The sequence below is a fragment of the Silurus aristotelis genome, assembly GCF_946808225.1.
Source record: "Silurus aristotelis genome assembly, chromosome: 1".
Classification (NCBI taxonomy): Eukaryota; Metazoa; Chordata; class Actinopteri; order Siluriformes; family Siluridae; genus Silurus; species Silurus aristotelis.
The window spans coordinates 32,136,638-32,280,816 of NC_139574.1; the positions used below are offsets into that span (position 1 = coordinate 32,136,638).

The following is a 144,179-nucleotide window of genomic DNA, read 5'->3' on the forward strand; positions in this document are numbered from 1 at the left end:
TGGCAATGCGTTAAATAATCAGAATATCAGAAATGTTTGGTAACTATGGCACTTGTCATATTTAGAGGAAAGTCATGACAGCTTATCTCATTTCTCTTCAGAAGCATTGGAAAACCTTCAAATAGCATAAGGGTTCCTGTTCTCGGTTCCTCATTATAAAAAGAATATGTTTACATGACAACCACAAAACACCTGGTAGAGTTAACCTGCTGAACTCAGTATGTACAGAAGCAATGCGTTAAATGAGTCTGCTGCTGTAAAGCAATATCTCTGACCTATTCTTGGCTGTGGGTTCTTTAAAAAAAAGGTCTTGGCTCTGAATTGCTCATGCACTGCAGCACATGCTCAGCTTCCACCTTGTGTACCCTAATCATTTTCTCAAGAAAAATTAGTCACTATTTAATGTGCTATAACTTGTATTCTTAAGACTACAGATGGCATATGTGGGTTTGGTAATAAAAAGTTATGTTGCCCAACATTTGAAAAAAAGCATCGCAAGTGCATAGATGCAAGGCTTCACTTTTGTTCTTTTTTTGGACATTTTCAAGATAACTTGATTGACACTTTTGATTCATCTACTTTTCCAGAAACCTAAATGAAATCCTGTGATTTCTTTTAACCTGGTAAAGGCATATGTCATTATTTGATTTGCATAAAGAAATAAAACATACACAAATACAAATAAACATGAGTACTGTTATTTCCATACAAGTTTAGACATATGAACTAATACACATAATTTATTTATGTGTCTCTGAACAAGGAACAGGACGTGGTGTAAAGGTGTGAAAAAAAACATCCCGCCATGTGATCATTGAGTGAAACCTAGCAAGTGTACCTACCAAGTTTACCAATGTCAATATACTATAATGTTGTTCATACTAATTAAAATTCTATAAGGTCATATGTACATACACTTTAAGTTAAAGAATGAAACAACCTTAAATTCATTTGATTGTAGTAACAGGATTATGGAGTATTTTTTATTTATTTATTTATTTATTTATTTATTTATTTATTTATTTATTTATTTATTTATTGTTTTAGGTGAATTGGGAGGATTTTAAGCGAGATTTCTTTTTTAGTCCACATCAGATAAAAAAGCAAAACCACAAAACTCCTTCTGTTGAAATTCCCCTATAGGTGAAGAATACATGTATTACATTACCAAACTGCTTATGCAATGTCCCCGAGCAGCTAACTATCTAAGAGGAAACGAACTGCTCTCTTTCACAAACAATAATGAGAAAAGACTCATGAGAGTAATAAGAAAGTATATGCATATTATTCTATGATGTGTTTATTGGAGCCTAAATAACAATTACATGGTCCAAATAACTTTAGGTGATGACAGAATGAGACAACATAATATTTAATGGAGTTTACAACAGTTTGACTATCACTGTAATGGCAAGTCTAGATTGCAACTAGCACCTGGACTTCTCTCTCTGTCTCACTTCCCTTGCTGCACAAATATTATTTACAATTATTCACTATTATTTGCATTACTTGCACTAGTGGAAAAAACTTTAACTCTGGACCTAGCCACTCTAACTCTGGACTGGACTAGCACAGCGTCACTTTATACTATTTCGCCAGCACATGGACACTTTAATGGCAATCACAATCATACTAGGTCACTATAATCTGTTCTTCTGACTATATCTGGCATACATATCCATATGCATCCATCCCATTGTATATACATAAACATATACTTTTTTCCCAATTTGTGTATGTCTTTTTCTTCTTTCAGCTTTTCCCATCAGGGGTCGCTGTATTTATGATACGCATGTTCGATTTGGCACGTTTTTACGCTGGATGCCCTTCCCAACGCAACCCTCCCCATTTATCCGGGCTTGGGACCGGCACTAAGGGTGCACTGGCTTGTGCAACACTAATAGCTGGGGTTGGTTCCCGGGCTGCAGTGGTGAGAGCGCCGCATCCTAACCACTAGACCACCAGGGAACCTCTCAATGTTTGTGTGTGTGTGTGTATGTGTATATATATATATATATATATATATATATATATATATATATATATATATATATATATATATATATATATATATATATATATATAATATATAATATTTATTCTATTATTTTCATGCTTTATAGTCAGATTATATTTGTATATATTTCTATACTTTATTAGTTTTTTTTTTTAACGTTACTTTACTTTTTTTTTTTACATTTTTATCTTTATATTGTATTTCTTTTCATATTTACAAGTCGGATAGACAAAAAGCATTTCAATATGCCATACTCTGTATAATTGTGTATGTGACAAATAAAATTAGAATTTGATTTGAATTTGAAAACCTTTGGTAGTTTGGTGTTCTGAAGCACTTGGTGCCTATCTACATCCAAACTATAAGAAAGGGCATTAGCCATGACCTCAAAAATAATTGTTCCTGATCATCAGTCTGGCAAGGGTCGGGTAGCCATCTCCGAACTATCTGAAATTTACCATTTTACAGCCAGAAGGATTGTTTGCAAATAAAGAGCCTTCAAGAGAGTTGCCAATTTTCTAAAGAGGGCTTCTTGCACAAAGATATAAAAAAACTCTATTCATGTGACCTATTGGTCTACAAAAACATTTGGCAGCAAAACTGCACCTTAACAAATGACAAATATTCTGGAACAATATCCTTTGGACTGAATGGACCAAATTCCATTTTTTGATCATCAAACACAGCACCATGCTTGGCAAAACAACAAACAACAAACAATTAACACAGCGTATCACCACAAACACCCCATCTCAGCTGTGAAGCATGGTGGTGAAAAGGTGCCAATCTGATTTTATTTTACATGCCACAGGACCTGGGAATCATGCAGTAATTAAGACAGCATGGTAGGGTGGATGGCCAGGTAGCAGAATGCTCAGAATGACTGACAAACCTCCCCCACATTCTAAAATTTCATAGACAATTTTATTTTATGTAAAGATTTTTGACTTTTTTCAATTTGTTATTTTGCAGCCTAAAACTACAATCGTTCTTTTTACACTCAGTACCCCATAATGACAAAGTAAAAACAGAATTGTAAACTGTCTGCACATTTTTTTTAAATAAAAAATAAATTAATTCTTTGCTAGCTGGCCCAGAATAGCATCAGCATTTTTCCGTCCTCTGATTGGTTACGAGTGGTACCACTGGCTTACAGCCTCTGAGGAGCGTGACAAATTATTAATCTGCATCTCTGGTGAGTAGGGTGTATTTTATTTAAATTTTTTAGGTTTTTGTCATGTTATTAGACAAATATTGATTCTAAACTGCTCCAGATGATGTAGGTGCACAGGTGCGGTTGTAGTGTAGAGGTTTGGAGCTTGCTTTAGTAAAATGGTAAGCACCCTCCATATGTAATTCACCCTCCATATGTGAAATGCCTCTCTCCCTGTAATGGCATGCATTGTTATATTGCATTTTTGTACAGTATTGATGGTTTCAATAATTGCAACGTAATAGTGGTGGTATCAAGAGGTGGATTAAGTCGGGCAAGTCACCACCAAAGGCCCAGATACCAAATGCACGGCCCGCCACTGCAATAATTGTGGTATTGTTCCATATTGTCTTTAAACAGTGTATCTCGCTTATGCTCCTACTAGCTAATTTCTAATGCGTTCACCTTTCTTGTCAAATAAAATTGCAGGGTTTCTGTATATACAGTGAGGAAAATAAGTATTTGAACACCCTGCTATTTTGCAAGTTCTCCCACTTAGAAATCATGGAGGGGTCTGAAATTGTCTTTGTAGGTACATGTCCACTGTGAGAGACATAATCTAAAAAAAAAAAATCCAGAAATCACAATGTATGATTTTTTAACTATTTATTTGTATGATACAGCTGCAAATAAGTATTTGAACACCTGAGAAAGTCAATGTTAATATTTGGTACAGGAGCCTTTGTTTGCAATTACAGAGGTCAAATGTTTCCTGTAGTTTTTCACCAGGTTTGCACACACTGCAGGAGGGATTTTGGCCCACTCCTCCACACAGATCTTCTCTAGATCAGTCAGGTTTCTGGCCTGTCACTGAGAAACACGGAGTTTGAGCTCCATCCAAAGATTCTCTATTGGGTTTAGGTCTGGAGACTGGCTAGGCCACGCCAGAACCTTGATATGCTTCTTACAGAGCCACTCCTTGGTTATCCTGGCTGTGTGCTTCGGGTCAATGTCATGTTGGAAGACCCAGCCTCGACCCATCTTCAATGCTCTAACTGAGGGAAGGAGGTTGTTCCCCAAAATCTCGCAATACATGGCCCCGGTCATCCTCTCCTTAATACAGTGCAGTCGCCCTGTCCCATGTGCAGAAAAACACCCCCAAAGCATGATGCTACCACCCCCATGCTTCACAGTAGGGATGGTGTTCTTGGGATGGTACTCATCATTCTTCTTCCTCCAAACACGTTTAGTGGAATTATGACCCAAAAGTTATATTTTGGTCTCATCTGACCACATGACTTTCTCCCATGACTCCTCTGGATCATCCAAATGGTCATTGGCAAACTTAAGACGTGCCTGGACATGTGCTGGTTTAAGCAGGAGAACCTTCTGTGCCATGCATGATTTTAAACCATGACGTCTTAGTGTATTACCAACACTAACCTTGGAAATGGTGGTCCCAGCTCTTTTCAGGTCATTGACCAGCTCCTCCTGTGTAGTTCTGGGCTGATTTCTCACCTTCCTTAGGTGATCATTGAAACCCCACGGAGTGAGATCTTGCATGGAGCCCCAGTCTGAGGGAGATTGACAGTCATGTTTAGCTTCTTCCATTTTCTAATGATTGCTCCAACAGTGGACCTTTTTTCACCAAGCTGCTTGGCAATTGCCCTGTAGCCCTTTCCAGCCTTGTGGCGGTGTACAATTTTGTCTCTAGTGTCTTTGGACAGCTCTTTGGTCTTGGCCATGTTAGTAGTTGGATTCTTACTGATTGTATGGGGTGGACAGGTGTCTTTATGCAGCTAACGACCTCAAACAGGTGCATCTAATTTAGGATAATAAATGTAGTGGAGGTGGACATTTTAAAGGCAGACTAACAGGTCTTTGAGGGTCAGAATTCCAGCTGTTAGACAGGTGTTCAAATACTTATTTGCAGCTGTATCATACAAATAAATAGTTTAAAAATCATATATTGTGATTTCTGGATTTTTTTTTTTAGATTATGTCTCTCACAGTGGACATGCACCTACGATGACAATTTCAGACCCCTCCATGATTTCTAAGTGGGAGAACTTGCAAAATAGCAGGGTGTTCAAATACTTATTTTCCTCACTGTAAGTAGCATCAATTCAATTGTACGTACCATTTAAACTTCCATTATAGATGTGCATCTAAATATACAATAATCCAATGTATCATTTTATTTTTTTGCCACATATCCATTTATATAGCTTTCACTAGTAAAACTGAGCTGATGATACAGCGCAGCAGTTGTCAGTAGCTTGGATGGCTTATAAATGGTGTGCAGATCCTGTCATTTGCATGCTGGTTATGTTGAGTTTTTTTGTGCATGCACATACCAAATACAAACCTATTAGGGCCTAATATTGCACTACATATCATGAGCCATGAGACACTTTGACTTTCTTATGGTATAATTTGGGTAATGTCACCTGTGGCAAAATTGGGAATGAAAACTCTGACCTAAAATGCTAGTATGCTGAAGTAATATATACAGAGACTTATATAATAATTCTCAAACTTTCTAACCAGCAAAATGTTAAAATGTATTTATTTAGGAATTGTTGGTAACAATTTTGGTTTATTGGTCTTTAATTCGGTGCAGTTATTTAGAGGTTAAAGGAGTTATCACTGGTGGTATAGACACTGGCTATTACACTATTACAAGTTTCTATTGAAGATGTTTTTTCAGCATTATTAAATTACTGGAATAGAAAGTAAATTTTGCGTAATTTGTAGTGACACTTTGAAATTATCTATAATTTTTTTCTATGTGATTTGTAAATCTGAATGTTTAGAACAACACCATCCACATGACAATTCGAGATTATTTTAAACCTATTTATTCTGCTCAGTTATAATGAACAAGCCATTTTTTTTAGCAGTTTTAAAAGAAATGCACACAACAATAGCCATAACCTTTCTTAGGAAATAAAAGCTAGACAGCGATGCACGTTATGCTGAATAAGTTAAAGGAAACGCACGCCACCTTATTCTGAGAATGACTCATAAAATGGGTTGTCTTTTTTCTTTCTGAACACAATGCTAGATGCTTTAAAACAAAGATCTACTAAAATAATTTACTTTTCAGATGAATACACTGAAATTTATTTTTTTTTTTGTTCAAAACATACATTCTAGTCTGAGTAACATTTTAGCTAGGTGACAAAATGTGTTAATACATTTTGATGTTACATTACACAACCAAAGAAAATATTTCATGGTGCATGCAGGTATGGTCACACATTGTATACAATTGAACATGACAGGAAATATTCCCCCATAACTTGTGAAAATGCTCAGTACAATCAGTTTTCATGACAATCTTGTGCATAGTGATTTTTAAATAAGCTTTGCTGTGATTAACTCTGTAAACTGTCTAAAAAAACACTTTTCTTAAAGATAAACTACTCTCCTACTTAGCATCATCTCCTTCACAGTTTGAGGTATTTAAAATAATTGAATAATATTTAATGTAATAATAATAATATTTGGTTTGAGCAACCCGATCTTGTATAAAACTGAAAACAAGTAACAACCCAAAGTGTGAAATGCTCATTTGCATGCAATGCGAATGCCAGAGGCAACTAGATTGTTTGTGAAATTCTAATGCAATTCTAATAGAAGATGCATCAAATGACCAAATAGAAACAGGGCTAGTGTGTGGAAGGAAAATGCTCATATTCAAAATGACTTTTAAAAGCAAGATCGTCACACAAAAGAAAAACAAAAAGGGCCGAACTTAGAACCCAGAGAAAAGGCAGTGGTTTAACGGTGCCCCTAACTAACATAAAGATCAGCGAATGTTTCTACATAGGAAAATGATTCATTTTGAGAATTGTTATTATTTTCTAATTGTACATTTTGGGTCTAAATTATGGCAACACTTCCCCTCCACCCACCTCGGAAAAAAGAAAATCTGTGATCTCTCTCTATGTAGTGTGTGTAAAGATTCCTTGGGAAAGTTGAGGGTCAGGATGAAAAATTGGTTAATTAAATTGAAAAATATGGTCATTGAAATCTTCTGCTCTTTCCTACATTCATTGGAAGGTACCTCTGTGTTTTAGTGATGTTGGTATAAAATCTTGCCCAATGCCAGGCAGAAGGCATGTAAACTTTCCTCAGAAGGCATGTAAAGTTCATTAATTCATAAATTTCATGAAATGTAAATGAATGAATGAATAAAAGATATAAAGATCTTATCATAAATCTGTGGTAACCCAGTTCCTTTTAGTCTCTGCCTCCTCTCTCTTCCTCCCTCCTGCCCTCCCTCCCTCCTTCTCTGTCTGAGCTTATTTTTGTTGTCTACCAATGAGAGAGACAGTTCTCTGTGTGTCTATGTGCATTTCTGAGCAGTTTTTTGAGCAGATTACACGCTGATATGTAAGTTAGAATTTACAGATTTATATTGATGGCGGTATTTTAACTGTTTTTGTGCTTTAAGTTTTGTTTCGATAGATTTAAATGCTTTTTCTACATCATCACTACATCTGCTGAAGAGTACGAACAAATAATTGTGCCACTTTTTTTAGATTCAAATAATATCATACAATATATAATGAAACTTTGTTCAAATAAATGGGCATAATCATTATAATGGTTATATTTTTAAACTCAACATTCTGAAAAAATGTAAATGGGTGATATATTTTATGGTGCAGGTTAGTAGTATTTTGCAGCGGTGCACCTACTGTATATTTTTGTCTGTACACATTAACTGTACACAAACTTTTATTTATTTCATAATCATACATAGGATATAAAAATAGCTAAAAATGAACTAATTGTTCTGATGCAATTCAGATTTTTTTTTCCAGAAGAACAGAACAGAAAAGATAAAAACAAAAAAATCAAAACCTGCTGTATAATCATAATTACTTACCCCCATGCGCAAATTTTGTAAATGTTACAGGCTGATGGTAAAGAGAAAAGACGTGCATTGACTTCAACATGGGGAAATACCGCTTTTAGTCATATAATAACCTCAACAATTTCAGTTTTCATTTACAATAAATTAGTCGAGTTCTGTGCAGAGGATTGATTACTTAGAAACTTTAGAAAATATGCATCAGCACACGAAAAAAATCACATACCAGCGCACCGAATTATATCCTGTATGAATTGCATAATGTGTGGCTTTTAGGGTGCCTGATTCACAATCTGCATATGAACAGCAGCTATAAAACAAAGAATAGTAAATATAAATGTATCTTACCATCTTTTGAATTGTAAAAATTTTTCAAAAGATTTACCATCTTTTGAATTACTAAATCAGATCCCTGTGGCTATTTAAATATTGCTAAGCAACTTGGAAAAAGGAAGTATGCCTTTCACCAAACAGCTTCATTACATAGCAACAGAAGATTATGGTAATATATTTAGTAATATAATAACATATAGTAATAATACATAGTAATATAAAAAATGCTACTATGAACTGAAGTAAAAAGAAGCATATAAAGCAGGAACAAGTGACAGAATTCATGTGACTATGCAAACAGACTACCTGTAATGATGGACAGTATTACTAACCTTTTTATTGTCTTTGTATCTTGCAGAAAATGGAAACTATTGAAGCTTCAGATATAGATTTTAATGGAATTAATTACACCTATGATGAATATGAAAATGATAAAGATTGTTGTGGAATGGTGTGTGAACAGCACACAAGTATGCATTTCGAGGCCATCTTCATCCCCGTTCTGTTCTCGGTGGTGTTTGTGCTGGGGCTGTTGGGAAATGGCTTGGTGCTTTTTGTGCTGTGCCAGAAGAGGCGGACATGGAGCGTGACAGACGTCTTCGTCCTACACCTGAGCGTGGCTGACTTGCTGTTACTCTTAACCATGCCACTCTGGGCTGTGGATGCAGTGCAAGGATGGAGCTTCGGCAATAGTTTCTGCAAGCTCTCTGGAGCGATGTTTAGGGTAAGAAGGAGCTGAAGTCTGTAGATCATATGTGTACTTTGCTTAGTGTCCTGACTAATGCTCTTACTCAACTTATGTACCCAATCTTTGGACAAAGTTTTTACACTGTTTAAATTACTTGATGCATGTCCATGGCCAAACATAATTCATATTATTTGTATATATACATGATTTCTCATAGTGAGCAAAAACAAAACTTGACTGATGACTTGCAAATCTTAAAACGAGACAGAAACACCAGATATAAGTTTCCTTTCTTGCACGATGACGTTAACGCTGTATAAGATTGTATGTGTTTTTCTAAATTACATATGAATCTGTAGTTTCATAGCCAGGTGGACGGTGTGGAGGGGGAACGGGGGGGGGGGGGGGGGGTGTTGCGTTTCATACATAAGGGGGGGGGGGGTGTTTGTGTTTGTGTTTCGACAATGTGCTGATGTCTTCATCTTAGTTACCTGTTGGAGATGTTGGAGGTCATGTATCAAAAATATCATTAGAGTTTGTGACATTCATGAACGCACAGTCCTGTGAAATATGACTTTTTATGGGGAAAAAATGAGTGTTCACTTGATATGACAGATATTGCATCTCTTTTGCATACAGCAATAGTGACTCAAGTGAGTGGAAGTGAGAGCCACCTGAGTGGAATTAAGATCCGCTCAGGTGCTGACGATGATAAGAATTGAGATCACGTAAATTATAATACTGATCCTACTGAAGATAAACACCACTAAAGTACTGATACTGCTCTCTACTGGTGATTAGTATCTACTAATACACGTTTGTAAATAATACAGTTCTGTAGAGATTATAAGAACTGCTAAATCTGTAAGGATCAGCTTGTCAGGTCATTTAGGTATGCCTACACTATCACTTATTTAACCAAATTCAATTCAGTTCATGTTTATTTGTTAACCCCTTTTAACAATGAACATTGTCTCAAAGCAGCTTTACTAAGATAATGTGGTGATAAAAATGAATGATGAGCGTAAGTTTGTCCCTGATGAGCGAGCCGGTGGCGACTGTGGCAATGAAAAACTCCCCGTGATAGCAAAAGGAAGAAACCTTGAGAGGAACCAGACTCAAGAGGGAACCCATCCTCATTTTGGTTGCAATGAATGTCCATTTATTACAGATAAACAATTCAACAGATCCAATCATACTGTAGAGTGAGCTCTTGTTACTGTTTCTTCCAGGTGACAGACAATTCCACAAAACAAATGAGAATCCTCCCTGGAGACAGGAAGAGTCTCAGGGAAAGTCTTATTTCTAAGAGCAGAGTAATGTGTTTACAGGTATACACAGGGGAAAAGTGCACATGTCTTTAATTCTATGATATAATTTTCACTATTTTGTGGCCATGACAAATTTCTGTAAACTACCAACCACAGATGAACACTGACTTCAATATGTATTTCATTGTTTCTCTCACTTGACTTCACTCCTGTGACTCCCACATCTGCCACTGCAGTCAGTTCATGTGTTCGCATAGCAGGTTGGAAATTCCCTGTTCTCTTGACTGCATAGAAGAGCTCTTTTATGAATCTGGTGCACAGTGGAATATCCCAGAGCTGCTACACCACAAATTGGGTCATATATTAAATTCATTGCAGTAAGGTGTAACTTCACCAGGGTTCACGTTGGTTTCCTGTGCATTAACCACTGTCTTACCACTTTCACAACAGTGTACACACATTTGTGTGCCAAAAGCTTGGAGAATGTCTTTTATCCTAGCCTTTTTATCCCAGCAGATCCTATAGTGTCATCGGGTTGCTTTGAGAAAGAATGCTGAATAGGTTATGGATCTTCCATAGTGTGAAAGACATTCTTTCTATAACACAATTGCCATAATGCCTCAGTGTGATTGGCAAAGATGCTCCAAATGCAGCCAGTTTAGGATTTGTCCATTTCCATTCCCTTATGTAATTATTAGTATTATAGCTTAACATACATGAGATAAGGAAAAGACTCATATTTGTTACATTTATTATAATTTGGTTTATGATTGCAGTGCCACATGCCATCACAAACAGTAGTCTGTTTTCACATGGCCAATACAGATAAATCAGTTCACCCACACATCATCTCATTGACCAGTGAAGGTTTAACCATAACTATTTAACAATCTCCAAACATCTTGAATCCGCTTCCAGTTTCAATTCAGCTAGGATGTTGTAATGTTGCTTTTTATGAATGGGAATGTGACAACACAGAATAATTTGTTTTTCTAGGTCAACTTCTACTGTGGTATCTTCCTGTTGGCCTGCATCAGCCTCGATCGCTACTTTTCCGTAGTTCATGCAGTGCAAATGTACTCACGCTCAAGACCGTTTCTGGTGCAGTTTAGCTGTTTGGCTGTTTGGTTCTTCTGTCTACTTCTCTCCATCCCTGACTGGATGTACCTAAAAGCCGAAGCAGACTCCAGACGAAACAATAAATATGAATGTGCTCACCATTACCCATCTTCAGAATGGCGTGTGGTATTACGTGGGCTCTACCACGTGTTGGGATTTTTACTTCCCGCCATTGTTCTGCTCTACTGTTACACTCGTGTCGTGGTGCGGCTTCAGTTTGGATCTCAGGGTGTACAAAAGCAGAGGGCTGTACGAATTGTCCTTGCCTTGGTGGTGGCATTTTTCATCAGCTGGCTACCCTACAACGTCACCCTGCTGGTGGATACTCTCTACACCAACCAAACCAGCAACAATAAAACAAACTGTGAAACTTCCACAGCACTGGACTTTGCGCTAATAACCACCTCTACTCTGGGTTACATGCACTGCTGTGTGAACCCGGTTTTGTATGCGTTTGTTGGAGTAAAGTTTCGGCGCCATCTGCTGGACTTGATAAAGCCATTCAGATACAGGCTGCAGTCCAGAGTGGACACTGTGTCACGCAAGAGCTCTGTATGGTCTGCAGACACATCACAAACATCAGCTTTCTGATGGAGCAATACACACACTTCTAAAGTAAATTTGGACTTGTCTTGATTCTGCTAACCCTGGATAAATTTGATCATACAAACATAAAAATTGTAGTCAGATTATGTGTGAACAGATCTCTTTTCATGAATTTCTTAAATAGCAGTAAACATCAGAAGTTTTAAATAATGTGCTCAGGAATAAGAATTTGTGAAATTAGGTTTTTAGAACGGATAAGTTTTTGGTCAACTTAGCTGTTCATATGATGTGAATAACTAGTCTTATTGAAGCTTTAATGCTGGATGAACTATAGAAAGTTTAGGGAAGCACATGGTTTATTCATTTATTTAGGCAGTGTATGGTTAGTGCTGGTCTAGGAAAGCATATACTGTTTAATATAGTTTTTTTTTTAGATGGTTGGGTACAAGAGTCTTTTGTCATTTTTCTGAAATATTTGTATATATATGTATCAAGGTTTCTCATTTTCTCTCATCTCATTTTATTTCTTGTTCCAGTTTTAGAAAAATGTATAAAAATGTATTAAATTAATCCAAAACATTTTTTTTGGAAAGGTGGGAACATTGCACAAGCATTGGCAGGACAAAATTTTTATTACAGCAGAAAATAAAAAAATGATCTCTGCACTCCTTAAAGAAATTTAAGAAGAAAACAGGGTGGTGTGTTGATCGTTTCATTGCTTCAAGGAGAAATGGAGCATCTTTAATGTCTTCAGTAACACACACACACACACACACACACACACACACAAACACACACACACACACACACACACACACACACACACACACACACACACACACACACACACACACACACACACACATAAATGAATAAATATTAATCTATTAATCAATAGATAGAGAGAGAGAGACAAAGAGAGGAAGAGAGAGGTCACTACGACAGCATATTAGAGCCACTATGGGATAAAAATAAATTGGAAGCGGAGGGGCAGGGAATTTGCCAGTTAAAAACAAATTTTAAGTTGAAAAAAATTTCGAGAAGAAATGACAAAAAAAAAAACTCACAGATTTACGAGAAACTTTGTTTTATAAACGTTTTGTGATTTCAATTAATCAATAGATAGATAGATAGATAGATAGATAGATAGATAGATAGATAGATAGATAGATAGATAGATAGATAGATAGATAGATAGATAGAGAGAAAGAATGTTTTACATCTTTTTTTTTATGTATATGTAAAAAAAAATTTTGGGGTTGAGGTTGAATGTTTATTTACTATGTTGACTGGTTCTAAAATTGAGATAAAAAAGATAATTATTTTTGACTTGGATAAAAAAAAAAAAAAAAAGACAAATAATTTTAATAGTCACATTTTTATGCTAAATTTGTTAATATTATTAGGTAAATTCTATATACACAAATGTAAATGGTCAGCAAGATGCCCAATGTATTTAGAATTCTTACAAGAACCTTTAAACCAGTAAGCAATCAGAACTTGAAAAATACTCAAAGATCTAAATTTCTCCTTTTTGTTGTAACCATGTATACCCTCCTTTTATTTTTGTACTTTTATTATTCAAACATTTCAGTATTATATTTACGATATTTTATTATAATGTGAATGTGAACTTTTTTTGTCTTTCAATTGAAAAAAATTTTATCTTTCTATAGAAAAGAACCGGAAGGGTTCCTTAGAACTTCGATTTTCAAGTTTTAAGTTGAAATTTTCAAGTTTAAAACCCTATATTAAAACTAATATAATTAAAGATTATAATAAGATTTTTTGAGGAATAATATTGAAAATGTTGGATTGAAAACACAAACATTTGTGGGATTTTGATTTCTATCAAGGAAGAAAACCAGATAGTTATGCATTATACCTTGCATTTTCCCTTGGATTTAGCAACAAGGAAATACTTGTTATTTTAGCCCAGAATCACCAGATCATCATATTGAAAATTTGATTTTCTTCATGTAAACGTGTGCTGTTTTCTTATTCTGAGTTTTAAACATGGAAATTCTGACTTACGACTTAAAAATTCTAAGTTTTAAACTCAGAAAATCCCTGCCTCTCCCCTTTCAGTTCTTTTTTTAAAAATCCGATACACTGTAATATTATATGCGGTTTTCTTCCTTGAGTTTTAAACTCGAAAGTTTTGAGTTTAAAATTTCGGAAATTCCCTGCCCCTCACCTTCAGGTTTTATTTTTGTGTTTATCCAATAGTGGCCGTAATACGCTATCGTAGGCCTTAGAGCTTCATGTAAATTTTTCTGTTTCTATTTTTTTAAATAAACTGTATTACCAAGTATATGTCTTTTGCTTAGATATATCTATGTTTTCCACCACATCGAATTACTTTTACATTTAATGAAAATTGTTTAACCTTTTTTCAAAATCAGATCTGATTTATTGCCTGTGCAATGCTACATAATTTTAAAATCGACATCTCTACAGCATCCAACTGTAGAGGGCAGTATAACATATTCTAGACTAGGGGTCACCAACCTTTTTGAACTGAGAGCTACTTCTTGGGTACAGATTAATGTGAAGGGCTACCAGTTTGATACACACAGTTTTCAGTTTGATCTGAAATAACAAGCTATTTTTAGAAAAGGCCCGCGGGCTACTCATGTGGTCCTTGCTGGCTACCTGTTATAGACATTAGTGATATGGGCAATTATTGCAGCAAGGCCCTACTTCTAGAAGACTTTGTGTTTTGTATTTTATACACATTTTTGGTGGTATCAAATACTCTTAATAAAAGAAAGATGAATAACGCCTTTATTGTCAGTATACACAAACACATGACAGTCTTGGCCTGCCAATGTAATATCATAAACTATTACACCTACACACACACACACACACACACACACACACACACACACACACACACACACACACACACACACACACACACACACACAAACATTTCCATTGACATAATTGTTAATACAGCTGATTATTATTATTATGCTATGCATTTGAATTAATTTAAATATTTTCTTTTGGAGACCTGTCACATAAGTCCCACCCTACATTACTATACACTATAGTACTCACACATACAAGTTTGGCATTTCAATGACATAATTGTTATTGCAGCTAATTATTGTCATGCTATGCATATTACATCCTTCAGGGAGTTCCGTTTGGAGAGCTGCCAAATAAGGTAATGACACTACATATTCAAACTCTATTATTATTATTAAACCTTCTTCATTTGTCATCCTGTTTGTTAAAGCTGAGTCTTTGCAAAAAAACTCACTTTGAAACTGCTGGTGTTCTCCTTTTCAGAGAAGCTGTGTCAAACCAACACTTCTTTACAAGCAACATTATTATCTTTTTTTAAAGAAATTCAACCTTCTACAACAATCACTTTTGTACTATACAGTAAAGTGCAATTTTGTATCTGTATAAATCACATTTGTTTCTTCTTGCATTGCTCCTCTTTCTCTAATGTGCTGGTCTGTCCAAAAGCACACCCATAAAATGTTCTAACATGTTGCAGAACTCCCATTTCAATGGAAATCCCAAGAAAGCACTTCATCCAACAAACTGACACGGCTTATGCAATACTGGAAACAACACTGACAGAAAAAGACAAAGCACATGACTCTGGCTCACAAGCAGCGCTTAAACTGAGGGAAATGATCTCATGATTCTAGGAAGGGAAGTCATCATGATTCTGCTGTTTGTGTAAGTAAGTGCAGAAATAAGAATTCACTGATGTGTGACACAGGGTTCACCTCTGCACACCGACAGAACCAAGAACTAGCTACACTAACTAAACCATAGAACTAGCTACATAGCTTACAACACTAATATCAGTATCAGGAAAGGAAAAAAATGATATATATATATATATATATATATATATATATATATATATATATATATATATATATAAAATACTTAAAATCTTCGAAAATTAAAATCTTTTCATTTGTTATCAAGGGTCTCATTTATCTGCCCACATTTCCCTTAATGTAACTGATCAAGTTTTTCATGAGAAATTGTGTATATTTATGCATGCTTGCTAAACGGACATATGCAGGAAACCTTGGGGTTTTGCTGGTATTGGAAAGATGTAATAGCAGTTTATTAGGATCAGTCCAACTGACTATCAGTTATATCATCATGAGTTGATTCTGCTGCACACGAGATACAGACATGTGACAGGGACAACAGGCTTATTAAAACTGTATAAATTGTACTGCTAAATACTGGTTTGCACGATGCCTTGCTATAAGACTGCTGTATAAGACACAGCTTTGCAGAAGGAAACATCATGTTTCAGAGCAGGAAATGCTCTGCTGAGTGTGCTGATTAAATCTTTATCTCAAATGTCTTTTTGGTCTTTTTTTTTTTCCCCTCACAGGTGCATTTTAGTAAGTATTTAGAAACAGGTATTACTCTCATTTTCTCTACATTGATTTCAGTATTAGACAAAAGAATTTCAAATGAGTCAAAAAAGATTGCTGTATTAATGTATAATACTTATGAACAAGATAATTAATGACCTGTCTTCCCTTTATTCATATCACTCACACTACTTTCTCATGCCCTGAAAGGTCTTTATAATGTAATTAGGGAAGAAGGATATAAAAAGTATGAACTAAACTGTTCAGGCTTTTTATGCTTTTATTTGTAACGGTAGCATAAGTTCATACTACCACAAGCACCCTGCTGTGCTGTTTAAAGAGAGCAGCGTTTTGTTGGATTTATTTACATTCACTGGATTCGGCTGTGTGTGAGTGGGAGTGCACATAAATACCAATGTATGTGTACTGGGGGTTTTACACACAAATGTGGATATTGTTCTATGCACGTTTCTATGCATGTGTTTTAAAGACTTGCTCACATTTTTAAAAAAAATATACGTACTTCTTTTGCAAACCAGCATTTCACCTTCTTCTGAAAGAATAAAATACAAACAAGAATTTTGGGTCCGTATCATGATCAGACAATGTCGTTATTATTTTCCTGCTGTGTCTGTGTAACTGTCATTTCAGTATCATTCGTTGGACACAGTGATCCTTTTTCCTCCTGTGGGACAGAAATTGGTGTGTCAATTTCTCTAAAATCCCATGGGAAAAAATCACCATTCTCCACTGCACAACTGCCGCACGTCACGACGGTTAACATCCAGCGTCTGAATTTTTCTGAAAAGCCCAAATAGATCAGAGGGTTGAAGCAGGAGTGAAGGACACCCACAGCATGTGTGATTTTCAATGCAGTCCACCTGTGATTGTCACATGGTCCTGTGGATTTGCTGGCTAAATCTTGAAGGGTATCTACCACCAGAGCGATGTTGTAGGGTGTCCAGCTGAGGAAAAAGACGACACAGAGGACAAGGATGACGTATACGGCTCTCCGCTTCTGCACATGTTGATCAGATCTGGACTGCTCCAGGACACAAGTGTAACAGCTGAGCAGCACTATGGCAGGAATCCAAAACCCCAACACATGGAAGCACAAACACGAAGCCACGCGTGATGCTCGAGATGGGTACTCGTACACACATTCGATATCATTCTCTCTATCGGAATTACTCGCAGCCTTCAGGTACATCCAGTCCGGGATGGAGAGAATAAGACAGAAGATCCAAACAGCCAGACAGAGGAGATGCACCAGCCTGGGCTTTCTACATAAGCCCATCTGCCTGGTATGATTTATGGAACGGTAAAGATGCAGGCTGATGCAGGTAAGCAGGAAGATACAGCAGTAGAAGTTGATCTATAGAGGAAGAACGAGGGGAAAAAAAGGTTGCGTCAAAATTGCTTACATTAACAGCAACAACTAGTTATTTCTATTAGAGTATGCACCTTGGCATGGCTACCTGATGTCTGATTATAGTTTATATCTGACCGGAAAAGGCAGTATGTGAATCAAAAGTGATCAAAGACATTTCCTCTGGTTTTAGACAGATTGATTTATTCTTAAAAAAAAAGATGTAAAATGCTGAGAATTTTTTTTAAACCCTGGTTATATCTAGAAAGTCAGAACACTCCAAATAACCAGATTCATAAACTAGTTAGACATTCATGATTATTTGTCCAGTTACCAAAATGATGAATTCTGTAGTAACTTGTATAGTAATACTATGGTATAATACTCTTCATAGGGAAAATTAGAAAAAATTAGAACACCAGAAAAAAAAAATAAAAAAACGAAACTTTCAGGAAGTGGGGGATTACATATGGGTATTGTGGTCAAATACACAGAACTGCCTTTTCTGTTTTTTTTTCTTTTTCACTATTATCATTTTTTCTTCTTTAACCACAGTTTTGTTTTTTAACCATTTAAGTGCTTAAATAGAATTTCAAAATGAAGTCACAATCAGTTAAAAAAAATGTTTTTGTTTTATTATTTTTAGCGTCTTGTTGACAACATGAACATTGCTTATAAATGCTCGCCAGCCTCTAAACCCATATTAAATATAAACTAGCACTTTTCCTGCACCGAAGGGCATATAACATGACAAACTGACATTTTGATAGTTATACACTGGACACGGCTTATTTCTGTATAAACAAGAAGATGATCAGTATTGTTAAATGTGCTAGCTCAATTTATCTTGTCCGATGACACCTAGCCAACGACACACATGAATATGACAATCACAGAGTTAGTAAAGCATAAAAGTAGATGTTATATAGCGTTTTCGTTTTCAATTACATTTTGAAGCAAAATCAAGGCCGCTCAATATAATGACATATCAATAAACAGCTATTACAACATGCCCAAAAATAATCCCTTGAACCACAAAGACATTTTCAGCTTCTGCAAACTATATTGCTTTCCTACCTTAAACAACACTCCAGTCAGCTTACACACTCCACTGCCAAAGCTCCACCCTCGCACAGCGTCCACTGCCCAAAGTGGCACGGTAAAGAGCAGCAGCAGGTCGGCAACGCTCATGTGAAGCACGAAGGCGTCTGTCACGCTCCAGCTACACCTCTTCTGCCACAGCACAACGAGCATCATGACATTCCCCAATAGTCCCAGCAGCAGTGCCACTGAGTACAGAACGGAGAAAAAGGTTGCCACAATGGTCCTGGTCTTGATGCAGTCCTCTTTATACTCGTAGTCCCCATACTCGAAGGTGCCGTTGTGTTCAAACAAGCCGTGCAAGTCGAGCTGCATTTTTGAAAGTAAAAAGGACAATGAAAAATATTGATTCAGACAAAGTGCACTGTCTAAAACATGTGTATGATGTGAAGGGAGTAGATGGGGAGAGTGCTTCATTAAGCACTCTGTCGATTGTCACATGACTGGGTTTCCCAATCTGAGTCAACACTGTGAAGCGCTTCCGTTGGTCTAGCAGCTGACTTCAAAGCATGAGATAAACAAATGTAAAAAAAATAAAACACCTACCACACATGCACACGTCACCACTGAGTCATATACTTCACATATTGTGTGTGTGTGTATATATATATATATATGTAACTGCAATACACACAAATGCTTGCAATGCATTTTTAATCACTAAATGTACCACAATGACAGTTCAAATGTGTCCACAGGATGTCACAAGTACACACCCAGCTTCCATCACTGCTTTACTTCAGCTTGATCAAATATTTTATATCCTTTCTGACATGCTAACCTAGTACAATCTAGTCCATCAATACCTTTTACTGCTGAATACACAAAAATATTTCTACCCCGGGAATATGTTTGCCAGGTTTTTTATCTATCTACCAGCCAATAATTATTAGCAAGTGGTCAGATGGCTTGCAGTTAATGGAGGAAACCACCACCCAAAGAGTATACAAGAAGTTTTAAACCAAAGTGAAAGTAGAAATAGGAACTCAGAAAACAACTCAGAACAACAAATGTCAAGTTAGAATTAACTGTAAACAAATAAAAAAAGTCAGTAAGCGCATCAGCGTCGTTCAAAGTGGATTTATCCCCCTGCAAAACACATACGCTTGCAGTGAAATATTTGTTTTGTGTTCAGCGATCTGGTGCTGAGCTGTTGCTTGGTGCTGCATGTAGTTTATTCCTGTAGAAATGTAGTTATTTCATGTGACACTGATGTCACAGAAGGACATTATGCTTATGCAGTTACAATTTAATAATGGAGGAAATGTCCGAACTGTAATAAACTTTCCACATACACTATTTTTCTTTCATACAGAGAACTCCAATGTGGAAGTGGAAGAAGGGGACCGCAAATGTGTAAACTTTCAGTATGCGGTGTAGCTGTATGGCAGTGTTGAGGCACACACTCAGCTCGAGTTACAGAATGACAAGATGGCAAACACAACGACGCTATTGATGTATTTGTATCGATGTTTGCAAATGAGGGGATGAGAGAGCTGGACAAAAACAGGGCTGCATCACTGAATATTTTTGACTGCTGTATTAGGTGCAATTCCCACTGAGATTAATACAAAATAAATTCATTCATCCATCTATCTATAAATTTCTCCCAGTAACACCATCAGCAGGTAGTTAGATGACATTGGGGTTCATAGCAAAAACCGTAAATGTAAAGAAGCTTTAAAATCAAAATAAAATTAAAGTTTACAAAATGAATAATGTGTTCATCATAATTACAATCATTTATTTATTTTGCTGCTGAGAACATGTCTTTGAACATGTCCTGAACTCATCCAGCAAAGTTTTCTCTGTTGGCCTAAACACTATCAGAATCACTGACCTACATTTATAACCTAAATTCTAATGTTTGTTCCATGAAATTGTATTAATTTATTCCCAACAGTTTATTCTCTTGATTTTCGTAGCGTTTCTCGTGGCTCCACTGCTTCCAGTATGTGGATGTTAGATTTTTAGTCCAATTAGATTTTAGCCTCTATGTGCTGCCATGTCAATCTAATCTGCCCACGGCCTTCAAAGTCAGTTCTGCTGGCCTTTTTACCTTAGTCTCTATTAGCAATGGGTCTGTTTCATTAACCAATAAGATTTCACATTCACCTCACAGCACAGCTAGCTGACCCAGAATAGCATCAGCATTTTTCCTCATCTGATTGGTTGGTCAGAGGGAAACTGTTACAGCCAAGTTTGACTGACAAAACACGTCTGTAGCGCTGCACACATTAATACATATGAGTTAGACTTTTGTACGCCTACGGAGGAGGAGAAATTGATTTGGTCTCGGACATGCTTAAAAATTGATTTTCAAGAAAAGCTAGACACCGTGAGGAGGTCGGCCAACCCCGAAGCAGCTAGGGTTTATTCACCACTTACAAACCAGTGAATACGAGCGACACCACTGGGTCTGCATCTCTGGTGGGTAGGGTGTATTTTATTTACATTTTTAATGTTTTTGCCATGTTATTAGACAAATATGGATTCTGAACTGCTCCAGATGATGTAGGTGGCAGAGGTGTGGTTGTAGTGTAGAGGTTTGGAGTCTTAACTGGGTTTCTTGCTTTAGTAAAATGGTATTCATCCTCTATATGTAAAATGCCTCTCTCTGTATTGCCACGGTTTCTATATGGTTTCTATAATCGTGACATGATAGTGGTGGTATTAGGAGGTGGATTAAGTCAGGTAAGTCACCACTGAAGGCCCAGGTACCAAATGCACGGCCCGCAACTGAGTACTTTGGATACTTAAGTACATTTTAAGGCAAACACTTGTGTACTTTTACTCAAGTAATAGTTTAAAGGGAGCACTTTTACTTTTACTTTAGTGATATTCTACCTACTGTATCTCTTCTTTTACTTAAGTGCATGCTTTGTGTACTTCGTCCACCACTGCTATCTTCTCTCTCTCTCTCTCTCTCTCTCTCTCTCTCTCTCTCTCTCTCTCTCTCTCTCTCTTATTGGCACCATCAACAGGCAGTCAGATGACTAACCCACAGTGTAAACATCAAGTGTAAGACCAAAATGAAAGACGCTTAAAAAAATAAAAAAAACAAGCTCTGATTGAAGAACTGCTTTACACGGCTGAAGATTCATTATTGCACGTTCACGGTGGATATTTGCTCTTCGATGGTCGCATTCGATTTTTGTTCAAGACTTTCAGCAGCCGCACCCCAAATCCAACTTCTTTACATATTCACAAATGATCTGTAAGACTCAGTAACGATCGCCTGCATGCTTCATTGATTACTTATCTATCTGTGCTCGTGCGCTGATTTTGATATTAGGCAGCACTAGGATTTCTACCACTAGACCGTGATGACCTTGTAAAGTTTGTAGTCTCAAGCCAGTGGAAAAAATACTAACAAGACAGTGTATAAAACAGGAAAACAAAAAACTCTGCACTGTGTGTCGTCAACAGGAGGAAGAAGAAGAATAAGGAAGCGACTCACCTCACTGGCCATTTCCTTTTCTCACACTTTTGCTCCCACATTCACTCGGCGTCTATTTCGCTTTGAATATTTCTGAAACGAGATCATTCACACTGTTTCCGTCTCCGTTTAAGGATTGTGGATAAGTCACTTGGAGTATTGTGGTGCTTTTTGCACCTCAGTGCGCATGCGCGGTATCATATATCATACTTTGTTTTTAGGTGCGGTGTGTGTGTGTGTGTGTTTGTGTTTCTAAACGTGATTTACTTGTTTCCAGTTTGTCAAATTGACTAATGTCAAATAGCTACCAAGTCTGTAATTAAATACATATAAAAAATGTTGCTATAAGTTTTATTGAACAGTCTTTACTGTCTAATAACAGCCAGCTCTGTGGCCCTATTCTTTTTTTTTAGCAAATCTGTGTAACATGTTAGTGATACACTTCTATCACAAGATATTACTTTTCAGTACTTTGTTTATTTATTTATTATTATTATTATTATTATTATTATTATTATTATTATTATATACTATGGGGAGATATACCATGTAAATAATACACGTGCACTCATAGAAAGTTTGCATTTATTCAAACAATCATGCAACAAAATGGCAAAAGTAATACATGGCTATGAAAATATTAACATCCAGAAACTTATTCAGGTCCCTGCTAAAAACAAACAAGCATAAAAATTATTTTAAAAAATCGAATGCTTTCCACTACAAATACCATTACAAACCACATGTGTTTGTGTGCATAAAATCATCATCATCATCATCATCATCAAACCGAAGAAACCACTGTAGGAGTTTCGAGGAGTTTGTATATTTAATGTCATCATAATTGTGATATCCAGTAGATACCAACATGCAATCTGCAAGTTACAAAAAGGTGTTATAGTGGTTCTAAATTATACCTATGAGTTAATACATACCACGGAGTTACAGTACCTTAAACCCAATTAAATTCCCTTTACAATCCTTAAAACCATTACATATTTTCTAAAAGGTTTCTACTGTTTACGTTTCAAACAGGCTTTTAGCTGTTCAACAGTTAAGGTTAACTTTTATTTGGATTTGATTATCTTGATGTAGAAAATGTTTACACGAGTCTGTTGAGCCAAACAAGTCTGTCAGGTTCAGTGCATTACTTTTTCATGCCATGATAATTGTTATCATCCAAACGGTTCTAGAAATGTCCAGCAGAGGCCGCCAGCGTCATCTAAAAGTCAGCCTGCAAGACTAAACATTTCAGAGCAGATGCATTCATTTAGGAAAATGGTTCCATGTTGGAAGTGAGTATTTTCACTTCTGCATCAGGTCCAGTTGAAAAGCACTTGAAAGTTACAAACAACCTGAAAAAGTCACATCTGAATGTACATTTTAAATTGAAGAACCCAGAGAAATCCCAGGGAGACATGTGGAGAACATGCACAGATTCCCCAGACACAAGTAATACATGGCAGTCCACTACATTGCAACCCATGTAAAAATAATTTATTTGCATTTTTTAGCCAAATAACTGTTTTCTGAGATAACAGTGTTACGTAGGTTTCCCATATGCAATTAGAATGCAATCTTGATTTATAAAAAAAAAAACCTTAAAGCTGATTACTGTACTTGACCTGCAAATGTAATCCATCTCACTTGTTCTTAAAAAAAAACAAAAAAAACATTAACTTTCAAGCCTTAAAAATTTCAATACAAACATTAAATACAGTTTAGGAAAACTGAACATCTAAAACTAATGCTAATACTGCATGCTTTTTGAATGAGCTTCTTCTTTGACTGCACCGGTAAAATGTATAAGCACCGTAAAAACAAACAACAAAAAAGCTGAGACAGAACTGATGACTAAGCTACTTTATAAGATGTTTAGTTTAGCGGAAAAAAGAAGAGAAAAAAAAATTCTAATTGTGTCTGTAAATAGTTTCAATTCCTTCTCAAGACAAAGATTTTTTTTTTTTCTGTGCCATTCCTGCATATTCAGTAAAACTGTTAGTGAAACATGAAATGTATCTCCAAACTATAAAATCTTAATGTGTGGGAAAAACTAAAATTGTGTACATAACAAAACACCAATATATTACTGGGATTCTCTAAACAATATGTACAATCTTTTTGTACGGCTAAAAAATAAACAAAACATTTCCCAGCAATCACGTGACTTAAGCCACAACTGAGAAGTATGAGGTGTTCTCACTATCCACAGAGCTGAAGGAACCTGTTGGCCTGCGACTCATTCCTTGACTCATCCTTTGGCACCTAGCAGAACTCAGACCTGTCTTGAACATCTGGTAAAGCTCACGGCGGAACTTGACACCCACAAAGCCATACAGCAGTGGGTTGAGAGCAGTGTGAGCCAGTCCCAGGCTCTCTGTCACCAGGATACCGACATCAAGCATGTAGTGCATCGTGCAGCTGGGGCTGACTATTGACAGTATCCTCAGGCTGTCGACCATCTTCAAGATGTTGCATGGTGCCCAGCAAAGCACAAACACCGCCACTAGGGAGATGATGAGCCTGAGCGAGCGTCGCTTCTGTCTGCGTGTGCTTTTCTGGCACAATGCATGGAAAATGCGTAAGTAACAGTAGAGCATTACCAGCAGTGGGAGGCAAAAGCCTAACAGCAGACTGACGAGCTGCATGCTAAGCTGCCATTGTGCAGAACTATCAGTGTTAAAGTCTACAGTGCACATTTGTTTATCAAAGCCATTTATATCAACAACTTTGCGGAAATGGATGTCAATGGCAGAAAGGCCGATGCAGCAGATCCAGATGATTGTACAGGCTAACTGAGCCAGGCAGGTGTTGTGTCTCCAGTTGGTGTGGACGGCATGAACTATGGCCAAGTAGCGATCGAAGCTGATACAGGCGAGGAAGAGAACACCACAGTAGACATTCAGGGAAAAGAGTGCACCTGCAAGTTTACAGATGCCTGTGGTAAACACCCACCCGGTGATCCACTGGGCTGCAAAAAAGGGCAGCGTCAATGCTAGCAGAAGGTCCGAGATGGCCAGGTGAAGCAGGAAGGTGTCGGTCAGCGAGTAAGCGCAGGGACTGCGATGGGACTGTCGATAGCGGCGGATTACAATCAGCACTAGCATGTTACCCAGTATAGCCAAGATGAAGACCAGAATGTAGGCCGCAGGGACATACTGCTGAGTGAAATACCATGCTGCTGTCAGATTGCAGGGTGCGAAATTTTCATCTGTGCTGTAATCGTCAACATAATTGCTCTAAGACGGAAACACATTAAGGTTAGGGTTGTAATTATCAATATTGTGAACACTACAGAAATTGTAGGCTACATACATGCCTGTTATCATATATTTACATTCCTAAAATAACATTATTGTAAATAAATACCATGATGACTTCTGGAAAATGATCAGGTAACCAAATATAAAAAAAAAATTGAATTGTTTATGGTGAGAAATGCTGATTACAAACAAAAGATGGTACATTCAAACTAAACTAGACTAAAGCATAGCTGCATTTACATTTTATAATGTGTTTTACATATACTGTTTGTATATTGGTGTAAGATAATTATTGATTATTCTAATTTAATCACAGTAATCAGTGTATTTAAATGCTTCATCTGGTTCAGAATTAACCAATACGACAACCTAGAAACAGGCTTAAAAATAACCGCCTCCTTGGTGGAGTCATAACAAACAAGAATCTTGTAGCTAATTTATAACACAATGCATTGTACTATAAAGCGCACCCATATATAAGCTGCACCCACTGAATTTTACAAATATTTTTTATTTTGAACATCTATAAGCCGTAGTACACTAATGTACTTTACACAGGCTTTAACAAAAGACACGTTACACACGGTGTAACGGGTGAAATATGTTGCGCTTCCTTTAGGAGCATAGCGGTATTTTGGGAATAGCATGTCACTGCATTTTCCCGGTATTACTGCGTGTGTGCAAGACGAGGAATATGTCCTTATTATTTTCTGATGCTCATTTCTAAGTTTCTTTGAAAAACCCGTAACGCTGTTGACAAGAAAAATAAAAAAGCACGAGTTTTGGAAACCTCTCTGTGCTGATATGATTTCTGTTGCAACTGAAGTTAGTGAGCTCTCCTTTCACCCAGACTCAACGCGTTACAACGGCTTGTATCTAAACAGTAGCCTACCAAGAAAGTCATTGTTCACTATCTTTCTCCTTCCTTTCACAACAATTACTCTCAGGAGTTTTTCTTTTGGCACCGTCGTGCGTTTAAAAAAAAGTTTTTTCTCCCGAAGCCGTGCAGCTCAGAACACAGGTGAGGTGCGTTTATTCATTTCCGTTCGGAAAAATTTAATTGGTCTAATGTTATGGGGTTCAGTTTTTTGGCTTGAAGTTTGTGAAACCCAGGAAAAATCCATAAATAAGCCGCTTCATTGTTTAAACCGCGGGGTTCAAAACGTGGGAAAAAAGTAGCGGCTTATAGTCCGAAAAATACGGTAACTCATTAACTAATCATGAATTTTGTTATCAGCATTAGGGAGTACAGTATCTGGCTTTAATTAGCAATGCTCTTAGCTCAGCTACGTTTTACGATGCGTGGCAGTAACTGAGACAATCTGTGGTGTAACATGCTAGCTAGCTAAACATTTCTAATCACATTGTGCTGTGATTATGCTTTATAAAAAAATCTCATTAGAAAAGCCAAATTACAGGGATATCCTTACTAGATTTTTTTCTCAGTTTAACAACAAAAAAATAAAAATATTTTTTGTTTCTGTTTTGTTTGTTTGTTCGATCGTTTTTTAGTTAACTGATACACATCGTATAGGATAAAAATGTATAATCGTAAAAAATAAATGTTCACAATTTTGCAGCTTATACTTTAAATCATATATTATCAGCATGGAGTTATTATTATAGCATTCAATAGTTTTTTTAACCTGTGATATATCTTTAAGAAAATTGCTGTATCATTAGCAAGCTGACAACATCTAATTTCTCTATCCCCAATTCTAATGCCTTGAAAAGAGTATTATGTATATGTAAAGACATCATTTGCATAAGTAGGAGAAATAGAAAGGGAACCACCGAGTCTCCCTGTTTTATGCCCCGGGAAATGTTAAATCGATGATTCGTTCCCCATGGGAGTTTAACTGGACTATTACATTTGTTATATAAAGTTTGTATCGCTTTTTTAAAGACCAAAATGTATTGACCAAAACCAAAACAATTTAATAAGTCAAATAAAAATGTAAGGTTTACAGTATCAAAGGCTTTATATATGTTTACACATAAGATGTAGCTGTTATGGTTTATGTAATCTGTATAATCAATTCAATCTAAAATGAATCTAATATTGTTGCTAATATGTCGTCCTTGCATAAAGCCTGACTGACTCTCATCTATAATTTTATCTAGACCTAACTTTATCCTTTGTGCAAAGATGTGAGCCAATAGTTTTGCCATCATTATTAATTAATGTTATAGGCATCCAGTTGTTGAGAAGCAATCAATCCTTATTGGGTTATGGTACCAGTGTAATTAGGCATTGACACATATATGGGGAGCCTACAGACTTCTATAGCTTCCTTAAATCCCCCCCCAAAAAAGCATGCTTTTTTTGTGTGCACACACACACGCACACACACACGCAGATGCATGTAGCACTAGCATTTTAACTAATTTATTTTCCTTGCCTGTAAATATGACAATAATGATATATGTTGTTATATAAAAGTTATTATTTATTACATGATATTATTTTTCTATTAATATATACAAATTGTTATTCTAATAAAACAACTTCATTTCTGTTTAGATTGTAGATTTAGATTATATATATATATTTTTATATTTTTGTTTTTTTTCTTTCTACGATTTATTTCATCTTTTGGATTTTACAGTGTATGGTTATGTATATAACAAATACAATTTGAATTTGATGTGCTTGAATTGAACTGTGATGAGAATGATTGAAGATACTGTAGTGTTAAGGTAAAGACCCTAAACTCAGGTTTATAGTAATCTGAATGATTAAAATTGTCAAACCCTAGACATTTTAAATATACAAATATAGATAAGCTTCATAATCCAGTCAGTTACAGAAATCTGTGCATTAGTTCTGTAAAATTCTATATGTTAAGACAAATACATTAATTGAAAAAGCCCAATATTTTCTTCAGTTTTTTATTTATACCAGTAAACCTCTCACTCTCGCATATTTCACATGATGATTTATATTTTAGTTTTCTTCCTAGTATGACACAGATACATATGTCAAATAAAAAGCTAAAAATACTTTAGTGAATTTGCCAGTACAACAACTTTAATTTTGTTTGAACTAAATAATGGTCATATACGACATAAGAGGTTTGCGGTTCATAGACTATCCACATACCAGTGAGCAGGAGACATAACCATGCATCACACAAAACTTTCTCTTTAACCTCCAAATGCATCAAACAAATTGAATGAAATGAATGAAAAAATGCACCAATGAATTGGATAAAAAATAAACTTACATAGTCTGGAGTTTCCATTTTCACCCCCAAAAAAATAGACATTCAGTAGGGCCAAAAGTGATCTCACTGTCTCTCCTGTCTTTTTTTGTCTGTTCAGCACATATCTCTTAGTCAACACCAAGAGCTAAAGAGTGATAGAACAAGCAAAAAGGAAGTGAGGATTTCAGACATCCTTACAAAATGCACCAACACGACGAAAGGAAGTGGCCCCAAATTTTGACACACAGATCTGTGGGAAAAAAAACCACTAATACAGAAAGAGAAATGTTTTTGCAAAACTAGAGCAACAGTAGCTGGAAAGATAAAATATATATCTCCATAATATGAGCCCCAAACATCTCTTTCTGTCTTTCCCTCTCTCTTCTTTCTATCAACCAATTAAGAACTATGCAATTATCTGTATCTGTAAACTCATTATTATGTAGAAAGAGACAGTTGGCGATTAGCTGCAGTTTGATAAAAGATGCAGTAGCGTCATGTCCCACAAAAGAAGCATTTATCCATCCACCTGGTTATCTATGCATTCATCTTTATAGTAAGAATAATGTAGATAGATAGATAGATAGATAGATAGATAGATAGATAGATAGATAGATAGATAGATAGATAGATAGATAGATAGATAGATAGATAGATAGATAGATAGATAGATAGATAGATAGATAGATAGATAGATAGATTTCTTCTTACCTACTAAATGCTGATTGGCAGCCTGTTAGAAAGTGTCAGTGGATGGCCACTGCATTAATGTGGTAAAGTCATAAATTTAAATGAAAAGAAAAGAAAAATGATTGAACAAACTCACTCTAAACTGTAAAAAGAGGTTGGTTGTAGGGGAACCATTTTCAGCGGAATTATTGGCACCAGAATTGTGAGGAACAACCACACAAAGAGGAAGTGAGAAAGATGAAGATGTGGACAACAAAAATACGGTATAACAAATTGCTCAACTGTAGCTGCATGTCTACACAGCTGTCTGACCACAAGCTCTGCTGCATCATTTAGCATTAAGTTTATCAGTTAATTGGATTTCTCATAATGTCATATTTGCTTTGCAGATTACAAACATTTTAGTCTTATGCAAGTGATTTCCCATTCGCTGTATGGTTGTGCATTTTTAAATGCTTAAAATGGTTTTCAAATCCGTTTCTGAAATCTCTTAATCTCAAGGTTTCTTTTGTGTAGTATTCTCATTCAGCACAGAGGGGCACTGTAGCTTTACTCAAATAAAAATTTACCTGCATCTGATGTAGGTTTAGTACCTGATGTGTGTAATACCAGTATAAGCACATGCTTCTTCAGTAGAAACTTTTACAAGTGCTTGATGACAAAGTAGTGACTGGTTGTTTTATAAGTAGTGGTTGTTTTATACAATCTCTCTCTCTCTCTCTCTCTCTCTCTCTCTCTCTCTCTCTCTCTCTCTCTCTCTCTCTCTCTCTCTCATGAGGCATTTCACATATGGAGGGTGAACACCATTTTACTAACGCAAGCTCCAAACCTCTACACTACAACCGCAACTGTGCACCTACATCATCTGGAGCAGTTCAGAATCAATATTTGTCTAATAACATGACAAAAACATTAAAAATGGAAATAAAATACACCCCACTCACCTGAGATGCATCATCATAATTTGCACCGCTCCTCAGAGGCTGTAAGCCAGTGGTACCACTCGTATTCACTGGTCTGGTTGGCTGACCTCCTCACGATATCTAGATTTTCTGTATTTTTAAGTATGTCCGGGACTAAATCAAATTCTCTTCCTCCGTAGGCATAAAAAAGTATAATGTAGATGTATCAATGTGTGCAGATCGCTACAGACGTGTTTTGCCAGTTAAACTTGGCTGTAACAAGTTCCCTCTGACCAACCAATCAAAAGGACGGAAAAATGCTGATGCTATTCTGGGCCAGCTAGCTGTGCTGTGAGGAGAATATGAAATCTGATTGGTTAAAGAAATAAAGCTATTTCTAAATGAGACTATGGTAAAAAAAAAAGCCAGCAGAACAGACTTTGAAGGCCCTGGGCAGATTACATATTACATATATTTTTTTATAGGAAAAGCACCTTTTTCAATTCATTAGTCTGTCAGCATGACACATTACAGTAAGTACTTGTTAGATGTTCCTGCAGCTTCTATAATGTTTATGTAGGCCGATTAGCAGCTTCCGTGGTAAGTTTTCTTTGCCCTTGGGGTTGTGTTCAGAATGATTGCTTCATTGATTGCTTCATTCTGAACACAACCGCATTTCCCAGTTATTTTGACATCACAATATCCTGTCTATAGGGCTGTGTGGACATTTCAAATTCATTTTATGTAGGCCTAAACAATTGCCTTAATTTACAGGTAGGGGATTAAGCATTAGTGTTAGAAAGGCCAACCATTGAGACATAGGAAGTGAAAGTATTTTCATATTAGGAAATGAGAATCTGGTGCATATAGGAAGTGAGAGCAGAATAGTTTCCTTGGAATGATTTCCTTAGGTTATAACATTATTATGTACAATAGTCCAAAACTGTTGTGTTTTGTCTCTGGATTATCCATTATGTGTTTGAGTTTGGACAATAAAACAACTCTTGCTGACAGTGTGCAGTTCAAACATGCACAAACAATTCCTTTTATATGAATAAATGCATTTCATGGTTATCGAATGCAGTGTTGAGATATGCTACAGAACTTTCCTCTCCAGGGCCATTTCTGCATTCAGAGTAGGAAGCAAAACATTGCTGCCTGATATACTGAGTGAACACTAAGTGACATGCCTTGGTGAGTAAATAGTAAAGTCAAACACATCCAGAGATTCATTATTTAGATAAGACTTTTTTTTTAGTACTTCATACCAATGCTACTCTCAGTCGCAGTTTCACAACGTGCTTAATTTCTGCACCTAAAACATAAAAGGATCAAATGACATTAATGTAGAAAATGGTATGTTTTTGTATTGTTCCCATATGGGTCTTTCCTGAAATGCTGTTCTTTTTCACCTTGAGGTATTGAGATAATTTGTTTAGCCGTTATGGCGCATGCACTTAACCAGAATTCATACTCTATTCTTCACAATAAATGACTGATGTAGGAAGATGTATGTGTTCTTAGTATTTAACAGGGTGGGATCTAACTGGGTTGAAATTCTCATGACAAATTTGTCAGTGCGGTGCAATAAAGTTTAACAATGAACATACTTTAAAACATTTCACAGAAATTCCTCTGTCTAGCAGGTTGGAAAGTGTATGAGTGGAACATGCAGAGTGTCAAAGTAAAAAAATTTAAAATGGAATAGTGGAAACAGTCTGATGCGCTTAAAGATGTTTTACTGGAAAATCTTCGGATCTGACCTTCATTTAGATTTTTGGATGCAAGACAGTATATTTTTTCAAGTGTGACAGACAGAAACTGCATTCACCCATTTTATAGTAAAACCACCTCCATATGCACACATGAGCACAAATAAATGTTCTACTAATGTATACATAAATATTTTAAATAGTGGACAAAGGTGTGTAATGGAAAAAAAAACAGAAACCTAACTCGCCCCAAAATCAAACACTGTTTTGTTTTATAACATGGCAGGTGAGCCACCCACCTAGTACATCTTATCAGGGCTACAGGTTGCCTTAGCACTGCGAACAAAGCTGTGACATCATGAGAGGTATAAACATTAAGAATTTCTTTTCTCCTCCCATTTGCACTGCTGGCTGTGAGCTCCCACATTCGTCAAAATCCATAACCAGACGTAGGCCAAGAGTAAGTATATATATATTTTTACAAAAATTTTGAGGAGAGTCTAAACTAATATTAGGTATCAGAAGAAGAGTAAACTTTACTCACTGATTTTAGTGTAAATAAAGTATATATGACATATTTCTTAAATACTTCTATCATATCTAAAAATTGAAGCCTTGTCAATTAAACATTATCGTTTTAATATTTTATGTGTAAATGTGGCAGTGATGACATATCAGACTGAAGTGATCAGCACACAGCCTCAGGTGACTGTCACCAGTTACGCCGTCTCCACCGGTTCCTCTGACTGGAGCTCCAATCTCTGTGACTGCTGTGATGACTGTGGCATCTGTAAGTGGGTGCATGTCTGTGCAAATGGGTCAAAGTGCACCACTTGCATCCAATGATTTTTATTTATAATAGTATTAGCATAATTGGTGGGCAGCATAGCGATGGAGTGGGTTCAGCCAGTAGTGCTGCCACCTCACAGCTCCCAGGATACTCTATGTGTGTGTGGGTCCACTGATTGGTGGACTAGCTATTTACCCCTATTTGTGAATGTGTGTGCACATGTCGGTGCCGGATCCGTCTCAACTTCTTCTTCTTCTTCTTCTTCTTCTTCTTCTTCTTCTTCTTCTTCTTCTTCATCTTTCGGCTTCTCCCATTAGGGGTCACACAGCGGATCTGTTACTCAGATGAAAAGCCTACTGAAGATGAATTGTTATTCATTTTATTGCTAATAGTGCTAGGGGCAACGTTGGCTAGTAGTGAGTTGACATCAGTATGGCTTGTGTATTACTCTGAACTTATTTATTGTAGTTGGGGAAACTCTGTCCTAGCTGATACCAGCTTAATGCGTGGTTGGCAATTAACCACTTTTTTTTTGTTGTTGTTGGAATAGTTGACAAGTCAGACTGAGCAAATTCTGTTGAGGAAGGCAGGCCCAGAAAATATACAGTGTTTGTTCTGTATTTTTCTGTGCTTTTTATTGAAGTGGTAAATAAAAAAAAGAGGTCCATATTATGGTCCATTTCCCATGTAACACTGTATATGATTATTCTTTTAGGAGACCAGGTGATTAGTGCTTTATTTTAAAAGAATGGCTGCTATGTGTCTTGCTTTCCTCAGGCATTTGTGGAGCATTTATACCATGTATCCTGGGTTGTAAGGTGGCACAGGACCATGGCGACTCCTGCTGTCTACCCTTTTTGCCTGGAGCACTAATTGCTTTAAGAACCAGCATTCGTGACAAATACCAGATCAATGTAAGTATGTTTGTAATTCGATTTGCTCACCATAAATGTTATGGGTGCAGAAACTCAGACAAGCATGCAAGGGTTGATTGCCTGTTGAAATATTGTATAATAAGGAAAATGTAAGGTTTCATTGTGTACAAGTATTGATGGCAATTAAATTAAAGAAGTATAAGTACAAATAATTAAAAGGAAATGGGTTTGTATTTTTATATATTTTACACACATTGTATCTAACACAAAGTAATACAATAGTATATATCATATACATTACAATAGTATTTACACATGTGAATGGTTGTACATGTTTATGCAGGGGTCTATCTGTGATGACTGGTTGGTTATGTCCTGCTGCCCATTATGTGGCCTCTGTCAGATGGCTCGGGAACAGAAGATGAGGGGCTGAAATATCCAAAAGAACTACATAGAATGCTTGGTGGCTTCTTGATGACAAAAGGTCCTCATCCAAATATTAATTTATGGATAAATATTAAGTCATAGATGTGCTTTACTATAGACTGCCTTGTACAATATTATTTTTCAACAATTCGATAACATAATAAAAACATTTATTAATATTATTATTATTATTATTATACAAAATTTCGGACTATTTCAATAAAGTATTTGCTTATGAGTTCTTGTGGGTGTGGCTCAATCATTGCGCAAAAACATCCCTGAAAATCTTATATTTATTTTCCTTCCTCTTTCTATTCTGGTGAAATGACTTTTCGGACTTCTGCAAAAAAAAAAAAGAATAAGGGAAAGCGGAGGCAGAAGCTCTTACACAGACAGACAAAGCCTTATTAATTTCTCATATATGCAGCAACGACTGACAAAGGTAAGGTGTAGAAATACAATACAGAAACATTTTATCAAATTAGCCAGTGAATGTATTCGGGCAGTGCATTTTTTTAAAATGCTTTTATAATTTCACTTTTAGGTATCATACTTTTCGTTCTTAAAATTTTTGTGTAATTTTTTGTCATTCTGCAAATAAATATGTTATTTAACATTTTCAGGGACCAGCATGATGAATGAATATATTCAAACACTTTAGTCAAACTTTAAAGACAACCTGTAAGAGATCTCATATTCATATGTTTAAATAAAAGTAAAATCATACAGACAAACATGAATATATACTATATAATAGTATAACCTTACTAAGCACTTTATTAATAACACTGACTAGGGCTGCCCATTGCTTTCTAGACAGATTCAGTACTTCATGGCTGGAGTTCCACAAGATCTTGGAAACATTCCTTTGAGATTCAATTCCATATCAGTGCGATCTCCAATTCTTCAAAATCCCAAATGTGCTTTATTGAATTCAGCAGAGTTTGGGGATAATACAGTTTGGTAATATGAATTACTGTAGACTTTTTGTCAGGATGAATAATTTGTGTACTTTCTCTGTTGATCTGTCTCATCCGTCTGCAAACCTGACCAAAAGATTTGCACGTGTCGCATTCTACATTTAGTCCCCATTTGCTGTTATAGTAAACCCCACTCTTATAGTAAGATGTCCCACTGGAGTTTGTAGCGTGGTTGTGGAGATTTGTGATCATTCAGCCACAAATCATGTACTGATTTACAAGAGACCAGAGCTGCAGGCTCAAGTAATCGCAAATGTGTTCAATAGGGTTGAGATTAGAGCTCCATAGCAGACCACTCAAGATGTTCCATTCCAACCCATGTAAAGCATTTTGTGGGGCATTGTCATCCTGGAACACGTTTGGGTCTCCATCCAAAAGACATCCTAAAAAAAAGTTGGTGCTTTCAACTTTGTGAAAATAGATTGGATTTGTGATTATTTTCAACCAGTTGGTTCCAAGATCATTTATTTATGACCAATTTCCTAAAGGTGCATCATTTACCACATGGTTTAGTTTATTACATTATCTATAGATTAACTGGGACACTTAGAAAAAAAATCTGTGTACTTTGCACTTGTGTATTAACACATAGATTGGAATTTATACATTTGTAAGTGTGCCTTGTCCAAATAATTTTTAAAGCCACTGTATGTTCTGGTAATTTTACCGTCAAGCATTAGAATGGAGAATAACGTCTCAGTGATTGTGTTTTGTGTAATTGTTACTTCCAGAACTTTAAGAAAATGCTGATGTGGGATTTTCACATGCAACAATCTTTAGAGTTTACACAAAATGGTGGTAAAAAAAAAAAAAAAAAACTCACAAACAGCACATCTGTTTGAGGAAACACAGAACTAAAGTTTCACTTTGCGCTTTAAATAGCTTCAGTGCTTTATGGCATGGTTTCCACAAGATGCTGGAAGCATTCCTTTTAGATTTCAGAATGACTTGCTGTTATATGAGATCAATTTTGAGCTGACAGTATAGCTGCAATAACTCAAATACCCATTCTTTACATCCATGGAGTACAGCACAGCATATCACAATGCACATCCTGTCAAACCTTCAGATGGAACGGCTACAAAAGCAGAATAAAACCTCAACTTATTCTTCTGTCAGTCAAAGAACATAAACGTGTTAATCAGCAGCAGTCAAAATCTACCGTATGCTCTGAATCTACAAATGGTTTCAAGGGATTAGATTGTATCTTTGTACATGGTGTAAAAAATAATCTTGTAAGAAAGTATTATATTATTTTTTCTTGAATATTTGCTTGCAAGAAGACAGGCCTTAACAATCCATCATGCTCCTTATTTACAAGCCAATATTACCTATATAATCTATCACTTTTTTATTTTTCATATTATAGCTGACAAATACAGCTGTAGTTGTTTGTAGTTAATTGTTTTTTTTTATGTATCTCTGGCTATGCATTTGGTTTATCTTTCTGTTTTTAATTAAGTATGCCAAATAAAAATAGTCAAAAAGATGCAGGAAGATTAACAGATTTCTTTTTTTCACTTTTTTTCCAGACACCTGTGGTTGACCAAAAAGCTCAGAGAATCTAGACCTTCTTTGTTATTTATATGTAAAATATAAATATACATGTACATATACCAAAATGAAGACCTGAAGATTTGTTTTAGTAGGAGAGACAAGCTAATGGAAATATGGCATTGCACAGGAACCAAGCAGTGATCTCAATAACAATAATAATTGTTTCGATGTTCCAGTTCAGCATGAGCTACAGTTTCAAGAATTGCATAGAAAGTCCTGGCTCAAACCATACAATCTTTAAATGCACTAAACGCCTAGCTCAGACAGTTAAAGACATTGTGGATGATATATTCCCCTCTGCAACAAATGTTACAATCTCTTACTGCAGATTTGTAAATATTCCTCCTCAAAGCTTCAGTGGCCTGCCGAAGCTCAGTGTTCTGCTACTAAACAACAATCGCATAAAGTACATTGATAAAGATGCCTTTGCTGATCTAAAACACCTTCAGACACTGAACCTGTCCAGCAATTACATATTTTATCTCAATTCCTCTATTTTTCATGGACTCCAGAACCTCAGCACTTTGTTGCTGGCTGACAACCGGCTGACAAATATACCTTCTGAAGTATTTTCTAACTTGTCTACATTGGAAACTCTGGATCTACGCAGGAACCAGATAACGGACTTCTCAGCAGTGGTGCACTCCATATCAAACCTGAAATGGCTGAACAAACTAGACATTTCCTTCAACAGACTTAACACTTTGCAACACTCACACAGCATGCCCCTGTCACTTTCCCATCTTTATCTTGGTTATAACAAGCTGACCACACTGGCATGCAGTACTGAATTTCTAAGTAATATCAAAGTGCTAGATCTCTCTTACAATAAACAACTGTCAGCCCAGGCTTTCTTTGGTCTGAACCTGAGCAGTCTGACATACCTGCGTCTGCATTCCACCAACATTTCAATAACAACACTGCTTAATCGTACTAATGTGATGCCTTGGCATGTAGATTTCTCAGGATTGGGATTAACAGAGCAAATGCTAGTTGCCTTGTGTAAACAACTTTCATACTATCCAAATAAAAATATTGAAAAAATGATCCTTCAGAGCAACAATCTTAAAGACCTGGATAACAACACATTATCGGACTGCCCGCCTATTACTAAGGTGTTGGATCTTTCATTCAATCAGCTGAAGAGCATAAACTGTTTTCAATTTCTTAAAGGACAAAAACATCTTGCAAAACTCCAAACTGAACATAACCACATTACCAATCTAATCAATTGCAAACATCACATGCGTTTTTTCCACTTGAAAGAACTGAGCTACCGTTACAACCGAATTCTTGAGGTGAATGCATTTTCCTTTGCTCATACACCAAATCTAACAACGCTTCAACTGAATATAAACATAATTGCCTACTTGGATCGCCAAGCACTGAATGGACTTAAAGAACTTGTTACACTTCGCCTGGACAACAACCTTCTGACTGATATCTATAACGAGAGCTTTGCGGACCTTCACAGTCTTCAGAAACTTATCTTGCGCAATAACCAAATTGCCGTCATCTTTAACAACACCTTCCACTGCCTCAGCAAGCTAAGCATTTTGGATTTAGGTGGGAACAAGATTGCACATTTAATGCCCTTAGCATTTGAAGGGCTGGACAGCTTGAATAACCTTTACTTAGACCGCAATCGTCTAGCACAAATTGACAGTACCCTGATTGGAGGCCTGCATCGCACACTGCAAGTGCTAGACTTACATGGCAATTCCATCCATTACATGGAAGAAAAAGTATTCTCCCCATTTGTAACACTAACAAAGCTGACTGACTTAAAGTTAGATGGACAGATGCCATACGGCATAACTTTATTGCCTCCTGCATTTTTTCGTGGCCTCTCTTCCCTGAAAAGTCTTTACCTAAGCAACAACCATATCTCTTTTTTCAGCTCAGACACATTTGATGACCTGAAAAACTTAAAGTTTTTAACATTAGATGATTCTTGTGTTGGGGTGACCCAACTCAAGCCAGGAATTTTCAAAAACCTTCACAACCTGGAGATATTAACAGTTGAAAACATGGGCATTGAGGCATTTTCAAAAGAGGTGTTTGGTAATCTCACAGGGCTGAAAGTATTGCATCTTAACCACAATGCTTTGCGAACTTTGGACGTGGAACTGCTAGAAAATCTGACCAATCTACAGTATCTAGATGTTAGAAATACTCCTCTCAGTTGCAACTGTCCCAATAGTGATCTCCAGAATTGGACAAAAAACAACAAAAGGGTACAGTTTATATATCTGTACAACCTGACATGTCCTGATGACAAAGGGTCAAACTTTTACAACTTTGACACTCATGTATGTTCGGATTTTGGTGTGTATTTATTTGCCTCCACTTATGTTGTAACATTGATATTAACTTTACTTCCACTACTTCATGTTAAGTTCTACTGGAAGTTTAAATATGGCTACTACGTCTTCCGTTCTTGGTTTAGCGAGCGGTGGCGTCGTCTTCGGGAAGAAGAAGAGAAATGCACATATGATGCTTTTATCTCCTACAACTCGGCAGATGAGGAATGGGTGATGGAGCAGCTTCTACCGAACATTGAGGGGAGTGGCTTCCGACTTTGCCTCCACCATCGGGACTTTGAACCAGGCCGCAACATAGTCGACAACATTGTGGCAGCAGTTTACAACAGCCGTAAGACAGTGTGTGTGGTCAGCCAAAACTTTCTCCACAGTGAGTGGTGTTCCCTGGAGATTCAATTGGCCAGCTACCGTCTTTTTGATGATATGCAGGACGTGCTCTTACTTGTCTTTTTGGAGTATATCCATGAACGGCAGCTTTCTGCCTATCACCGTATGCGAAAGGTTATGTTGAAAAAAACTTATCTACAGTGGCCAGGGCTGGACTGCATAGATCCTGCCAAAGCACAGGAGCTGTTCTGGAAGCAGCTTAAGAGAGCCTTAAGGAGCAGCAACAGTAGAAGCCCAGATGAGGAAGAGATGGAGGGGAATGTTCAGAATGGGCCATGGGCAGGGGAAAAAGAACATTTGCTAAACCAGACACAAATGGATGAGGAGCCACATTATGTAATGCCCTAACAAGAGACTTACACTTCATATCTTGTCTGTTTCCTACCAAAGAATCATGAAAGAAAGATACAAAATTGCAAATTGACCTTGAATTTCTTTATGAATGATATTTTCTTTTATTGATGATTTACTTGTGCGGGCACATTAACAATGAACAGAAAGAAAGATTTGTCTGTTAAATAAGTCAAATCATACAAATGAGCCAAAAATATTTTGCATGTAATAAGGATGTAAATAAAATTGTGCTTTATTATGTGTGCATTCTTGTTTCAATTTTAAGTATATATATATATATGAATATGTACATTAAGTATATATGAACTGTAAATGCACATGTACTTTGGTCTCACAAATCCTTACAAAACAACAAACAAAAACAAAAAAAAACATCTGCTTGACAGAAGAACCCAAAAAAACATTCTCTACAGCAACTGTTACTGGGCATGTCCGTCCATCCTATTATGCTGTTTAAATCACAATAATACATAATTGTGACATGTCAGTTAAATTAATGTGACTTTTGTTCTTATCAAGATGGTCATGCAGATATGCATCTAAGGAAATTAAACTTGCAATACACATATGTAAGAGGATATTACAGAGTCTAATATTTGGTAACAGTTAAGAAGTTTTGTTGGGGGAAATTCTGGACTTGCGGATACTGATATTACAGGGTTAGACTAGAATATGAAGGTATTTGTAACAATCAGCTAAGGACCGACTAGAAATAAGAAGTGGTCGAATGCAAGGATGGACACGGGCTCCTCTTTTCATCATCTAACTGAGTGTAAAGAGTCATACCAGATTTTTCTGATCTGGAAAAGGAGTTGGATGGATGTGGAAACCGATAGTAAGGCTCATAACAAAACCCTTTAGGAGGAAAGAATGGTGAAAAAGCAGAGGCAGTACTGAATAGCGGTCTCTCACTGACGCGCTGAATGTGGTGTTGAGGAGAACGCATCCTCGGTTCTGTCAGAGTACCTACTGATGCATGGCTTCTCGTTAAATTCTCTTCTTGGAACAAAAAGTTTAAATCAGGGTCATTTCTCCACTGTTCTAGCAGTGGCAGTGATGTGCTTTGTCTCTTCCTGCTTTCATCACTACCTAGTTTGACTTGCTTCTGTGGTTCCAGGATAAAGGGGTTCAAAAGCCTTTCTGTGCAGTTATTAGGCCACAGTGTTGAAGTGTGAGGCCCGGTAAAGGCCTGGTGCTTGGAGAACGTCTGGGATTTGGAGGTGTGTTGTGCTGGTTTACTCCACTGGCTTAACTACAAAAAGAGGAAATAAAACTAATGAACCTTCACATCCCCACATCAGATTTAATTATAATACAAAGCGGAACTGTGTATTTCTGTATATTTTAAACCAAATTCACTTTAGACAATTCTCTTGTGTTTGAAATGTTTAAATACAGCAGGAAAACAAAGAAATGTGTGAGGAGTTCAAAATGCACAACTAGATATAGATTTTACATCTATTTCATTTTCTTTTGTCAATTTTGCAGACACATCCATAGGCAGCAACCAGGAAAACATATTTATTATACACTCTCAGGTACTCTTTTTTCCCTCCAAAAATACCTTTTTAAAAGAGAAACTTCCGACAAAGCACTGATTGCACAATCAAAGTACAAATTACACAAAAGGACAGAGTGACAGAGCTAGACGTTTACTATTGTATAGTTTGGAGCGGCAGCTTTCCAGTTCAGCATGTTTGGAATTAAAAGAAAACACAGCAGGGACCCTGAAAATGTTAAATGTATAAATGTATGTCTATAAACAATCTCAAAACTAATAGCTTCATTGTAGCTCCTATTGGCAGACAGTAGATTTTGGCACTCCTGTTTATTATATATAATATCATGTCCAGCCAACACTGGCTAGACAAATTCCAATTATCTTTTAATAAGCTTCATATTTCGTGACATGAAATGACATTACATGGTTAATAATTGCAAACTGTAAAAATCTGTGCACTGTAACTGCATTCATTCCTGTGTGCTGGTGGTAAAACAGCACGTTTTCTATCTGTATGCATGCTTCAAGACTTGTTACATTGAGCGCATACCGAATCTTGGCCTGGTTGTAGGAGTTCTGTGACATAATCCTGAGGTGAGTACATTCCCCTAGTTTGCCTGCTTTGCCTTTTAAAGGCTGCACCTCCTTCCACATCCTCACAAAACTCCTCTCTTAGATGTTTTTGTGAGCGATTAACTAGCACAAACAATAAAAATAGATTAACAAACAGTACTTGGAATCAGACAACAGTAAACAGCACACCAACTTACACCAAACAGGCATAACATTATGACCGGTGAGTGAATAACACTGATTATCTCTTCATCATGGCACCTGTTAGTGGGTGGGATATACTAGGCAGCAAGTGAACATTTTGTCCTCAAAGTTGACGTGTTAAAAGCGGGAAAATGGGCGTGTGTAAGGATTTGAGGGAATTTGACAAGGGCCAAATTGTGACGGCTAGACGACTGGATCAGAACATCTCCAAAACTGCAACTCTTGTAGGCTGTTCCTGGTCTGCGGTGGTCAGTATCTATCAAAAGTGGTCCAAGTAAAAAACAATGGTAAAACAGCGACAGTCATGGGGGGCCAGGGCTCATTAATGAACGTGGGGAGCGAAGGCTGGCATGTGTGGTCCGATCCAACAGACGAGCTCCTGTAGGTCAAATTGCTGAAGAAGTTAATGCTGTTAATTCTCGAAAGGTCAGGACTGTTTCAGGATCAAAAGGGGGACCAACACAATATTAGGCAAGTGATTGTAATGTTAAACCTGATCAGTGGCCATAAAGTTTTTGTGAACCTCTTAATCATGCAATTTTCTGATAAATAAGACTGTGATTTCAAATAACAACTCTACGGTAATATAATATGACCATGTATTTGTAAGGTGACATACCTTTTTGAAAATTCATTGTCTCTCTGGGCTGAACATCTTCATATTTTCCTGTACAGCTGAAATACATTTGTGGGCTATCTAAATATTGTTTCACTGAGCTGGGCCAAACTTGGTCTGCAGTATGTGGGGAATGAGGTGCCTCTGTACTGAGGTGTGAGTGTAGCTTGTGCAGGCTGTGCTGGAGCCGAGAGCCATGCGTTTCCTTCAGTTGATGCAAGAGCACTTGCTTGCACTTTGTCAGCAGATGGCAGCATCGTTGTGGTGGAACTGAAACTAGATTGCGACACAGACGGGCTGCCAGACGGCTCACTGCTTCCTTTTTAGATGATAAGATATGTTTCCTGTGTGGAGCCTCTCTTTCAAATGAACATCTTTCTCTTCCCATAGTGGGTAAAGAAAATGTAAATATTGCAGGACTCTGTTCAAATTGTTGAGCATTCGAATATAAGACTTCTGAACCTCCAGGGGAGTCGAGTCTTTCAGCAGGTTGCACATCAACAACAGGAGGTGTTTTATTAGCTTGTTTTTGGTCATGTGTGTTTTTTGTTTTTGGACTAACATAATGGTCAATCAGGCAAATGTCTTTGACAGATGTTGGAAAGGACGTATGAATAGGTTCACTTTCTGACAAAGACAAAATGACAGCTTCTTGTATCCCTGTCTGATCTGATGGGCTTTCTGTGGTCTTATCTGTAGCTTTATTAGTCTGTCCAAAACTGTGCATCCTATCCACAGGGACTGTGTCTTCTAAATTCATTTGTAACTCCTCTGCTTTCTCTAAGGTCTTTGGCTGCTGGCCTCCATTTCCATGTGCAGAACTTCCTTCCTCACTTGTTTCTGAAATCACAGCAGGTGTTGAATGGGGAATTACACCGGAAAGGGAAGAGGAATTACTTGCAGTGGCCTTTCCTTCCTGTTCTTCCGTGTGTTTTTGATGGTTTTTTTGCTTTACCAGTCTCTCAATATCCACAGACCTCACCTTATGGCTGAAAAGGCCTCTGATAGACGTAAGACGCCCTTCAGTGATAATGCTTGGCTTCTGTAAAGGAAACGGCTTAGCACCTGGTTTTACTTTTTTGGAAAAGGTCAATAAGCGAATGCATTGGCAATCCTGACTTTCACTACCTGGTTGTTTGTCTATGCTTCCTTTTTTATATTGTGGAAGGCTCTGTTTAGACCTGGTGTTGCTCTGCTCTCGAATCTGATTCCTTTGTTTTATGGTTTTGAGACGTTTCATCTTTTGAGGAGCGCTGAAATGCTCATCTGTTTTATTTTTACTGCAAACTGAACCGTGGGAAGGAGCTGAAAGACCTGAATTGCAGGATTTCACCCTGGCCTTCATATGGCTGTCGAACTTGTTGAGGGCATTTTGTTTGTCGGGCAACGCTCTTCTGCGGTGACGCCTCATAGTGAACGTGCTAGGTAAATGCACACAAATAAAAGGGAATTAGCTGAACTGAAGGATCACAATAAGCCAAATGGGTTAGAGAATAGCCTAGGTTCAAGAGGACTGATACAATGGCATGTTAATGGATCCAATATTATGCACCTGTGAATGCATTAATGGTACTATCATTAACTTCTTGTATTTTTTTCCCACATGATTTAAATTCTCATACATTTCAATTTACTCATTGGGTAGGTTTCATATTATATATATATATATATATATTTTTTTTTTATTAGAGAGAAAAAAAAGACTTTTTAAACCCCAATCAATAGGTCAAATGTCCGATTATTTTACTTGTATTAATAGAAAATAACACCCTAGCTATTTTTTTTACTTACTTTGACAGAGATTCAGTCTAAATTTTAGTGTTCAATTTATCGTATTTGCCGTATTTGTATTTGGTCGATAGTCTCCATAAAGCAAGTCTTCCTGGAATCTGTTTAACAATATAATTCGAATATAAATATACAGATATATTTATTAGTATCTATACCAATTGAAAAACAATAAAGCTTTTCGTCGTTAGTACATGTGGTCCTACCTCTGCTGAAGTGTTTTCTCCAGCCAGTCGAACTAAATGCTAATTAATCTCATTATTAATCAGACTGCGGTCTTATCTCGAGTTCAAGTCTACACGCCGTTAACTTCGACCTTCTGTTACCTAGCAACACACCACACAAAATGGCGGATACAGCGTTATCTCATCCCATTAACAGAGACAATGGTCCAAAACTATGTTTATAACATTCAAGTATAAACAGTACTTTTTTTTTACTCTATAATTATAAACCAATAACATTTTATTTTCTGTGTTTTTTTTTAACAAATGATATGAAAATCAAACACACCAAATAAACATTAAACGCAATTAAGTCTTATCTCAAAAAGAGGAGTAGTTTTGATTTCTTATCCTTTACGACTTCCTGGTGGCATCGTTATTATACGACTTTATCAAACATTATACGACTTTATTAAACATACTTGAAAAAAATTAAATGGAAAAGCCAGCACAATACTCATTGGCTATGTCTCGAGGCTCTGTGGTGTCAAAAACAAAGTAAAATTAAATACATTTGAAATATGTTCACGCAGATTTTTAGCAGCGTTACATTTTATTTATGTTCTAACCAACTATGCAGGAATTGTACCTGTTCGATTAGCACACAGCGCCATCTTTTGGCCTCATTTCGCCACAGCATGTTAGTGTTTCCATGTGGAAAAGTTTTAATAAGAAATTGACTGACTTTGTGGCAAGAAATTATCTTCTAAAAGTCGGGAGATTTACTGTTTAGATGAAGCGGGACTGTTTACGAGAGCATATTTCACCAGTTTTTAATGGTTTTGGAGACTGGGGACACATTTAAAATGTCCTGTGTGAAAAACTGTGGTTAAAACTGTGGTTTATCACACCTGAGTTCAATTTCTCTCGCCATACTCAGGCCTGATTACTGCCACACCTGTTCACAATCAAGAAATTTCTTAATTAGGACCTGTCTGACAAAGTAAAGTAGACCAAAAGATCCTCAAAAACTAGACATCATGCTGAGAGCCAAAGAAATTCAGAAACAAACAAACAAACAAATAAATAAGAAAGAAAGTAATTGAGCTCTATCATTCTGGAAAAGGTTATAAGGTCATTTCTAAAGCTTTGGGACTCCAGAGAACCACAGTGAGAGCCATTATTCACAAATGACAAAAACATGTAACAGTGGAGAACCTTCCCAGGAGTGGCCGGCCAACCAAAATTACCCCAAGAGCACAGCAACGACTGATCCAACAGGTCACAAAGACCCCACAACAACATCCAAAGAACTGCAGGTCTCACTTACCTCAGTTAAGGTCAGTGTTCATGACTCCACCATAAGAAAGAAACTGGGCAAAAATGGTCTGCATGACAGAGTTCCAAGACAAAAACCGCTGATGAACAAATAAAACATAAAGGCTCGTCTCAGTTTTGCCAGAAAACATCTTGATAATCCCCAAGACTTTTTGGAAAATACTCTGTGGACTGACGAGACAAAAGTTTAACTTTTTGGAAGGTGTGTGTCCCATTACATCTGGTGTAAAAGTAACACTGCATTTCAGAAAAAGAACATCAAACCAACAGTAAAATATGGTGGTGGTAGTGTGATGGTCTGGGGCTGTTTTGCTGCTTCAGGACCTGGAAGACATGCTGTGATAATTGGAACCATGAATTCTGCTGTTTGCCAAAAATCCTAAAGGAAAATGTCTGGCCATCTGTTCGTGACCTCACGCCGAAGCGAACTTGGGTTCTGCAGCAGGACAATGATCCAAAACACACCAGTAAGTCCACCTCTGAAGGGCTGAAGAAAACCAAAATGAAGACTTTGTAGTGGCCTAGTCAAAGTCCTGACCTGAATCCTATTGAGATGCTGTGGCATGACCTTAAAAAGGTGGTTCATGCTCTAAAACCCTCCAATGTGGCTGAATTACAACAATTCTGCATAGATGAGGGGAGCAAAATTCCTCCACAGCGCCATAACAGACTCATTGCAGGTTATCGCAAACGCTTGATTACAGTTGTTGCTGATAAGGGCAGCCCAAACAGTTATTAGATTTAGTGGCAAACACTTTTTCACACAGGGCCATGTAGTTTTTGGATTTTGTTTAAATAAAAAAAATCTTTATTTAAAAAAATGCATGTTGTGTTCAAATTGTGTTATCTTTTACTAATATTGAAATTAGTTTGATCATCTGAATCATTAAAGTGTGACAAACATGCAAAAGAATAAGAAATCAGGAAGGAGGCAAACACTTTTTTACACTGCACCACTTGTATGTATGTATGTGTGTGTGTGTGTGTGTGTGTATGTATGTATGTATGTATGTATATATATATATATATATATGTATATGTATATATATATATATATATATATATATATATATATATATATATATATATATGTATATATATATATATATAATTTCTTCTTCTTTGGCTGCTTCTATTAGGGGTCACCACAGTGGATCATCTGTCTACATACTACTCTGTCCTCTACAGCTGCCTCTTTCACACCAACTACCTGCATGTCTTTTTGCACCACATCCATAAACCTCCTCCTTGGTCTTCATCTGTCCTCATTCCTGGTAGCTCCATCCTCAGCATTCTCCTACCAATATACCCCATGTCCAAACCATCTTAATCTCGCCTCTCTCACTTTGTCCCCAAAACGTCCTACATGTGCTGTTCCTCTAATAAACTCATTTCTAATCCTGTCCGTCGTCGTCACTTCCAACGAAAACCTCAACATCTTCAGCTCTGCTACCTCCAGCTCCAGCTCCACCTCCTGTCTTTTGCTCTTTCCCTTTCACTCTTACAGATACTCTTCTATAAAAAAATAACTCCTGTCACTCTTCTCCACCCTGCCTGCACTCTTTTCTTTACTTCCCTAACACACTCTCCATCACTTTGCACGGTTGACCCCAGGTACCTGAACTCCTCCACCTCTTCACCCTGCAACCGCACCACTCCACTGCCCTCCCTCTCATTCACATACATGTACTCTGTCTTACTCCTACTGACTTTCATTCTCCTTCTCTCCAGCGTGTACCTTCACCTCTCCAGGCTCTTTTCAACCTGCTCCCTACTCTCACCCCAAATCACAATATCATCTTCAAAACATCATAGTCCAATAATAATAATAATAATAATAATGATATTAATAATAATAGATGTCACATTTATTTTATAAAGATACATTTCAAATAGATTTCAAATAGACTATTGGTTTGTTTCCTGTATTTGTTTATTTGTAATTATATTTCACCACTACTGTAACACTGCAATTTCCTTTGTGTTTTATTCTTATGTGTAAGATAATAAAAGGTATACCATCAAGTGTAAGGTATAGTATAGTATAAAAGTTGTAGTATAAGGTGACAGGAAAGAGCTTGTCCGGTATCCGGTTTAGCTCTGGAACCTGCATAGTGATCTTTATGCTTTGCTTATATTATAATTAAATTCCATATTTAATTTCTTGTCTTATTATACAGTTTGTGTTAGTAACAAAGATCGTATTGTCTGTCTGAGTCGAGACGCACTCAGGGATCTGCTGCCTGGGTCTTGATAAAACTTGGTGCCTACGTCACTTCCTGCATTTGGCGCGTCGCGAGTTTGCGGAAGCCGGAGATAGGTAAGGACAATCGCTTGTTTGTTTATTTGTTTACTTGCGGTATTCCCTCGTGCTAAATACGAACTAAACGCGTTACAATCGTGGCATTGCTCAAACCGCTCGTGCCGGAGTAAGTTTGTGCACTGGGAGGGATAACAGTTCGTGAATGAAAGGCCTGCATCTGTCCACAAACATCTGGAAATCTCCAGACGTCTGTCTTACTTGCATTACCGCCCATATTGCAGGCTTTCTTTAATCACAGTGTATCTTACAAATGTTACTCAAACCTGATCATTTTCATTTTAACTACAATTAGCAGGCGATTACATGCAGGCTGCATGACTGGCAACATGTCCCTGCAAAAAAAAAAAAAAAAAAAAAAAAAAGCACAACACGTTTAGCTTTACGCCCAGGATGGTACAGACAAGAGCTATTGATATGCCCACAATAGTTCTTCAAAACAGTACTGGGCCTACATTCAATCAGAGACTGGACGCTTAATGTCGTCTTTTATATGTCAGCATGATGATCTAATAAAATAATGGAGAAAAAATAGGTTGTTCTATTGTAAACATACTACAAAGGTATTAAGATAACAGATTCTGCATTATACAGGAAAGCCTCTTATATAGATAACATCTGGAAATAATACACATCTGAATGCCATGTCAGTTTTAATCATCAAACATTTGCCCACCATCTCTCAGGGTTTAAAGAAGACATGCCTCCAGACTTTTCTCTGTTCTGGCACAGAGGTGTTTTTTGGAGGCTTGAAACAATGCCTCAAGACGTACCTCTGCAAGAGATCCTTATATTAGCTTTATAACCATCTTCTCTCCCAACAGTTTTAAACTGATGGAATTTGTAGTCTGTGTACCAACAAACAAACAACAGAATATATTTATTAATTCAATGCACTTTGTAAGTCGCTCTGGATAAGCCTGTGAGCATTTTCCCCAAACGATATATTGTCATGCATTATAACGGAAAGGTTTTACAGCATTAGATTTTGAATTCCATGGCAAAATTTGAACAAATGTTCTTAAGGAGAAAACGTGTTGTGCAGCTACATATGATGAATAACATCACTGAAGTGCATGCTTTCAACGTTTTGTATATATATATGTGTGTGTGTGTGTATGTATGTATGTGTATATATATATATATATATATATATATATATATATATATATATATATATATGTATGTATGTATGTATGTATGTATGTGTATGTATGTATATATATATATAATGTGTATGTATGTATGTATGTATGTGTATGTGTGTGTATATATATATATATATATATATATATATATATATATATATATATATATATATATATGTATATATACATATATGTATATACATACATATATATATGTATATGGCTTTTAGACAAACAGTAATGAGCAGCACGGACAGCAACCCTGCAGCCATCCCCACCCCCTGTGATGACATACACGGTGATAAACGATGGATATCGCTGGTGAGTTTGCTCGAAATACATTCCACTTATAAGCATAAAACTCCTGGGCAAAAAAAGAGCCAAGCCCTCTTCTTCTTCGTCGTCTTCTTCTTTCGGCTCCTCTGATTAGGGGTCGCCACAGCGGATCATCCGTCTCCATACCCCCCTGTCCTCTACATCTGCCTCTTTCACACCAACTACCTGCATGTCTTCCTCCTTGGCCTTCCTCTTTTTCTCCTTGCTGGTGGCTCTATCCTCAGCATTCTCCTACCAATACCCCATGTCCCTCCTCTGCACATGTCCAAACCATCTCAATCTCGCCTTTCTCACCGTGTCTCCAAAACGTCCATCATGCGCTGTTTTTCTGATGAACTAATTTATAATCCTGTCCATCCTCATCACTCCCAATGAAAACCTCAACATCTTCAGCTCTGCTACCTCCAGATCCACCTCCTGTCTTTTAGTTAATGCCACTGTCTCTAAACCATACAACATCGCAGGTCTCTCCACAGTCCTATAAACACAAATCACTCTTGCTATCACTCTTTTCCACCCACTCCACCCTGCCTGCACACTTTTCTTAACCTCTCTAACACACTCTCCATTACTTTGCACTGTTGACCCCAAGTACCTGAACTCCTCCACCTTCTCCACCTCTTCTCCTTCCAACAGCACCACTCCACTGCCCTCCCTCTCTTTCACACACACACGTCCTCTGTCTTACTCCTACTGACTTTCATTTCCCTCCTCTCCAGCGTGTACCTCCACCTCTCCAGGCTCTTCTCAACCTGCTCCCTACTCTCACCCCAAATTACAATATCATCTTCAAAACATCATAGTCCACGGAGACTCCTGTCTGACCTCGTCCATCAACCTGTCCATCACCACTGCAAACAGAAAAGGGCTCAGAGCCGATCCTTGATGCAATCCAACCTTCACATTAAACCAGTCTGTCGTTCCTACTGCATACTTCACTGCTGTCACACTGTCCTCATGTCCTGCACCACCACTCATACAGTACCACAACTCCTCTCTCTGCACCCTGTTGTACGGTTTCTCTAAATCCACAAACACACAATGCAACTCCTTCTGATTTCTCTATACTTCTCCATCAACATTCTCAAAGCAAAAAATGCGTCTGTTTTGCTGTTCCACGGCATGAAACCATACTGCTGCTCACAGATGCTCACCTCTTCTCTTAGCCTGGCTTTCACTACTCTTTCCCATAATGGTGTACTCTTCCCCTTCATGGTGTGTCTGATCAACTTTATTCCCCTGTTGTTACTGCAGGTCTTCCTTATTCTTAAAGATCGATACCATCACCCACCTTCCCCATGCCTTAGGCATCTGCTCAACTTCCAAAATCTTGTTGAACAATCTGGTTAAAAACTCCACTGCCATCTCTGCTAAACCTCTCCATGCTTCTACTGGTATGTCATCTGGTCCAACCGACTTTCCACTCTTTATCCTCTCACATCCTCCTTCCTAATCTTATCCACTTCCTGCTTCACCATTTCCACATCATCAAACCCTCTCTCACTCATTTTCCTCATTTATCAGCTACTTAAACTACTCCCTCCATCTTCTCAACACACTCTCCTCACTAGTCAACACATTTCCAGCTCCATCCTTTATTGCTCTAACTTGTAGCACATCCTTCCCAGCTCGGTCCCTCTGCCTGGCCAATCGGTACAAATCCTTTTCTCCTTCCTCAGTGTCCAACCTCTCATACAGCTCCTCATATACCTTTTCCATGGCATTTGCCACATCCCTCATTACCTGCTGCCGCATCTCCTTGTACTCCTGCCTACTTTTCTCATCACTCTGTCAATCCCAGTTTGGTTTTACCAACCTCTTTTCCCTTATGCTCTCCTGCACTTCCTCATTCCACCACGACGTCTCTTTGTCTTTTTTTCTATTTCCAGATGTCACTCCACTTTTCTAGCCGCCTCCCTCATCACTCCTGCAGTAGTTGCCCAATCATCCAGCACATCTTCACCACCACTGAGCCCCTGTCTGACCTCTTTCTTGAATCTCATACTACAGTCTTCCTCCTTTTAGTTTCCACCATCTTATTCTTCTTTCAGTCCTTGCTCTCCTTTTCTTCTTCTTCACCTCAAAAACCATTCTACAGACCACCATCCGATGCTGTCTAGCTACACTGTCCCCCGCCAACACCTTACAGTCTCCAATCTCCTTCGGGTTGCATCTCCTACACAGAACATAATCCACCTGTGTGCACTTTTCTCCACTCTTATACATCACCCTATGGTCCTCCTTCTTCTTTTTGAAATAAGTGTTCACCACTGCCATTTCCATTCTTTTAGCAAAATCTACCACCATCTGGCCTTCCACATTCCTCTCCTTAAAACCATACCTACCCATCACCTCCTCATCACCTCTGTTTCCTTCACCTACATGCATATTAGAGTCTGCCCCAAACACCAATCGTTCATTCCTATGTAAACCATCTACCACTTCATCTAACTCACTCCAGAATTTTTCCTTTTACTACATTTTCACAGGCGACTTGTGGAGCATAGGCACTGATGACATTTATCATCACCCCTTCAACTTTCAGCTTCACGTTTATCACCCTATCAGAAACTCTCTTCACCTCCACTCCACTTTTAATGTACTCTTCCTTCAGAATCACCCCTACACCATTTCTCTTTCCATCCACACCATGAAAGAACAGTTTAAACCCACCTCCAATGTTCCTGGCCTTACTTCCTTTCCACTTGGTCTCCTGAACACACAACATATCTACCTTTCTGCTCTCCATCATATCAGCTACCTCTTTCCCTTAACCAGTCATAGTACCAACATTTAAAGTGCCCACCTGAAACTCCACTCTTCTACACTTCTCCTTTCCCTGCCGTCTCTGTAGACATCTTCCTCTTCTCCTTCTCCTCCTTCGACCAACAGTAGCCCAATTGGCTGTTGGCTAACGATACTTGTAGTGGTCGTTAGTAACCCGGGCCTCAACCGATCCGGTATGAAATTCTGATTCGTGATCCACATATTTGATTTGGCACGTTTTACGCTGGATGCCCTTCCTAACACAACCCTCCCCATTTATCTGGGCTTGGGACCGGCACTAGGAGTGTACTGGCTTGTGGAACCCTAATGACTGGGTAAAAAAAAAAAAAAGACTAAATCTGAAGCGTTCGGTGAGAAGGAGTGTACATTCTAAGTATTTTCTATTCTGTAGCAGTATTTGAGTTATTGATTTACCTCATGTTTATTATTATTTATTTATTGACTCCTACTTTTCTGTACAGCACAACCGTTTTGTGTCAGACAGTAAAGGGAAGGAACCAGATGTGCTCTTTGTTGGAGATTCTCTTATCCAACTAATGCATGAATTTGAGGTATGATTCATCACTTCAATTCAGTTACACAGACTGCTTGATTTGCTTTTTCTTCAAGGTTGGTACATACTGGGGTGATGCTGATATGATGATGATGATGATGTTTGCCATATTAACTATAGTAGTTTTTTAAATAATGTGTAAGTTAAAATATATAGTATTGGGTTGGTTGATTATCTTGCCATGTCCTTGTGGCAAGTTTTACCAGAATTGAAGTTGCACAGTTCTTTTAGTGTATGTTAAGTAGACACATACTGTATCTGTATCTATTTTAAAGACTGGATAATGTGTTTTTCACAAAAATACCAGAGTTCCTGGTTTTTGGGAGCTGTAATGCATGATTGGGACGTCTGTGTAGAGATAAAGGGAAATCATGCTGCACTCTTCATTTTATAAGATGGTGTTTGTTGAAGTGTGTGTGTAAGTGCACACACAGAGGTATTAGTCTGATAGCTTTGATGACTTATCTACAATCATGCCAATGAAAAGAGAATTGCATTCATCTAAGTATGAGGTTATGAAAGGTGAATCAGGATGTCTATGCTTCTAATCGTTTCAAACCAAGGGTTGAAGTCAGGTGGTGTTGTGGAGTTCCAACAAAGCATCATTGTAGTAGGCGATCCAAATATGGTGCTTAATCCAGAGAGTGAAATCAAAAGGATTAGCTAAAGAGAGATGGAAAGTTTGGACATTGATTACAGTGTTGGAAGAGCAAGCATAAACTTGTAAGAAAAAATTCTCTAATGAACTGAACCAACAGTTCAGGTGCATTCATGCAGAAATAAAGACATTAACTGACATAAACAAAAATGACAAACATCGAACCGGTTTATAAAAACAGAAGCAATTATTTGATTTGATGTTTAATAATAAATATATTCCACTAGTATGAACCATAATTTCCTACCAGTTTATGACTTGATTCAGCTGAAAATGGGGGACTGGCACATGGAAAAGAAATGTCCTGAGACACTGGTCAGGAAAAAGGATTGAAATTTGAATGAGAATTTGAATGACTTTTTGCCATGCAAGTTACTTTTAGGGATTGTAAAAATACTTAGTAGGACCTAATATTCAGATAACCGACACATACAATTAGACTAATTAGTGTCCGAGTTCTTCTAATTCCTTACATTTCAAAATAATTGAGTAATGACTTTTGCATCAATCGTTCATTATTTATTAATATTTATTAAAGGAGTCATTATTACTTATTTATTTGTGGATGCTGCTCACAGGTATGGAGAAAGCTGTTCTCTCCACTCCATTCTTTGAATTTTGGGATTGGTGGCGACGCAACACAGCATGTCCTGTGGAGACTCACTAATGGAGAACTGGACCACATCTGCCCCAAGGTACAATCTTCCAGCTGCTACATTATTAAGGCTGCTTAATGGAGCCAGACATTTTGAATGAGTGGTAGTAAACATCTGCAGAATGTTCAGTATGTAGCTTCTGCTATAAAATGTGGTGTGTGATGTACAGATTTTTCTGTCTAAAGTATTATAATTGTTTTGATTTTTATGGACATTTTTAATTTTCTAGCATATTTATTATGTAAAGCTTAAAAATATTGAGTAAATGCAACAAAACCAAAACTAAATGCAAATGTTTTCACAGATCATTGAAAAATACTCATTTTTTCCCTCTACATCTAGGTGGTAGTGTTGTGGGTGGGCACTAATAATCATGGTCACACCCCAGAACAGATCTGCGGCGGCATCTTGGAAATTGTTGACGTGATCCACAAACACCTTCCTCAAACTCACGTTCTTGTACTGGTCAGTTCTTTTATCATCCAGCTACACCTGAAGTTTCATTGTAATATATAACAAGGTCACCTATAGGTTTCTGTTTCTGAAGAACTAAATACCTGCTTATTTTTAATGCATAAAACATTTCATCTTTTTTTTTCTGATTTACCTAATTATATGCCATACGTTTCATATATACATAAACAGTGGTCCCCAACCCCCGGGTCTGTGGATCAATTGGTACCGGGCTGCACAGAAAGAATACACAACTTACATTACATTATTTCTGTTTTATTTATTATCTGATTCTTATCGATGTTTTAATTTGGAAAATGAACGGATTCTCTCCGCCACATCTGTCTATGACTCACTCTTGATGCATGTTAAGATGCTTCCCTCAGTCACACATCTTACCTCCATCCGGTACCTTCTTAAAGGGGCTGCACCGGCCTCTAACACATGATACATTACCGCTTAATTGAAACCCCCAAGCGAGCAAAATAAACAAAAAAACAACAAAGTGGATTCACGTTTATTTTTATATTTAGAAAATATCAGTTTTTATGCCGGTCGTATCGTTGTATTTATCCACCACACCGTAAAGGCCGGTCCGTGACAATATTGTCTGACATTAAACCTTTCCTTCGTGCAAAAAATGTTGGGGACCACTGTACATAAATATAATTAGGGCTGTCACTTGATTATAATATTTAATCGCATGATTGTCATCAGTTAACTTGTGATTAATCGCAAATTAACTACACATTTTTATTGGTTTTAAATATACCTTAAATGAATACTTTGCAAGTTTTTAATATTTTTTTAGATGCTTTTAATAAGATTGGGGCTGTCAATATTAACGAGTTAATAACGCTGGCTTTAAACACAGACGCTTGAGTGCTGCCAGCATTGCTTTAGAGGTTGCATAAGCGGAAGGTCCACTCTTTAGTGATCAAACTGTACAGCGCACACTGCAACTAGTCTGTTTGCATGGCCGAGAACAACCTGTCCAAGAGCATGAATTACTGAAACCATGTCCCGTGGTCTGAGGAGACTAAGATAAACTTGTTTAAATCAGATGGTATCCAGCATGTGTGGTGACGCCCTTGTGAGAGAACCTGGTGGTGGTAGCATCATAGTCTGGGGCTGCTTAAGTGCTGCTGGTACTGGGGAGCTGCAGTTTATTAGGGAAAACATGGATTCTAACCTGTAGTGTGACATTCTGAAGCCGAACATGATGCCCTTCCTTTAGAAACTGTGCTGAACCGCAGATTTCCAACATAATAACGACCCCAAACACACCGCCAAGTTACAAATGCCTTGCTGAAGGTGAAGGTGAAGGGGTGACCAAGTACCTCTCCAGACATGAACCCTTTTGAGAACCTGTGGTGCATCCTCAAGTGGAGGGTGGAGAAGCATCATGTGTTTAACATTCAGCAGCTTCATGATGCCAACATGGAGGAGTGGAAGAGGATCCCAACAACAGCCTGTGCAGCTCTGGTGATTTCCATATCGAGAAGGATCAAAGCAGTGCTAGTTGACAGTGGTGCTCACACAAAATAACACTTTTGACACAGTTTTGACATGTTCCCATCTGTTTTGACATTAATGTCTGTATGTTGAGTTATTTTCAGAGGACAGTAAATCTATACTGCAATACAAACTTCACATTGACTATTCTAAAATATATCCAAGTTTCATTTCTATAGTACTGTATAGTACACTTCAGAAAATTTACTAAAATTGTTGCTGAAATGTGAGGGGTGTACTCACTTTTGTGTGTGTGTGTGTGTGTGTCACAAAATCTTTCAGTAAATACAACTTTTTTGATTCATATTATGCACACGCATGCATTTATATTCTCACACATCACACCTGGGGCAATCAAATTTCCCTGTTTTTGAGAACTGGAAATGAAACACATACATGGTAACCTGAGCTCAGGAGGGAACCAAGGGCTTTGCCAACAATAACCACTGCAACACAATGGCACCCTTCAGGACATGAAATTATCATAGTTAATGGGGTACAAAAAGGTCATTACTAAGTTGGTATTTTGTTATTTCTCAACTCAAAGGATATATTTGTCTTTCCATTAGGGCATTTTGCCGAGAGGGAAGAGTCCGAACCCACTGCGGAAGCGTAACGGGCAAGTGAACACCCTGGTGCAGGCTGAGTTGGCATCTCTCTCCTATGCCTCTTTTCTGGATGTAGATCCTGGATTTGTCCAATCAGATGGCTCCATTTCCCACCAGGACCTATACGACTATCTCCACCTCACAGCACAGGCCTATCAGAAAGTGTGCCAGCCGATATACACGCACATTAAATCTCTGTTAGAAATGCATGCTCCCTGAGTGCAGGAAAGCAAATAAGTCCTTATACACTATTGTAGACATGTATCTTACATGCAGAAATGATCAACAGCTACAATAAAAAGAAAAAAAAAGAAAAAAAACGCACTTACATACTTAATACTGTTACGATGCAACTGTCACAATTTACACTAGATATAGTACATATATATAGATATAGTACTGTTGTAAACAGAGCAACTAATGCTATTCCATTTATTGTCATTTAATACGTAACACAACTGACCTAATCGGATCATTGTATTCACTATAGTCATGCTTAAACTATTATGACATAAAAACTGCCACTTTGTTTTTGTTGACCTGGCACTGAAATCGTTTTTTTTTCAGGAAACAAATATTAGCTCAAGTACATGCAAAGTTCTTGGATACTGCACAGTTAACAAGAAGCAGTGGGTTGTGGTTCAGCATTGTAAGACTTAAGTCAGTCAAAACTCAGTGAGCGTAAACAACCTTTCCGTTTAGGAGCCCTGAATGAGCGTCCACTCATATAGCAGTTGCATAATACAAAACCATGGTAATGTGTTGGCAAGGCAGAGGTTTTAATTACTCATCAATTGACCTTTTTTCCCCTTAAGGCACTTATGAGTTTTTTTTTTCTCGTTTTGTTTATTTTGTACAATGTTTATGTTGCTATGTCTTTAATACATAGATAGTCTTAGTATCTGGCTGTATGTCTACATTGGAACCTGTAAATATTACAAAGTATACAACCAAGTATACCATAGTAAAATATAAAATTGGCATGCATACTTACCCCCTTGGCACCTGACAGTACAGTGCTTTAACTCTTGTCAATGAGAATAGCTGCCTCTATTTTGTGTTTTTCTTGCTCCAATAGACCTACAACTAAAGAAAGGCCACATTTATGCTGAGAAACTAAATCAAATGTATAAGAGCAATGGAAATCTTAAACACTATGCTGTGACCTGTAAATAACTCATTTATGAGTGATTCCACTTGATGAGAATGTAGTGTGATCTTGCTTTTTTTTTTTTTTGCTTTATCCTGTCTTGTGTTAATTCGGAGGCCTTTGGTTGCTTTGCAAGCCTGTTGGCTGGTGGAGAAAAAGTTCTCAAATGCTTCCATCAATACGTCTGAAGGCCAAATCTGTGACTTAACATTTGCAATATGTCTTTCTTTTAAAAATGCTGGATTAAAACCATGGACTCAACCAACTGGGTGTCTGTCTTAATTTATATACACAGTAAATAGAAAGAGCTAGATTGTCCCTTTCCTGTGGAAATAAGTTGGAATAATGTCTGTTTTCTGCTTGGATTTTCACAGATACACTCAGTTACAAAGCAGAGTTTAATTTACTTTGATGCATTACAAGGACAACACTGACAAGGAGTTTTTCCAAGATTTACAATAAAATCTTATTTTATAGGCAGAATCTTATTTTCTCATTTGTTAAAAACGATTCTATTACATTTTTTTTTTTTTTTACCCAAGAATGCATTATTCAAAAACATTTTAGCTGAGAAATCCATGTGTGAAATGAAAATATCTGATAACTGAACACTAGTATTATACCCTTAATATTAATGCAGGACTGCAGTGCATAAAATCATGCAGATACAAGACAGATTCTTCAGTAAACGTTCACATGAGCCAATAGAATAGAGAATATGATATGATTTTTTTTCCATTACCACTGATCTGGAATTTTCACACAGAACAGTCTAGAGTTTACTCAGAATGGTGCAATAAAAAAAAATCCAGTGAGTGACAAATCGGTGAGTAAAAATGCCTTGTTCATGAGAGAGGTCAATAGAGAATAGATAGAATGGTTCAAGCTGACAGAAAGACTGCACTAACTCAGATAATCATGCTGAAAATATGGTGAGCAGAAAAACACCTCAGCATGCACATGTCGAACATTGAGGCGGATGGGATGCAAGAGCAGAAGACCACGGCAGGTTCTACATCTGTGAGCCAATAACAGAAAGCTGACAGAAACACTGGACAGGATTTAAAAAAAAAAAAAAAAAAAAAAAGAGCCTGGAATCTGTCATGAAATTGAAGCCTAATTTATATATGATTGTACAGATGATGTCCGTAAAAATTGAGAACCAGAATCAATGAGTAAACAGAACATGTGCAAACAGTTACGATTCAATTTTCAGAAAAACAGTAACTGAAACTTTACTGAGACCTACACCTACACATCCCTGTTTCTACTATTCCCAAAGCCCAAAGGCATGAAAGGACACATTCTTATAGTAAGAGTATCAGCAGGAAAGTGAAGTAAAGACTGATGTGCCCGAACAGCTTTAAATTCTAGAATACTTTTACATCTCAATATGTCAAAACAACCAGTTCATGATTTTAATGTGTAGGCAGTTGCTCAGTTTTCAGTAGTTTCAACTAAATAAAGGAAAATGCACTTTGAATAAGTCCTGGGCATTTAGATCTGCACAGAGGTGGTCTTATTTTCCTTTGTACATAATTGAACTTTTAAAGAATGTTCATGGCCAGTGATGTTCAATACTTTGTTTTTGTCTTTTGGTGAGGTGATTTAAGATACTAATGCAGTCATATCATGTTCTGTTTAGTGAACCACTGAAAAAAAAAAAAAAAAGACATAAAGGAAAGTCCTTTCCAGAGTATGGAAGAGTGAACTACATCTGGGAAGGTGTTGTGTTTCTCATCCTTGCCATGATTGCAGTGTTTTGAAATAATAAAGGATAAGACACAAACATGGACACTTTTATGTCAAGCCAGCATAAAATTTAAAGGAAAAAAAAAAACAAAAAGGAGTAGAAGGGAAAAGAATTTGGCATTTTCGTGTGAATTTAATATGGACCTTTTGTACACATGTCAGCTTTGATTCGACTTTTCTTACAACAAGCTCAGGCATGGTTTATGAAAGCAGACACCAAAAGCTTCTACTTATAAATGGTGAACTTTTTCACTTCAACACACAATTTGCAGTCTTTAGACAAAGGTGCACATCAAGTCAGAAGTATAACGTGAACTATATTTTGAGAGAAAATGAAATTTATGGTTTGCCTGTTGGTTGTCACTGCCATGGTGGGCTTCAATGCTCTTTGCCAAGGTATTGTACTTGTTTCTTTTACACTTGTATATCCTTTGCTGAGATAAAATAATGCACATTTGAACTGATAGGGAATTTTTTTTTAATGAGCATATAAAGGAATGCAGGCATGTCATACCAATAAGATAGGGTTTTCTCATCTGCTCACATTTGCTTGTTTTTTCACTCGCAGAAGTCACCAACTCCAAAGAATCGAACAAAAAATGTAAGTTAGGTGTATTACATCATTTCATTAATGGTCTGGTTGTGTTTAAATTTAATTTCTGACAACAGCTAAAAGGTGGATAGATAACATTTTTAAAAGATATCTCTCATATGTACTAGATATAACATTATTGAGTTGCAGTCTTTTTGCATGTTTTCTGTCCAAATAGAATACTATTTCCAATACTACTTTAATAACATTAATTTAAGTTATCCTACATTAATTATATATTATAAATATATATATTATTATTATATATATATATATGTGTGTGTGTGTGTGTGTGTGATTTACAATTAGCATATACAATATTCACAGCAGTAAATGAGGGTTAAATTGAGTCTTTAGTTTTTTTATTCTCTACATAATGCAGTGGTGGCCAAGTCAGGAGAGGCATTTAAACCTGCTCACAATAGCAGATCCATCAAGCAGCGAGGTGCAAACTGTGCCTGTCCAGGTGAGCAGTGTTTTTCAAAGCAAAACAAAAAAAAAGGTGGATCCAGGAGTGTGGGATATAATATAATAATATATAAAAAGGCCTCTGAGGAAAAATAGTCTTTTATGTATAACAATGTTTTCTTCATGAAACTAAATCCATTTGTTCAATTCTTATTTATTTTAGTTTTCAAGCCTAGTTTAGTCCGTCACTATTAAAACAGATAATTAATTATTCAATTAACATTGCCAGAATTAAATGATATTGATGAACTTCCATGAATTACTTAAATTAAAAAATACTTGCCACATGTTTTATTACAGCAGCAACAGCAGAATGTTTAGCTTTCCAGACATATAAAGAAAATTAGGAAGGAACTGTGATCAATTGTTGTATACTTTATCTTTGATAATTTGACTAGACACTTTTCTCTTGTGTACTTAGGAAAAAATAGAGCACTGAAAGGATGTCAATGCAAAATGCAAAGTAAGTCTCAAGGACTTCTGCATTTCCATCTTTTAAACTTTCCCTCTTGGTTACCATTACTGATTTTGTAATTTTTTTTTTCTCAGATGCACTCAGTCTGGAGGAGAAGAACCTCTGCATGAAGAAAGGCATTTTGAAATCCAAACAATGCAAGGCAGCCATTCAAGACATGAATATGAAAGTCAAGGGGCAGACTAAAGTCATTATAACACCATTTTAGTCTCTTTTTTTCCTTGTAGATTCATCGCAAGGCTGGCATCAATATTCAGCATTTCCAGCATCTTTTACCTTTTCCAAAACATAGCATTTAGAAAAGTAATGCTGCATATGCAATACCATATATCATTTATTTCATGTACTATTTTATTACAGAAGTAAAAGTATACAGATTGCATGTATGAACAATTTTCACCAAGTGCCTTCTGATGATATCTTTAATAGAAAAATATATATTAACTGTACTTTTATACAATTAAAACCAATCTCTTAAAAAAAAAGTATAAATCAGTATCATTCAGCTCTGTGTATTGTCTGTTATACACTCAATAAACAAATAATACAAATGTAATTTGCATAAAAGTGTGCATAATTTATGTTTATTAAAAAGTAGTAGCAAAAGAAGATGATCATGAGGATTTTTTTTAACATGGCAACAATGCAATTATTTGTTTTACAAATTTACTTATTATTATTTGTTCAAGGAAAGGAGGACAATAAATGAAAATAAGAATTTGTGTAAGCATTGATCATTCTGGCAAACATGCCCCTCCAACCAACCCCCTGTCCTGACAAAATAAATGTGATCGATGAAGCAGGACATTTTGATGGTTGAATGGGTTTTCAAGAACAGACACATGGATATGCCAAGACTTGTTGTGTTGTCACAGAATGTGGAGCCAATGAGAGCTTTAGGGAAAACAGCTCTAAATCATTCACTCCCCTGCCATTTATGCCTCCTAAAAAACAAGCCCCCCACCCCAGATATCACTGTATATCCATAGAGAAGGTGGGAAATTAAAGTTAAATATTCTCCATAATAATATGATGCTTCAGGAAAACAGAATTGATTGAGATATCTGGCTTCAGTCGTATTCTTTGAAAAAGTATGCATGGATAGGATAGAAATGCACAGTAATGTTGATTACTTAAAAAGCAGCTTAGAAGGGCTTCATAAACATTAATACAAGATGAACAAGAGCACACATGACAGTCAACAACATGCTCATTTGAACAGAGGCCACTGCATCACGTTCTGTGAAGGAAAAACATAAAGTAATAACCACTATGCAATTTTTGAATAAGAAAAATTATGTTATAATAATAATAATAATAATAAAAAAATAATCCCCCATTTTCATTTAGACTTTCTCTAAACTCTAAAGACCAGATGCTAAATTTTAGGAAATGCTCTGCTTACCTGAAATAACATATGAAGAAAATGATGTGTCATTGGTCAGAGGATTTCTGGCCACACAGGTATAGTTGTTACCCAAAGGAGACATCAGATTTAAAACTAACATAGCATCCTCTTTAATCACAGTGTTGTTAAAGAGCCAGTGGTAAACACTTGGTGGCTGAGACTTTGCACTGCACTTTAAGACAATGGTGTCCTTAACGTCGACTGCTATAGTCAGATCTATTGGCCCATCTGTTTAAAAAAACAAAACAAAAAAACATGCAGTCAGGCATAAATAAATGTTCAACAGTGTGCTATAACTTCATTTGATTGAACAACCTTGCTTCAAATATACAGATCTGAGAAATATAGAAGTTATATTAAACCAGTTGGTTTAAAGCTTTTGGTTTAACTGAACTAAAACATAGCATGCCTACCTCTACAATTGTGATTTAGCAACATTATTGGTGAATTCAAGAATGAATTATTTATATACAATACAAAAGAACTTTGATGATTATCTACAGTAATTACTTGCATTGGCAGCATTATCCACATCAGACTGAAAAAAAACTGAAATTGTCGTTTGCAGCATTTAAACCAGAGTCTCCTGTATCTTTTTATAATCCCATTCAATTAGGATTATATCCATTTTTTTTACTTAGATCTAATTTTCTAAAGGAAATCCTAAGAAAATGAAGAAGACTCTTAGAATATTGAACCCAATATTTGGTCAAAAGTATATTTTCTTCCTATTTACAGCATATTCATTATCAGTGTTAATATGGATGAACTCTTGTAAGTGTCCAGAACTGACTTTCTTTCATACTACAACATGATGATGATAACTCATGGATTACCATGATGAAGGACAAAATCACTTACAATTCACCATTAAACGGTATGGTTGGCTAGAGTGAGCCCGAAAACTGTTTGTGGCAACACACTGATAAAATCCATCATCAGCAATCTGCAGAGGGTGAAAATCTACAGAAGTGTCATTCATATAAAAAGATCTTGTCACTGTTGTATTTAATGGCTGGTTGTCTTTTAGCCACTGGATGCTTGTAAAAAAGCCAGTCACATTACAGAAGAGTTGCATGTTCCTAGAGGCCAGAGGAATGAGAGTACTGGGAGTCACCACCACTGAGGAAATACCCACTGAAAAAACCCAACATAGTACAGTTAAAAAAAAGTCCATAGAAATAAAGAAAAATATATTACTCGTAGAGTAAGAATAAAAGAAATGTAGTTTCAGGACTTACCAATGACAGTTAAGTTCCATGTAGCACTACTATTTCTTTTTGTGATGTTATTGTAGGCTAGGCATGTGTATTCTCCACTGCTGTTTAGTGAAGAAATGTCAGGCTGGTACACAGAGCCCTGCCCTGCATTAGAACCTTGGAAGAACCAGCTGTATTGACTGGAAGGTTGAGAGGAAGCAGAGCAATTGAGTGTCACATTAGATCCTACTTCTGCTATTATTGGGCCAGAAATCCTAGTGGACCATGGACCATCTGGATTAAAAAAAAAAAAACAGTCACATTTAAGCAAAATATATTTTATAGCTCAAACTATATCATAGAACCTGCAAATATGTTCTTACATTTATGTTCTGGTCACAAGGCAAGCTAAATAAATTCAGATTATTTCAATCCAGCACTACATTAATGCAATATTTCCAATTGTATTTAGCTCTTTTGAGCTTTCTAAGCTAATGTCATTACAACAAGCCATCAGGTCCATGCACTCACTATACATTATATACACTTGTTTATGTTATTATCTAAAGACTGTGGCAGGATAAAATACTGTACAGTTTAAATCTTTAAAAACATTAACATGATTTAAAAAATATATATCTTTAACTGCCCAATCTTGGTGAGCTGTCCAAAATGGTTTCAGAATTCCTGTTCTTTGAGGACCGGAGTGAAATTCGCATGCTTTTTGCTATACCTCACCAACCCCAACTTGTTTTGCATTCTGATACACTTTCCTCAGACACAGTTGAGTGGATATTTGAGTTATAATAGCCTTATCATCTCTAACCCATCTGTCAACTCTGATCTCTCTCTTCAACAAAGTGTGACTGATTTTTCTTTTGCACCCTCTGGCACCAACAAAACTACTGTCAAAGCCAAAGCTAAATTTTCTCTTTATTCTGTAGTCTAATGTCAAAAACATATGTACAGATGTTCCTAATAAAGTGGCAAGTGAGTATATGTCAAGAAGCTAAATGCTACTATGTCAAGTAATAACTGCTACTGTAATATATTTCAGAGGGTGTTTTTTCCAAAAACCCAAATGAACTGGGAAATATGATACTTACAATTAACTAGTAGAGAGTAGGCCATGCTGGTAATATTGCTCACAGCATTGCTTGCTAAACATTGGTATTTCCCATTATCAGACAGGGAGAGCTGATTGAATGTCAACGTATTGTTTTGGTTGGAGAGAGAATGAATGCTGTCTGAAAACAGGTGTATGCCGTCCCTTATCCAATAAACAGAGTCCACTAGTCCCTTGATGTCACAGGACAAGGCAAATGAATTGTTAAATATTGGTGGCTCGCCAACCGGCACCACTGAAGCAGAAGATATTGGGTCTAAATAAGAAAGAAAGAGAAATGGTAATATAAATGAAATCCAGCCTGCAAGACTAATGATAGTGTTAGCTGTTCTTTGCTGAATTGTGTATAATCAACTAGAAAACAAAGAGAAATAATTGAATAAAAAAAAAAAATCTCACCAATGATGTTAATTAATTTCGTGACTATGGCATATCGAAAAGTCACTGTGTTTTGGGCACTGCAGGCATAAGCGCCTGTTTGGTTCTGAGTGGCTTTGGAAAGCTGAAAGGTTGGGCTAGTTATATCAAGAGAAACGCCATTGTAGGACCATTGAAATAATGCTGCTGGTTTGGATTCACAAGAACATGACAAAGTGATGTTTGATCCTGAAATGTATTTCATTGTATTTGGATTAACTGCCATTGCCAGGTTGCTGGGACCATCTAAAAGGAATACAATATTAGTTATATCTTTTCAGCAATCCACTGAAAGCTTGCAATGTAAAGTCCATGTGAACTATTAAATAATGATTTATCATAGACATGAGTTGCACATTTTAAAATAATGCTACTGTATACTTACAGCTGACATCAAGGGAAATGATCTTGCTAGTACCATTACTAATTCCATTTACCACATAGCAGCTGAAAGGACCACTGTCATATCTTGTTACATTGCTAATAATCAAACCACTTCCATTATTGATGAGTTGAGCATTGGCTGCTGTGACCTCGGAGCTGCCATTAAACCAAGAGAATGCTAACGGTGTGCCACGGGCAGAGCAGGTGAAAGTGACACTGTCATTAAACTCCACCAGATTTGTCTTACTTACTGTTAGAGAGACATTTGTGATTGGCTCTAAAGGCAAAAAAAGCAAAGAAAAAAAATAAATTTAATGTCAAACTACCATTCTTTAGACTGACATTTATAACATTTGGCATCCTTATTCACTTACAAAAGTGTTTTTGAAGTTCTATCACTAATGACATTTTATATAGTGATATAATACACTGCATAGTAAAAGATGAATAATATACAAAAAGAGAACATTTGAATATGGCCGATCTATTCTTTCTATGCTTCTAGATTTGTTTATCAACTGCCAATAAAAAACCTTGGAGTTTCAAATATGGAATATTTTTGAACATTTTTTTTTAATGCTTTTTTATGTTTAGTCCTCTGATATGTTACTTAATGATAATTAATACAGAAATCCAAAAACAGAGCTCACTAAGTGTACACAAGAAGTGACTATGGGTAATGTTTGATTTCCTATATATAAGCCAATAAATATTTATAAGCCAATAAAAAGTGCTATGAAAATAAAACCCTGCCCTTAACCTTTAACGTATTTGACAAGCTTATTCCTTCAATTCAAATACAATTAAGCTGATGATTCATCAACAAGAGCAATCTGATCTATTACACCAAGAGAAAAATTCAACTCCTGCCTGAGTAGGTAGCGAAGTTTTTATTTTGTCGGATTAACGTCAGAAAGAATTATAAGGTATCAATTTCTACATATTTAGTTTGTGGCAGAAGACACAGATTTCCCATGTCATTAAAAAATAATAATATTTTTTTTCATAATCTATTTGGTAACTTGGCCCTGTATTTTAATACTCTTTTCAGTATCAGTTGTTCTATAAATCTTGTAAAATGTTAAGTATTTTTTTTCTAGGATATGTCAGTTTTTTGTCAATTAACGTAACGCATTTCTTTCTTTTTACCTTTTTTATTCCAAATTTTGTATGTATAAATTAGAGAAATCATTTGGAAAATTGTGTGTTTGTATACTCACCCTGAACAGACAGTCTAAGTTCTGCATTTACTGTTGGACTCATGCCTTGCAGTGCATAGAGACCAGAATCAGTCACTTGTACTGAGTACAGCGATAACTGACTTGTGGATGTGTTGAAAGCAACTCGTCCTTTGTAACTGTCAGTCACTATAAACATACCCGGGTACCAGAACACGAGGATGTTCCCATCTAACAACCAACCACCGGCACTGATGTTCATGTGAGGATTTAGAGTAAAAGTGACATTTTCTCCAACAGCAAGAGGATTTGCAGATGGAATCAGCGTCAGAGAGGAGACACCTGAAAAAGATGGTTTTAGGTGTATTCTGTGGCATAAAACAGTAGCAAGGTTTCTGTCCCAGTTTTAGTCCCGGTTTACTGTTATAATAACCTCCACACTTCTGGAAAGATGTTTCACTACATTTTGGATTATGCGCTTGGAAATGTTAAATTTTTTGGATTATCTAACAGTTAATTTTGATTTGGGATCAAACTGATTTTTTAAAATATGTAAAAACAAATGACTCGTAATGACACATTTTAAAGTTAGCATCCATCCATTATACAGAACAGTGATTATAGTTATTATTTTTATAACTATTATTATAGTTACTGTTATATATGTTTATATCTACAGCTATTGTGCTACCGTGCTCATTTACATTATGAAGTGTTCTTTACAAATATTAAAAGATTTGCTATTTCATAATACAGCATTAGTTGATTTAAGTCTTTGGGCATTTGGTCTGAATCAATGTTTGGGAAAAGGGTTTTATTTTTCCGGCCAGGTTTTCTATAGGGTTGTAGATCCACCTCTTTACTTACAAAATAAAGCAAAGAAGAGCGAGTAATGGTCATCATAAACTTTATGGAAGCCCTTGGAATAAAGGGTGAAGATTTTGTCAAAACAAAGAAATGACACAAAAGAATTAGAGGCAAATAAAGTGCTGATTATTCACAAAAGAGAAAAAAGATTTAGAAAAATCCTTTTTTAAAATCGTTTTTAGTTAAATCTCTGAAGGGTTTTAAATGAGAAAATATGAAGTTATTATTTTATAGTGCTTATAAAAAAATTGGGCTTAATAAAATATATAAGCAACATAAATTTTGAAATAATAATAAATGTCTATAAATACAACTAAGACATATAAGAATATTAATGGCAGAACCTGTACCTGTTATGTAGATTGTGAAGATAACGGCAAAGAAACAGGAACATTTAGACTCCATTTAGGAACTCGATTGTAGAAAAGGTTCCTTAGTGGCTTCCTCAGTGTTTATACGAAGTGTGTGTGACAGGGTTTGTGGTGTTAAAATGACTGCTTCTGGGCATATGCAAAAATTAGATCAGCAAATATTGACATTTGTTTTGACACACACGCACACGCACATGAGCACACGCACACACACACACAGGTTTGGACATCAATGTTTGATGGTTTTATTGTAAATTGCTACCTGATCATTAGTGGGCAAAAACAATCACAATTCAGGCATATAAAGGACAAATTTAATGCAAAGACTGACAATCCTAGAGAAAAAACAAAACTGTCATAATATGAAAACTTAGTGTTTTTCTTCGGGGCAGATGTTGTTCTAACGATGTAATATCTAACCATGAAAGCCACTTAGTCTAGGTTTAAGTAGGGGCTTTTTATGACTGAAACAAGGCAGAATTCCACTTAGGCACAACACACAGACACACACAGACACACAGACACACACACACACACACACACACACACACACACACACACACACACACACACACACACACACACACACACACACACACACACACACACCAATATAGCTTTTCAGGATCAGACAAAAAAAAAAAAACAAAAAAAACTTTTACAAAAATTAATAAATTCTGAATCTAAATAAAAAGTTGATACCTATAAATATAGCCCTACGAAGTAGTGGGGAAAAAGACAAAGAAGAAACGCTGAGAGTGCCAATAAAATCATTTTTCTTCTGTAACTGAACAGGATATATTCATAAACATGAACTTTGTTTAAACAGGAACTTAGGAGTCATTTCTAAATTCAATATAGCTTTAACTTAAGATCAGTTGTACCAAATTGAAGATATCATTGTTTATTGATTAAACATGAAGTGCAAATTGTTCTTAGCAATTGTCGTTCTGAGGTTATCTGAGGAAGAGCATCCACATTTACGTTTATGGTTTCTATGTGGTGAAATCTGCAGTAATTTCATGTTGATCTGTTGGCTGTCTTTGAGGGGCCAATATTATCAGCAGCGACTGGTTTTCAGGTGACGAATACATCTCCAAACAGCAGTTACACAGATTGGTTTCTCTAAAGTCTATACTGTTGTGCTATACTATCTAATCTTTTGTAAATTTGAGGAGTGCTTTATGTGCCAGGTTTTACACTAGTTGGGAAAGATCTGTCCCACTAAAAGCTATAACTCAGTAAGTTTTAATATTAGTGTAGGTGTTTCTTGGAATGTGAAAGAAGGCTTGCCAGTTTCTATATTACTAATATTTGCTTTAGATAAGCCAAAGTCACTGACAGCTTTGATGCTGGAGCTCTGTATAAAAAAAAAAAAAAAAATATATATATATATATATATATATATATATATATATATATATATATATATATATATATATATATATATATATATATATATATATTTAACTTTTTACTTCTGAGTAAACTGTGTAAAGTGATAATTCTAAATGTTCTGTTGCTGGGAGGCACAGGCACCACTTTCGTCTTGGTGTCTAGGTCTTTCTTCCCTATCGATAGCAGTGCTGCTTACCAATTGTGGGTGTTTGTTAGCTCATGTATGTGGAAGAAGGCAAAGAGAGGTTTCGTCCAAGTGCGCTACAGTGTTCTGTATGAGCATTATTTGAAAATGTGTAGTTGGCTGGTGTTTCAACTGAAGCACACCGATTGTTTTCATCCTGCCTGTTTGGTTGCTGTCACATGGTATAGGAGAGCCTGATTGGGATGTATTCACCAACACTACATTATAAAAGTCATTGTGTGAATGCAGTCATAATAAAGAAAAGTAAACACACATTAAATGACATCCGATGTCTTCTTTTAGGGAAATAGTAACGTCAAGTATCTGCATAATCGCCCTAATAGTCCAGTTTCAGCTATGTGCATATATATTTATATAGTTGCCATGCTGACTTGGTATTTACAGTTTCTCTGTGATGCCTTGGCAATGTTACAAGATAGTTTAGAGCACATTTTAAACGCCCATACACACAGTGAGTACACTGTGTAAACACTAGCATTCACTTTATCTTGGTATTTGTCACCTTACATCTCATTCATGGATACACTCTGAATATAACCGTGTTCAGATAGTAACCTGAGTTCAGAAAAAACTCTTGGAGCTGTGATGCAGCATCACTATCCCCTTCGCCTCCATGCCACTCTTTTACAAAAAAGTGTAGCATTTACTTTGACCAAGACTATATCTTTAAAATATTTTTGCAAAAAGTTTGTAGTCGCAAAAAAACTATATAAAATCAGTTTCAAATATCTAAACGGGCTTTACAGCCAATATGATGCTTGCATGCTTTATATTGAATGCAGTGTGTATCTTAAAATATAAAAACATATTTACACTTATTTAAGAGCTGAAACGCTTAATGAAATAATAACTGGTGTGGTGTGTATACCCACTCTAAAAATGCTTATTAAATATGTATTTTTATTACAATTAAATAAATATAATAAATAATATTATATTATAAGATAATGTATAACAATATACAGGGCTTTTCATAAAGAATGAACCGATTTGATTACGCAATATTTTATTAAGAAAAAAGTAAAACAAAACTCCAGCCATGCCACAAGTATTGTACTCACAATCAACTTAACTCCTTTTTACAATAACTCCTCTTTTAAATGGTCACTGACTCATTCCATGACGATGCTTGAGAACTGAAGCAATTCATTCTTTTTGAATAACCCTGTATTCCATATATTACACAACATATGAGCTATATAAATCTTTTTACTCATTAATCACTAATTAGTGTGTCCAATGAATTTCTTACCATTGTTGTATAGAACCTGGTTTTAATATTTAGCATTCTGTGGGTTTTTTTAATGCTTTTTTTAATCATTTGATGGTTATATATTGATTTTTATTATGTTTGTATATACATTTATATTACTGTACTAAACTATCTTGGAGGCAGAATGAGTTATTCTATTGGGAAGTTTCACGTTTCAAATCCTAAAATCTTACCACCAACAATAATGGCTATTCCACAAATCTTTCTAAATGTAAGTAATATGCAAACATTATCAAGCTTATTGGAAGCCACTCAAACCAAAATGTGTATAATGACAGATGTAAAGGGGTAGAGTTGGGATTGGGCTGGAAATTCAAGCATGAAAAGTATCACTTTTCATCCCAAATCTGGGTGAAAATAAATGTGAGAAACAAGCAATTGTATAAGTCATGGTAAAATTCCCAGGAAAAATTGTGAATTCTGATATCATTCATAAACGAGCCAGTATTGTTATTTTAATTAATAAAAAAAGTTAAAAAGGACAACTATTTTAAAGCACTTCTGTAAGTGCTGGGTCCAGTCAGTGTTCCAATTCATTATATATATGCACATATACGTATAATATATTGTTTAATATTATAATTAGAATATAATATATGTTTGATAGATACACAGAAAAAATAGAAGATACCTTTTCGTTGACAGTTAGATATCATGTAGACAGAAGTGTTTTTCAACTTTTTATTGGTCTGTTCTACAAGGTGTTTTTGAGCTTTGGGTTGATTTATGTGTTTGAACAAAAGACAAGAACAAACATTTTAGCAATTAGTGTCAGACAGCAGACAATATTACAGGTACTTGCCAAATGTCACTCAACTAGTGCTAGTTTATTCTAAATATTAATGTTTTCCTCCTGCTTTTACATAACAAATGCTGTATAATGTGTGAAAAGATCAATGCTTTATTCCTGATGCTATAAATAGTACAGTATATGGAAAACAATTTGTGAACACTTTACCATAAGACATGTATGTGCTTTTTAAACATCCCATTTCACATTTAGTCCCCATTTGCTGATATAATAACCTCCACTATTCTGGGAAGTTGCTCATTGTTTACTGATGTAGGGTGAGGAGGTCTGGGGAGCAGTCAGGGATCCAATTCATTTAAAAGGTGTTTAGTAATATTCTACTCCAGCCCATGTAAACCATATGTTCATGGAAATGGCTTTGTGCACAGTGAAATTGTTATGCTGGAACAGGATTTGGTCTTTTATTTCAAGTGAAGGGACAATGCAATGCAACCACATCAAAATAAATCCTATACAATTCTATACAGTAACAGTTTGATGAGGAAACACATATGGCTGGAAAAGACAGGTGTCCCAGTACTTTTTTTTCTATGTATATTTTTTGTGCATATACTTTATATAGTGCTCTCTTTTTTTTTCTTTTGCAAAAAAAATATTATTAGGGAATTGGTATTCAGAGGTTAAGATGATCTAATTGAAAAGTTCAAAGCCATGCCTAGCTGATACTGTTGGGCCCTTAAGGCCCTCAACTGCTCATGTTTAAAATGAGATAAATATGTTGTAACAAAAAAATGCTTTATATATAAATAGAGCACTTTGTTAGAGTTGAACTGACGTCAAAGAAATATTAAAATGATAACTGAAATCGAGGCCATAGTGCAATAGTGGCAATGATTAACCAGTATTTACCAGTTTATGTGCATGTGTTTGTTCCTAAGCAGCATACGTTAAACAGGGAAGAAAAGGCAAGCAGAAGATTAAAGAACCTCTGTGAATAAATGGCACTCAGAGAAAGACAATTCTATCATGCACTGCAGAGCAAACAGTGTCGCAGCCTGTTCTGTGAAAAGAAAAAAAAACTGAATAATGTGATCAGTGCACCTTATTTTTTTTAACAAATCTGGAAGGTCTATAAGTTTTCTAAGTGCTTTATTTATATTAATATTGTTATTTTAGCATAGCTTTAATAGTAAAGTTGATAGTGACTTTTTTATCACAAGGTTCAGTGTTGGAAGTCCCAGTTCTTCCGTGTGCACTTGGACATCGATACTGAAAACTCTTTGTCATGTGTGAGTGCGTAAGTTTGTCTATCTGGGTGTGTCTCATACCCCCCCCCCCCGTGTGTGTGTGTGTGTGTGTGTGTGTGTGTGTGTGTGTGTCTCATACCCCCCCCCCCCCCCCCCCATGTGTGTGTGTGTGTGTGTGTGTGTGTTAGGGTGAGATTTATACTAAATCTCCCTAGGTGAGAAATGAAACAAAGGTTTGCTGAAATAAAACTTTTTAAAGCTTAATAGAGTAAATTGCAATTGCATATGACAGAGCTCATTCCTCACTGTAATGTTTTAGAGGTCCACCCATGCTGCTTCCTCCTTAGAGATGCAAAAGCTTGATGAAGCAATGTCTGGAACAAAATGTACAGTTTCTCTCTTATCATGGAACATATTACATTTATGTTTAAGGTCAGCAGATTCTGTTATATTAAAATAAATACATAAATAAAAACATATCATAAAATTGGCATTACAATTCTCCTATTGGTCATACCATGGCTACACACAGTATATCACAAATTTATCAAAACATCACTTAGTAGAGACATTAACTTAAACCAAATGGATTGTATATGCGTCTGTAAATTTAGTTGTGTTCTTCCTACATCTATTTTTCGCTTGCTTCTGGGCTTTTGTATGCATATAATTATTGTTATATTTAATTATGTATATCATTATTGTGCAGCAGTTTTTGCAGCATTTGGATAATTGTCAGCTTTTGTTGTAAAGGTTTTGTGCTTGGATTTAATGATAAACTGATAAATTACTTTAAATTAAATCTCTTGCGGCTCAATGTACAGGAGTAGGTATTTATGGAAATTAAATTTCAGCCCAAAATTAATAGTTTATGTTTAAAACAGAAAAAAAAATTATTATGTCTAGAAGTATAGATTGTTTTGTAAAACATATTCATTTCTTAGTATTTTTTATTCTGGAGATAAATGGATCTTATTAATGGCAGGCATACAATGAAGAACACAAGCAAGTCTCATCCCAGAACTTTTATTCACAGTATACTTTACAATATACTTTTGCCATTCATTCAACCATCACAGCACTTTTTGACTTTATAATATACAGTTTTGGAAATAAAGATGATTTATAATCCCTTTTTCTGTCATCACTCAGAAGATAATGGGTTCTATTTTAAGCCTGGTTTCAGGTTAATGTTTTCCTCATGTTGACTTAGTTACTATTTTTTTTTCCACCTTACTGTCTTGCTTTCTTATTAGAAATCTAAGTCTGCATCTTCACATTTCTGTGTCAATGTCTACTGTAAAAGCATTATGCAACCTAAGCAATTGTATGAATTATATACAGTTGGCTATGTGCATTTTAGGAATATGAATATTCTATGAGTATATCAAAAATAGGCAAAGGCTGAAGCACAAAATAAGTGATGTCTGAATGATGGTTAAATATACAGTATATATCAGTACAATGTAAGATAAAAAAGATGGTTTGAGAAGAACTAAAGTTTAAAAGATAAAAAGTCTGATAGTATGTGTGTGATATGACTGTGTGTAGAGCTTGTTCTAGTGTGGCAAACCTCAGACACAAGCAGAAACCAACATCAGCAGAGATGCAAAGTTTACCACGGCTACACTGGGTTTGGTTGATTGAGCATTACTGGGCCTGGGGCGTGGCTGCGCCTCTGCAAAAGAGCAAATCACACTTTATTTATTTTATTTTATTTATTTATCATGCTGCTAAAAGGCTTGCCAATTCTTTCTACAAATTGTAATAATTAATTCTTAATAACCCAAAGATTTAACAAATGGCAGGCTTTTTAAGGAAATTTGGATATACACTATATTGACAAAAGTTCGTGGACACCTGGTCATAAGTACGGTATGTGCTTTTTGAGCATTGCATTCCACATTTAGTCCAAATTTTCTCTTGTAATTTTCTCCACTCTTCTGGGAAGATGTTCCACTAGATTTTGGAGTGTGCTTATGGACATTTGTGTTAGTCAGCCACAAGGGTGTTACTAAAGGCAGGTACTGATGAAGGTGATTTGCAGTCAGTATTCATGACAATTCATCTCAAAGGTGTTCAGTAGGGATGAGATCAGAGCTCTCTAGCAGGCCACTCAAGATCTTCCACTCCAACTCATGTAAACCAGATCTTCACGGAGCTCCCTTTGTGCACAGGGCATTGCCATGCTGCTACAGGTCTGGGTTTCTAAGTTCAAGTGAACACAAAATGTTATTATCCTGCATTCAGAGATATCCTATACAATTGTGTGCCTCCAGCTTTGTGGTAACAGTTGGAGAAGAACCACATATGGCAGAAAAGCTCAAGTGTCCCAATACTTTTGTCCATATAGTGTATTGTAGTGTCATACACTGTTATACAGTACAGCCTTAAGGTGTTCTTTATCTCCCCACAAGATGGCAGAGTAATAAGTATTTTCACATGAGTAATATCTCGTGTGAATATACAGAGAGCATACATTACAAAAAAGCAAATCCCTTTTATACTATGTAATGTATTTTGCTGCTAATTCATCCATCATTATAATTCAGACAGATTAGTGTTCTTTATCTCTCCTCAAGATGGTAGTGTATCTCAGTAATAGGATGCCATTTTCTTAAAAATCCCTGAACTACTAGTGGTTTTTCAAAACACTAATATCTCTGATAGGGGTAAACAAACAAACACAAAATTCTAAGTGGAACTCTCAGATTGAAAAGGATGGGTCATTGTTCTTATTCTTAACCACCAGGTGGCCCCAGAGATCTGTTGCTTGTACTCACCTACAACAGTCACGGTTTTGGTGACCTGTCCAATATTTTCTCCAACCGTCAGAGCAATGCAAGTGAAGACCTGTGTCTGTCCGAGGTCAGAGGGTGTCCAGAGGATCTGTGGTCCCTCAGCAATAAATCTTCCCCTTGGAAAGCCTTTATTCAAAGTCCACTGCACTGTGCAATCCATTCCACACTGTGCAGCACAGGTGTATTTGCTTTGCATGCCCACTTCAGCTCGGTTTGGCCCACTCAGATTAATGATAACATATCCAACTGCAGAAGGAGGTCATGAGGTCACATCAGGTCATATTTGAATTTGACCTTATCCACCATAATTATCTAAACCTTACAAGTTAGTGTACAGCATTTGGCAGACATGTCCAGATTAATGTATGATTAGCTCATTTATACAAGTTTAGGGTTAAGATCAAAGGCCATTACTTGAAGCACTTGTCTGAGCTGGAGTTTGAACTTATGACCTTTAAAAGTTCAGATAATTATCTAATTTATCTGAGATCTTAGATGTTAGGATATATAGAGCATGTCAACCTTTTATGAGAACAATAAGGAAATATTTTGCAGTGTGAGAGAAATGAGGCTTACTTACGGTACATCAGGTAGACCTTGCTTATTACACTGACATTTCCATTATAGACTTTGCACTGATATTTGCCACTATCCGAATCTTCCAGAAGGCTAAAAGACAGAGTCATGTTGTCTGGAGATAGGCTCATCCTGGAGTTTAATTTAAGAGTTGCACCATCCTTAAGCCAGGTTATAGCGACTGTTCTTAATAACCCATCACATGTTAAACGAAATGATTGGCCTACTTTAGGTGTCTGGTTAAGCACTGATTGATCAGCTGATGGCTTCACAGAAAAGGGATCTGTAAGAGTTAAAAGGACAATCATTACCTTGTTCGCATGTATAAAAAGTGATATTTGACTGAATTGTGCACTGTGACTGATGATTCAGAGAAAATCTGAGCAGCAGGGTGAACATACTTATGACTGTGACTGATCTGACATCGCTGACAAAATACTTGCGGTCTTCATCGGACACTGTGCATTGTAGTGAGATGAATCTGTCGACACCGTTTTCAGTCAGGGTAAATTCGCTTCCAGGAAACGTTTGGTCTTTCACATTCCAGGTATAATTACATTTGTGGCTGCACACTGCAGTACACTCATAAAAGGCACTCACTCCAGCTACAACCTCATCAGGACCTAAGATCTGTACAAATTGTGGCTTACCTACATTAGGAAAAGGGAAAATATGGAACTGTCTCTTATGGAAACGTTTATCAAGTTTACAATTTATTGTATTTTGCATCTAAAACAGACTGATTATATTATATTTTATTACATAGAACTAAAAGATGAAAATAAACCATGAATATGTAAGTAGACAGATGGAATGGAAGAAACTCACTTGTTTTAACAACCTGCACCTGCACAAGCCCTGAAATACAGCAAAATTCATTTCTTAATTTTTTTTTTAATGATTAAACAAGAATTGTACACATGAACAGAAACAATAACAGAACTGTAATATAGTGTAATGGTCTAAAATATACAGTGCTATGATTTCTTTTTGTGCTGTTTATTTATTTATTTCTTTTTGCTAATTTGTCACATTTAAATGAAAGTTTTCATATAAAGATTTTGTTTATTTTAAGGGGAAAAAAGCTGTCCAAACCTGCCTGGCGCTTTGTGAAAAAAGTAATTGCCCAACCATCCACTTTGTTAAATCATTAACTGTGATTTACCACATTTTTTTGAAAGATTCGTTAAATTTCATTTGCGACACCCACGCCTGATTGCTGCCAGACCTGTTGCATCAAGAAAGAATCACTTGACTAGAACCAGCGTGACAAAGTGAAGCATGCTAAAAGATTTTAAAACGCAACACGTCATGACACGATCTGAGGAAATTCAAGAACAGATGAGAAACAAAGTAATTTATTAACCAGGAAAACGGTTAGAAAGCCATTTCTATGGCTTTGGGACTCCAGTGAACTATGGTGAGAGCCATTATAATGATACTAAAAAGATCACTCATCGCACATTTGCCAAAAAAGAAAATCTTAATTATCCCCAATACCTTTGGACAAATTCAAACTTTTTGGAAGGAGTGTGTCTAATGACTTCTGCCATAAAACTAACACAGCATTTTATAAAAAAAAGAACATACCAACAGACAAACATTGTGGTAGCACTGTGATGGTCTGCAGCATCAGGACCTGGAAGATTTGCCCTAACTGAATTAACCATGTATTCTGCTCTCTACCAGAAAATCCTGAAAGAGAATCTCTGGCCATCAGTTCATGACCTCAAGCTCAAATGCACTTGGGTTATGCAGCAAGACAATGATCTAAAACACACCAGCAAGTCCACCTCTGTATGGCTCAACATCAAAACAGCTTTGTGGTGGCCTAGTCAAAGTCTGGACTTAAATCCGATTGAGATGCTGTGTCATGACCTTAAACAGGCCAGGTCATGGTCAAGGGTGGCACAACCAGTTATTAGGTTTAGGGGCAACTGAATGAATGAAATCCTCATTTGAAAACTGCATATTTGTGTAAAATTTTAATTTGCTTGATAATCTGAGTCATTTAAGTATGACAAAAATGCAAAAAGAAAAAAAAAAAGTACATATGTTTTCACAGCACTGTAGACACAGTTAATGCTTATTTTGCAAAACATTAGAAAGAGAGTATTTAAACCACGTTTAGTTGTAATAAACAGAAATAACAGCAGCTGAAAAATTATATTATAACAAAAGCAGCTGCACAAATAAGTAGTTAAACAGCACCTTTTAATTACTTGAAAGCATGAGTAATGTGGAATAATATACCATGAAATCCGAAGATATCTTCACTATATATGTATAATGATATCAAGTTCCATAATGCTTTACATAATTTACAAACTTAATTTTAATATATTCAAATAAACACATTATTCAGTAAAATCTATTTTTTGATACTGAACATTTGCTTCTCACAAATGAAACAAATTCTACAAAGTAAACAAGCTTACCTAAAATTGTCAGAAAAATATGTATATTCACATCCAGCATCATCTTTCAATCTTCTCTTTGTCTCTGATTCTCGAAATGCAAGATATTTTAATCTCTAAAGCTATAAGTAGACAAAATGACAGGAAGTTAGTAGAGTCCCAGATTGCGCCATATATTATTTGAACAAAAGTATTTGGACTGCCGACTGTTCCAGCCATATATGGTTTTTCTCCAAACTGTTGCCACAAAGTTGAAGGCACACAACTGTACAGGATGTTTTTTGATGTGTTAGAATTAAACCTTCCCTTCAGGTCCCCTGGTGGTCTAGTGGTTAAGATGCAGCGCTCCCACCGCTGCGACCCGGGTTCGATTCCCGGTCAGGGAACCATCCCCAGCCACTCTTAGTGCCGGTCCCAAGCCCGGATAAATTGGGGAGGGTTGCGTTAGGAAAGGCATCCAGCGTAAAACATGTGCCAAATCAAACGTGCGGAGGATCCGCTGTGGCGACCCCTAACGGGAGAAGCCGAAAAGAAAAGAATTAAACCTTCCCTTCATTTGAACTAGGAAACCCAAACCTGTTCCAGAATGCCAATGCCATTGTGAATAGCAAAAGAGAACTAAATGTTGAATGTGACGCTGATAAACCACATACAAATGGGGTCAAACTTTTTTTCTATAGTGTATATTCTGACATGATATCATTTTTTAAATAATTTGGAAATAAACTACATTAATAATTTGTATTATTAATACATGATGCACACAAAAGCACATTCTGGAAATCTGAAGTGGAAAGTACAGTTCCTACAATAGACTGCACTTAATTCATCAAGCCTTACACATTACACTTATTTAATCCTTTCAACCATTCATCTATACACTGTTTGACTCTTTCAACCTTTAGCTGTTTAGCTAGATACTTTCTATTTCTGCCTCACCTGTGAGTTGCTTTGAATAATAGTATCTCCCTTGTAAATACACAGCGTTTTAATACTGGGTATGTCAAAAAAAATAAATTAAAATAGTACATTTATAAGAGCATACATGGAGGGATTTGAAATCATGTGCAATGTAACGTCTTGTTCCTTTCACTGGCATAACAGAAAAGTTGCACAGATTTAGGTTTCCTTTTACACAAAGAATTGCAGAATCAACAATTAAGACAGAACCTTGCAAGTTAAAAACGGTACACAGTGTATTTTTTTTGTGTTGAAATTTACTTGCAAAAAGGGAACCTCTCTGGCAGCTAAACACTGTTACAAACACATTATATATATATATATATATATATATATATATATATATATACACACACATACACACAAGGTTTGTAACAGTGTTTAGCTGTCATGCAGTTTTTATTATTGATGGAAAACAAAATCCAAAACTACATGGCCCTGTGTAAAAAAGTGCTTGCATCCTAAACCTAATAACTGGTTGGGCAGCAACAACTGTAATCAAGCGTTTGCGATAACCTGCAATGAGTCTGTTACGGCGCTGTGGAGGAATTTTGCTCCACTCATCTATGCAGAATTGTTGTAATTCAGCCACACTGGAGCGTTTTCAAGCATGAACCACCTTTTTAAGGTCATGCCACAGCATCTCAATAGGATTCAGGTCAGGACTTTGACTAGGCCACTACAAAGTCTTCATTTTGGTTTTCTTCAGCCCTTCAGAGGTGGACTTACTGGTGTGTTTTGGATCATTGTCCTGCTGCAGAACCCAAGTTCGCTTCGGCGTGAGGTCACGAACAGATGGCCAGACATTTTCCTTCAGGATTTTTTGGTAAACAGCAGAATTCATGGTTCCATTTATCACAGCAAGTCTTCCAGGTCCTGAAGCAGCAAAACAGCCCCAGACCATCACACTACCACCACCATATTTTACTGTTGGTATGATGTTCTTTTTCTGAAATGCAGTGTTACTTTTACACCAGATGTAATGGGACACACACCTTCCAAAAAGTATTTTCCAAAAAGTCTTGGGGATCATCAAGATGTTTTCTGGCAAAACTGAGACGAGCCTTTATGTTTTATTTGTTCATCAGCGGTTTTTGTCTTGGAACTCTGTCATGCAGACAATTTTTGCCCAGTTTCTTTCTTATGGTGGAGTCATGAACACTGACCTTAACTGAGGTAAGTAAGACCTGCAGTTCTTTGGATGTTGTTGTGGGGTCTTTGTGACCTGTTGGATCAGTCATCGCTGTGCTCTTGGGGTAATTTTGGTTGGCCGGCCACTCTTGGGAAGGTTCTCCACTGTTCCATGTTTTTGCCATTTGTGAATAATCACTGTGGTTCACTGGAGTCCCAAAGCTTTAGAAATGGCTTTATAACCTTTTCCAGACGGATAGATCTCAATTACTTTCTTTCTCATTTGTTTTCTTTGGATCTCAGCATGATGTCTAGTTTTTGAGGATCTTTTGGTCTACTTCACTTTGTCAGGCAGGTCCTATTTAAAAGATTTCTTGATTGCAAATAGGTGTGGCAGTAATCAGGCCTGAGTATGGCGAGAGAAATTGAACTCAGGTGTGATAAACCACAGTTTTAACACTTTTTCACACAGGTCCATGTAGTTTTGGATTTTGTTTTCCCTCAATAATAAAAACCTTCATTTAAAAACGGCTCGTTGTGTCACTTGTGTTATCTTTTACTAATATTTAAATTAGTTTAATAATCTAAATATTAAAGTGTGACAAACTTGCAAAAAAATTTAAAATCAGGAAGGGGGCAAACATTTTTTCACACCACTGTGTGTATATATATATATATGTATATATATATACACACACACAGTGGTGTGAAAAAATGTATATATATATATATAAGATAGAAAAAATACTGAAATGGATTCCTGGATTCTATTCTTGTGCATTGTGTAGTTAGTTAATATATATATAAAAAAAAAAAAACAATTGTAAATGTACCAAACATGTAACACATGACAGGCTTTGTAAGGTTTTTTTTTTTATAGTGTAAATGCAACTCATTCATTCTTAATTTTAATTTGGGATCTGCGCCATCTTGTGGAAGAATAAAGAACTACAGGAGAGTTCTTTATTCTTCCACAAGATGGCGCAAATCCCAAATTAATGAATGAGTAGATCATTGTAAAAGTTTTCGTGTAAATTTAAAGTAAAAAGTAATTTTCATTAAATTTCAATTCAATCATTTAAAAAAAAAATAATAATAAAATAAAATTTTATATATATATATATATATATATATATATATATATATATATATATATATATATATATATATATATATATATATATATATTTCTCTGTCTAGCTCATTCTCATTTTCAGTCTCTCAATCTCCATCTCACTAATTCTCCTCATATGCAAGCTACCGCTATCCAGAAAGCTCAAAGAAGCCTAAAAACTACACATGCAACTCTGGATTATTTTATTAACATGAATTGGTTTTCTTCATTAAAGTACTAATAAATCCAGTTTGTCTGCAGCACAGGCACATAACCTCTGTTCCCATCATCACATAAAAGTCAAACTGAAGTAGCTAGACATAAAAACATCTAGAACTTAAAACGAATAAATCCAAGAATGCAATATTTTACCAGCAGGATACTGTATTAGGGATGAAGCAGACAAACAAACAAAAAAAATATGTATATTTACATACTATCTGTAAACCATGCTCCATGCACCACACAGGGACACAAGATGTTGCAAATAGAAATGACCTGATATTTTAAGTACAGTTACATTGTATGCAAAGTTCATGTACAGTAGTATACTCATGTTTAAGATTCTCTAATAAACAAAGTACCATTAACACACAACATTGAACATCTGCATTGTATTGGTTTTAGTTTGGAAGACATTCCTCACAATTCTTCTCTGTTCTGGCACCTCGGTGGTGTAAATAAACTCCCCCAAAATGTTCGAAAAGCTGATTCACCAGCAGTCATCAAACAATGTCTAAAGACTTTAAAAATTAGCACCCAAATAACCTTTTATACTACCTTCCCAAAATAGTTTTTATATTGATGGTACTCTTAGTCTTTGATCTAGTTGACCATTATCAGGATGTATTTATTTCTAGAGACTTCAGAGCACTTCAGGTCACTACGGATTGGATTTTCTGCTTTCTGACTAAACACGACATGCTCAGGTTTATAATTGGCTTCTGCAATGGCAGTGAATACATTTAGCAATTTATGTAAGCTATATATTCAGCATAATTAATAACAAATTTACTGTCAAATAGTAATAAACACCTATTGAATACATTACAGTTTTTTTGTCCATGTACACACATTTGCATATTCACTCACAACTACATGTAATTTAGACTAGCCATAAATAATATCAAATACTAAATACTATATAAAAAAAAATATCGATAAGTGATCAGTCATCAATGCCAAGTCTTGTCACTCCATCAGCAGCTAGAATAGTTCCATGGCAAGCTCCTCAAATGTTTTTAAATAAATATTGTTTTGAATTCATATTAAATATTTTAAAGTACATGACTGTCAGATGTTTCAACAGAGAATTATAGAAGAATGACACAAACTAGTCTGTTTCTTCTTAAACTTTAAAGAAAATCTTTATTCTAATTGACAGCAATTTTAGAAAAAAAGAAAACAAAAAGCAGAAATGTTAAATGAATCTTCAAAATAAAATGTATTTAACAATCCAGGTCAAACTAGGTCATTTAAACAATCAAGATCATAGATATTACCATAGACAGATAAATGGTGTAATCACATTATTCTTATATAAAAAATATAAATGTAATGAGTTTTGTGGACAAACTGATTTGTGAAAATTCCTAAATTAAAAGAATTGTCAAAAGTTAATGAATACAAGTTCAACAAACACATGCATTTTGCATAACATTCCATAGGTCTACATGAAACACAAAAATCGGCAAACGAAAATGATTGAGCATTCTTATTTGTACAGAACTTTAAAAGTAATGTATCCGATATTAACATTTTTTTCTATTTCATGACTGTTGAGACACATTGCAATCCTTTTTTTACATTTATGTCTAGTAAATTTTTTACTTTTATTACTTCCTCATTTCAGTTCCCTGGGCAACACACTTAAGCATGTCCAAAGGTTAAAAACACAATCAGGATCTGTCTCAAAAAGATTCAAAGGTAGTTAAAGTGCAAGCTTTGATACTGTTATAACGATATTGTTCTCAAATTTTCTTTCATATTTTTAGAGAAGCTTTTTTATTTATTTATTTTTTATTCATTTTGAGTTTTTTTTATTTATTAAATAAAAAAATAAAAAAATAAATTATCAAAGGTTCAATAAGAGTCTTATTGTCTTATGTGCCAATTCATTTATTACAGTCTGGAGAATTTCTGGATTGCATTTTATATATACACACTACTACACATTTACTGTATATACATATGCATCTCATACATTTCTATCTTTTTCTACTCTTTTCAATGTTATATACAATATATACCATTGATAAGAACATTGCTGGAGTACTGCACATTGAATCTCGCTGTCACTTGTATAAAATATTGCAAGCAAGAAAGTCTAAAGACAAAATCACACTCATCATTAAGGGTTACATAGAAATGCCTATTCAAGCAGGGAAAAGGGTATTCATTCACTGAATTCTTTTTTTTTTATTTTTCTCTTTCATTAAAATGGCAAGTCGATCAAATATGTGGAAATTGGCAGGCTTAGTCAGTGTCATCCACATCGTTTGTTGTCACATTATTTCATGTTCCTCACATTAGAATAAATGGTTTGTGCCGCAGGATTAGATGCTGGCTGTAAAAGATAAAGTAGAAGTAAGAGCTAGTTAGTTGCAAGTTAGAGCTAGTTAGTTGCTCTTGTGCACATGTGCATGTCAAACAAGGGACCTACTGTTGTTGTGGCTTAACACTAGTGAAATTACTAAAAGATTATGGAAAAAAGAAATGAAGGAACTGAACACTCTACATGTCTCTGTTTAAGCTGTTATAACTGTGATTAAACCTGATCTAGGCCTTTAACTAAAAGAAGCAGGTCAGCTTACCTGAATATTACTTTGCTGAGACACATGGGAAGGTGTGGGATTATTTGGCATGGCATTTCCTTGATGCCTTTGATTATGCCTGATGTCGGCATAGTGCAACTCCTATAACAAAGAGTTTTAGTGTTTTAGGACTAACGACCTTTTTTTAATTTACACATTATAACAACACAGCAAATTACAGAACATAATTTCAAAACAACACACTTTATCGGACTTGTTCTTCCAGGACCGTCCACAAATACTCTATTGAATTATGATCTGGGGAGTTTGGAGGCCTTGGTCATTTTCCTTATATTATTTCTGACTATTCTGAAAAGTGAATAAACCATTATTATATCCAGTTGCCTACAGTTTTAAGGGAATATTTAGTCCTGAAGGGTTGTAACTTGGTCTCACACAATGTCTAGGAAGGTGGTATGTATCCACATGAATGCTACAGCTCAAGGTTTCACAGCATCACAACTACTTTCCAGTTTGCATCCTGTGCCCTCTTTTCCCATGCTCACAGCTGTCCACATGATGTAAAAATAAGTGCTCCATCAGACTAGGCCATTTTCTTTCATTGCTCCATGTTCAAATTGTTATGCTCATGTGCCCATTGTTGAAGCTTTTGGTGGTGCACTGTGGTCAGCATGAGCATGCTGATTTAATCCAAATGCACATTACTGTGCCAATGTTTTCTTTTCTTGGACTAGTTTTATCAAATACTAATCACTGCATACTAGAAACACACCACAAGACCAAACTCTTACATTTAAGAACATCCTGCTTACAACACATCAACTTTGAGGATTGACTGATCACTTTCTGCCTATTTTATCCCTGCACTTGTCAGATTCAACTAAAACAAGATTATAATTAGTTTTAAAAAGATATAGTTTTAGTTTATTTTTTTTTATAGCTGAAACCCAGACATACCAACATATACACACATGGGTCAGAGTTGCTTTGGTGGCATAAGGGACAACTGGTTGGGTTCATTTTTAACAGATGTGACAACATTGATTATTGTTTATTTAGCATTTACTAAAGGTACAATGGTAAATCACAGTATTGTTCATCATAAAAAAAAAACACTATGTAAGTTAGCCTGATTATTACTACCACTGTCATCATCCCAGCAACAGTCACATCACATTAAAATGCATCTTGCACCTGGAGCTTGTATCCCTTGGCTTTCTGTCCTATATTATTTACTAAAAAAGGATCACTGAGTTGATTGAGAGGGGAGTGGTGGCTCCAGCGGTTAAGGCGCTGGGTTGCCGATCGGAAGGTCTGGGGTTCAAGCCCCGGTATCGCCAAGCTGCCACTCTTGGGCCCTTGAGCAAGGCCCTTAACCCTCTATACTCCGATATTTCCCTTACGAGGGAAATATCAAGGTCCGTGACGTCAAAGTGACGTGGGGCCTCACCACCTGCAGGAGGGACCGTAAGGGACGGTGCTGTGAGGATTGGGCAGCAGTCGAAGGCGGGGGCCTGCTTAGACTGCTGCCCCCACGACCCGAATTACGGATAAGCGGGAGAAAATGAATGAGTTGATTGATACCAGAAAAGGATGTGTGCGGTATTTGCGGTCAAAGTCCTTAGTTGTTTATGGGAACAGATACGTATTTGTAGTGCTGGGAAGAGTCTTCGTCATTTTAATTACTTCTGTATAATAAACACTATAAAGTAATTTGATAGTAAAGCAATAAAGACAAAGCAAGCCTCAACTACATACATCTGAATGACTATTTTACATCTAGACTGTGTGGTGTATACTGTAGACCATAAGACTGAAAATGACTCACATGCTGTCCTCCGTTTGCTGTGTCAGAAAAAAAGCACAAATCAAAAAATGATTAGATGTTTTTAGAAATTCATTTACCTATAAAATTCTTTTTTAAATTACTTATTAGTGCTTGGTGCATATTTAAAAATGACCTATATAAATCTGACATCATTTTGCTGATGCAATCAATATTTATATGATGCTTATAAATTACTGAAATTCCCTAAATATACCTCCACTGTGCTTATTTTCTTTGAAAGAAGTTTCTGGCCTGCAAGATTAAGACAAATTATTACAATTCAATAAAATTATTATTAATTCAAAATAATAAATTACTATAATAATGATTTTGATGATGATTATTATTGTAATTATTATTATATCACAACATTGGCTTAAATTGTGGCTTTGCCTATAGTCATAACCAAAACTTGACCTTGTAAATAATTAACTGTAGTTAACTGTGTGAACAATTGGCAAAAGATTAGTGAAATATTTGAGAATGACATAGTGATTTCCCACTACGATATATAAAACTGTGGGTAAAATCTGTATCACCAAGGCTTGTTAATAAAAATAACCATTCTTTTGGCTTTACTAAGCCGTAAATCAAGCCGAATGCAAGAACTTTTGCATTTACAGATTTGCACCCAGTTAATAGAGAATATTGTTTCCTCCCCAAATTTGACCCAGAGCCATTTCATACATGGTGAAAACATACACATGTACTTTATGTAGTCCTATATATCGGGCTGCTTATGTCTTAGTTAGTCCAATGTTGGCTTGTGTATCTTTATGTCATCTTCTGTAGTACCTTGTAAGTGGAGGGACCTTTTGTATATACTGGGACCACCTGTATATAGTCAAATTAGCAATAAAAGCTACATAACCTGAAGTACAGAGTTTTCCAAAAGTCTCAATACAAAGTCAAAATAAATAGGGAATGTCTTTCAAAATAATTCTTATTTAGTTTATATTATATATGCATGTATTTTCAGATAGCCTTTAGAGAACACATTCAAAATAATGTATAGAAATACTTCTAATGAATAGATCGGGAAACTGTCTCAATATTTTGATAGACATGGCTTTGCTAACATGAGTTCATCATGCATGAGAGAGATCAATTCTGTGTTTACAATAATATGCAGTTTACAATTGATATGAAAATTTTTTGGTGTAATGTACTTACTTGTTTTTTGTCACAAAGTAGTAAATCAAACCAGCAATTCCAGCGACACCCACTATAACTCCAATAACAATCCCAGCTATTGCTCCTGCAGACAGTGACACTCCACCTGCACCTCCAGGTCCAGCTGTTATGAGAACACAAAAAAAAATCACGCGCGCACACACACACACACACACACACACACACACACACACACACACACACACACACACACACACAAACACACAGATCCACATACGGGGGGGTTAACAAATGTAAACAATCTAATTATATTTTTCCATTTATTAAATTTTATGTAACTAATTTAATTTGTGCCAATTGAACCTATTACCTAATTTAATCAATATTATAAAAAGTATATTGCATTAATTACATTTATTCTATTTTATTTTTGTATGTATTTTATTTTTGTCAGGGATCCACCTGCCACACCCCCCTCAGCAGCTGTCATGCGGCCACTATCTCTGCCGTTCCCGGCTATGATTCCAAAAACCTGGCACTTGTTTACTGCTCACCTATTTAAACGCCCGTTCTAGAGTCTCAGGTCTCAGGTCGTTGATTCTTGTAAGTCATGCTACCGACCTCGGTGATCCTCTACTGCCAGCATTCTTCGCTGGTCCATACCTGAATTATCTCCGCTCTGCTCCATGGATTACCTCTGTTCCGTGGATTATCTCTGTTCCGTGGATCATCTCCGTTCCATGGAATATACTCCTTCCGGGGATTATCCCTCCGTAACGGTTCATACCCGCATTACGGACCAAACCCGCATGACGGTTCGTAACTCTTTCTTTCATCATGAACGAGCTACTCCCGCTTTAGGCTTGTGGTCCGAACCGTGACAGAAGAACCAACCTTAACGTAAAAAGGAGAGATCGCTCCACAGCGGTGGATTGGCAACCCGTTTGTGTGTCGGATTTTCCCAGGAAGCTGTATCGCCGCCCGGCCGTGAGAAGGACGTTGTACCGCTCCTCTGAAGGCGACGTTTTGCCCCTGAGCTCCTCTGAAGGCGACGTCTCGTCTCCGAGTCCCTCTGTAGGCGATGTCGCTCTCCCATTGCTCTCCCAGGTCTCTCTGAAGGCGAGCCCACGCTCCTATATCCTTCCGGAAGCCCCATCGTGGCCCAAGGTCCTTCTGGAGGCAACGTGGCGCTTCCATGCTCCTTTGAAAGTGATGTCGCTGTCCCAAGTTCCCCTAAGGCGACACCAAGGTCCCAAATCACTCCAAGGAGGCCGTCGCACTTCAGGACCACTTCCACTCTGGAAGCGCCGTTGAGAGCCAAAACTCCCCCAAAAAAGCCGTCGAACTCCAAAGTTCCTCGCCGGGTGCTGCCGCGCAGCAGTGTTCCTTAAGAGCCCCGTTGATCTTCAAGGTCTCCTGGAAAACCACGCCTCATCTCTAAAGGCGACGTCACCCTTCTAAGCTCCTCTGAAAAAGTCATGCCTCCCAGCTCCTCAGAAGGTGCCCTCAAGCTCCAGCGTTCCTCCTCCACTGTCAGACCCCAGTGTCGGCTCCAAATCACCACAAGGTGAGTCACTCCACCCCTGATCTCCGCTGAGGGCGTTGCTTGGTCTCTGACCTCCGCTGAGGACCGGACCATGACAATTTTTTATAAAATATTATACAATTATTATAAAATAATATTTTATAAAATATTATAAAATATTATTTTATATATTATTTAACCAATCAGTCATTTTATTTAAAATTGTTTTAAAAATGTAAACTGTTGATATTCACAAATGCTAATAATAATAAACAAAGTGTGTATATATATATATATATATATATATATATATATATATATATATATATATATATATATATATACAGTGGGTACGGAAAGTATTCAGACCCCCTTAAATTTTTCACTCTTTTTTATTTTGCAGCCATTTGCTAAAATAATTTAAGTTCATTTCTTTTCCTCATTAATGTACACATAGCACCCTATATTGACAGAAAAACACAGAATTGTTGACATTGTTGCAGATTTATTAAAAAAGAAAAACTAAAATATCACATGGTCCTAAGTATTCAGACCCTTTGCTCAGTATTTAGTAGAAGCCCCCTTTTGATCTAATACAGCCAGGAGTCTTTTTGGGAAAGATGCAACAAGTCTTTCACACCTGGATTTGGGGATCCTCTGCCATTCCTCCTTGCAGGTCCTCTCCAGTTCTGTCAGGTTGGACGGTAAACGTTGGTGGACAGCTATTTTTAGGTCTCTCCAGAGATGCTCAATTGGGTTTAAGTCATTGCTCTGGCTGGGCCATTCAAGAACAGTCACAGAGTTGTTGTGAAGCCACTCCATCGTTATTTTAGCTGTGTGCTTAGGGTCATTGTCTTGTTGGAAGGTAAACCTTCAGCCCAGTCTGAGGTCCAAAGCACTCTGGAGAAGGTTTTCGTCCAGGATATCCCTGTGCTTGGCCGCATTCATCTTTCCCTTTATTGCAACCAGTCGTCCTGTCCCTGCAGCTGAAAAACACCCCCACAGCATGATGCTGCCACCACCATGCTTCATTGTTGAGACTGTACTGGACAGGTGATGAGCAGTGCCTGGTTTTCTCCACACATACCGCTTAGAATTAAGGCCAAAAAGATCTATCTTGGTCTCATTAGACCAGAGAATCTTATTTCTCACCATCTTGGAGAACTCCATGCGGGTTTTCATGTGTCCTGCACTGAGGAGAGGCTTCCGTCGGGCCACTCTGCTATAAAGCCCCACTGGTGAAGGGCTGCAGTGATGGTTGACTGTGACAACTTTCTCCCATCTTCCGACTGCATCTCTGGAGCTCAGCCACAGTGATCTTTGGGTTCTTCTTTACCTCTCTCACCAAGGCTCTTCTCCCCCGATAGCTCAGTTTGGCCGGTCGGCCAGCTCTAGGAATGGTTCTGGTCGTCCCAAACGTCTTCCATTTGAGGATTATGGAGGCCACTGTGCTCTTAGAAACCTTAAGTGCAGCAAAAAATTTTTTGGAACCTTGGCCAGATCTGTGCCTTGCCACAATTCTGTCTCTGAGCTCTTCAGGCAGTTCCTTTTACCTTAATGATTCTCATTTGCTCTGACATGCATTGTGATTTGTAAGGTCTTATATAAACAGGTGTGTGGCTTTCCTAATCAAGTCCAATCAGTATAATAAAAAATTTCTGGACTCAAATGAAGGTGTAGAACCATTTTAAGGATGATCAGAAGAAATGGAGAGCACCTGAGTTAAATATATGAGTGTCACAGCAAAGGGTCTGAAAACTTAGGACCATGTGATATTTCAGTTTTTCTTTTTTAATAAATCTGCAAAAAGGTCAACAATTCTGTGTTTTTCTGTCAGTATGGGGTGCTATGTGTACATTCATGAGGAAAAGAAATGAACTTAAATGATTTTAGCAAATGGCTGCAATATAACAAAAAGTGAAAAATTTAAGGGGGTCTGAATACTTTCCGTACCCACTGTATATATATATATATATATATATATATATATATATATATATATATATATATATATATATATATATATATATATATATATATATTATACAAAATTATAAATGCAACACTTTTGTTTTTGCCCCCATTCTTCATGAGCTGAAAAGGCCTATTTCTCTCACATATTGTTCACAAATCAAATCTGTCTAAATCTGTGTCAGTGAGCACTTTGCTGAGATAATCCATCTACCTCACAGGTGTAGCATATCAAGATGCTGATCAGACAGCATGATTATTGCACAGGTGTGCTTTAGGCTGGCCACAATAAAAGCCCACTCCAAAATATATAGTTTTATCACACAGCACAATGCCACTGTCATGGATCCACCGCCAAACCCCCCCTCGGTTGCTGTCACGCTGCCTCGTTCTGCCGCTCCCGGCATTAACTACAGACACCTGTCCCTTGTTACCCTCTCACCTTTATAGATGACCGTTTCAGAATCACCGGCTGTCAGTTCTTGAAGGTCAAGCTACAGATCTCGTGGATCCCCGACCGCCAGCATTCCCCACTGGTCCATGCACTGATTACCGTTCTGTGGATCATCTCCGTTCCGTGGATTACCCCCATTCCGTGGATCATACCCGTTCCATGGATTATCCCCATTCCAAGGACTATACCCACTGTGTCTTCATACCTGTCTTCCAGACTCACTCCGCTTTACGGGTTCGTAACTCTATCAGACTCTGGTGTTGTTTCATTTAACAATAAACATGATAGAGTTACCCCAGTTGTCTCCGCTTGGTCTTCGCCTTACAGCCACAGACGTCGCAAGTTTTGAAGGAGTGTGTAATTGGCATGCTGACTGCAGGAATGTCCACCAGAGCTGTTGCCCATGAATTGAATGTTTATTTCTCTACCATAAGCCATCTCCAAAGGCATTTCAGAGAATTTGGCAGTACATTCAACCGGTCTCACAACCTGTGCAATAATCATGCTGTCTAATCAGCATCTTGATCTGCCATACCTGTGAAGTGGATGGATTATCTTGGCAAAGGAGAAGTGCTCACTAACACAGATTTAGACAGATTTGTAAACAATATTTGAGAGAAATAGGCATTTTGTGTACATAGAAAAAAATCTTAGATCTTTGAGTTCAGCTTATGAAAAATGGGGTCAAAAACAAAAGTGTTGCATTTATAATTTTGTTCAGAATATATATCAGCCACTATGACTGGATGCGTAAGACATGTTCTCAGAGCAGTCCACAAATTTTATAATGTATATAACATATAAATTATAATGTTATGCAAGCTAAAAAATATATATTGTTACTCTAAGCATAAAAACACAGCAGTCGACACAGCATAACCTAAGTGATATACAGTTATTATACAGTTTTTTTATTAAATGCATTAGCTTATACTATCCTTATTATGAGATAAATGATAGACCTTTACCCATTTTGCACGTTCCCCCCCTACTTCTTTCATCTTTTTAATAATTGACGCAACCGTGCACATTAGCGTTTTTCCTTGTTTTGTTTTTTTTGGTGTGGATGCCCGGAAAAATGCCGTGCTGGGCCGCTGCCCATGTCACCTATTTCTATATTCTCTACTGGCAATCAAAGCAAGTTTAAAACGGAGTGTGTGCTCCACCCTGATTGGTGGTTTGCTGTGTGTCTGACCAGTTAAGTTTTTATCCACTTATAAATAAAAAAGGAACGACTGATTTTGCGAAATGTAGTTTGAAATGTATTGAAGTTGAAGTAAAAGTCTCCCCAAATGGAAAAACTTAAGTACCGTAATTTCCGGACTATAAAGCGCACCCTTTTATAAGCTGCACCCACTGAATTTGACAAATATTTATATTTTTAACATAAATAAGCCGCACCTGTCTATAAGCTGCATGTCTACACTAATGTACTTTACATTGGCTTTAACGAAAGACACGTTACACACGGTGTAACGGGTGAAATATGAAATATGCATAGCAGTATTTTGGGAAAAGACCGGCATAGCATTCTTCCGGTATTACTGCGTGTGTGTGCGTGTAAGACTGAGGATTATGTCCTTATTATTTTCTGATGCTCATTTCTAAGTTTCTTTGACTAACCCATAACACTGTTGCCAAGAAAAAAAAAAAAAAAAGCAAGAGTTTTGAAAACCTGTCTGTGCTTATATGATTTCTGTTGCAACTAGAGTTAGCGCGCTATCCCATGACCCAGACAGTGGTACCTTGACCTACGAGTGCATTAATGTACGAGTTTTCCAAGGTACGAGCGGTCACTCGGTCGATTTTTTTACTTTGTTACGCGAGCAAAAAATTGAGGTACGAGCTCGAGATGCCGCTGCTAGATGGCGAAGCGAAGCCAGAAAGCAAAGATTGTGATGAAAATTAATATAAGCAAAGAAGACAAAGTTACAATTTTAAAGTTTAGGTATATGTAGTGTACAGGAGTGATAGTAAAAAACTAATTTTCCCTCTGCCTCCGCTAAAACTATCGGTATGGATTTTAGCTGATAGTCGATAGTTCCAGCAATTAACTATTTGTGCCATAACCTCGATTAAAAACTAAGTTACATTTTAGTTTGAAAGCCAACAGTTATAAACATATATAAAACATATATTTAAAATTTAATTTTTTTAATTTGGCATTGTTCAGAGGGCTGTTCAATATGTGGGGGCTGGCTGTATTTGGCCTGTGGGCCATTGTTTGGGGACACTGTGATACCAATCATATGAAGTAAACAGAAATGTTTTATTTTTTAATTTTTTTTATTTTTTACTATTGTAAAAATAGCATAAAAATGTAACCTTTTACTATTAAAACAATGTTTCAAGGAATTATGTTGTTTTAGCAGTGGGGTTGGTAGTAGAATTTTAATTAGCAAAGACTATGATGCAATATTTACATTTATAACATCTGGCAGATGCCCTTGTCCAGAGCAAATTACAACTAAACAGTTGAGGGTTAAGGGCCTTGCTTAAGGACCCAGCAGTGGCAGCTTAGTGGTGCTAGGATTTGAACTCATGACCTTGTGATTCAAGGTCTAAATGCCTTAACCAATGACTACCATCTGCCCAAAATTATGCTTATGCAAAAGATTTATGGACTTTTTAAACCCGTATTTAAAGTCAGGTTAATTTTCTTGAAACCTATTTAGTATTTTGGAAAGTATTTATTTACAAATTAACTTTAAGTTAATTTTGTCACCTTATATATCTGACATCTCTCAGTTGGAAATTCTGTGTTTTTCTGTCATCTGACCTAGGCATCACCTCACCCAAGCATAAGCCTGAAAAATGCTATTTTCAACATTATTGATATAGTATGATGTGCTTTTTTTGAGGCATTTATTTAACATTTATCTAAGGAGTGTGGAGTGTCAGTTCACAGGTGGCTCTGGTTATCACTGATCAGCATCACTTCACCCCAAATTCACACCACATACCACATTATGGTTTATTTCTTACATAATGCAGTACCTACAAATATAATACAAATGTTAGTTGTATATAGTGGTTCAACTCTTTTGTGTTCAATATATTGTTACAGGTGATTTTCTGTTTCTTTGTAAACAGAATAATCCATCAATGATTTTTAATTTATTAAATTTTTTTGTGTAGACTTTCATTCTTCTGTGGTTGGATGAACTAAGCTACAGGAATTCCAGCAGCAATGAAAAATCAAAATGTTTCTTTTTTGCATGAATTCAGTAATTACAATTTAACCCACCCAGTACAGTGATGCTGATGGGTTGAGAAGTGGAATATCTCAGGGTCTTTGTGTTATAAGCAATGCAGGTATAATTGCCACTCTGATTGCTCTGAATGTTGTTCATTGTGAGCTCATGGCCCATTTGACCAAGTGCTGATCCATTCACAGCACACTGAAACTCAGCAGCAGGGCTGGACTTAGCTGAGCAGGTCAGTATGACGTTAGACCCAGCTCTGTAAATGGGTCCCACTGGATCTGCTTTGGCAGCAACATTTTCTGGACCATCTGTAATAGAACAGTCCATTTTTAGAGTTTTAGAGCATCCATGGTCTTCTAAAGACCAGGTATATCATGCATATTTAAAAAAAACAAAACAAAGAACCATCAATATGTTGCATGATATGAAATATCTTACAGTGAATAGAGAGGCTCATTGGAGGACTTGTCGCTTGGCTGACAGTGTTGAATACTTTACAGTGGTATGGACCTGTGTCACCTCTGGTCACATTGGTGATGGTCAGACTGCTGTTGCTGTCTGTTAACTGAACTCGATCCCCTGCTGTTACCTCGGAGCTTCTGTTCAGCCACACAAATGTAAGAAAGGAGCCAGGCGCATAGCACCAGAGACTCACAGCGCTGTTGAATTCAACCAGTTCTGTTTGACTTGGTAATATGGTAACATTGGCAACTGGCACTGGGGATTTAAAAGTAATACAGGCCTTATAAACCATGATAGTACACACAAAAAAAAACAAAAAAAACAAAGACACACAAGACATGTATACACAGAATAAAACTGAAGAGCTGCAAGCATGTGAGCTCTGGCATGCAACACTCAGCACAAGGGGGGAAAATCTTTCACAATGTACACTGCAAATTTTGTGGTTTACATTGTAAATTACTAAAACTAAAATCTTAATTCATATGCAGAGCACCTGGGACTCACTGTGCTGTTCAATTCAGAGAGCTCTGTTTTACTGGTTAATAGGGTAAAATAGGAGATTGGTACTGGGGTAGAAACATAACACAGGGTTCAGGTGCACACGAGTAGATATACGATTTTAATGCTATTTTACTATCAAATCTCAATCATTGTACCAACAGTATTAGCTCCCATTATTTTAAATAATAATCACTGTTTCAGTTAATTTCTAACCATACAGTCAAAGAAACGATATTACAAGTCAAGTCTTGTAGCTTTTATTGTAATTTCAACTATATAAAGCTGACGCAGTACATAGTGAAATGAGACAACACTAGATAAAAGAACATAGAGCTACGTCACACAACATAAAGCTACATACAGAGCACAGAGCTAAGGACTAAAGTAAGCTGTCCTAGCCACATAAAGTGCATCGTGTGCAACTTACAGATTATAAAATAGCTTGTGTAAATGAAAAAAAAAAACTAGTGTAGTATGTCATTACATAAATTGTTATAGATTTTATAGTTCTGATTTTGTAGTGTTCAGTATTTTGCTATAAATATAATGCACTGAAATTAAAACATTACTCTCAAACAATATTCTCCAATTGAAATACATGTTTTCATTTCGCATAAAACTAAATTCATTAAATGTTCTCCTGGGTTTTCAAGCATGTTCATAGTCATCTATGAAGAATAATATAATTGTATTTGTAATGTGTCCAATAGTTTAAAAGTTGCATATACAGATTCAGCTGTGAAGATGTAAGATCATTACACTCCTGCACAAAAACGGATTTGTTACCTACAAGCTGTAAAACATTTTTCTCTTGTTTACAAAATGAGGACTGTAATAGGTTTTAGTAAAAATAATTTCCTGCAGTTACATTAAAAAAAGTTTACTTACCAAACACCTGCACTGTGGTTACACCTGTCTGACTTCCTGAAGGAGTGTCTACAACCAGAGTATACAGGCCAGAATCACTCTCAGTCAGGCTCCTGAGTGTCAGAGCTAAAGTGGTGGTGTCCATACTGGCTCTGTCTTTGTACGGTGGCTGTGTTTCAATTCCAGAAGCAGTTGTATAAATAATGTTGCTCCCATTAAATTGCCATTTTATTAAAAGATATGTATGAACAGGAATACTGATTGGGATAATCATTAGATTCTCATTAACTTTTTTTTCCATCTTCTCTGGTAATGACAGATCTTGGCCCAAGGATACAGCTGTGTAAAGAAATAAATATCAGGTACAAAAACACACACAAAAAAAAAGCAACAGTAACACAAGCACACAGGCAAAATCAATACACTCTTCAACTCTCTCTCTCCCTTTCTCTCTCTCTCTCTCTCTCTCTCTCTCTCTCTCTCTCTCTCTCTCTCTCTTTTTCTATATTTGTAAATAGCAGATAGATTAGAGTTTGGCTGGTGTTTAGACTCTGCAATAGGATTGTGCAGGATGAGCTGTGAAAGCTTTACCCGAGGTAATGGAGTGAAGGTGGTGTGTAAAGTGAGTGTAGAGGAATGTTCTCAAGCAGTAGGAGATGTAGTGGGTCATAGTAACATAGTTTCGGCTTCTGGGATAAACAATGCCATTGTTCTCTTTTTAAGCACGATTGAGAAGGCTAATAAAGTGATCCAAACAAGACTCCTAGTAGCTGTGTTTCCACTTAGCAGCCCCACATCAAAATCATCATCTCAAACATCCCTCTTTTTGTAAAATATGAAAGTGTAGATGACAACAGTAAGACAGATCCAGAAACAGAACCAAAGTCCCCACCAAAAGAAAAAAACTCTGTTGCAGCAAGACAAATAAACAAAAGAAAAAAGGAAACGTGAATACGAAAGCATTGTGTATGATAACAATGGTGATTTATCAGACACCAACACATCAGACTGTTCTTATCATCACAAAATGAATTTGAAAATCTTAGTTTAAAGTACAATGCTGGGGAGATCAGCTAATTCCTACTTGAGACTAAAGGGCTACCAAAATTACAGGTTGAAGGTTATTTTCCTGATGGTACAAGCTTCATTAATGATGTAAAAACTAATGCAAGTAGGCACCTTTTCAGATAAGGAAGTTTACTGGCTCAGTAAAGACAAATGTTGAAGAATGAAAAGCATTGTATAGTATAAATACTTTTTTATCTGACAGGAATCATCATATCTCTAGCTCAGGGGTGTCAAAATCAATTGCACAGGTTGCCAAAACTCAAAACTAGGTCGCGGGCCGAACAGGAAAAACATTTATTGAACACATTAAAACTAAATGTTTTTTAAAATATAAATATGAATAAAAAAGACAGGAATATTATTCCAGAATAAATCAACTTAAACTTTAAATAACTTAAAATATTTTGCTCTCCATAAAAATATTTTGCTCTCCTGTCAAACACAAGACGTCGCACACCTTAATCATGCACCTCTTCAGAAACTCTCCCTGGGTAAATAACCAGCTGATTTTTCCTCTGCTTTCACACCAGATTCACTTTGTGATTTTGATCTGGTGAAAAATGCTAAAATGTCAGATTTTACTTTAACTCTTATACTTTCTAAATCTTCTGCTCTGCATTCAGGTTTTTCATCTTATCCTGATGTTTTGTCTCGTAGTTCCGTCTTAGGTAAAATTAATTAATTACAGCCACATTAGCTCAATAAATATGACACAGGTTTACCGGCAATGTCAGTAAACATATACTCAGCCTTCCATTGGTTTTGAAAGGCTCTGTTTTTAGAATCAACTTTTGTCTTTGCGATTGTGAGGGGCTAATTTACTATTGTATACTTTACAGTAGGGTTGTATACATCAACAGAAGCTTGACTTGATTGACGCAGGAATGATCCCAGGTAGTCTAGCATTCGGCAAGGCAGCTGAAGCGCTGCATTATGGGATCTGTAGTTCGTGTGTTATCAGCGCTTCATACCGCCGGGCCATTAATAACAATAATAATAGATCTATATAAAATGATCTGTCGGGCCGAATATAATTGTACATCGGGCCTTGAGTTTCACACATATGCTCTAGCTGTTTTAGATGCTAATTTTCCAAAAAACCTTAATCTAAATGGTGCTAGAGATAGTCAAAAGATAATTTTTGTAAAAATGATTTATAAAGCAGAAAAATTGCTGTAATGTTTATTAAGGAATCACATAGTGATCTTAAAAATGAAGTTTACTGGAAAATACAATGGGATGGACAAATACTTTTAAGCCACATGTCCTCTACAAGTGGAGTAGTATTAAATGAATAATTCTTATTTAAAAATACCTACTACCAACCTCTTACAAAATGTAAGAAATAGATAAAAGGATGCCTCTTGAAAGTAAAAGCGAAGTTTGAAAACACAGAAATAGCCTTTAAAATATTTCTGCACATACAAAGGGGGCCGAAAGAAACAAAAATCTGCACTATTTTTGAAAACATTTAGAAATGAGATTTAAAGATTTTGCTTCTAGGTGGAGGGTTTAATTCTACAGAAAATTATACATTTTATAGGAATCACTTAGAACCACATATTTGCCTCTGAAAAACTGATCTGATCAGAACATTTAATTTGTGTGACATTTATAGGAACATGAAGATCAGACAGTATACATGGGCCCATAGCAAAGATGTTTTATCTATAGCAAGACTGAATAGATTTTATGCATTAGGTTTTTAAACAAACCTCTTTAAAAACTGTAAAATCATCCCAGCTGTTTTTTTCTGATCATAGCTCAGTCATTTGTAATTTTTTTGTCAATTCTCTTAAAAATCTAAAAGTGCTTACACTTTAACACATCAGTGTTAAGTGACAACAATTTTGTTGAACTGGTTTTATGTTTTGTAACAGTTTTAAAGAACAAAAACATTCTTAGAACTCCTTACAACAATGGTGGGATTGTGGCAAAATAAATATCCTTTATCCGTTAGCTTTCATCGCTTTAAAATATCAAAATATCGTGTTGATTTCCTGCATCCTTCACTTTCCGTTGGCTCCGTCTTGACTATTTTTGCTTTCGGAAGAGCGCTTTTTTCCCTGTTTGAGGGTTTGAAAGCAGTGAGTGGAGGACATTCACCAGAACTACAAACACACACTACAGTAAACACATTAAGGGTACGTAATTTCTCTACTATGGCGAACATCCAGTTCGGAGTCAGTCTTTCTCCGTTGTTAGCGATAATTTTATCTGTGAGAAGTGTAAACTAGTTTGCTCTTTGACGGAGAAGATCTTAGCATTAGAGGAGCGCATCCAGAGTCTAGAGAGTAGTAGTGAGTGTAAGAGCAGTCCAGGTTCTGCAGGGGAAAGTCTGGATGCCCTAGGTGAAGGTAATATTCCCCCGACTCTGGCATTAGAGCCCTCGCAGCGGGGCGAATGGGTGACGACTCGGCGGCATACTCGCAAAGCCAAAGCTAACGCTAAGGCTCGCCCACGGGAGCACCATTCCTCTCCGCTTCGCGTGTCCAACAGGTTTGCTCTCCTCAGTAAAGCACCCGCTGAGAAACCTGAAAGAGCTCTGGTTTTAGGAGACTCCATTCTGAGGCACGTGAAATTAGCTAGACCTTTAGGGGCACCAGCAGCACAGGTTATGTGTATACCGGGAGCCAGGGCGCCGGACAAAGCAGGTCAGCTTAGATTCTTAGGAAAGCACAGGTTCTCTAAGATAGTTTTTCACATAGGAGCTAATGATATATGCCTTCGACAGTCAGAGGTTACTAAGAGTAATATTATAGAGGTGTGTAAATTAGCGAAAGCAATGTCCGATGCTGTAATATGCTCTGGCCCCATCCCAATGCGACGTGGCGATGTAGCCTACAGCAGGTTATGGTCGCTGAACTGCTGGATGTCCGAGTGGTGCTCCAAAAATAATGTGGGCTTCATTAATAATTGGAGCATTTTTGAGGGCAAGGCTGGCCTGTTAGGGCGGGACGGTATCCATCCCACCCGGGAAAGTGCTGCTCTCATTTCTTGTAGTATAGGTAATAGTCTAAGAACAGCACTAGTTAACAAGTGACTGTCTAGAGCCAAGGCCAGGGAGCAGACAGACAGGCTAAACCGACCGTCTGCTAGCTGCACAGAGTCGTCACTCAGGATCCACCATATTGAGACTGTGTCTGTCCCCCGAGCAAAACCAAAATATAGGAATTGTCAGAAAGTCTGTTTAAGTAACCTGATTAACATTAAATTAAATAGGACTGAACGCACAGACAGCACCTCTGATCTAAAAATTGGATTGTTGAATATTAGATCTCTCACGCCAAAAGCGCTTACTATAAACGAAATTATTACCAACCAGGAGTTTAATATAATGTGTTTGACAGAAACGTGGATTTAATCGAATAAATATGTAGCATTAAATGAGGCGAGTCCTCCTAGGTATAGATACATACACCAACCCCGTCTAAATGGCAGAGGAGGCGGAGTCGCAGCTATTTATAATAATAATCTAAACGTCACACAAAACAAAAATGTAAAACATTTGAAGTTCTTTACACCAACATAAAATATTCAGTGTCCGAAAGCAGGTCCAGTCAGTTAATTCCACTAATTATTATTTATAGACCCCCAGGGCCCTACTCTGATTTTCTGATAGAATTTGCAGATTTCATTACAAATTTAGCTACTTCTTTAGACAAAGCATTAATTGTTGGTGACTTTAATATTCATTTTGATAATCAGGAAGACTCCTTAAGAGCAGCTGTTGTGTCCATTCTAGATTCAGTTGGAATTAATCAGAATGTTATAGGACCCACTCATAGTGGTGGACACACTCTCAATTTGTTGTTAACATTTGGATTAAAAATAAAAAACTTAGTCATAATTCCACAGTCTGAAGCTATTTCATACCATTATCTAATCTCGTTTAAAATTTGCCTCAGTCATTGCATTTCTACCTCACCTCGTTACCGTGTTAAGCGTACTTTCACGTCAGCTACAGCAGCGCGTTCTATTAATAATCTTCCCGAATTTAAGAGATTAGATAGATCTCCGACAGACCCCGCAGAGCTCGACTGGGCCACTGAACATCTAGAAACAACGTTACGTTACACTCTAGATGATGTAGCTCCCCTTTAGACCAAAATGATCAGGGAGAAAAAATTAGCACAGTGGTATAATGATCATACGCGCACCTTAAAACAGACCACTCGAAAATTAGAACGTAAATGGCGTCAAACAAAATTAACAGTATTTCAAATAGCATGGAAGGAGAGCCTCTTAAATTATAGAAAATCTCTTAGTGCTGCTAGATCAGCATATTTCTCCACCCTCATAGAAAATAACAAGCATAATCCTAGATTTTTATTCAGCACGGTAGCAAAATTAACAGGGAATAAAAGCACTGCACTAACAAGCACACCATCATTAAGTAGTAATGATTTCATGAACTTTTTTAATAATAAAATTGAAAACATCAGGCAAGAAATCCAGACGGTTAATATAAATCCAAATTATTTTACAAGTAACCCTGTAGACAGCAGTGTAATTATAGCAGACAATCAACTACAAAGCTTCACTCCTATTCATGAGAATGACTTAATTTCATTAATCTCCTCATCAAAATCATCAACCTGCATTCTCGATCCTTTGCCTACAAGTTTCTTTAAACAGATAACTCCAGAGGTAATTGAACCTGTTTTAAAAATAATTAACTCTTCCATTAGCACTGGTTATGTACCTAAATCCTTAAAACTGGCAGTTATCCACCCCCTTATTAAGAAACCTGACCTTGACCCAACTACAGACCAATATCAAATCTCCCCTTTATATCCAAAATTTTAGAAAAGGTTGTAGCACAGCAGCTCTGCTCACACCTACTTATGAATAACATTTTTGAAATGTATCAGTCAGGATTTCGGCCTCATCATAGCACAGAGACGGTGCTAGTTAAGGTGGTAAATGACCTGTTATTGGCCTCTGATCAGGGTTTTGTCTCCTTACTTGTTTTGCCCGACATTAGTGCAGCTTTTGACACCATTGATCACACTATACTACTTGCTAGACTTGAGAACGTTGTTGGAATAAAGGGAACAGCTCTCTCTTGGCTCAGGTCTTATTTGACTGATCGCTATCAGTTTGTTGATGTAAATGGTGAGTTCTCCACACTCTATGAGGTAAAGTTTGGTGTTCCTCAAGGATCTGTCTTAGGCCAACTGCTTTCTCTTTATATATACTGCCTCTTGGTGAAATCATTTATAAACATGGGATTCGCTTCCATTGCTATGCTGATGACACACAGCTGTATATTTCAGCAAAGCCAGATGAGCAAGATCATCTTAACAATGTTGAGAAGTGTGTAAAGGACATTAGACAGTGGATGCCTAATAACTTTCTTCTGCTCAACTCAGATAAGACGCCAGTACTTTTACTAGGACCACATGCAGCTAGAAGTAAACTTTCCGATTACGTAGCATCTCTGGATGGTGTTTCTGTTTCAGCGTGTACGGCTGTCAAAGACCTTGGTGTGATTATTGACCCTAGTCTTACCTTTGAGTCTCAAGTGAATAATATTACCAGGATCGCCTTCTTTCACCTTAGAAATTTTGCTAAAATTTGAAATATGATGTCGTTACAGGATGCAGAAAAACTAGTTCATGCTTTTATTACTTCTAGATTAGACTACTGTAACGCTTTACTGTCTGGGTGTGCGAGTAAGTGCATAAATAAGCTTCAGTTAGTTCAGAACACAGCAGCAAGAGTCCTCGCTAGATCTAAGAAATATGACCACATCACCCCTGTTTTAATCAATCTACACTGGCTCCCAATTAAATCTCGCATTGATTATAAAATACTACTACTGACGTATAAAGCACTTAACGGTCTCGCACCGCAGTATCTGAGTGAACTTCTGTACCAGTATGATCCTCCACGCCTACTTAGATCAAAAGGTGCTGGCTATCTGTTGGTTCCTCAAATAATGAAGACTACAGCAGGGGGCAGATCTTTCTCTTATAAAGCCCCACAGTTATGGAACAGCCTTCCAACCAGTGTTCGGGACTCAGACACAGTCTCAGTGTTCAAGTTGAGGTTGAAAACTTATTTATTTAGTCGAACCTTTCATCAGTAGATTTTTCTTAGGTAAAGGCTCAGATTTGGAGGGAGCATGGATATGGAGTGTTTGGTGAACTGGTATATTTGTATGCTGTCGTCCCCTCACATTCACACGTTCACTCGGGTTTGTTGACGGTGGTGTGGTGGGTCGTCTCTTATCCCAGAGATCCCTCATGTCTGTGTTACCTTCTGGTTCTCCCTTTTAGTTATGCTGCCATAGCGAGTCTTGCCGGAGTCCAAACTGCACAGTGACATTAACTTTCATACACCAATAGGGACACTTAATAATCCATATCCTTCTCTTCCCATCACCCTCTTCTCTCTCTCTCTCTCTCTCTCTCTCTCTCTTGGTCGAGGTAAACATGCTCCTGAGGCTCCAGTGACCACTGTTCCTGCCCCTCTCCCCTCCGTGGATCTTCACACTTCTGTGCAGCTTGGGACGGTCTCTCATCAACACCTTGGGTGGTTCCATGTAATTCCGGAGTAGAACGGGTGCTTTGAGGATGGATTGGACTGTAGTTGGTGTCGGCGGTCTGCTGCACTGACTCGGGAGTGCAGTTTGCTTCTGATCGTCATCACTGTCCCCCGCAGCATTGTATACCTGCTTCAAATGGACATTTGGTGCAACTCAGATGAGGATGGGTTCCCTCTTGAGTCTGGTTCCTCTCAAGGTTTCTTCCTTATGCCATCTCGGGAAGTTTTTCCTTGCCACAGTTGCTCATCAGGGACAAACATACTTACAAAGAACATATTTACGTTTAATCACCACATTATATGTGTAAAGCTGCTTTGAGACAATGTTCATTGTTAAAAGCGCTATACAAATAAAAATTAATTGAATTGAATTGAATTGAATATCCAACAATTGTGTCAAGATTATACTCACAATGTTACTAAGGAAATATCTAACTCAATGGAAAAACAAAAAAATTAAATAGAGCACTTATTTAGTACATCAATGAAGAAATGAAGATCAACTTTTATCTTAAAATCCAAGTAAGCTGCGTCAACAACGCTTTGGGAATGTCTTCCGTGTGTCCACGCTCTGAATCGTGTGAAATCTGTCCAACAGAAAGGCGCAACATCACCGGTGGGGTGACATCCTAACCAGGAAGCTACATGTGTGTTTTCTGCAAAATAATGGGTTTTTTTTTAATGCCTTAGTTATTTTGTGGAAAAGGTGTTCTGGTAGTATGGTAAAGACAGAACAAAAACTCCTTTAACTGTTGAGCAGTAAAGATGACATTATTTTAGAATTGTTCAATTGTTTATAAATTGTTCTCTAATTTTGATCACCAGTATATATATATATATATATATATATATATATATATATATATATATATATATATATATATATATATATATACACTGATGCCAATCCTGTATTAGCTTGGCCAGACGAGAAGCGGAAGCAGCGTAAGCTGGACGAGCGCTTTCTGCGCCCTGCCTCTACGCCGAGGTCTGCCTTTTTTTTCCTGCATCTGCTCACTGAGGTTTCCAGGTCCTGGAACAGAACCTGTTTTTTTTTTTTACTACGTGCTCTCATTTGCCATATTTGTTTTTTTACCACCAAGATGTTGTTTTTTAAAGCGAAACTTATTCGGAAACATATACAAACAATACACCTGCGGAAGTATTGTAATGCAAACAAAAGAATAACCATATAAATTACAACACTACTGTTTCATTGGACCAAAAATGCTTTACGTCATAATGTTTATGTTTACGCCAAATAAACCGGGATTTGCAGCAGTGGATGCGTTTGTGACCCGTTATTACAATTGTCATGATATGAGAATTGTCTGCCAATTACCAGGCTGATCATGTGTTGTAGGGATTGGGGTGGGGCAAGTGCAGAAATAAAGAACATGTCTGACATTTTGGTTATCTGTGCTGTTGTCTGCTACAATAATCGATATTAAAACATGGTGTCAGAGGTAAACTGAAAAAACAAAAAAAAAACAAATAGAAGGTCTCAAACCACCTGCGGGACTTGATCTGTCAAACGGTAATCTGTCGGAGAACTGGAGAAGATTTCGGCAGAGATTTGAACTGTATCTTTTTGCAGCAGGATGCGCTAGCAAGCCAGCTAAGGTACAGTCCTCTCTATTTCTTCACGTTGCCGGCGAGGAAGCGCTAGAAGTGTACAATACATTCACTTTCGATGATGCCGATGGCCAGCATAAACTAGACATAATAATGGAGAAATTTGAGGACTACTGTAACCCTAAGAAGAATATAACTTACGAGATGTACGAGGTTTTTCACGTGTGTGCAAGGGGAAACGTCCATTAGCCAGTATGTTACTGAGCTAAAGTTAAGAGCGAAGTCATGCGAGTTAGGACAATTGCAAGAATCCCTTATCAGAGACAGCGTTGTCTGTGGGATCACATCAGATGCAATGAGAGAAAGACACCTTAGAGAAGTTGACATTACTCTTGAAAAAGCTATCCAAATATGCATTGCGTCGGAAACGACAAAAGCCCAGATTCTGCAGATGCATGACGAGGAGCGTAATGCGCAAACCTCTGCACGTGAGACCAAGCATGTAGATGCAGTAAAACACAAGCAGACATGCAGTAATGCACAGAAAAATAAAAACAAAATAAAAAGACAAAGCAAGCAAGTTTAAGTGTAACAGGTGTGGAGCTGAGCATGCTTCAAGCAACTGTCCTGCATACTGCAAACAGTGCAAGAACTGTGAAAAAATTAATCACTTTGCTAAAATGTGCAGATCGAAAAAAGTGCACATGGTTAATTAAGATGACGTCACAGATCAGCGACCTAGTTTGTTCGTGGGTATGGTTCTAACACAGCCACAGACGGATGAATGGACAGCTGAATTGAAAATAGCTAAATATAAACTGGACACTGGAGCTCAAGCCAATGTAATTCCTTACAGCTTGGTGCAAAGACTTGGTAAAAAGAACGCTCTTAGACTCACTAATGTAAAGCTGTTTACATATACAGGAGACAAAATACCTGTGAAAGGAAAGTGTAATTTGGCAGTAAAATATAATGACAAAACATATGTAGTGGAATTCATTGTGGTAACAACAGATGCTAAACCAATCCTGGGAATTCATGCATGTGAAGAAATAAGGCTCATCAAGAGAGTGATGACATTGGACAAAGGTGACAAAATGGACATTTTCAAGGAATATGCGGATGTTTTTGAAGGCATGGGTTGCCTAGAGGGAGAACACACAATACGAATAGACGACACTGTGTTTCCAAAAGTACATCCACCTAGGAAAATTCCTGTCACTCTGAGAGAAAAACTAAAAACAGAATTAAATAGAATGGAAAAAATGAACGTGATAAGAAGGATTGAAGAGCCAACGCAGTGGGTGAACCCTTTTGTAATTGTTGAGAAGTCTAACGGGAAATTGAGAATCTGTTTAGACCCCCGTGATCTCAATACAGCAGTGATGAGGGAACATTACCAGCTACCAACAGTAGATGAAATAACTTGCAGGCTCGCCAAAGCCAAATACTTTACAGTGCTGGATGCAAGCACAGGTTTTTGGCAACTCAAGCTAGATGATGCCAGCTCTCGCCTTTGTACCTTAACACTCCCTATGGCCGCTACAGGTTCCTCCGTCTACCCTTTGGTGTCAACTCAGCACCGGAAGTGTTCCATAGGACGATGAAACAGCTGTTTGAAGAAATTTAGGTGTTGAAACCTACATTGATGACATACTGATCTGGGCTGAGACAAAGGAACAGCACGACCACAGACTGAGGCAAGTGTTAGAGAGAGCAAGAGAGAAAAATTTCAGATTGAATAAAGAAAAATGTAAAGTAGGTTTGGAAGAAATCAAATACCTAGGTCACATCCTCACAAAAGATGGATTGAAACTGGATCAAAGTAAAGTTGAGGCTGTCAGAAATATGCCCACACCTGAATGCAAGAAGGATGCTGAACGATTCCTAGGCATGGTCACTTTCCTCGCAAAGTTCATTCCAAATTTGTCACAACACACTGAACCATTGCGCAGGATTACCAGAAATGATGTCACCTGGCAGTGGCAGGATGAACAGCAGAATGCCTTCAACAACCTAAAAAACACTTCTGACTGAAACACCCATACTCAGGTACTATGATGTGAGGTTACCAGTAACGGTCTCTGTTGATGCGTCGAAAAGAGGACTAGGGGCTGTGCTACTTCAAAAAGACCAGCCAGTAGCTTATGCTTCACGCGCATTGAATGAAACTAAACAGCGCTACGCACAAATTGAGAAAGAAATGTTGGCAGTTGTGTTTGGAATGGAGCGCTTTCACCAATTTGTGTATGGACGAAGTGTAATGGTAGACCATAAACCATTGGAACCAAATATGAAAAAGCCCCTAAGCAGTGCTCCAGCTAGAGTACAGAGATTGTTAATGAGACTACAAAAGTATCAAGTAATGGTGCAGTACAAACCAGGTAAGGAACTGCTAGTTGCTGATGCATTATCCAGAGCATACTTACCAGAAACTAATTTACTTGATAAAGAAACAGAAGCCCAAGTGCACATGTTGATGTCAAACCTGCCTGTATCAAATGCAAAATTCCAGGAATTCCAGAAGGAAACTGAAAAAGATGTAACTCTAAAAAAACTTGCAGAGACAGCGTTCAACGGATGGCCGGATAGCAGGAGCCAAGCTGCAAAGGAAATACAGATGTATTGGAACTTCAGAGAAGAAATCATAGTCGTGGATGGAATTGTCTTTAAAGGAGCACAACTCATTGTTCCAGCAACCATGAGAGCAGAAATGCTAAAAAGAATTCATGAGAGTCACTTAGGGATAGAGAGCTGTAGGCGGAGAGAGAGAGATGTGCTCTTCTGGCCTGGGATGTCTCAGAGTATAACAAAGATGATAAACAACTGTGAGGTGTGCAGCACATACCAAAAACAGCAAACCAAAGAGCCATTACAACCACACAGTGTTCCTGAAAGGCCCTGGCAGAAGATAGGTGTTGACTTATTCACTTTTGACCAGCAGGAGTACTTACTTTTAGTGGATTATTATTCCAAGTTCGTTGAAGTAGAGTGGTTGAGGTCAGATACAAGAAGTGCTACAGTCATTACCCATTTAAAGTCCCAATTTGCCAGACACGGAATTCCTAAAACATTCATTTCAGATAATGGGCCGCAGTTCAGCTCTAAAGAATTTCAAGCGTTCACAAAAGAATGGGAGTTTAGTCATAAGACATCAAGCCCACACCACGCACAATCAAATGGAATGGCTGAAAGAGCTGTACAGACTGTCAAGCTCATGCTTAAGAAAGCTAAATCTAAAAGGAAAGATCCATATCTCTTTTTACTGAATTTGAGGAGCACCCCCATAGAGGATATAGGTGCATCACCAGCTCAACTACTGATGGGTCAACGAGTGAGAACTAGACTTCCAATTACATCTCAGTTGTTGAGACCGCAAACAGTGACCACTGCAGTACAGCAACTGCTGTAGAGGAGGCAAAGGAAGCAAAAAGAATACTTTGACCACGGATCCAAAGCACTTCCAAGACTCAACATTGGTGAAAACATCAGGATATGGCAGGATGGCACTTGGAATCCAGCTCAGGTAACAGCACTCGCTGAAGAGCCGAGATCCTATGTTGTCCGGACGCCAGATGGACAGGTGTACAGAAGGAACAGAAAGTTTCTAATGCAACCAAAAGAACAGAGTCACAAGACATCCAAAGACTTAGACCAACAAACTGTTAACGGGCAGAGTATAACTAATGACACACAGGAAGAACATGACCGGAGCACTCAAAACCAAAAACCGGAAAGAGATCTAAAGTCTCCAAGTTTCCCTGTTAAGACGGCAAGTGGTCGAGTTGTCACAAAGCCACAGCGGCTGATTGAGGAGTAGCTGTATAGAATATTCCTGGTCTATGTTTATAGTGGTTCATGTTAATGTCACAAAAAAAAAAAAAAAAAAAAAAAGAAAAAATTATAAGCAAAGTGGCCTGTTAAAATGTACTGTAATTTCATGCTGGTATGACGTTTTGTTTAGAGTAATAATCTTTACACAGTACTGTCATAGGTTTGTTGTTAATGTTGGTGTTCAATGAGAAAAAAAAAAAAGGGGGGGATGTCATGATATGAGAATTGTCTGCTAATTACCAGCCTGATACACTATCATGTGTTGTAGGGATTGGGGTGGGGCGAGTGCAGAAATAAAGAACATGTCTGACATTTTGGTTATCTGTGCGGTTGTCTGCTACAATAATCGATATTAAAACAACAATCATAGTGTAAGTACTGCATTTTTTTATGCATGTTTTTGGTGTGTACTACTTACACAAATTCAGCCAATACATTCATTTTACATTTTCGGTTGAAAAACAGTGATCTAAAAACGATGCATGAGGCTTAGACCTTTAGAATGATTTATAGTTTGCCATGGTTACTCTTCTCCCTTTTTATTTAATCTATTGTTAAACATTAACACCTCTGAACAATGGGATATCGACCGCGCTGGCACAACACTGAAGGGTAAGGGGTTGGCTGTGTCCAGTGCAAGCACTTACACATACATCCACAGAACGAAGCTGTGGAGAAAGTCAAAGCAGCTGTTTGTCTGCTACGGTCCCTGCGAACAAGCAGACCCTCAACAGGTCGATTGTGGATGCCATCTCATCCTCTTATGAGTCCTCTGGTCTCCCTGCACATTTCAGGGTCAGAGCTCACTCCACTAGGGGGTTTGGCCGCCTCTAAGGCCTGGTCCTCTGGAGCTTCTCTCCAAGACATTTGTAACGCGAGGGCTGGTCCAACCTGATGACCTTTGTCAGGTTTTATAGCCTTGACCTTAGAGCCATTCCTGGCTCCTCTGTCCTCCGGCCTAGCTGTGCCTATCCACACTAGGCAGGGACTGGTCAGTCTGGCCTGATTGGACAGTCGTTCCCAAAGATTTGTTGACGCAGCTCATGTATGCTTTCTTTATTTACAAAACCACAGCGTATTGTTGTTATTATACGTGTATAAATATAAAAGAACACCCTTTATAAATTCGAATTATGTATTGCTCTTATCTGTACAATAAAAAAAGACAGACTAATTTAAATTCATTTGGGGCATTTGTCGACCCCAGAGGATTAATTGTGTCATGGTGGATTTTGGTGCTTGATTTGAGACTTGCTGCATCAGTAAAACAAATGTTTAGTGATTAAAAAATATTTTTCGGTGGACATTATTTTATTTTTTTATATATCTGAGTAAAGAATGTACGTAACAAACACGTTAACCCCAGACGTTTTGTTGCCTTCTGCCTCCTCATTGTAAACTTCGTAAACTAGTCCACGTCTGTGGTGTGTAAAAGCCAGAAAATAATACACTAGTGGTAGATTGAAAAAGCAGCCAACAACAAGAAATTGGTTGATAGGCTGAAAACGGCGTGCAATGAAAAGAAAAAATATTGTTATTTCACCGAATAGATTTAAACTAAAGTATAGGGTCTGGTTTGAAAACGTAAGAAGTAGAAAGTACAGATATTTGTGTGAAAAAAATTTAATGAGTAAAAGTAAAATGTTAAAATATAAATGAAGTACTGGTACCAGAAAAATCTACTTAAGTACTTTTTTTGTTTACATTATTCTGAAGGAGGCTACACTGTAATTACTCCCTATATTCTTCTTTCTTAATTCAGTGCTCACCTGTACATGTCAGCAAAAGCAGAATGCAGCACATAGGGTGTAAATCCATCAGGAGAAATCTGGAACCTTACCAATGATCCACAAAAAGCGACTTGTACTGATAAATCACTCGATGTAACCCGAAATAAACCGAATACAGCTGCTTGAACTCGAGCTGGAAAGCAGGTCTGTAACCAGTGTGAACAGGGACACGCAGGAGTGATCAGCCTATAGGAAAACTATCAGAGTTTAATCCTCCACCGGTTTCTCCAACACATTCACCTTCCGCCTTTTACAACCTTTTACAGTCAGGTGATGAGTTTCACAGCCACTGACTTGTCAACAACATATCCAGATATAATAATACTTTTTTTTTTCTTTTTACTATATTTAACTTCATACAATCAATAATAAACAACAATAATTATCTCCACAAGCTATACAAATCTTCATGCTAGCGCCTAATTTTTAAAAACAGTTTTAATTAACCATGCGATTAACAGGAAAAATAATTATATGTGAGTAGGATGATGTGGACAGTACATTACCATGTTATCTCATGTTAAATAAAACAACAAAGCTCAAATAGCAGCCCAACTACACTGTTTTTGTAAACATGGACAATAAAATATTTTCATACTTCCTTCTTCTGCTTCCTTTAGGGGGCGCCACAGCGAATCATCCGTCTCCATACCCCCCTGTCCTCTACATCTGCCTCTTTCAACCCAACTACCTTCATGTCTTCCTTCACCACATCCATAAACCTCCTCTTTGGCCTTCCTCTTTTCCTCCTTCCTGGTGGCTCCATCCTCAGCATTCTCCTACCGATATACCCCATGTCCCTCCTCTGCACATGTCCAAACCATCTCAATCTCACCTCCCTCACCTTGTCTCCAAAATGTCCTACATGTGCTGTCCCTCTAATAAACTCATTTCTAATCCTGTCCATCCTCGTAACTCCCAACGAAAACCTTAACATCTTCAGCTCTGCTACCTCCAGCTCCACCTCCTGTCTTTTACTCAATGCCACTGTCTCTAAACCATACAACATCTCAGGTCTCACCACAGTCCTATAAACTTTCAATTCCACTCTTGCAGATACCCTTCTATCACAAATTAGAATAAAACTATAAACTGCTTAATTTAATTTATTGGTTAGGATGTGATTTTCCAGTCATTAACATTCCTTTAGTTAGACAAGTTCATGTAACCTGTTTTTTTTGTTGTTGTTGTTTTTTAATAAAAGGTTTAATAGAAAGAAAAGTGTTAAGAAAGTAAATGATTGATTAGTGCATTGCTTTATTTCTTGCATGTTGATGCTGCATAACCATGACAAACTCTTCTTGTGTAGCTACAAGAGTATCTGTAATGATTTCTAATCAAATTATGATTTGCAACTAAAATTAAGTTGCAAATAAAACATTGTTTTTCAACCCTATAACTTTTCATACAAGTAAAAAATAAATAGAAATTAAAACAAAGTTTTTATTCTTTGTTAAATAAAGTAAAAAAAGCACAATGAAAAGCAGGTTAATCCGTAACCTTTTATAAAATAAGAATCTTTACATCATAGGCATTGAAGGCCTTTTGGATAAACAATATTAACAGTATAGAACAGACTACACTTAAATGTGATCATATATTTTAAATATAAATGTATAAATGTTATGTTTGTTGTCTGATAAGAAATACAAGAAAAAAATATTCCTCTATGGATTTGCTTAAGAAATTGTTCAGTATAAACAATTAAAGGAGATTTAATGCAGAAACAAGAAAAGTCAATTAGAACTGTTGAACTATAAACTCGTTTATATCACATCACCTAAGCAATGTACTTTAGTCCACATTTAATCAATGATTCATAGAATAACTTAATCGTCCTCATTTCAGAGAAGGTGACGTCTCTCCTCTGGAAGACTTTAATCCCTAGAAGAAATAAAAAGCAGCATACTGATGACAGTTATGTTTTTCTTTTTACATTAAGTTCACATGAGCATGTCCACATAACCATTGCAGCAAATGTGTTGACAACTGAATTATAATTTTAGGAATCAAAGTTAATATAAAAAATATAATCATTTATTATGAAGTGATTTATCAGTGCTGCTTGTCCACAGGTTATAACAATGTGTATATGAAGTTAGCTGCACACTGATTTGAAATTCTGAATCTACACAAATTGTGTTGATAGTTACAAAACATCTGAGATCAAAAGAGCCAATGGATTTTCTTTCTGAAAAGTACCAGAAACACTTACTGACGAGGAATTAGAGAAGACCAAGAGCACTGAACACTAAACCTTAATGACTATTAATTTGAAAAGCTACACGGATATAAATAATACATCAATATTTAAACATTACTTTACATTTCAAAATGTCTGGATTACTTGAAAATTTGCCAAGAAGTGGCAACATGTTTTTCTCAGATGGGTCACTGTGGATAATAAATAATATGACAGCCAAATCCCAATAAAAACCAGCAGGATGAACAAAAACAGTGGCTATTAAGCAAAACTACATTAATGATGAGTATGGTGCTAATATGGGCATATTTCTGAACTTTAAGAAATAGCTGACGGAACCTGAATGCCATTTCTTGACTATTAATAAAATTAAGTGGAGTGCCTATATTTACATATAACAACACAGGAGCATTTTAATGATTGTATTACTCCAGTTTTCTTTGTTTGATACCTTAAACTCCAATTTGAGCAAAAGTTCATTACAATGAAATCTTATTTTTGTATAACTGTATTAGAGTTACTATACTTACTTACTCAGCATGCTCGTGTCATACTGCATTCATTCTGTGTTTGTATTTTTAAGCTAGTTAGATACACTGATGAAAATATTCTAGTCTTAAATAAATGAAGTAAAGCCACTTACCCCATTATCCAAAAAGAGCTTAGCGAGTCCTAACTATGCACAGATTTCTGCTCATGCAAGACATTTTCATATACTCCACCCTAAATATTCAGCAATAAATACATACAGTTCAATACAATGTACTTGAAATCAGAATACATACAGGCTGGAAGAAAATTAATAAAGAATTATAAAGAAATTAAATAGACTGCTGACCCCATCAGGCTGAGATCCTCCTGTATGAACTCCACTCTGATTATTTGGGAAATTTACATAGTACTCATCCTAACAATAATAATTAAAAAAACGAATACAGTTAGGACATACATTTTATAAACTGCACCTGAAACAATGAACAATATTATAAAAACTGATCATCTGACTTGATTATGCCTAAAGCCACAGGACTAAATCTCCCATCAGCTACTGCACCTCACCATTGCATGTGATTGTTTTACTGTACGTCACATTCAGTAATTTGCTCTTATTTAACCTCACCTGTCACAGCACTCTTTAAATCATGTTGGTTTTAAATGCTGTTCTTTAAGTCTTGTTCCAGGTTATAGTTTTCATGTTTATGTTTTATTATTTTGTGTCTTGTTTAGTTGTGTGTATGCTCATTTTTGTTTTGTTTATTTGCATTGTTCCTTTTATCACCTTACATGATAGAACGGCAAACAGTACAGCGTAAAGTAAAGCCATATACAAGTGCTAGTAAACAAAGAAAGATGTTTAGATTCGAAGACCATGTGACTGATCATGTGACTGATGGGAAATGCAGTCTGTAATCCTGACACACTGACTTGTCTAAGGCTTCTGCATGCTGTAGGGTGTAAGTTAAATGCAGCTGGGGAGGTTTAAATTATATAATTTACTGTAGCAATAGTGCAGAATCAACATTTAAGCACATAAAAGCACTTACTTGTTCATATTCATTAACTGTAGCTGTATAAAAAAGATTTAAAAAAATAGAATATGTATTGAAAATTGCTGTTCAGCACAGAACTATAAAGTCATGCTTTTGTAATAGATGTAGTATGCACTATTGTCTTGCTCAAATATAGTCTGGAGGACATGATGTACATGATTTCCTAAAATAAATAAAAAATGTAAATTCGTGTGACCACAGAACAGTTTTCCACTTTGCATCAGTACATTTTAAATGAGCTTTGGCATAAAGAGCGTGACGGCATTTCTGGCCGCATGCCACCTTCTTAGCATGATAAAGATTTGTGGATGACATGGCAAACTGTGCTTACAGACATTGATTTTTGGAATTGTTAATGAGCCCATGCAGTGTTTTCTATTACAGAAGCATGACTGTTTTAAATGCAGTGCTGCCTGAGGGCCCGAAGATCACAGTCATCCAATATTGATTTTTGCTTTTGTCCCTTGTGGACAGAGCTGTGTCCAGATTCTATGAATATTTTGATCCATTATGCAACTGTTTTGCAATTTTATGTTGAGGAACATTATTCTGAAATTGTTCTACAATTTGTAAACACAGTCTTTCACAGATTGGTGAAGCTTTGCCTATCTTTATTTCGGAGAGACCCTAATTCTCGAATATATACTATTTATACCTAATCATCTTACTGATCTGTTCTTAATTAACCTACTGGATTTATAAGATTTGTAAATCATTCCATTCTGTTTTTTTACACAGTGTCCCAACTTTTTGGAATTGGGGTTGGACATTAGTCAAGAATAATGAAGTTGCACAATTTTTCACATCATAATTATGCCATCAGTGTATTTTGGCATTAGCTACATGTCTGGTCTTTAAAATCCAGCACATATGATCTTCAGACGTACCTGTATTCTGTGTATTTCCTTTAGAGATTGTTCTTGGCCTAGAAATCGTAGACCAAATAATACAGTCATGTACTGCACAATAAAAAGCAATCATGTGGATTTAGGCAAGGAGGTATTGATTTTAATTTCAAATTTTTGCTCACTCCCATCAAAAAGCATTTTAAATGTTAGTAGTACAACAAAAAGCCCAGAGGTTTTAGATTTCTTCTTCTTTTTTTTTTTCTTTTTTTTTTTTGCAAAAAGGAGAAATATCTGCCTTGTTTTTTCTTAGTTTTTTTTGTTTTGTAGCCTAGTTGAGGGTGAAGGGACTTGCTCAAGGGCCCAGCAGTGGCAGCTTGAGATTTGAATGCGTGACACACTAGCTAAACTAAAAACTAGAAAAATAAAACACACACTGTAACAGCACATATACAGTATGCAGAACCATGTGGATTTGTAAATGAGAATGTAGTTACTTACAATTTCTTTGCTTTTGTGCAGTAGAAAACCAAACCAGCAAATCCAGCAACACCTAATAAAACCCCGATAACAATGCCAGTTATAGCTCCTGCAGACAGTGACTCTGCACCTCCAGCTGCTTAAAAAAAAAGTATTAATCAGAAAATTGTTTAAGAAACATTTTACAATGTTACACTGTTAAATTGCAAGACATGAAAACCTCAATGAAGCATAATTCTTTAATAAAACCACAAAATTGTTACTTTCATATGTGTATATACACACGTTTATATATATATATATATATACTGAAAAATTTGTAAATGCAACACTACTTATAATCTTATACTCCAGTACTCATGTTAGTTCTCACTCTCCAGTGTTCTGTACTGTTGAAGATTTGTGTTCACACTCTTGATGTCACCAAAATGAGGATGGGTTCCCCTTTTGAGTCTGGTTCCTTTCAAGATTTCTTCCTCATTACATCTAAGAGAGTTTTTCCTTGCCACAGTCGCCATGGCTGCTCATCAGGGATAAATGCACACCATTTACCTTAACTGTTGAGTTCTGTAAGGCTGCTTTTAGACAATGTCTGTTGTGAAAAGCGCTATACAAATAAACTTGACTTGACTATTGTTTTTGCCCCCATTTTTCAGGAGCTGAACTCAAAGATCTATGACTTTTTCTATGTACACAAAAGGCCTACAGCATTATTTAATCTTAATAAATATTGCACAGGTGTGCTTTAGGGTGGCCACAATAAAAGGCCACTCTAAAATGGAAACCAATCAGTATCTGGTGTGACCCCATTTACCTCAAGTGTTTTGCGCTTTGGCCAGCCTATGTATGTGTATGTATGTGTGTGTGTGTATATATATATATATATATATATATATATATATATATATATATATATATATATATATATATATATATATATATCAAAATGTATCTTAATAATGTCAATACATTTATCCAGTCATGGAAGAAATACAATTTAAATAAAGAATTAGCTTCCATGGATCTAAACAACTTGCATTGAAATTGTTTATGCATTAAAATTATTTGTTGATAAACTTCCTTTTATTTTTTAAACAAATTATAGAGTCGATCTGGAAAACATTACTATTTATTATTTAATATTTATTTTATTATTTATTTATTATGCTGGTTGTACTTCCATTGATAAACATTTACCACATTTCATTCACAAAAATTATTATTTATGTTGAATATGAATCCAATAATTAAACTATACCCCACCTAGTACAGTGATGCTGATAGGATGAGAAGTGGAATATCTCAGGGTCTGTGTGTTATTGGCGATACAGGTATAACTGCCTCTGGTATAACTGCCTCTATACACTCTGATTGCTCTGAATGTTGTTCATTTTGAGCTCGTGTCCCATTTGACCAAGTGCTGATCCATTCACAGCCCACTGAAACTCAGCAACAGGGCTGGACTCAGCTGAGCAGGTCAGTATGACGTTAGACCCAGCTCTGTAAATGGGTCCCACTGGATCTGCTTTAACAGCAACATTTTCTGGACCATCTGCAATTGAACGATTCATATCTGAAGTTTTTTAGAGCATCATGGTCTTCTAGATACCAGTTATATTATTCATATTTGTTGAAAAAACCTAAAAAAAAAATCAATAAGTTGCATGATATGAAATATCATACAGTGAATAGAGAGGCTCATTGGAGGACTTGTCGCTTGGCTGACAGTGTTGAATACTTTACAGTGGTATGGACCTGTGTCACCTCTGGTCACATTGGTGATGGTCAGACTGCTGTTGCTGTCTGTTAACTGAACTCGATCCCCTGCTGTTACCTCAGAGCTTCTGTTCAGCCACACAAATGTAAGAAAGGAGCCAGGCGCATAGCACCAGAGACTCACAGTGCTGTTGAATTCAACCAGTTCTGTTTGACTTGGTAATATGGTAACATTGGATGCTGGCACTGGGGGTTTAAAAGTATATGGAGCTCATGATCCATAATAGTAGGCATGAAAAGAAAAACAAAAAACAGGTGCACAAGGGACATGAATACACACAATAAAACTGAAGTGCTGTGAGCTCCAGTATAAAACACTTGTGACAGTGATCATTTTTGACAATGCACATGTATTTTTTTAATAGTTTATATATGCATGCATGTATTATTATATATGTAGATAAGCATTTCATTACATGTCGTACACTGAATGTGTATGTGACAAGTACATTTTTAATTTGAATAAGCTGTACTGTAAACCTGTGGCAGATGGTGGTTAATACATTAGGATCAAATTAAAAGTAATTAGAAGCAGTAATATTTGTATCATTTATTATTATTATTATTATAATAATTATTATTATTATTATTATTATTATTATTATTGTTATTAATATTATTTCCTCTGGCCTTTAGAACTTTTTCCACAAGACTTTTATTATTTATAATATTTTAAATGCAATTTTCAGTTTTTCCTAACAAATATGAACATGAAAACACTTCTACGTTCAGGTCAGCATTTGCAATGTCTGCTATTTTATCAGAAGGAAAAGTAAGCTAGAAAAATTATAATAATACATTTTAGAAATAGGAAATCAATGTTAATACTTAATGAATTTTATAATTAGTTTGCTTACAACATTTATTTTTTAAACCATTATTGTAGACTCTAATCAACTAACTGGCTCTAATTGACTGACTGGTAAAGATATATTTACGTTTTTAAACTCTATTACCAGCATTTTTACATTACAGGCCTGACTGAATATTGGAACTCATCTATTACTAAAATTTTTTCATTAAATCAAGATTAACAAATAATAGAGGGACTTTAGTAAACAGTTTTTTACATTTTAAACAAGGGAAGCCTCTGCTGTCGTCTTTAATGTACACAGGAGAGGAATTTATTTGTATTTACAGAATAAGGACGCAGATGAACCACTCTGTGAAAGATGAACTACTCTTTCTGAAAGGTTTCATAACAAAAGGTTTTGTAAACTCACCAAACACCTGCACTGATATCACACCTCTGAAAGCGTCTGTAACAGTCACTACTTCCAGAGCATATTGTCCAGAATCACTCTCATTCAGGCTTTTGAGAGTCAGAGCTAAAGTGCTGGTGTTCAGACTGGCTCTGTCAGTGTACGGTGGCTGTAATTCCTGAGGAAGTTTCAGTAAGAAATAGAGTTCCATTACAGAGCCATTTGGCGAGAAGACGTGAGGAATCAGGAATGCTGATTGGGGTAATCACCAGGTTCTCCCCAACTTTTATATCCATCCTCTCAGGTAATAACAGCTGCTGGCCAAAGGATACTCCTGTGTGAAGAAACAAATATGGCAACACAGAAACACAATAGTAAAACAAGTAACAAGAATTCATGCACACAAACATCAGTTTACTCTTTATTAATAATCTCTCTCTCTCTCTCTCTCTCTCTCTCTCTCTCTCTCTCTCTCTCTCTCTCGCAAAGTGTGGAAACAAATAGTACATGTAAATGTTTTTGTTAGTTTTCCCTCTACACATTATGCTGAATGAGGCTACACTGTATTTACTTTCTATATTCTTCTTCTTGCTCAGGTCAGTGCTCACCTGTACATGTCAGCAGAAGCAGAATGCAGAACACAGCTTGGAAATGCATCGTGAGAAATCCGGAGCTTTACCACTGATCCACAAAAAGCGACTTGTGCTGAATAATCACCCGATGTGAACCAAAATGCACCAAATACAGCTAATTAAACTCGAGTAACCAGCCTACAGGTAAACTATCAGAGTTGAATCCTCCACCGGTTTCTCCCAGACTGTCACATTCACCGTTCGCCTTTAAAAGCCTTTACAGTCACTGTTGATAAGTTTCACAAAATACTGCGGTTAAGTCAGCCGCACTTTTTTTTATGCGCGTCTAATCGTGCACTTACGGTATGGGTGGTGGGAGCGGTCAAAATAGATGTAAATACGCTTCAGTAGGGCTTTGCTGTTAGGAAAAGATAATAAAAAAAATGTTTTTTTTAATTATGTATTGCTACTTTTCATAAAAAAATATAATTAAAATAAAATGTGTAGTGACCCTGACTATCACTGAATTCATTTTCAGGTCTACTGTACTATTCAAAGGAAACATAAAAATCAGTGCATGTGAACACTCATAAAACATTATCTTTTATAGGTTTGCTCATTCTTTCAAATTATTCTTATTTAGAGCGTGGCTGTCAATTATTGTCGTAAAATTCAAGTAATTTTACTGTGGAGTTTTTGAGAAAAGTTTCTTTATAGGACAGAGACAGACAGAGACACTCTCTTTTCAATTATTTGAAAGATTGAACAAACCTATAAAAAAAAAATGTTTAGTGAGTGTTTGAATGTGGAACATGTTTGAAAATGCACTAAAGTTTTTGAGTCATTTTGCCTTTACTTTTCTTAAAAACTTCACAGTAAAATGACTTGAAATTTAAGACTAATAGATAGGGACACTCTATATAAGAATTATTTAAACGAAAGAGCAAACCTTTAGAGGAAAATATTTTGTGAGTGTTTGAATGTGGAACATGAGTGAAAATGCACTGAGGTTTAACATGTTTTAATGTCTTTTTGGGTTTTGTTTTTTATAACAGAAAAGCCGTTCTGAAGCGTCTTTACACCTATTTTGATCGCTCCCACCACCTATACCGTAAGTGCACGATTAGACGCGCAATACAAAGAAAAGTGCGGCTGATATGACCGTGTATTTTCAAGCTGCGGCTGGTTTAACCGCAGTGTTTCACAGCCACTGACTCATCAACAACATATCAAGATATAATAATAAAACCTTCACTTTAAATATATTTATCTTCGCATACACATCAATAATAATAATAATAATAATAATAATAATAATAAAAATAATAATAATAATAATAATAATAATAATAATAATATTAAATCTTCACAAGCCATACAGAATTAAAGTTCATTTTAGCGTATTATTTTAGAATTTGTTTAACCGTGCTGTTAGTAATAGGAATAGGGTAATGATATGTAAACAGGATTATGTGGACAGTAGATTAACATGTTTTCTTAAGTTACTATATATATATATATATATATATATATATATATATATATATATATATATATATATATATATATATATATATATACGTTTATGACCTCTAGAATAGACTACTGTAATGCATTACTAGGTGGATGTCCTGCATCAATAATAAACAAGCTTCAGTTAGTTCAGAATGCCGCAGCAAGAGTTCTTACTAGGTCAAGAAAATACGATCATATAACCCCAATCTTATCGTCCCTACATTGGCTTCCTATTAAGTTTCGAATAGACTACAAACTACTGCTACTCACTTATAAAGCACTAAATGGTTTGGCTCCCATGTATCTATCCAGTCTTTTAACACGCTACAATCCGTCACGCTCCCTGAGATCTCAAAACTCTGGGCTTCTAGTAGTTCCTAGAATAGCAAAGTCCACTAAAGGCGGTAGAGCATTTTCACATTTAGCTCCTAAACTCTGGAATAGTCTTCCTGACAGTGTTCGGGGTTCAGATACACTCTCCCAGTTTAAGTGTAGATTAAAAACATATCTTTTTAGCAAAGCCTACACATAACACACATCACACACATCACATCACAACCTTGTGCTCCAGAATATATGATTACATGCACATTATCAACTTGTGCTGTTAATATGATGAACAGCAGCTACGCTAATTCCTCTCCACTGCTTCTCTTTCTCTCCCCTTCCCGAGGCATCCTGAGGTTTGCCAGCTCCAGTCACGTCCCACCTCGTGAAGATTATGGACCTATGGATGATCATGGAGAAGTAGATGCTGAGTGTTTAAAGGCCCTGGCATGGAGAAGCTGATGCTGGATCTATGATGATCACAAATTGTTCTGTATTGTTGGAAGATTTATGACCAAACTCTTGATGTCACCCATATGAGGATGGGTTCCCCTTTGAGTCTGGTTTCTCTCAAGGTTTCTTCCTCATATCATCTAAGGGAGTTTTTCCTTGCCACTGTCGCCACGGCTTGCTCATCAGGGACAAACGCACACCATTCACCTTCACTGTTGTTTTCTGTAAAGCTGCTTTGAGACAATGTCTGTTGTGAAAAGCGCTATACAAATAAACTTGACTTGACATGTAGCTCATGCCAAAATACACTGATGGCATTATTGTGATATAAAAAATTCTTTTTTATTGACTTTTCTTGACTAATGTCCAACCCCAATTCCAAAATGTTGGGGCACTGTGTAAACAAACAGAATGGAATGATTTTGAAATGTAATGTATAAATATTGATGTATTTTTATATCTGTATAACTGTTCAAATGAGCACTCATGGGAGGTGGTCATGCTGGGTTACTGATCAGCAGGTCAGGGGTTCAAGCCCCATAAGCCCCAAGCTGCCACTTTTGGGCCCTTAATTCTCTGTGCTCCTGTGATCCTGGCTGACCCTGCCCTCTGACCCCAGCTTTCTAACATTGCTGGGATATGTGAAGATAGAAGCAAGCAGCACTAAGTTTACATCAGTTCATCATATATAATTATAATTTACATTCATTTTGAGTCCTGAAATAATCATTCAGTTGTGAACACATTTGCTGCAATGGTTATATGGATATGTTCATGTAAACACAATGTAGAAAAAAAACATAACTATATTATCAATATGCTGATTTCTTTCTGTTGTAGGGAATAAAGTCTTTTAGACGAGAGATATCGCCTTCCCTGAAATGAGGAAGAGGAAGTGATTGTGTGAATCATTGATTAAACATGGACTAAAGTACACTGTTTAGGCCATATTATAGAAACAAGTATGCAGTTCCACAGTTCCAATTGCCATTTATGCATCAAATCTCTTAATTCTTTAGACAAAACAATTTAATAAAGAAATCCATACAGGAATATTTTTGTCTTCCTCATATCTTTCCTTCATTTAACCCAGAATAAAAAACTTTCTTGTTTAATTTTTTTCTATTAAATTTTTTTTGTATGAAGTTATAAGGGTAAGAAATCAGAATGGTTAAAGATAACACTACATAATTTCATTGCACAACCATTAAATGAAATTAAGCTGTTTATAGTTTTATTCCATTTCAAGCCAATATTCAATTAACAATTTGAAATGACCTGAAAAAGATAGAAACCACTTTTATACAACAGACACGTATTTAGAATACCTGATTTTTTTCTGCCATATGCTGTTATCCTCCAAACTGTAAACACAAAGTTGGAGGCACATAATTGTAGAGGATGTCTTTGGATGTGGTTCTGTAACATTAAATTCTCCTTTTACTTCAATGAGGAGACCCAAACCTGTTCCAGCATGACAGTGCCTCTGTGCACAAAGCCAGCTCCATGAAGATATGGTTTACATGGTTTGGAGTTGAAGCTCTTGAGTGGCATGCTATAGAGTTCTGACCTCAACCGTACTGAACACTACCATTATGATGAATCCTTACCCTATATCAATAACTGCACAAAGCCAGCTCCATGAAGATATGGTTTACATGGTTTGGAGTGGAAGCTCTTGAGTGGCATGCTATAGAGTTCTGACCTCAACCGTACTGAACACTACCATTATGATGAATCCTTACCCTATATCAATACCTGACTTTAAAAAGACCTGTGTGTCTGAATGAACACAAATCTCCACAAGCACACACCAAAATCTAGCAAGAAGAGTGAAGACTATTAAAACACCAAATGTGGATGAACTGTGGAATGTGATGTTCAAAAGTCATATACAAATTTGAAGATTAAGGTGTCCACAAACTTTTGTATAGTGTACATGCTGCTGCAGCATTTTTTACTTACTGTCATGTGTTTGTAATTATGAGGGCTTATAGCAAATGTTTGTCAAAAGTTATATAGTCTAAGTGTTTTCTGGTTGTCACTTAGGTTACGGTTCCTGCACTCTCATCATACACCACAGCCCAGCTTTACTTCCTGCACAGGGAACCACCCCAGCCATTTGGGGCAGCACAAAAAAATAAATATGTTTATTTATTACAATAAATAAATAAATAAATAAATAAATAAATAAATAAATAAATAAATAAATATAAATAATATAAAGCCTGATACCACTCCCAGGATATTCATTTATTTAAAATACTATATATATATATATAGTACATGAATTTACACTAAACTGTGCTTAGTATTTTAAATAAATGAATATCCTGGGAGTGGTATCAGGCTTTATATTATGTTTAAAACTTATTACTGAACTTAGAATTGAAAAAACACAATACTATAAGATCACAGAATTCAGTGGGTGGAGTTCATTTGAGGGTTAGAGGGAGTCTGGGTACCCCTTTGGCATCAATCTTCAATGACCTCGGGGCAGTCTGCTTACCTAACACGTCGAAGTTCAATGCTGCAGGCTCCGGGTCAGAGTTTATAGAAGTCTATGGAAATCCCTGAACATTAGAAAATGACGCCAAAGGGGTAAGTAAAGGGATCTTGACGAACATGTCCATATGTGACGAGTTGGGAGTTACAACGTGTTCACCTTATACCAATTCAAACTACTTAAGAGTGTTTTAAAGACAAAACATTATTTTCAGTTATTATGTTTTAAAAATATAATTATGCATCTAAGTGGAAGTTAATTAAATAAATATGTATAAAAACTTTTATAATAAATTGAAATTAGTGTATATTAAACCAATATTAAATAATGTCTAATTTGACAAAATATTATTTATATAAATAAATCAAGTACAATTTCATTTAAAAAAAATACAAATGTATATATTAATGCTTAATCAATAATTATCATCACAAAAAGTCAAATAAAGAACTATTGCCTATAATGAACAAAATGCACCCTCTAATTGTTGTCATAGCAGATCGTTAACTTAAATATTTGAATTTGACACAAATTAGGGTTTGCCAGATGCACTTCCTGATGCAACCCTCTTATTTATATATATATATATATATATATATATATATATATATATATATATATATATATATATATATATATATATATATATATATATATATATATATTTATTTATTTTTGTAATAAATAAACATATTTATTTTTTTGTGCTGCCCCAAATGGCTGGGGTGGTTCCCTGTGCAGGAAGTAAAGCTGGGCTGTGGTGTATGATGAGAGTGCAGGAACCGTAACCTAAGTGACAACCAGAAAACACTTAGACTATATAACTTTTGACAAACATTTGCTATAAGCCCTCATAATTACAAACACATGACAGTAAGTAAAAAATGCTGCAGCAGCATGTACACTATACAAAAGTTTGTGGACACCTTATCTTCACATTTGTATATGCCTTTTGAACATCACATTCCACAGTTCATCCACATTTGGTGTTTTAATAGTCTTCACTCTTCTTGCTAGATTTTGGTGTGTGCTTGTGGAGATTTGTGTTCATTCAGACACACAGGTCTTTTTAATGTCAGGTATTGATATAGGGTAAGGATTCATCATAATGGTAGTGTTCAGTACGGTTGAGGTCAGAACTCTATAGCATGCCACTCAAGAGCTTCCACTCCAAACCATGTAAACCATATCTTCATGGAGCTGGCTTTGTGCAGTTATTGATATAGGGTAAGGATTCATCATAATGGTAGTGTTCAGTACGGTTGAGGTCAGAACTCTATAGCATGCCACTCAAGAGCTTCAACTCCAAACCATGTAAACCATATCTTCATGGAGCTGGCTTTGTGCACAGAGGCACTGTCATGCTGGAACAGGTTTGGGTCTCCTCATTGAAGTAAAAGGAGAATTTAATGTTACAGAACCACATCCAAAGACATCCTCTACAATTATGTGCCTCCAACTTTGTGTTTACAGTTTGGAGGATAACAGCATATGGCAGAAAAAAATCAGGTATTCTAAATACGTGTCTGTTGTATAAAAGTGGTTTCTATCTTTTTCAGGTCATTTCAAATTGTTAATTGAATATTGGCTTGAAATGGAATAAAACTATAAACAGCTTAATTTCATTTAATGGTTGTGCAATGAAATTAAGTAGTGTTATCTTTAACCATTCTGATTTCTTACCCTTATAACTTCATACAAAAAAAATTTAATAGAAAAAAATTAAACAAGAAAGTTTTTTATTCTGGGTTAAATGAAGGAAAGATATGAGGAAGACAAAAATATTCCTGTATGGATTTCTTTATTAAATTGTTTTGTCTAAAGAATTAAGAGATTTGATGCATAAATGGCAATTGGAACTGTGGAACTGCATACTTGTTTCTATAATATGGCCTAAACAGTGTACTTTAGTCCATGTTTAATCAATGATTCACACAATCACTTCCTCTTCCTCATTTCAGGGAAGGCGATATCTCTCGTCTAAAAGACTTTATTCCCTACAACAGAAAGAAATCAGCATATTGATAATATAGTTATGTTTTTTTTCTACATTGTGTTTACATGAACATATCCATATAACCATTGCAGCAAATGTGTTCACAACTGAATGATTATTTCAGGACTCAAAATGAATGTAAATTATAATTATATATGATGAACTGATGTAAACTTAGTGCTGCTTGCTTCTATCGTCACGTATCCCAGCAATGTTAGAAAGCTGGGGTCAGAGGGCAGGGTCAGCCAGGATCACAGGAGCACAGAGAATTAAGGGCCCAAAAGTGGCAGCTTGGGGCTTATGGGGCTTGAACCCCTGACCTGCTGATCAGTAACCCAGCATGACCACCTCCCATGAGTGCTCATTTGAACAGTTATACAGATATAAAAATACATCAATATTTATACATTACATTTCAAAATCATTCCATTCTGTTTGTTTACACAGTGCTCCAACATTTTGGAATTGGGGTTGGACATTAGTCAAGAAAAATCAATAAAAAATAATTTTTTATATCACAATAATGCCATCAGTGTATTTTGGCATGAGCTACATGTCAAGTCAAGTTTATTTGTATAGCGCTTTTCACAAAAGACATTGTCTCAAAGCAGCTTTACAGAAAACAACAGTGAAGGTGAATGGTGTGCGTTTGTCCCTGATGAGCAAGCCGTGGCGACAGTGGCAAGGAAAAACTCCCTTAGATGATATGAGGAAGAAACCTTGAGAGAAACCAGACTCAAAGGGGAACCCATCCTCATATGGGTGACATCAAGAGTTTGGTCATAAATCTTCCAACAACACAGAACAATTTGTGATCATCATAGATCCAGCATCAGCTTCTCCATGCCAGGGCCTTTAAACACTCAGCATCTACTTCTCCATGATCATCCATAGGTCCATAATCTTCACGAGGTGGGACGTGACTGGAGCTGGCCAAACCTCAGGATGCCTCGGGATGGGGAGAGAAAGAGAAGCAGTGGAGAGGAATTAGCGTAGCTGCTGTTCATGATATTAACAGCACAAGTTGATAATGTGCATGTAATCATATATTCTGGAGCACAAGGTTGTGATGTGATGTGTGTGATGTGTGTTATGTGTAGGCTTTGCTAAAAAGATATGTTTTTAATCTACACTTAAACTGGGAGAGTGTATCTGAACCCCGAACACTGTCAGGAAGACTATTCCAGAGTTTAGGAGCTAAATGTGAAAATGCTCTACCGCCTTTAGTGGACTTTGCTATTCTAGGAACTACTAGAAGCCCAGAGTTTTGAGATCTCAGGGAGCGTGACGGATTGTAGCGTGTTAAAAGACTGGATAGATACATGGGAGCCAAACCATTTAGTGCTTTATAAGTGAGTAGCAGTAGTTTGTAGTCTATTCGAAACTTAATAGGAAGCCAATGTAGGGACGATAAGATTGGGGTTATATGATCGTATTTTCTTGACCTAGTAAGAACTCTTGCTGCGGCATTCTGAACTAACTGAAGCTTGTTTATTAATGATGCAGGACATCCACCTAGTAATGCATTACAGTAGTCTATTCTAGAGGTCATAAACGCATGGACGAGCTTCTCTGCATCAGATATAGATAACATATTTCTTAGCTTAGAAATATTTCTAAGGTGAAAGAAGGCTGTTTTTGTAACTTGATTGATGTGATTTTTAAAAGATAAGTTGCTGTCTAAAATAACTCCCAGGTCTTTTACCGTTGAACTAGTAGTTACAGAACAACCGTCTAAATGCAGGCTGAGATGCTGGAGCTTCTGTGTACTATTTTTTGGGCCGATGAGCAAAATCTCCGTTTTATCAGAATTTAATAGCAGAAAGTTATGGGTCATCCAATCTCTTATTTCTTCAACACACTCAGTTATGCGAGCTAATTGAGCTGTATCGCCTGGTTTGGATGAAATATATAGCTGGGTATCATCAGCATAACAATGGAAGCTAATTCCATGCCTTCTAATAATATTTCCTAATGGAAGCATGTATATTGTAAAAAGCAGGGGTCCTAGAACTGACCCTTGTGGCACGCCATAATTTACTAGCATTATCCTGGATAGCTCTCCATTTAAATCTACGAAATGGTAACGATTGGACAGGTAGGATTTAAACCAGCTTAATGCCTGTCCCTGAATACCGATGTAATTCTGTAAGCGATCGAGGAGAAGATCATGATCTATAGTGTCGAACGCAGCACTAAGATCTAGTAAAACTAATAGGGAGATGTAGCCTTGGTCTGAAGCTAAAAACAGGTCGTTAGTGATTTTAACTAGAGCAGTTTCTGTGCTATGATGGGGCCTAAAACCTGACTGAAACTCTTCAAAGATATTGTTCTCCTGCAAGTGGTTACATAACTGGGCAGCGACAATCTTTTCTAAAATCTTATACATAAATGGGAGATTTGAAATTGGTCTGTAATTCGATAGCGTGTTTGGATCCAGATTAGGTTTTTTAATGAGGGGCTTAATAACTGCTAACTTGAGGGATTTAGGGACATGACCTAACGATAGTGAGGAGTTAATAATATTAAGAAGAGGCTCACCAGCTGTATATAACACTTCCTTCAGTAGTTTAGTGGGAATTGGATCTAACTGACATGTTGTTGATTTAGCTTTCATAATAGCATCATACAGCTCTTCCTGTCCTATACATGTAAAACAGTGTAGTTGTGGGGTTGTAAGTACGATTGTGTCGGGAGATGCTGTCAGAGGTTGAACTGCCACAATTGTTTTTCTAATGTTATCTATTTTTTCAGTGAAGAAATTCATAAAGTCTTCACTACTAAACTGTGATGGAACACATTTTTCAGATCCCTGATTTGTTGGTAATTTAGCGACTGTACTGAAAAGGAACCTGGGATTGTTTTTGTTATTTTCTATGAGTTTGCTCAGGTGTTTAGCTCTAGCAGCTTTTAGCGCCTGTCTGTAGCTAAGCATACTGTCTTTATACGCAATTCTAAATACCTCCAATTTAGTTTTCCTCCATTTTCTCTCCAGATTACGTGTTGTTCGCTTTAGGGCATGCGTATGACTATTATACCAAGGTGCAGGTGCTTGTTCTCGAACCTTTTTTAACCGGATGGGAGCAACAGTGTCTAAAGTGCTAGTGAGGATAAGGTCTATGTTGTTCGCCATCTCATCAAGATGATCAGCAGTTATGGGTTTAATGTGAAACTGAGATAAATCAGGCAGGTTATTTATGAATCTGTCCTTAGTGGTTGGAATAATAGTCCTACCAAGTCGATACCGTGGTGAAACACGGTTAATCTGCTCTACCGGTAGTGTGTACAGTAGGAGATAATGGTCTGTGATGTCATCACTCTGGGGTAAAATATCTATATCAGTGACGTCTGCTCCGTAGGATATTATTAAGTCTAGTGTGTGGTTAAAACGGTGGGTTGGTCTGGTGACGTTTTGTTTAACTCCAAAAGAGTTTAGTAAATCGACAAATGATAATCCTAGGGCATCGTTTGCATCATCTACATGAATATTAAAATCTCCTACAAGCAGCACTTTATCAAAACTGATCAAGAGGTCTGAGAGAAAACAAGCAAACTCATGAAGAAAATCAGCGTAGGGCCCTGGGGGTCTGTACACGGTGACCAGAGCGAGTTTTCTATGCATGTCTGAAAGTGCAATTTTAAGAACGAGCACTTCAAATGATTTAAAGCTGAATCCTAATCTCTGGCTAACATTAAGAGAAGCACTATAAATGGTTCCTACACCCCCCCCCACGACCAGTCTGACGGGGCTCATGCTTATAGACATATCCTGACGGTGTAGACTCGTTTAGACCCATATAATCACCTGGTTTAATCCAGGTCTCAGTGAGACAGAGTGCATCGAGATTATTATCTGTGATCATCTCATTTACAATCAGTGCTTTGGGTGCAAGTGATCTAATGTTTAAAAGACCGAACTTTAGAACTTTGTTGTGTTTGTTTATCTGGCATTTTTCAGTTTTAACTGCAATAAGATTATTTCTGGATCTTGTGTATGTAATTCTTGGTTTTACTACCCGAGGAATAGATACGGTTTCTATAAACTGGGCTGTGTGTGAACTTGTAACTATTTGGTCTGTAGTATGCGTGTTCTTATAGTTGAAGATTTCTTGATGTCTTACCAGTCAGATGGTGTGAAGTATCCTAGAGATGTTATCTGATAGCACTGCTGCTCCAACTCTGCTGGGGTGCAGGCCATCAGGGCGGAAGAACCTAGGACGCTCCCAGAAACAGTTCCAGTTATTAACAAAGAGAAGTTTATGTTCTCGACACCATGACTGTAACCATTCATTTAGAGCTAAAAGTCTACTAAACTTCTCAGCCCCTCGCTGGTAAGTGGGAAGAGGTCCTGACACAATGATCCTCGTTGTGGGTGATGTGCTGCGTACCGTCTCCACCAGGATCCTGAAGTCCCTCTTTAAGATCTCCGTTTGCCGCAGCCTGGTGTCGTTTGATCCGGCATGGAGAACAACCGCTCCGAAGTTCTCTTTCAGGATCGCGGGTACCTGCGCAGCGACATCCAGAACACGAGCACCAGGAAAACAGCGAGTGTGCACCTTACCTTTAGCTCGGGTAGCGCGGACATGCCGGACGATGGAATCTCAGAGAATAACAGTGTCGCGTTCCGTCTCGCGGAGGGGGACGAAGCGGTTCTCGGTCGAGATCTCGAAGGCCGGTGGTGGAGGTGGAGACGTCTTCGATCGGGGCTTGGCTTGTCTCTTCCGCCGCGGCCGCATCCAGGGTCCATGTTGCACCGGTGCCTGAGTTGTAGGTGCGCTGGGCCTGGGCATAGAAGCACACGGAGTTGATGTGCTGGGAGCGTTAGGTTCAACCCGGGAGTTTACCTGGGATGAGTGCGCGTCCGCCCGGGATGTTTCCAGCGCCGCTTTCCGCTCTCGCAGCCGGGCATGCTTTACATGCAGCTCGCGAATCTGTTTCTCCAATGCCTCCATCTCCAACGCCACCGTTTGCAACTCGAACGAGTCCTCACCTGTGCTCGAATGCAGACAAACAACCGGCATAGTGCTTATCGTCACGAACAGATTTATTATACAGAGATGTGAGTGAGAGAAAATAAATATAAACAACACTAGTTATAGTCGAGATAACTAACTACAGGCACAAGTCAGGAAGACAAAAACAATTAAGGATTATTAAAAGAGGAAAAACGGATGGATAGATAGCAAAGTTTGTTTGAAAGACGCCGAGAGAGATACAAACACGTAACTCGCGGCAAACAAGTCAAACCATGTGAGTCAAAAAATGAGATGTTACAAAATCTCGGATCTCTGTCTGGTCTTTATAATCCAGCACATATGATATTCAGATCTGTGTATTACCTTTAGAGATTATTCTTGGCCTAGAAATCGTAGACCAAATAATAGTCATGTACGGTAGGTAAGGTTTATTTCCTTTGAATAATAAATAGCAATCATGTGGATTTAGTCAAGGAGGTATTGATTTTTATTTACAAATTTTGCTCACTCCCATAAAAACAGCATTTTGAGTGTTAATAGTATTCTAAAATGTGCAGTTTTACTGTATTGGGGGTCCGGAAACCAGTCAGTATCTGGTGTTACCCGTATTTGCCTCACGTATATTGCGCTTTGGCCAGCCTAAACCACACCTGTGCAATAATCATTCTGTCTAATCAGCATGTTGATATGCCACACCTGTGAGGTGGATGGATTATCTTGGTAAAGGAGAAGTGCTCACTAACACAGATTCAGACAGATTTGTGAACTATATTTGAGAAAAATATGCCTTTTGTGTACTTACTTTGTGTACTTAAAAAGTCTTAGATCTTTGAGTTCATTTAATGAAAAATATGAGCAAAAAACAAAGTGTTGCGTTTATAATTTTGTTCAGTGTATATATATATATATATATATATATATATATATATATATATATATATATATATATATATATTAAATCATATGTTGAATATGAATCCAATATTTAAACTATAACCCACCCAGTACAGTGATGCTGATAGGATAAGAAGTGGAATATATCAGGGTCTTTGTATTATAAGCAATGCAGGTATAATTGCCACACTGACTGCTCTGAATGTTGTTCATTTTGAGCTCTTGTCCCATTTAAACATGTGCTGATCCATTCACAGCCCACTGAAACTCAGCAACAGGGCTGGACTTAGCTGAGCAGGTCAGTATGATGTTAGACCCAGCTCTGTAAATGGGTCCCACTGGATCTGCTTTGACAGCAACATTTTCTGGACCATCTGCAATTGAACATTTAATTTTTGAAGTTTTTTAGAGCCATCATGGTCTTCTAGATACAAGTTATATTATTCATATTTGTTGAAAAAACCTAAGAAAAATCAATAAGTTGCATGATATGAAATATCTTAAAGTAAATAGAGAGGCTCAGTGGAGGACTTGTCGCTTGGCTGACAGTGTTGGACACTTTACATTGGTATGGACCTGTGTCACCTCTGATCACATTGGTGATGGTCAGACTGCTGTTGCTGTCTGTTAACTGAACTCGATCCCCTGGTGTTTAGCCACACAAATGTAAGAAAGGAGCCAGACGCAGAGCACCTGAGACTCTGCTGTTGAATTCAACCAGTTCTATTACAGTACAGTTTTATCAAGAAAGAAACTATTGCATACTAACAGCCAGGCACCTGACTTTTCCAGCCAAATGTTTTTATTTACCAAAATGTTAGAAGGTTTGAAGCACACAATTGTATAGGATTTCTTTGGAATAGCTTTAAAATCTCTCTTCAGTTTAACTTTGAGACCAAATCTGTTCTAGCATAACAATTTCCCTGTGCACAAAGCCACCTCCATTAACATACAGTATGGCTTAAAAGGGTTAACCCAGAAATTAGGGAGGCACAAGCCAGTGCATTCTTAGTGCTGGTCCCAAGCCCGGGTAAATGGGTAGGGTTGCGTTAGGAAGGGCATCCAGCGTAAAACATCGTGCCAAATCAAATATGCGGATCACAAATGAGAATTTCATACCGGGTCGGTCGAGGCCCGGGTTAACAATGACCGCCACAGGTATCGTTAGCCGACAGGGTACTGGTGGAAATTGGGCTACTGTTAGCCGAAGGAGGAGAAGGAGAGGAGGAAGACGTCTACAGAGACAACAGGAAAAGGAGCAGTGTAGGAGAGTGGAGGTTCGGGTTGGTACTTTAAATGTTGGTACTATGACGGGTAAAGGGAGAGAATAGCTGATATGATGGAGAGTAGAAAGGTAGATATGCTGTGTGTTCAGGAGACCAAGTGGAAAGGGAGTAATGCCAGGAACATTGGAGGTGGGTTCAAACTGTTCTATCATGGTGTGGATGAAAAAGAGAAATGGTGTAGGGGTGATTCTGAAGGAAGAGTACAGTAAAAGTGTAGTGGAGGTGAAGAGAGTTTCTGATAGGGTGATGAATGTGAAGCTGAAAGTTGAAGGGTTGATGATAAATGTCATCAGTGCCTATGCTCTCACAAGGCTGTGAGATGGAGGAGAGGGAAAGATTCTGGAGTGAATTAGATGAAGTGGTAGATGGTGTACCTAGGAAAGAATGATTGGTGATTGGGGCAGACTTTAATAGGCATGTTGGTGAAGGGAATAGAGGTAATGAGGAGGTGATGGGTAGGTATGGCCTTAAGGAGAGGAATGTGGAAGGGCAGATGGTGGTAGATTTTGCTAAAAGGATGGAAATGGCAGTGGTGAACACTTATTTTAAGAAGAAGGAGGATCATAGGGTGAATTATATTGAATGAATTATATTGGTAGAAGAATGCTGAGGATGGAGCCACCAGGTAGGAGGTAAAGAGGAAGGCCAAGGAGGAGGAAGAAGATGGCTTAAAAGGGTTAAAGAAGATCTTGAGTGGACTGGTATAGAGCCCTGACCTCAACTGTACTAAACACCATTATAATCATTTGAAACGCTAACTGCACTCCAGGCCTCATCACCCTACATTAGTACCTGACTTTCTTAACACCCTTGCAGCTGAACGAGCACAAATTTTCCAAAAGCACAATCCAAAATCTAGTGGAACATCTCCCCAGAAGAGGCACCTCCCAGAAGAGTGGAGATAATAAAATTTTTATTATCTGCAAATAGGGACTAACTGTACAATGGGTCAAAGGTTATAGTGTGATTGTTCCCTTCTGGTCTTTAAGGTTCCTATGCTCTCACAATCTGAAAGCTCTATATTATCAAAGTGAAACTATAATCAATCAGTCGAAAGTTCTACATCTAAAAGCTCTACACAAAGCCTGCATATAATAAGAGTGTTGCATCAGGAAGTCCATCTGGAAAACTTACAAATCAAATGTGCGGGTAAATGAATTTTCTTCATTATAAACTATGTTCCTTTGATTGGCTATTTGATGCTAATTATACAACATTAATATATGTATTTATTTTTCTTTACAATGCAATTATACTATTTTATTTGTATAAATAGTTTGTCAATTTATAAATATTAGTTAATTATGGTTTAATACAAAGTGCTATACAGTAAAACCCCATTGTACGAGCATAATTCGTTCTTGAAAATTGCTCGTAGGTCCATTTGCTCGTCCGTTTGAACTGATTTTTACCATAGGAATGAATGTAAAAGTGATTTAATTCGTTCCGAGATCTCATTCGATCGCTTATTTCTGCACTTAAAAAGTATTTGTAGCCTGTTTTAACAAACAAATTTACAGCAAATTACCGTAATGTAAACATAATATAACACTTACTCATGTGGTAGTGGTTGATTGCGGGTGTGAGACGCGCACCACGCTCATAACCTTCCATGGTAATTCTATTTACTTTCGTCATCACTGATTTTCTTGGGGAGACATTTTTTAAGATTTCTAGTGAAATAAAAATATAAAACTAAAAAAAGTTAAGTTTTTGCTGCACTGAACAACGAGAGCGACCGAGTGATGCGTCATCAACTAAGCGACCGATGCGACCCTCCGCCAAAAACGGGAAACCGGCAGCGTGGGTTTGCTCATGCCTTCGAAATTTGCTCGTGAAACAGGTTAAGATTTTGCGAGCGAGTTTTCTCGTATCTCCGTTTGCTCGTACTATAGGTTGCTCGTACAACGGGGTTTTACTGTACTCTAATTTGATGGCAAATCAGCTGTTTACATATTTATACATATTTATTTAATTAGTTTCTTAAGTTTATCCTTCAAACCCACCACTATTACTTAGATGCATAAATATTTTGGGAGCATAATAACTAAAAACTATTTTTAGTATTTAAAACACAGGTAGTTTAATTGATATAAGCTTTATCTGTCCTAATATGTAATTGATTGTGTAGTCATTAGTAAATGACAGCCATGTTTGCACCCTCTGATAGAATGATATGATAAATAACCCTAATCCTAACCCAAGACATTGATCTCCCCCTCTAACCCTCAAATTTACTCCATGAACTTAAATTTAAGTTTATATAGTATTAGGTTTTGAGTTTCAAGTTCAGTAGTAATTTTACATAGTATCAAACCTAATATAATGCCTGCTACTACTGATAGTATTTTCATTCATCAATTATATAAAAATACTAGGTAGAGTTTGATCTACATCTGTAGTAATGAAAGATTTAATAAAAAAAAAATAGTTTGCCTAATTCTTTTTCAAAGTTTGACCTTTTTTCTTCACAATTCCGAGATTTGTTTCTCGCAATTGCGACTTTATTTCACAATTTATGTGGCAAATTTCGTGTAATACGCCAAAAAAAAAAAAAAAAAAAAATTATGCCTAATACCGACTTATTTCCTCGCAGTTGCAACTTTATTTCTCCGTACCTGATTAGCCAAAAAGGCGGAATTGCGAGGGATGAAGTCGGAATTGTGAGAAATTAAGAAGGAATTGCCAGGAACAAAGTCAAAATTAAGCAAAGGTTTTTTTTTATTTTTTTTTATTTGTGTTGGTAATGTGCTTACATATGAATCTTCATCTCTAGGTTATGATCCGAGGGAACGAGACGCTGCGTCGTAAGGCTTTGGGAACGCCCTTGAGTTGTCCACGCTCTGAACCACGTGTGAAATCTGGCCAATAGGCAAGATGTGACATCATAGACAGGCGACGTCGTGTAAACCAGGAAGCTATAAGATGGCTGTACGGTGGAAGCAACATTAGCTTTTGCAAAGAGAGAAGGTAAGCACCGCAGGGATGCAGGGAGTGTGGCATGGAGGCACAGCATCTCGTTCCCTCTGGGAACTAGGGTTACGTTTGTAACCTAGAGACGTTCCCCATCAGGAACTCAAGCTGCGTCGTAACACTTTGGAAACGAGTTTCCAATCACGCCACACTGACCAGACCCTGCCTAGAGTGTGAGGGCCTCATCACCTACACGTAGGACAGAGGAGCCCGGAGTGGCTCCAGGTCAAGGCCATAAACCCAACAAGGTCAGCGGGGTGGACCAGCCCGCAGGGTCGCAATGTCCCGAAGCGATACTCCAGAAGACCAGGCCGTAGATGCCGCCACACATGACGTAAACAGTCGCCATCATGCGCCGTATGACCTCCTCATGAAGAGAGCTCTGGAGTGGAGAAGGGTCTCTACTACCTCGGTAGAGAGACCAGCCGCTACGAACTGTGAGAACACCCGAGAGCAGTGTGATCGGGGGGGAAAGGCTTAGAGGTGAAGCCTCGGTCACGACTGTACCATGGCAGCCAGCCCTACCAGGGCTGGGTGAGAGAGAGAAAGAACCAGAGGGGATAGTGCGAAGTCAAAAAAAGATCCACCTGGGCTCCGTCGAACCTCCGTAGAAGCCATACCTGCACCACCACCTCGGGGTGGAGTCGCCCCTTCCCCAGGCCTCGGCCACTGTCTTCCCCAGGCATCTGCTCTGACATTTAACCGCCCCAGGATATAAACGCCTTTCAATGAGAGGAGTTTGTCCCGGGACCACAAGAGGACCACTCGCGCCAGTTTGTACAAGGGGCGAGACCGGAGGCCCCCCCTGGTGGTTCACAGACCCTGGGTGGAGTGGCCACTCATGACCGCTCCCCACCCCGTGAGGGAAGCATCCGTTGTTAGTGTTACGTGACGACAAGGAGTCCCTAAAATGGGGCCTTGGGACAGAATCGTTGGGTCCTTCCATACATCCAAGGCTCAAAGGGCACGCCGCGAGACCTTGATGGTACGATACGGACTCCCTCTGGGGAAGTACCCTCTGCCCCGGAGCCACCATTGGAGGGGCCTCAGTCCAACCGAGTTGTCCTGGCCGAGTCCAACACCATGCCGAGAAAAGTGGTTCTCTGCGCTGGAAAAAGTACACTCTACCCGGCGTTCAGTATGAACCCCAGTTCCTTCATGCAGGCAAGAATGACATTTCAATGCCAAACTGCCTGCTGCTTTGAACGAGCCAATATCAACCAATTATCTATATATTTTAAAATGCAGATGCCCTGAAGCCACAGCGGGGTCAGTGCTGTGCTCACGCACTTTGTGAAAGCACGGGGTGGGAGTGCTAGGCTGAACGGGAGGACCGATATTGGTAAGCTTTGCCCCGAAAACAACCTCAGAAACCTCCTGTGTGGGAAGGATGGCCACATGGGAGCATGCGACCTCCAGATCTAACGTGACAAATCAGTCCTTGGACTTGATCGGACACAAGACCTCTTTGAGAGGGAGTATCCTGAACCCGAGCCTAAGCGAGTGGTTCAAGGAGCGGAGATCCAAAATGGGATGCAACCTACCATCCTTCTTCGGGACAACAAAGTAAGGGCTGAAGTAGCCTGACTGTCTGACCGAGGAGGAGGGAACTACCTCGACGGCCCGTTTCCTCAGGAGAGTACGCACCTGCTGTCCCAGGACCAGAGCCCGCACGGGTCCCACCAGGGTGGGACACAGCCCGTCGAACTGGGGAGGAGAAGACGTGAACTGAATCGCGCGGCCCTTCTCCACAGTACGCAGGACCCCTGAAAGACTCCTGGCAGCCCTCCAGACTGACAGAAAGTCAGCCTTCAGGGCTGGCCTCTGACCCACTCAGAGTGGCTGGAGCAGTGCTCTGCAGCTGACTACACCTCCTGAGAAGCGGCGGATCTCCCCTATCTGTAGCAATCTTACGGGTGGAAAACGGGGAGCGAACCGCTGGAGGGAAGCCGCGCCCTGAACACGTCCCGTGGCAGGGCTAGCAGACAGTCCTCCTGAACCTGAATGGCTGGAGCAGCGTACTGCAGCCATTGAAGCCTCCTGAGTGGTGGCGGATGTCCCCCATCCTCAATGAACTTTCGGGTGGAATAAAGGGAGTTATTCGGTGGAAAGAGGCTGTGCCCTGAACACACCCTGTGGCAAGGCAGACAGACCGGTCTCCCGCTGGTGCCATGGAGGTGCATGCACCGCAGCATGAGGTGTACACTGCCCTCCAAGATCTAAGCCGTCAGGCTTACGCACCATGTCCCATTTACTAGAGGCGAGAACAAACCCCAGCCCCTCCTCAGGCTTAGAGCGTCACCAGTGGTCCCTAGGACCTCCCCGCGGGAATCGGGTGGCAACGATCACTTTCCGGGCTATTTCGCTGTGCCAGGGCGAGGCTGCTGGCGAGCAGCACCATTGGAGCGGCAAAGAAGTACCACTAAAAGGCCGCCGCGGTCTCATAACCTGCCAGGAATCGCCCTTACCTACAGCGTCGCCAGGCCAGGAGGGGCTGGCCTGGAGGAGAGGAGAGAAAGAAATAAGGAGCACCGCGTTACACGCACCGGGAAAAGGAACCGCCAAACAAGCGCTTTACCTGGGGAACGGGAGCCCGGCTAGCAGCCGGGAGCGCATAGCCACACGGCTAAAATGCTAACAGCCGATTCACTTAAAAGCCGACTAAGCATTCTCCTAAGCTATGCAAACAACACATTGGCTGTGTGTATTTTCCCTGAAATGAAGCGGGGCAAGCAGGAACACGCAGATGGAATTCTGCCTGCATGTAAGCTCATGACTGCACAAAAAACACACACGAAGCGCTTACCTGAACGAGCAGAAGCTAATGTTGCTACCACTGCACAGCCATCTTGTAGCGTTCCGGTTTACGCAACCTCGCCTGTCTATGACGTTACGTCTTGCCTATTGGCCAGATTTCACACGTGGACAATGCAGGGTTCCCAAAGCGTTATGACGCAGCTTGAGTTCCAGAAGGGGAACTGTGGAATGTGATGTTCAAAAGGCACATACAAAGATAGACTTCTATAAACTCTGACCCGGAGCCTGCAGCATTGAACTTTGACGTGTTAGGTAAGCAGACTGCCCCGGGGTCATTGAAGATTGATGCCAAAGGGGTACCCACACTCCAAGGGATCCTGACTAACTCGTCCATATGTGACAACTTGGGAATGAGAATTTGTAGATTAGGTAAACCTGTCCTAATCTATAATTGGTTTTGTAGTCATTTTAAGTGACATCTAGTTTTGCACTGATAGACTGATAAAATAAATAAGGCAACCCTAATCCTAAAAAAGAAATATCTACCTCTAACCCTCAAATTAACTCCACCCACTCAATTCTGTGATCTTATAGTAGGAGTTTTTTTTCAATTCTACGTTCAGTAATAAGTTTAAAACCTGATACCACTTCCAGGATATTTATTTATTTAAAATACTAAGCACAGTTTAATTGTCTGTAATAATTCAATCACTGGAAACATTTAGTGAAAGTTCATGTGCACTGTCTTCTGTTTTTCAGTTCAATATTCGTAAGAACAAGGTAGTTCTTTTGCCTTCAGAACTGACTTAATCCTTCGTGGCATAGATTTAACAAGGTACTGGAAACATTCTTTAGAGAATTTGGTCCATATCAATGTCACAGGCCGGGGTGGCCTTCCCTCCCCTTCACAACGTACCACCTCGAGGAGACACCAACAGACCAGACAAGGTAATTAACATCAAAAACTTGTATTTTATTTAGTTAAAATAAGTCCAATCTCAAACTAAAATCCACCGACTGATCCTCCTCTCTCTTCTACCGGGTTGCGTGGGAAGTTTGCACAACGATCCCTCTTCAGACGGACAGAAGCAAACGATGGAGCAGACACTGGTAAGGGTTCAGAAAACAGTTCCTCTTCGGCCGGAAGTAAGTAATGGAACAAGCACCGAAAAGGATTCACACAGCAACTCCTCTTCGGCCAAAGATGAGTAATGGAGCAGACACAGGTAAAGATCCGCCCAGCGGCTCCTCTTCAACCGGAGATAGGGGTTGCGGCAGGCACTGGTAGGAAATTGACAACAAGGGAAAGGGTTACTCTTCTCACAGGACAGCATCAATCATTTGAGTGTCACCTCTTTTAGGGAAAGGGGGGAAGGATCGGGCAGGGGGTCATTTGACGCAATACAATAGTCCGTCGTAGATGGCAACCAGGGAGCTCTCTCGTTCCCTCCACGGGACGCACCCGCTAGCTGGGGGCCACTCCCCTTCCACAAGCCGGACGGCCGTTGAAATACAGCGACGGACAGTAACTTCCTCACAGAACAGTGATGGCCGCCTCCACTGGCAGAGGACAATTTCTCTACGTTCACAGGACAACCGTGGTGAGTACAGAATTTGACAATCAACAACTAGATCTTACCACAGAGCAGTAGTGGCAGCATCCAATGGCAGGGGACAGTTTCTCTATGATCACAGAACAACCGTGGTAAATACAGGATTTGACAATCAACAACTAGATTTCCTAACCACAGGGCATTGATGGCAGCATTCAATGGCAGAGGGCAGTTTCTCTATGTTCACAGAACCACAGTGGTGAGTACAGGTTTCAACAGTCCACAGCTGGGTCTTCTTTCCACAGGACAGTAGTGGCAGCATCCAATGGCAGAGGACAGTTTCTCTATGTTCTCAGAACAACCGTGGTAAATACAGGATTTGACAATCAACAACTAGATTTTCTTACCACAGGGCAGTGATGGCAGCATGCAATAGCAGAGGGCAATTTCTCTATGTTCACAGAACCACAGTGGTGAGTACAGGTTTCAACGGTCAACAACTGGGTCTTCTTTCCACAGGGCAGTAGTAGCAGCATTCAATGGCGAAGGACAGTTTCTCTAGGTTCACAGAACAACAGTGGTGAGTACAGGATTTGACAATCAATAACTAGATCTTCTTACCACAGAGCAGTGATGGCAGCATTCAATGGCGAAGGACAGTTTCTCTAGGTTCACAGAACAGTGGTGAGTACGGGATTCGACAGTCAACAACTGGGTCTTCTTACCACAGAACAGCGATGCATAGATCTCTCATAAATCCTCTCCAACTCAGACAGAATAGAGCTGCATTCCTGTACAGCATATGCTCAACACACAGCAGTTAATTAATTTCAGTTTGACCTTCAGAACCCACAAGTAGCCAACTGGGGAACGGGCAGACACAAAATTACAGTTGTTTCCACACCAGTGCACAATTCAGTCACTTCAAATGATCACACGTGTTCACTTCACATTAGGCACTGCAACTCACATCAACTCACAGTGAATAGGGTCTCTTCTTGTGGTCCCGGCCGACTCTCTCCGCTCAACTGACAAACTGTACATCCAAGCTGTGTAGGTGGTCGACTATGGGAACACAACTGACCTTGAAAGGCTTCAAAACAGAACTCACTGAACGCCGGGGCGGCTTCACCACATCATAGCGGGTAGCGGGCACTACAGGCATTAACTTCCTAATAGGACTGGCAGATAACACTTATCTGTTCGATGAGATAACGCAGTTCAATCATACCACTGCTCTCCAGCTCTTCCTTCTCTGCATACAGTCTTTCCCGTCCTTTAACGATCTGCCCTCTCGTGTACTGCTCGACGGGATCAACAGATCAACAACCAAATATTTCCTCCAGTCTGCATCAACCCCAAAGATTTCGCTCCAAAGTTTTCTTCTCCTTCTGCACATCAACCGGATCCTTTTATAATCCCCCTCACAAATCCATATCCCTCATGGCCCAATCTCTGCTCATTGCCCAGCTGCCACTCATTCCCTCATTAGCAAGCGCCGTCAGCCTGTTTACACGGAAAAAACCCGGAACCGTTCTGGTGTTACATTAAACTCACTCCCACCGGAAACAAGAATGGGGAGGGACAGTTCCGCTTATTCGTCCCCCGTGACATCAACATGATATCATCACGCAGTTGCTGCAGATTTGTCAGCTGCACATCCATGATGCGAATCTCCCGTGCGAATCACATCCCAAAGGTGCTCTTTTGGATTGAGATCTGGTGACTGTGGAGGCCATTTGAGTACAGTGAACTTATTGTCATGTTCAAGAAACCAGTCTGAGATGATTCGCGCTTTATGACATGGCACGTTATCCTGCTGGAAGTGGGTACACTGTGGTCATAAAGGGATTTACATACCTCGGTTGTAATGAGTGGTTATTTGAGCTACTGTTGCTTTTCTATCAGCTCAAACCAATCTGGCCATTCTCCTCTGACCTCTGGCATCAACAAGGCATTTGCGCCCACAGAACTGCCGCTCACTGGATATTTTCTCTTTTTCTGACCATTCTCTGTAAACCCTAGAGATGGTTGTGCGTGAAAATCCCAGTAGATCAGCAGTTTCTGAAATACTCAGACCAGCACCAACAACCATGCCACATTCAAAGTCACTTAAATCACCTTTCTTCCCCATTCTGACGCTCGGTTTGAACTGCAGCAGATGGTCTTGACCATGTCTACATGGCTAAATGCATTGAGTTGCTGCCATGTGATTGGCTGATTAGAAATTTGCGTTAACAAGCAGTTGTTATATATATATATATATATATATATATATATATATATATATATATATATATATATATATATATATATATATATATATTTGTTTTGGTTTTTGTGAAAAATGTCAATCCCTTAATTAAAAAAAAATATTTTTATTATCTTCTTATCACGGAAACGCCGGTCTGAAGCGTCTTTACATTATTTACATCTATTACATTATTTACACTATTTTGACCGCTCCCACCATCCATACCGTATATGCACGATTAAACGCGCAAGCAAAAAAAAAAAAAAAAAAAAAAAAGGGAGG

At 37.4% G+C, this 144,179-nt stretch overlaps 11 protein-coding genes and 2 long non-coding RNA genes across 20 annotated transcripts; 6 read left to right on the forward strand and 7 right to left on the reverse strand.

Moving 5' to 3' along the window:
• Window positions 1–7,461: 7,461 nt before the first annotated feature.
• Window positions 7,462–12,819, forward strand: cxcr3.1 (chemokine (C-X-C motif) receptor 3, tandem duplicate 1). Of its 2 annotated transcripts, none has more exons than XM_083542646.1 (3): window positions 7,462–7,571; window positions 8,747–9,112; window positions 11,344–12,819. In XM_083542646.1, the coding sequence occupies exons 2-3, from the start codon at window positions 8,750–8,752 to the stop codon at window positions 12,055–12,057; spliced, it is 1,077 nt and encodes a 358-aa protein (XP_083398772.1). In that variant the 5' UTR covers window positions 7,462–7,571; window positions 8,747–8,749; the 3' UTR covers window positions 12,058–12,819. The 2 variants fall into 2 exon arrangements, with proteins under 2 accessions (XP_083398772.1, XP_083398773.1); XM_083542647.1 differs by having other exon boundaries at window positions 7,465–8,416; window positions 8,464–9,112.
• A 1,959-nt stretch (window positions 12,820–14,778) lies between these two features.
• On the reverse strand, window positions 14,779–22,525 carry LOC310732746 (C-X-C chemokine receptor type 3-like). 2 transcript variants are annotated; one of them, XM_083553373.1, is made up of 3 exons: window positions 22,313–22,525; window positions 18,829–19,161; window positions 14,779–17,757 (listed from the first exon to the last, which is right to left on the reverse strand). In XM_083553373.1, the coding sequence occupies exons 1-3, from the start codon at window positions 22,322–22,324 to the stop codon at window positions 16,981–16,983; spliced, it is 1,122 nt and encodes a 373-aa protein (XP_083409499.1). In that variant the 5' UTR covers window positions 22,325–22,525; the 3' UTR covers window positions 14,779–16,980. The 2 variants fall into 2 exon arrangements, with proteins under 2 accessions (XP_083409499.1, XP_083409498.1); XM_083553372.1 differs by lacking the exon at window positions 22,313–22,525 and having other exon boundaries at window positions 18,829–19,871.
• Window positions 22,526–22,859: 334 nt separating this feature from the next.
• cxcr3.2 (chemokine (C-X-C motif) receptor 3, tandem duplicate 2) lies at window positions 22,860–30,592 on the reverse strand. 4 transcript variants are annotated; one of them, XM_083557678.1, is made up of 3 exons: window positions 30,395–30,592; window positions 28,782–28,905; window positions 22,860–25,530 (listed from the first exon to the last, which is right to left on the reverse strand). In XM_083557678.1, exons 2-3 carry the CDS (start codon window positions 28,821–28,823, stop codon window positions 24,460–24,462), a joined length of 1,113 nt encoding a protein of 370 aa, XP_083413804.1. In that variant the 5' UTR covers window positions 28,824–28,905; window positions 30,395–30,592; the 3' UTR covers window positions 22,860–24,459. The 4 variants fall into 4 exon arrangements, with proteins under 4 accessions (XP_083413804.1, XP_083413802.1, XP_083413801.1 ...); XM_083557676.1 differs by lacking the exon at window positions 30,395–30,592 and adding an exon at window positions 29,587–29,604; XM_083557675.1 differs by lacking the exon at window positions 30,395–30,592 and adding an exon at window positions 29,472–29,489.
• Window positions 30,593–31,966: 1,374 nt separating this feature from the next.
• Window positions 31,967–39,995, forward strand: cnfn (cornifelin). The gene is made up of 5 exons (XM_083540054.1): window positions 31,967–32,524; window positions 32,729–32,854; window positions 33,632–33,768; window positions 34,073–34,597; window positions 36,668–39,995. Coding segments are annotated over exons 1-4 (354 nt in total). The 5' UTR covers window positions 31,967–32,523; the 3' UTR covers window positions 34,163–34,597; window positions 36,668–39,995.
• On the forward strand, window positions 36,806–39,995 carry tlr21 (toll-like receptor 21; the record flags this gene model as incomplete). The annotated part of the gene is made up of 1 exon (XM_083536510.1): window positions 36,806–39,995. The coding sequence occupies one exon, from the start codon at window positions 36,806–36,808 to the stop codon at window positions 39,749–39,751; it is 2,946 nt and encodes a 981-aa protein (XP_083392636.1). The 3' UTR covers window positions 39,752–39,995.
• Window positions 39,996–45,725: 5,730 nt separating this feature from the next.
• Window positions 45,726–46,764, forward strand: LOC310725802. The gene is made up of 2 exons (XR_014533506.1): window positions 45,726–46,107; window positions 46,414–46,764. It is a non-coding gene; the product is annotated as an uncharacterized lncRNA (long non-coding RNA).
• A 1,362-nt stretch (window positions 46,765–48,126) lies between these two features.
• pafah1b3 (platelet-activating factor acetylhydrolase, isoform Ib, gamma subunit) lies at window positions 48,127–58,390 on the forward strand. Of its 2 annotated transcripts, none has more exons than XM_083539244.1 (6): window positions 48,127–48,261; window positions 49,640–49,730; window positions 52,994–53,083; window positions 54,322–54,438; window positions 54,742–54,864; window positions 56,937–58,390. In XM_083539244.1, the coding sequence occupies exons 2-6, from the start codon at window positions 49,650–49,652 to the stop codon at window positions 57,192–57,194; spliced, it is 669 nt and encodes a 222-aa protein (XP_083395370.1). In that variant the 5' UTR covers window positions 48,127–48,261; window positions 49,640–49,649; the 3' UTR covers window positions 57,195–58,390. The 2 variants fall into 2 exon arrangements, with proteins under 2 accessions (XP_083395370.1, XP_083395371.1); XM_083539245.1 differs by having other exon boundaries at window positions 48,254–48,370.
• A 1,465-nt stretch (window positions 58,391–59,855) lies between these two features.
• On the forward strand, window positions 59,856–62,132 carry LOC310725289 (uncharacterized protein). The gene is made up of 5 exons (XM_083540147.1): window positions 59,856–60,273; window positions 60,446–60,478; window positions 60,852–60,935; window positions 61,359–61,400; window positions 61,487–62,132. The coding sequence occupies exons 1-5, from the start codon at window positions 60,210–60,212 to the stop codon at window positions 61,618–61,620; spliced, it is 357 nt and encodes a 118-aa protein (XP_083396273.1). The 5' UTR covers window positions 59,856–60,209; the 3' UTR covers window positions 61,621–62,132.
• Window positions 62,061–68,473, reverse strand: ceacam1 (CEA cell adhesion molecule 1). Its single transcript, XM_083537008.1, has 9 exons — window positions 68,342–68,473; window positions 67,167–67,466; window positions 65,948–66,223; window positions 65,545–65,808; window positions 65,126–65,401; window positions 64,062–64,313; window positions 63,682–63,957; window positions 62,818–63,048; window positions 62,061–62,652 (listed from the first exon to the last, which is right to left on the reverse strand). The coding sequence occupies exons 1-9, from the start codon at window positions 68,394–68,396 to the stop codon at window positions 62,558–62,560; spliced, it is 2,025 nt and encodes a 674-aa protein (XP_083393134.1). The 5' UTR covers window positions 68,397–68,473; the 3' UTR covers window positions 62,061–62,557.
• A 5,773-nt stretch (window positions 68,474–74,246) lies between these two features.
• On the reverse strand, window positions 74,247–80,127 carry LOC310724511 (uncharacterized protein). Of its 2 annotated transcripts, XM_083538629.1 has the most exons (7): window positions 80,076–80,127; window positions 79,052–79,152; window positions 77,442–77,471; window positions 77,015–77,263; window positions 76,618–76,896; window positions 76,020–76,283; window positions 74,247–74,914 (listed from the first exon to the last, which is right to left on the reverse strand). In XM_083538629.1, the coding sequence occupies exons 2-7, from the start codon at window positions 79,092–79,094 to the stop codon at window positions 74,811–74,813; spliced, it is 969 nt and encodes a 322-aa protein (XP_083394755.1). In that variant the 5' UTR covers window positions 79,095–79,152; window positions 80,076–80,127; the 3' UTR covers window positions 74,247–74,810. The 2 variants fall into 2 exon arrangements, with proteins under 2 accessions (XP_083394755.1, XP_083394754.1); XM_083538628.1 differs by lacking the exon at window positions 80,076–80,127 and having other exon boundaries at window positions 79,052–79,170.
• Window positions 80,128–84,306: 4,179 nt separating this feature from the next.
• On the reverse strand, window positions 84,307–97,294 carry LOC310724303 (cell adhesion molecule CEACAM6-like). The gene is made up of 8 exons (XM_083538129.1): window positions 96,982–97,294; window positions 95,566–95,844; window positions 95,169–95,435; window positions 88,011–88,134; window positions 87,052–87,089; window positions 86,838–86,854; window positions 85,049–85,150; window positions 84,307–84,801 (listed from the first exon to the last, which is right to left on the reverse strand). The coding sequence occupies exons 1-8, from the start codon at window positions 97,259–97,261 to the stop codon at window positions 84,745–84,747; spliced, it is 1,164 nt and encodes a 387-aa protein (XP_083394255.1). The 5' UTR covers window positions 97,262–97,294; the 3' UTR covers window positions 84,307–84,744.
• A 10,612-nt stretch (window positions 97,295–107,906) lies between these two features.
• Window positions 107,907–108,871, reverse strand: LOC310725799. The gene is made up of 2 exons (XR_014533505.1): window positions 108,774–108,871; window positions 107,907–108,712 (listed from the first exon to the last, which is right to left on the reverse strand). It is a non-coding gene; the product is annotated as an uncharacterized lncRNA (long non-coding RNA).
• Window positions 108,872–113,545: 4,674 nt separating this feature from the next.
• On the reverse strand, window positions 113,546–120,766 carry LOC310730537 (cell adhesion molecule CEACAM8-like). Its single transcript, XM_083549557.1, is given in 12 exon segments — window positions 113,546–113,663; window positions 114,626–114,698; window positions 114,814–114,889; window positions 115,527–115,549; window positions 116,420–116,457; window positions 116,879–116,996; window positions 118,121–118,196; window positions 118,228–118,409; window positions 118,541–118,819; window positions 119,857–120,007; window positions 120,009–120,169; window positions 120,444–120,766. Coding segments are annotated over 11 exon segments (1,197 nt in total). The 5' UTR covers window positions 120,493–120,766; the 3' UTR covers window positions 113,546–113,663; window positions 114,626–114,654.
• Window positions 120,767–144,179: the final 23,413 nt, after the last annotated feature.

Excerpts from the sequence above, each read along its gene's own strand:
- cxcr3.1 (XM_083542646.1), top strand. The coding sequence starts at position 8,750 with ATGGAAACTATTGAAGCTTCAGATATAGATTTTAATGGAATTAATTAC. Across the intron at positions 9,113-11,343 it reads TCTCTGGAGCGATGTTTAGG|GTCAACTTCTACTGTGGTAT; the intron begins GTAAGAAGGAGC and ends TTGTTTTTCTAG.
- LOC310732746 (XM_083553372.1), bottom strand. The coding sequence starts at position 19,269 with ATGAAGCACTCTCCCCATCTACTCCCTTCACATCATACACATGTTTTA. Across the intron at positions 17,758-18,828 it reads TGACTGGAGTGTTGTTTAAG|ATCAACTTCTACTGCTGTAT; the intron begins GTAGGAAAGCAA and ends CTTCCTCTATAG.
- cxcr3.2 (XM_083557678.1), bottom strand. The coding sequence starts at position 28,823 with ATGTCTATTTTTTTGGGGGTGAAAATGGAAACTCCAGACTAT. Across the intron at positions 25,531-28,781 it reads AAATGGAAACTCCAGACTAT|AGCAATTATGTTGACGATTA; the intron begins GTAAGTTTATTT and ends TTTCCGTCTTAG.
- cnfn (XM_083540054.1), top strand. Across the intron at positions 32,855-33,631 it reads CTGTGATGACTGTGGCATCT|GCATTTGTGGAGCATTTATA; the intron begins GTAAGTGGGTGC and ends TGCTTTCCTCAG. Across the intron at positions 33,769-34,072 it reads GTGACAAATACCAGATCAAT|GGGTCTATCTGTGATGACTG; the intron begins GTAAGTATGTTT and ends ATGTTTATGCAG.
- pafah1b3 (XM_083539244.1), top strand. The coding sequence starts at position 49,650 with ATGAGCAGCACGGACAGCAACCCTGCAGCCATCCCCACCCCCTGTGAT. Across the intron at positions 49,731-52,993 it reads ATAAACGATGGATATCGCTG|CACAACCGTTTTGTGTCAGA; the intron begins GTGAGTTTGCTC and ends TTTTCTGTACAG. Across the intron at positions 54,865-56,936 it reads AAACTCACGTTCTTGTACTG|GGCATTTTGCCGAGAGGGAA; the intron begins GTCAGTTCTTTT and ends TCTTTCCATTAG.
- LOC310725289 (XM_083540147.1), top strand. The coding sequence starts at position 60,210 with ATGAAATTTATGGTTTGCCTGTTGGTTGTCACTGCCATGGTGGGCTTC. Across the intron at positions 60,936-61,358 it reads TGCAAACTGTGCCTGTCCAG|GAAAAAATAGAGCACTGAAA; the intron begins GTGAGCAGTGTT and ends TTGTGTACTTAG. Across the intron at positions 61,401-61,486 it reads ATGTCAATGCAAAATGCAAA|ATGCACTCAGTCTGGAGGAG; the intron begins GTAAGTCTCAAG and ends TTTTTTTCTCAG.
- ceacam1 (XM_083537008.1), bottom strand. The coding sequence starts at position 68,396 with ATGGAGTCTAAATGTTCCTGTTTCTTTGCCGTTATCTTCACAATCTAC. Across the intron at positions 65,809-65,947 it reads CATTTCCCTTGATGTCAGCT|ATGGTCCCAGCAACCTGGCA; the intron begins GTAAGTATACAG and ends TATTCCTTTTAG. Across the intron at positions 64,314-65,125 it reads CTACTCTCTACTAGTTAATT|ATGGTCCATGGTCCACTAGG; the intron begins GTAAGTATCATA and ends TTTTTAATCCAG.
- LOC310724511 (XM_083538629.1), bottom strand. The coding sequence starts at position 79,094 with ATGATGCTGGATGTGAATATACATATTTTTCTGACAATTTTAG. Across the intron at positions 77,472-79,051 it reads TATTTTTCTGACAATTTTAG|GGCTTGTGCAGGTGCAGGTT; the intron begins GTAAGCTTGTTT and ends GCTGTATTTCAG. Across the intron at positions 76,284-76,617 it reads CAAGGTCTACCTGATGTACC|TTGGATATGTTATCATTAAT; the intron begins GTAAGTAAGCCT and ends CTCCTTCTGCAG.
- LOC310724303 (XM_083538129.1), bottom strand. The coding sequence starts at position 97,261 with ATGGAAAAAAAAGTTAATGAGAATCTAATGATTATCCCAATCAGTATT. Across the intron at positions 95,845-96,981 it reads AACCACAGTGCAGGTGTTTG|TGCCAGTTGCCAATGTTACC; the intron begins GTAAGTAAACTT and ends TTAAATCCCCAG. Across the intron at positions 84,802-85,048 it reads CTCAGCAAAGTAATATTCAG|CCAGCATCTAATCCTGCGGC; the intron begins GTAAGCTGACCT and ends TATCTTTTACAG.